General features: G+C 39.1%; 1 protein-coding gene across 1 annotated transcript; it reads right to left on the minus strand.

Moving 5' to 3' along the window:
• Nucleotides 1–28782: 28782 nt before the first annotated feature.
• LOC150075680 (solute carrier family 22 member 13-like) lies at nt 28783–116909 on the minus strand. The gene is made up of 10 exons (XM_090389282.1): nt 116488–116909; nt 102535–102638; nt 81662–81816; nt 75172–75340; nt 68884–69010; nt 48853–48989; nt 43125–43339; nt 40274–40455; nt 34292–34476; nt 28783–30474 (listed from the first exon to the last, which is right to left on the minus strand). The coding sequence occupies exons 1-10, from the start codon at nt 116791–116793 to the stop codon at nt 30387–30389; spliced, it is 1668 nt and encodes a 555-aa protein (XP_090245408.1). The 5' UTR covers nt 116794–116909; the 3' UTR covers nt 28783–30386.
• Nucleotides 116910–144179: the final 27270 nt, after the last annotated feature.

A 144179-nucleotide genomic window follows, 5' to 3' on the forward strand; every position in this document is an offset into this window, starting at 1 on the left:
AATAGAAATGGTGCAAGAATACTATTATATTAGTCACCCAGTGAGTTATTATATATATTATCGGTATTGTCCGTAAATTGAGTGCGTTTTCTGGTCGATTTGTGACGCCTCAGAGTGACTAAATCAGTCATGGAACCACTAGGTGGCAGTGATCAGAGTGTACTGATGTGCGATATACTCAGACCTAATAACCTACAGTTTCCTCAGACAGTTTTGAAATTCGATATAGTGGGACCAACTGATCACGTTATCAACATTCAATTCCAAATGCATTCAAAGAATTAATTTTGGAAGCTACTAGGCTTCTCATACCAATTAAGAAATAATGTTCAAAGTTTAGGCCTAAATGGATGTCAGATGAACTAATGAGGCTCGCGGCAATGAATATAAATTCATGGGATACATATAAAATATTAAGTGAGAGAAGCTTGTGATAGAAATCAAATTATGCCCGTAATCAAGTCACAAAGGAGATTAGGCAAGGGAAGGCAGATTATGGGAAATCTTTCGCAAAGAAAAATAGCAAAGACTTCTTCACTTAAACTCTAGAAAGAAGGGGATGAATGAGACTGGTCCACTTGATATCTATGGTTTGATTGTTGACGCCCCAATTCACAAAGGAGGATCGAAGGATGAAGTGTAATTACAGACCTGTTAGTTTAACTTCTATTCCAGGGAAATTAATGAGACATTGATTAAAGAAGCACCGCAGGATCATTTAGACAAGACTGCATTTATAGTTCAGACTGAGCATGGGTTTCTTCTTGTTTGCCCAATTTGAATGGATAATGTCATGTGGTCACAAAGGATCTGGATGAAAAAAATATTTTTGATATCATATACCTGAATTTTTGGGAAGGCGTTTGATGCTGATGCACAGGGTAGACTGTTGTAAGTATCGGAAAGCAAGTTGCATTTGCCTTCGATACTTACAACAGTATCGGAAGGCAAATTGGGCAAGTTGTGCTATGGTAAATGGGCGGTTGTCTCTGTCTTCTTCCACTCATCTCAAGCCTAGTGGTCTTCTCCCACCTACTCAAGTGTTTCCTTAGACCACCAGGCTTTCGCAAACCTGGTGGACTCTTAATACTTCGGCTCATAGCTGCTTCTTTTCTGTTTTGATTTTCTGTTCTCAAATGGTAGCGGGCCCTGTAAATTCCACTGGTTGATGATGACGTAAGCTGTGTGTCACTCGGAGGAAGGCTGTATGTAGGTTGAGGGTGGGAATACCGACCAGACATGACCAGATCGTCGGTCGATCTGGTTCTGTCGACCAGAAACCAAGGTGGTATGTTTTGAAACAAATGACTAGCCATTTATCTTGCACCATATTACAGACACCCGGGCCTGAGAGCTCTTCATGTTAGAGGCTGTCTCCAGGTAACCAAGATGTGTCGGTTATCTGGTGGCACTTTCTGTTGTTGAAGTATTCGATAAGGCATTTATAAATTTTTTGTGGGGAATGGGCCAACTTGACTCGGCTGATAATGCAAACCTCCAGACTGAGTCAAACGCGCTCTTGTTTCAATACCTGAAGGAAACAGCCAAGTTTCCTTCAGGTATTGAATAATAACAAAACTAATTTTACTCTGAAGTCGTATTCATAAAATAAACTGCTCTTTATTATGTTTTGTTAATCCAAATTTTGTATATATTTTAATACAGTGTACTAGTTTTGTACTGATTCTCGCAATATTGTATAGCCAATTCTATTGTTGGGATTTGGCGAGCAGACGTGCGTATTGGACTTCTTCATAGCAACAGCAAAGATGTATAGATAAGAGCGGATTAGTGAAGTAGAGCAGGATTTCAAAGGTTATTTAGCATATTATAAAGTTTATATTGATAAGTTTTTTCCGGTAATAGTTCGATTTTTGTATTATTATAAATATAATTTTGAATGTTTCTTTTATTAATAATTAGTAAATTTTAAAATGGTTATTACAAGATCCGCCTTGAACACTTCCTCAGAGTGTACCATGACTCATACGGAAATAGCCGATAGCGATTTCCGGGTGAGTCAGGATTTTATCTTTTGCACAACCTGTGGAATGTATCCCAAGGTCAACCTAGTGAATAATCTTAGCTCACTTGGGGATTCTTTTCTTTGTCACCGTTGTAAGGAATGCACCAATATTAAGTTACAACTTGGTGCATTGCTAGAACAATTTGAGTCACTGAAAAAACGAATAATGTATTTGGGAGCTCTCAGGGCCTGAAGACTCTAGTAACCCAACACGTGATACACTCCCGATTCGAGCCCCAGAACAGAATAACCAAGTGCAAACTACTCTGATTCAAAAGGACTTAGTTTTGTTAGGAGACTCCATTGTCAAAAATGGGAATTATTTTTTGTAATAAGGATAGGTGGACTAGAACCAGGGTATGTCTACTGGGAGCAACTATTAATGATGTCACCAACAGACTGTCAGATTTTGCGGGGGAGTGGGGAGAATATTCATGTGGGGACTAATGACATTAAGCATATACGATCTGAAGATTATAATGAGTGGGAGTAATCTACAGGCCAGGGAGATCATCTACATCCAATAAGACGTGAATGTCTTATGGGTGATTTTAATTTGCCTCTAATTGAGTAGAGCAAATGGGAAGGAAACTCCACATGGAGGATTAAATTTTTAATACAACTAGATGATTGTCAGCCATATATCATGAACCAGATGATATATGGCTGACAGTAGAGGAACCAGTAGCAGGAAGTGATCACAGAGTTCTACAGTGAATGATGAAGAGAGAGGAAGCAGTAGTTAAAGGCAAAGGAATAGGTTATGATTTCAGGAAAGGAAAGTACGACGGCTTAGGATGCTACATGGCCTCTATTACCTGGATATATTTTTCACAGAGAGCGGATTCAATTGAATTTTGATATACCTTTAAAACATTAATCACAGAATCCTTGAATGCTTATATACCATTAAAAAATACTCCACGAGGAGGATTCCAAGTTGGATGAATAGTGAAGTTGCCACATTACTTGAGCAGAAAAAGACGGCACTGAAACTTTACAGAGCAATGAAAAGTACTGAAGCCTATAACAGTTACAAATTAATCGATAATAATGCCATTGAAAGGGTGAGGCTAGCAAAGGTAGATTATGAGAAATCCCTGGCAAAGAGGAATTCTTTACATATATTAATGCAAAGAAGAGAAGTACAAACCAGATTGGACCTTATGTGATGGACGTGGGATAGTATTAGATGCCCCAGCTGAAGTTTCAGATGAACTCAACAGTTACTTTTCATCGATATTTACAGAAGAAAAGCTCTTTACGTCAATGAGAAATTATGGCAGTGAAGTTGAAAAAAATGTAATTAATGTTGAAATTTCACACGTTCGTTTAATGAAAATACTTTCGATCCTACAGGTCACCATGGCTCCTTGGGTTGATGGCGTTTACCCTATAACCTTAAGGGAGGCGACAAGTGAGTGCACTGAACCACTGAGGCTAATTAGGAGAGCATCTCTGGACTTGGGTGTGATTCCGTTGGATTGGAAAAGTGCCAATGTATCTTCAATACATAAAGGCTGTTTTAAGAGGGAAGTGGGAAATTACCGGTCGGTTAATCTAACTTCAAGTGTAAGGAAAATCATGGACACAATGATCAAGGTTGGAATTCAGCATCATTTAGATAGAAATGGAATTGTGATGGACACATGGTTTTGTAAAGGGAAAATCATGTTTAACTAATCTTGTTAGCTATTTTGACAGAGTCACTCAATAGCTGGACTTAGGAAATAATATTCGACATTATTTGGATTTCAGCAAAGCATTTGACTTAGTCTCACATGAGCAGTTCCTTTATAAGCTGGAACAGGTTGGAATCGGAGACAAATTTCTTAAATGGATGTATCTTCAGGGCTACTAGCAATTGCGAAATTTGTGATAGATGGCAGAGAGTTGTGATAAATGATTATTCTCCAGATTGGGTTGATGTGAGAAGTGGGGTTCCCAAAGATCACTATTAGGACCACTGTTGTTTTTAATTTTCATAAACGACATTGATGAAGGGATAGAGGGCGTGATGTCTAAATTTGCAGATGATGTAACCATTTGTAAAGTAGTTAATCATCACCGCCAAGCAGAGCTTCTTCAGAGGGACCTGGATAGACTTGAGGAATGGTCAGAAAAATGGCAGCTATTCTTTAATCCAGCAAAGTGTAAGATATTGCACTTGAGAAACAGTAACCCAAAATAACTTATTCACTTTAGTGGAGTTGAACTAAAGCCATGATGTCCTGTCGATGATTTATCGAAAAATTGCTAGTAGAGATAAGCACGTGATAATCCCATTATATAAGGCCATTTTTAGACCACACTTGGAATAGTGTTCAAGTATGGAGACCGCACCTAAGACATTGTGCTTGTTGAAAGTGTCCAAAACGGGTAACTGGCCTGGTGAGATCGGCAAAACGCCATCCATATGAGGAAAGATCGAATATGTGGCACCTTAGAGGGGACTTTATTTAAGGCTCTGAGACGCATAAGCAAAATGAATGAAGACGAAATTTTCACGATTATAAATGATTGTAGAACATAATTTAAAGTTATGGTTGGGGAGCGATGTTTAGAGTGGATTTCAGGAAGTTTTATTTTAGCCAGTGAGTTTTTTGTATATTATTGGAATAAGTTACCTACATGGGTGGTAGAGTGTAGGGAAATTCAGAGGTTAGCTGGGTAGTTACCTAAAGGAGGAGGGAAACGCATAGGTTGCTGTTTCCTTTTCTCGTATTATTATTATTTTTAAAATTTTCTTCTTATTATTTTATTGTATTATTATTATTATTTGTCTGGGGCAGCATAAGCCATAGGCTTCCTTCCACCTTGTGGCCATTGCTAGTAATAATATTAATACTAATTCTCAGTGTTCTTACCTAGGGTTTAGTTTCTGCATGCCTGTGAGAGAGAAGTTTGTAAATAAATATTAGCTGTACGCGAAAATTTCGCAATTGCCAGTAGAGTTTTTCTCTAGGTCTTCTATTATTTTTTCTTAACAAGTTTGTGCGAACGTCAAAATTGTTAATCAGTTAAATAGTTAAAGTGCAAATTCTTAATCAGAAAAAAAAAGACTTTTCAATTAGACAACGGTTAGTTTAACATCTTCCTGTGGCTCCATCTATGAACTCAATGTTGAACTATTCTCGTTTGTACTTCAAACGTGGCTTGTTCCGTAAAATTAAACTATTCGCAATTATTAAATTTTAACAACTTTCTACACAACAAGGAAGAAATATCTTCAATTGGAGACCAGTTCCAGCCCGATCGTGTAAGCCTATCGCTCACACTGACTGTCGAAAGAAAACGGCTTCTGATGTGGGAGGGTTGGAGCATCGAGTAAGAAGTGGATTTCCCTGAAAAATCATTCTAAATTGGATTGCAGCAAGTTTTCTTTTACAAAGAGAGTTCTTCATACTGGCTTAGAGACTTGTGTTTTTAACACAGGATTACAGTGCGGAGTTGAACTCTCTTCCCAGTGCCACCCAACCTTAGATCGATATACACTGGTGTTCAAAACAAGTTCATCAACTACGAATTTCACATTTCTAAAGCTTTTTCGCGATGTTATGTTACATTAATGACACAAATAGAAAAGTAAACAAAAGATATTTATTAATAGTTAAGGCAAAGCTAAGTAATATTTGACAGTGCTCTAAAAATAATCCAAAATGAGCATTTACAACCAACATACAACAGTTTTGCTAAACACGACGAGAATTATGGCTGAAATGTTATTAGAATTTGCTTCAGTTTATCATTTTAAATGGAAAACAAAATGAAAAGTTCACCAGGTGCAAACTAATATTTAGTTGAACCGCCTCAGGCCCTGATGACAGCAGCACGCCATCGAGGCATTGACAAGATCAATTTCTGAAGATAATCAACTGATAGTTCATGGTTCCAAACACGAATTATGGCTTCCTGAAGTTCACGAAGGGTCTTTGGTTTCTTTCTGGCAACTGCCGATTCCACACGATGCCAACAGTTCTCTATAGGATTCAGGTCTGGCCGGGCTGTTTTCTGGCCAGCTGTAATGGACCGTTCTTCCAACCATTTTTTCGCCTGTAACAAATGTAATCACATTGCTGTCAAACATCTGATGCAGAATTGAAGCTAAAGTAACTACAGAAGTGCCTACTTACACTTTTCGCCCGATGACAAGGAGCAGAGTCGCCCTGAAAGATGCAGTTACTTTTTTTCAGCTTGAAATAGTCTGTAATGGTTGGCAGCAATTTGCCTTCCAATACAGCCAGGTATCCATTGGCATTTATGGAACCTTTTATAAACTGCAGGTGATACGAAATGCATCCCCCATATCATCTGTCTGGTAGGGAACTTCATTGTAGACATCATACAGTCTGGATAGTGTTCTTCACCATCTCTAAGGTGAATCGTTTGTCTCCCCTCAAAGCCATGCAGGTAGAATTTCTTCTTATTCGAGAAAATAACTGACTTCCACTGCTCGGGGGTCTTTGACATGCTCCTTACACAAAATTATTCGGGCCTTTTTCATCTTTTGTGTGAGGAGGGGTATGACGGGCTACAAGACCATGTTTGAAGAACCGTTTTCCGATTGTTACTGCACTTGCTACCACTCCTGTATGTTCTTCCCATTCCTTTTCAGCTCAAACGCAGAAACTCTACTGTTTTTAAGGCATAAGCACTTCGAAATGCGGTCGTGTTTTGGCATAGAGACTCGGTTGCGTCCGGTTCCTATTTTTCCTATCAGCAGAACCAGTATTCTTGAGTTGGGAAAGAAATCTACTCACTCTCGACTAATTACAAAACACTCTATAAGCAATAAGATGGGTAGAACATCCTTCCTCACGTAAAGCAACAATAGCACTGTTTCAAAATTCAAGTTTTAAGATTTGAATCGCTGGAAAGTTCCACAAATTCATCCCGAGCGATGTTGTAAATACAGAGTGGAAGGTTGTAGTGGATAATAATTTTAATGCTTCTATTGATATTGCCAAGTTCACTGGAAATTAAGCACGATTCCTTGTCGTGCTACGTTCAAAGCATGCAGGCATATGAAAGCAGTTTGAATAAAACGGGATGCTTTGACATTTTGTTAAACTTCAGTAAAATTTTATACGGTGTTGATGTCTTTGCTCATAATGATATTTTTATAGACTTCACCAAGAGGATATCTTTGGACTCTTTCAAACAGCTCTAATTCATATTCAGTCAGGTTTGTATACTTGCAGACTTCATTCAAAAATGGATGTCCCGAAAACCTATTAACAATGCTCACAGAACTCTGTGTCCACCTATGTCTTAACTTCCAGATTAGTATTACTACCGGCATATGATGCAAGCAAGCAAGGAAACATAATCAGCACCAATAAAAAGAGGGGGAAAAAACCACTTCCTTAGTTCTCTTCCATCTCTTATAATAAGTAGTGTACTTCTTTAACTTCTTCGAACTACCGATATTCACGACACCAGGTGGTAGTTTGTTTCAACTGCAATTGGTGTCTGGTTAAAAGAGAGAGGACCTGTCAAGTTCTTAGTTGCCGAACTCAACGCCAGAACTCCTCGTTGGCACAGGCAATCTTCAGGGCAGAATTCGCTGGTCCCACAGGAGCTATAGGAAAGAGAAAACCAAGTTTTTTAGATGCAGAGGAAGCAATATTTGTAATGTGCTTGTGCCAAGAGAGATTTGAAGACAGGGTAATCCCCAAAAGAGATATATCAACTTGCATAGAAATCGGAGTGTCACTAAAGATAAGCATAGGAGCAGAAGAATCCGTTTCGTAAGATATAAGACAAGACCGAATTTTAGAAGGATTGAAATCAACTAAGTTGTCTTTGCCCCACTGGCGAATTCCCTGAAGATCGGCATTTAAGGAATTGGTAGCAGATTTTCGAGAAGTTGAAGCTGATTGAGCAGGACAAGGTTTCTCAAAATGGAAAGTGGAATGCAATGTGCTATCATGAGCAAAACTATGGAGAGGATTTCCAGTCAATGGAACAAGGTCATTAATATACAAAAGTAAAAGAGTGGGGGAGAGAATTGAACCTTTGTGGGACACCGGCATTAGTGGAGAATATAGAAGACAGAGAGCCATAGGCGCCTCCGTAGCCAGATGGGCAGGAGCAGCAGTGCGTAGCACACGCTTCTGGATTAGACCGGGGTTCGAGCCCGTCACCACCAAATACGGAAGATGCGGAAAGGTCAGGGAATGACCACCGCATATCCCGGAGCAATATGGCCTTAGTTGCTAATGCTCCTAAAAACCAAAAACAACAACAACCACAGAGAGCCATCGACCATCACCCTCAGAGAGAAAACTGGATATCAAGTTAGAAAAAACTGTTGGCAAACCATAAGAAGGAAACTTGGTTAGAATACCTTTATGGCAACCATGATCGAAAGTCTTTGAGATGTCAAGAGCAACTGCTTCTGTTTCACCAGCCGACCGGGCTAGCCGAGTGGGTAAAGTACCTGCCCGGCAACCCAAAGGTCGCGGGTCCGATTCCCGCCTCGGCCTTGGATCAAAGTACTGCAAAAACCTTGGGAGGTGCAATATGACCACAGAAGCCGATGCGCCAACAACTACCAAATCAATCAATCAATCTGTTTCAAGGAACATTTCCATTGAATTAGTCCATAAATGGGTAACATAAGCCAGAATATCAAAACTGGATCGACACTGACGGAATTTGTACTGGCGATCGTGGATCAGACAGAAGGTTTCTACGTAGTTTAAGAGTTGGCAGTTAATTGATTTCTCCATTACTTTAGAAAGAATAGAAGTAATTGCAATGGGACGATAATTGGATGGGAGGGATTTGTCACCCTTTTTAGGAACTGGCTGGACATGAGCAAATTTCCAAGTTGAAGAAAAAACACGTTTGGAATAATAAAGTGAAAAAAGGCGGCAAAGAACAGGAGCAAGTTCAAGACACGGGTTTTGAAAACAAGTGGAGAAATACCATGAGGACCTGGAGCTCTCTTAGAATCAAGAATGTCAAAATCCTGTTGACACTTTTTGGCGGAAGACCACAGTAGCTATTTAATGGATCGCGTTGGGAATGGTGGGATGTGTTTTACCAAGATCATTAATACATGAGTTGGAAGAAAAATGGGATGCTAGCAGGTCAGCTTTATCCTTGTTTGAAGTGATAATAGAACCACCGGGTTTTGAGAGAGGTGGGAGCAGAGATGCGCAAAATTTGCGGCCAATAGCTTTGATAAGAACCAGAATGCTCCACTACCATTAGGACAAGAAGTAATTTCAGGTTTTCTACTCTGAGCCTGTTCAAAATCTAGTTTGGACTGATTAATAACTGCTCCACAATTGTTGCGAGCTTTGGTGTAGGTAGAAAATGAAACTGAAGAATTGGAAACAAGCCATTTACGATGTGTAACATTTTTCTCTTGGACAGCCTTAGCACATTTATTGGAAAACCAAGGTTTAAATAAAGGACGAGATTTTAAAGTGGAGTGTGGATTAAAGGTTTTCATTCCTACAAGAATAATTTCATTGACACAGTTTTGAAACAGTAATCCGACCAAGTAAAAGAAGAAAACAAATCTCTCAGGTCATCCCATTTTGCATTCTTGTAAGGCCAAACAACACGAGGTTGGGAATAGCCATGAGATTAAGGCTCCATTGGAGAAAAGACAATGACCTAGTTGTTATCTGAGGTGCTTAATGACCACTCACTTCGATCGTGTACATAGAATGCTTGTGTTTGAGAAAAAGATCAAGCGTGTTGGCTGTGTGGTTAGGATTATCCGGTATTCTTGTAGGTAAATGAACAATCTGTGCAAGGTCATTAGAAATTGCAAAAGCCTCAGCATCTCGACCTGCTGGGTCGGTGTGACTAGAAATTCGGAAGCCAGCTGGAGTTGTGAAGATTAAGATCACCAAGGAAATTTACCTCACTGTTAGGAAAGGTTGACTGGAGAAAGTCAAGTTGAAAAGAGAGGAAGTCAAAGAGCTCCAAGTGAATAGTGCAGTTGAGTAGAGTTTGGTAGAGACAACAGATGAATTTGACACAGTGAAGTAGAGAGATTTTAAGCCAGAGAAGATCGAAAATAGGAGATTCCAAATTACCACGTCTCTGACAGATAGGGAAGGGTTGACCGGACTCATCTGAAATATCGGAACGGACATATGCACAAGTGCCACCTTTGAGGTGAAAGAAATCATACAGCGAATAATTTTGCCAACGGAGATGAGCAGGAGTTGAATCAACCGTTAACTGAGATTCTCTCAGAAAAAGTACATGGGGTTCGGCAGACGTCAAATGGAAATCGTTGAGATTAGAATTGAGACCACGTATATATTTGTGAAATGAACTAGGAAGTGTTAGGGAGGTTTGCATCTCTTCGCAGATAAGCTAAAAAACTCGATTTTTCTCTATCGCTCTCGGGGTTACTTTTCTTCCAAAGAGCGGTACAGTCTGTACAACTCGCAAATCCGTCCTACAATGGAATATTATTCAAACAACTGGGACGGTGCCACCAAATTTCTCTCAATCTTCTAGATTCTATTCAAAAGAGGGAATAGTAGTTAATTAATTAATAACGCATCTCTAACAGGGTTTCTGGACTCTTTCTCATAGACGTCTTGTTTGTGTTGCATGCCTTTTCTATTGATACTTCGATTGACACTGTTCTTCTGAATTGGCTTCTGTAGTTCTCGTTCTCTCCTCCAAAGCAAGTACGGATACGTGCCGCTATTAGCAAATATCCATTTATTGACAAACTTTAAATTCACAGAACCAACTTTTCATTTTCTTCATTTATTCTTTTAATTTTCCTTTTCTGGAACGCCCTTATTTCATACGCATTTCCTGAAAATTACAATCAACAGAAGTTTCTAATATCTCTGGTGTTTTCTTAAAAAAAAGATAAGTAGACGTCCTTATTTTGATTTGATTTATCATTTATCTGCCTCGTTACGAGGCGCGCTTAGAAAGGAATAGGATGTCATGAAAGTCAGAAGAACTTGTTCACGAATTAAATGATCAGAGGAAAGCGCAAAATAAACATTCTAATAAAAAGATGGCATTTTGGCACCTACAGGAATAATTATTCTTATCTTTATCAATCTAACTCTGCCGAGCTGAATGAAATCTGGATACTTAAATCGCCTATTACGTCCTTATGTTCCCAACCCACTGAGCTGAAACAAATATCAAAAACACGGTCACTTCGAAAAACCATGCCTGCCCGCGAGTACCAGTCTGCCAAAATGTGAATCGAGAGGTGATATTCAAACAGAATTCACATCAAAGATAATGAAATGCCTAAACTGCAAAAGAAATAATACAACATACTCTAAACCTTGCAAATGCTGGAAGATCTGGAAAAAAAATACAAAAGATAAAGTTGAGAACAATATAACTTATCAGGTTATAACTAATCAGATCGAAACTGAACCAGACACACAACGTACAGTGGTATCTTGTTGGAACCCTGCTCATTGTGAATTAATCGAAAATGAAAAATAGATCAGGCTTCAAACGAACCAATAATTTATAATGGCAACAATAAACTTATAGAAATTAAGACCCAGCTGTCCTTCTAGTATCAGGACAATAAGAAAAGAAGTGCCTCTTGCAACAGCACTCATTAGACATTCTCATATTTAACTTCTCAGAATTGAAGGTCTTCGACGATGTATTCACAGCGATAATGATCTCTCAGTAAACATATTTCACTTGAGTGCTCCTGTTATCAGCAGGAAAGGCTAGAATCATTGCTATCTTACAGAAGTTTGTAAAAATTGAGTTACGTACAGGATTCTGGAAACTGATGGTTATGCTTGGTGGAATCTACGAAGAGAAAGAAGCAGACATTAGTTCTATTTCTTTGTATATCAAAAGGCAATAATTTTGATAAAATTACCTGAAGGGATGGAAAATTCTGGTGATCCATTATCATGTTTTGCCTTCGAGGAAGAATCGGAAAGGTTTCGTTCACTGAACACGGAAACTTTAAAGATCTGAAAGTGTTCACCGAAGGTTGATGAAGCACCCTAACATAAAAAAAAAAGAGAAACTGATATAAGTGTGAATATTTTATGAAATTCGAAAATGAAAATTAGGAATGTGAAATACAAATGTATTAGTATTTTCTCTAATTTACACACCAAATTATGAAAATAATGCTCGAGAATTGGCAAATCGATTATAAGTGGTTTAATTAATGGAGAACAAAAACCATTGATGAAACTTATCTTGCTCTATGCGCCGTTAGAAATATTCTTTACATGCATGACAAATGAACAGTTTTAGGTACACTTGATATTCAAAAGTTTGTTATAATATAATCGTTCATTATAATATAATTGATTTCATAATCATGTAAGTTGTATTTCATCTTTCGATCTTTAATACTTATTGAAGTGCATTTATTAATATGACAACCATTAACTATTATTTTCTTTCGTATTATTAATTACGTGTCGATTGAATAAATCAGATTTTATAGGGAATTGGCCAAATCATATACAATTCACATTTTCTCCAAATAATTCGTATTGGACAACCGTCAAAGCCCTAGACCGCAGATATGAGTCAAAAACATGTATTTCGGATCCCTTCCCACGGTTATGAATTGCTAGATGGAATTGTCGATGTTTATCCCATATCCATCCCGGCCTGAATAAGCTGAAACCTTGCGGTTCAGGAAAGGTTCGAAATACAAGCATAATAATATTAAAAATGAAAAGAAATATATCGCCCTGCAATAAATTAGACATTCATTCAACCCACAACAGTAATTTCTTAAGGACGAGAGTGATGTTGAATTAAAGGATCATTAATATAGTTGGAATTCTCTTTTAATCTTATAATTATTTCGATATTACCTAAGGGAATTAATGTTTATATTAGAAAATTAAATATTACTTATATGTACATAATCCGTGTGAACTTTTCTTCCGATCTACTGCTTGTTTTGATGTTTCCATTTATTGCTAGACGGAATGTTAGTGATAGGTCTAACTACTGTTTGATGAGGGCACCAATAAATACTGAATAGGATCAATCACAGCCGCGATTCTAGTTTTTAATGGATAATGCAGTTAATTTGTAGGTAATTTTAAAAGAGATAATAATTACTTTAGATAGACATTATTACATAGATATTTGTAGTATTTATAAAACAGAGCATAAAAGCAAATAGTGGTAGCATCACAAGAGAAAGCCCAGACTGTTCAGTTCAAATTAAACCAAAACAAATTATATTTAAGCTGTTTTTGAAATATTGCAGTAATCTGTGCTTGAAAGGGTTCCACCATTTATTAATTTTTATTTGATCATTCTTTCCTTTAATCATTGGATATTTTTACTAACGGAAAATATATAATTTTGCTTTCGTGTCTTATCCTTCAGCAATGTTCCATAAAAATTTTTAAATTACTGTGACTTGCCCGCAAAACAATATTTGTTCAACCCACGTCTTGAGAATTAATTAACTTTACATCCAGAATAATTCAAATCGTTCTTTGTCATATTTGGATAGGAGAGTATTTCACTAAAATCATTAATAAAATCTTCCTTTAGTTTCGTGAATTCCATTCAAAATTATTTTATTAATTCCTTTTATTACATTAACTGTTTTGTTCCAATAATAGTTTATTTATATTAACTATAATTTGGATTTATATTTATGGATTTACTTTGGAAGGAATGCAAAAGTAAACCAATAAACAACTCCCAACGAATTCCATGAAGCCCATGCATCAATCGAATTTAAAAAAAAAAAAAAAAATTGCAAACTGGAATATAGTAATCTGCACAACTTTTGTAAAAATTAATTGGCATACAGAGAAATATTAATAAACATTATTTATATTATAAACGTCATTTCTATTCTTAATTGCGTTTTTGCAGAGAAAACAAAAATTTAATACTACCTGACTTCAATTAACTGCGGCCTAGAGTGACAGGAATTCTTTAATTGGAAGATAAAGAGCAATAGCCCTCGTCTGTAGATGGAATTATTTCTTCCTGATACGGTTCATCGAACGAAACCGAGGAATTCGTTGATATAGAAGATGCTGCTTCTTCTTCTTCTGTCGAAGCAAGAGACAAAGACCAAGATATGTTCCAGCCACTGGACACGGAAGATTCGTCCGCGTCGTAGTCGTAACTGGAAGGACATGAACTGCAACTGACGGCAGTTGAACTTCGTGTTCTTAGAAACGATTGCTCTTCTTCATCGTCATTTCTGAATTTTTCAGCGGAATCTAATGAAGAGACAGGAAAGAGAAACATTATTTCAGTTTCGATGTAATTTTCGCTTTGATTGTAAATTGGAAGGGAAGAATTGAGATCATTACCTGAACTGATGGAAAATTCATCGCAGTCTTCTATGGGATCATATAAAAAGGAATCCATGGCGGTTATGCAGCCTAAAGTGAAAAGGAAAATGATATCGCTGTGAGAATCTTATGAAATTCAATCAAACAGTGCTTAAATAGAAACAATAATTCTGATATTATTATAAATATTGGAATAAAAAAAGTCTTACCTTTGTTTTTGACAAAGATTTAAAATACTTCTAAAATAGACGTCTACTACAGCAGGTCCTGTTCACTACACAAGTAATGGAGTGAAATGTGTTGTTGAACTAATCTTTATCAAGGTCTGGTGTTGTGTCTATCATGCGATTGGCTAACGACAAAACCGGTCTGGATTTCTAGCCAACCATGAGTTAGCTTAGTCCTGGTCATGTGATATTCTGGAAAGTTCTAAATGTTGAAATCTTAATCTCCCTGATTGAGCCTTTAATCCCTCATGGGAATTAAATTCTCTTTATGTTATATAAGCAGAATGGCTTTTTATATTTCTATTGAACAATTTTGATATATACTGCAACTCACAGACTATGGCCCATGCAAATTTGCAACGTAATACAAATAAATAAATACACAGTAAATAATACAAATTAAATAAATAACATTAAATTTTTATAATTCCAGAAATTAAAACAATATTAAAATACAACTGGAATCACAATTTTAGGGCTGTAAGCCTTGAGCTATGATTATATTAAGACTATGAAACAAATTGTATGACTAGTAGCATAGATGCAATTTAAAAACAAGCCAAAAGCCATTGTATACCACTCTACAATCGACGGTGGTATTCATTAAATAACCATACACTCCTCAAATAGCTACATGCCTCTTATTCGAAAAGTATCAGATAGGCAATGACTTGATAATTTCAATGCTTCTATTGATATTGTCAAATTCACTTGGATATTAAGCACGATTCCTTCCTTGTCATGCTATATTCAAAGCATCCATGCATAAGAAAACAGTTTTAATAAAACGAGATCCTTTGGCATTTTGATACTCTTCGGTAAATTTTTATACGGCGTCGATGTCTTTCTTGATAATGATGATACTTTTATAGACTTCACCAGTAGGATATCTTTGGACCCTTTCAAACAGCTCTAAGTCATATTTAGTCAGGTTTCTATACTTGCAGACGTCATCTGAAAAATGCGTTCTTACGATAACATCTTCCCGTGATCCTATTGGATATTGTTAAATAAATCATGGATAGTATACCGTGGGCTTTCCGAAATTAACACTGCTCTACACTACCTACACTGCTCACAGAACTATATGTCTACCAATGCCGTAACTTTCAGATTAATAGTACTAGTTCTGGCATATGATGCAAGCAAGGTTACACAATCAGCAACAATAAAAAGAAGAAGAAAAAACACTTCCTTACTTCTCCTCCATTCCTTACAATAAGTAATGTACTTCTTCCTTACCTTCTTCAAACTACCGACATCCACGACACGAGGTGGTAGTTTGTTCCAACTGCATTTATTCTCTAGCTAAAGGCCAGAGTGCCTGTCAAGCTCTCAGCTGCCCAACTGAACGCCAGAGCATCTCTTTGGCATCGGGAAAACTTCAGACCAGAATTCGCTGGTCCTTCAGAGCTAGTTATTGTGGGTGATTTAATTATCGGGGAAACGAGAAATATATTGTGCATACGTGGATAAGAACCAGAGTATCTCTGCAAGGGTCAAAAGTTGATGACGTTGTACAGAAGATATCATCTTTTAAGGGCACCATAGGTGATATTGTTGTACACGTTGACAGTAATGACATACAGGGATGGGATGCACTTAAATAGAAGAAAGGGTGCAAGAATACTATTATATTAGAATCGCCCAGTGAGTTATTATATATATTATCGGTATTGTCTGCAAATTGAGTGCGTTTTCTGGTCGATTTGTCTGTTTGTTGCACGAAACTCCCCCCCCCCCCTAGATATCTATGCCTGTAATCAAGTCACAAAGGAGATTAGGCAAGGGAAGGCAGATTATGGGAAATCTTTGGCAAAGAATGCAAAGAAAAATAGCAAAGACTTGTTCACTTAAACTCTAGAAAGAAGGGGATGAATGAGACTGGTCAACTTGATATCTATGGTTTGACTGCTGAGACCCGAATTCACAAAGTAGGATCGAAGGATGACAAGTGTAATTACAGACCTGTTAGTTTAACTTCTATTCCAGGGAAATTAATGAGACATTGGTTAAAGAAGCACCGCAGGATCATTTAGTCAAGACTGCATTTATAGTTCAGACTGAGCATTGGTTTCTTCTTGTTTGCCCAATTTGAATGGATAATGTCATGTGGTCACAAAGGATCTGGATGCAAAAAATATTTTTGATATCATATACTTGGATTTTAGGAAAGCTTTTGATGCTGATGCACAGGGTAGACTGTTGTAAGTATCGGAAGGCAAGTTGTGCTATGGTAAATGGACGGTTGTCTCTGTCTTCTTCCACTCATCTCAAGCCTAGTGGTCTTGTCCCACCTACTCAAGTGTTTCCTTAGACCACCAGGCTTTCGCAAACCTGGTGGACTCTTAATACTTCGGCTCATAGCTGCTTCATTTCTGTTCGCAAATGGTAGTGAGCCCTGTAAATTCCACTGGTTGATGATGACGTAAGCTGTGTGTCACTCGGAGGAAGGCTGTATGTAGGTTCAGGGTGGGAATACCGACCAGATCGTCGGTCAATATGGTCCTGTAGACCAGAAACCATGGGGGTATGTTTGAAACAAATGATTAGCCATTTATCTTGCACCATATGACAGACACCCGCGCCTGGGAGCTCTTCATGTTAGAGGCTGTCTCCAGGTAACCAAGATGTGTGTGTTATTTGGTGGCACTTTCTGTTATTGAAGTATTTTGTGGGGAATGGACCAGCCTGACTCAGCTGATAGTGCAAGCCGCCAGACCGAGTCAAACGCGCTCTTGATTCAATACCAGAAGGAAACAGCCAAGTTTCCTTCAGGTATTGAATAATAACAATACTAATTTTACTCTGAAGTCGTATTCATAAAATAAACTGCTCTTTATTATGTTTTGTTAATCCAAATTTTGTATATATTTTAATACAGTGTACTAGTTTTGTACTGATTCTCTGCAATATTGTATATCCCATTCTATTGTTGGTATTTGGCGAGCAGAGGTGCGTATTGGACTTCTTCATAGCAACAGCAAAGATGTATAGATAAGAGCGGATTAGTGAAGTAGAGCAGGATTTCAAAGGTTATTTAGCATATTATAAAGTTTATATTGATAATTTTTTTCCTGTAATAGTTCGATTTTTGTATTATTATAATTTATTTGAAAGTTTCTTTTATTAATAATTAGTAAATTTTAAAATGGTTATTACAAGATCCGCCCTGACTCATACGGAAATAGCCGATAGCGATTTCCAGGTGAGTCATGATTTTATCTTTTGCACAACCTGTGGCATGTATTCCAAGGTCAACCTAGTGGATAATCTCAGCTCATTTGGGGATTCTTTTCTTTGTCACCGTTGCAAGGAATGCACCAATGTTAAGTTACAACTTGGTGCTTTGCAAGAACAATTTGAGTCACTGAAAAAACGAATAACGTACTTGGGAGCTCTCAGGGCCTCAAGACTCTAGTAACCCAACACGCGATGCACTCCCGATTTGGGCCCCAGAACAGAATAACCAAATGTAAATTACTCTGATTCAAAAGGACTTAGTTTTGTTAGGAGACTCCATTGTCATGAAAACGGGAATAATATTTTGTAATAACGATAGGTGGACTAGAACCAGGGTATGTCTACCAGGAGCAACTATTAATGATGTCACCAACTGACTGTCAGATTTTACGGGGGGAAAAGGGAATATTTTTATTCATGTTTGTTTGAGAGTGGAAGTAATCTATAGACGATGAGATCATCTACATCCAATAAGACGTGAATGTCTTATGGGTGATTTTAATTTGCCTCTAATTGATTAGAGCAAATAGGAAGGAAACTCCAAGTTGGATGAATAATGAAGTTGCTACATTACTTGAGCAGAAAAAGATGGCACTGAGAATTTACAGAGCAATGAAAAGTACTGAAGCCTATAACAGTTACAAATTAATCGATAATAATGCCATTGAAAGGGTGAGGCTAGCAAAGGTAGATTATGATAAATCGCTGGCAACGAGGAATACTTTACATATATTAATGCAAAGAAGAGAAGTACAAACCAGATCTGCGTTTATGTAATGGACGTGCGATAGTATTAGATACCCCAGCTGAAGTTGCAGATGAACTCAACAGTTACTTTTCATCGATATTTACAGAAGAAAAACTTTTTACGTCAATGAGAAATTATGGCAGTGAAGTTGAAAAAAAATGTAATTAATGTTGAAATTTCACAGGTTCATTTAATGAAAACACTTTCGAGCCTACGGGTCACTAAAGCTCCTCGGGTTGATGGCATTTACCCTATAAACTTAAGGGAGGCGACAAGTGAGTGCATTGAACCACTGAGGCTAATTAGGCGAGCATCACTGGACTTGAGAGTGATACCGTTGGATTGGAAAAGTGCCAATGTATCTTCAATACATAAGGGCGGTTCTAATAGGGAAGTGGAGACAATGATCAAGGGTGGAATTCAGCATCATTTAGATAGAAATGGAATTGTGAAGGAGACACCTTTTGTAAAGGGAAAATCATGTTTAACTAATCTGGTTAGCTATTTTGATAGGGTCACTCAATAGCTGGACTTTGGAAATAATTTTCGACATTGTTTATTTGGATTTCAGCAAAACATTTGACTCAGTCCCACATGAGCAGTTCCTTTATAAGCTGGAACAGGTTGGAATCGGAGATAAATTTCTTAAATGGATCTATCTTCAGGGCTACTAGCAATTGCGAAATTTGTGATAGATGGCAGGGGGTTGTGATAAATGGCTATTCCTCAGATTCGGTTGATGTAAGAAGTGGGGTTCCCCAAGGATCAGTATTAGGACCACTCTTGTTTTTAATTTTCATAAACGACATCGATGAAGGGATAGAGGGCGTGATGTCTAAATTTGTAGATGATGTAACAATTTGTAAAGTATTTAATGATCACCGCCAAGCAGAGCTTCTTCAGAGAGATCTAGATAGACTTCAGGGATGGTCAGAAAAATGGCAGCTATGCTTTAATCCAGCAAAGTGTAAGGTATTGCACTTGAGAAACAGTAACCCAAAAATAACTTATACACTTAGTGGAGTTGAACTAAAGCCATGATGTCCTGTCGATGATTTATCGAACAATTGCTAGTAGAGATAAGGACGTCATAATCCCATTATATAAGGCTATTTTTAGACTAGACTTGGAATAGTGTTGAAGTATGGAGACCGCACCTAAGGAAAGACATTGTGCTTGTTGAAAGAGTCCAAAGACGGGTAACTCCCCTGGCGAGATCGGAAAAAGGGCATCCATATGAGGAAAGACCGAATATGTGAGTTGCACAACTTGGAAACTAGCCACCTTAGAGGAGACTTTTTATTTAAGGCTCTGAGGGGCATAAGCAAAATGAATGAGGACGAAATTTTCACGGTTATAAATGATTCTAGAAGAAGGGGCCATAATTTAAAGTTACGGTTGGGGAGAGATGTTTACAGTGGATTTCAGGAAGTTTTATTTTAGCCAACGAGTTATAAATTATTGGAATAAGTTACCTACATGGGTGGTAGAGTTTAGGGAAATTCAAAGGTTAGCTGGATAGTTACTTAAGGGAGGAGGGAAACGCATTGGTTGCTGTTTAATTTTCTCGTATTATTATTTTTAAAATTTTCTTCTTATTATTTTATTTTATTATTTGGCTGGGGCAGCATAAGCCAGACGCTTCCTTCCACCCTGTGGCCATTGCTAGTAATAATATTAATACTAATTCTCAGTGTTCCTATCTAGGGTCTAGATTCTGCATGCCCTGTTGGGGAGAAGTTTGTAAATAAATAAATATTAGCTGTACCCGTTGCGAAAATTTCGCAATTGCCAGTAGAGTTTTTCTATTATTTTTTCTTAACAAAGAACAAGTTTGTGCGAACGTCAAAATTGTTAATTAGTTAAATCGTTAAAGTGGAAATTCTTAATCAGAAAAAAAATGACTTTTCAATTAGACAACGGTTAGTTTAACATCTTCCTGTGGCTCCATCTATGAACTGAATGTTGAACTATTCTGGTCTGTACTACAAAAGTGGCTCGTTCCATAAAATTATATTCGGAATTTTTAAATTTTAACAACTTTCTACACACCAAGGAAGAAATATCTTCAATTTGAGACCACTTCCAGGCCGGTCGTGTAAGCCGCGATCGGGCTCACACTGACTGTCGAAAGAAAACGGCTTCTGATGTGGGAGGGTTGGAGCATCGAGTAAGAAGTGGATTTCCCTGGAAAATTCTACAATCCATTCTAAACTGGATTGCAGGAAATTTTCTTTTACCGAGAGAGTTCTTCATACTGGCTTAGAGATTTGTGTTTTTAACACAGGATTACAATGTGGAGTTGAACTCTCTTCCCAGTGCCACCCAACCTTAGATTGATATACACTGGTGTTCAAAAGAAGTTCATCAACTAGGAATTTCACATTTCTAACGCTTTTTCGATGGGATGTTACATTAATGACACAAATAGAAAGGTAAACAAAAGATATTTATTAATAGTTACGGCAAAGATAAGTAACATTTGACCGGTGCTCTCAAAATATTCAAAATGAGCATTTTCAACCAACATACAACAGTTTTGCTAAACACGACGAGAATTATGGCTGAAATGTTATCAGAATTTGCTTGTTTATCATTTTAAATGGAAAACAAAATGAAAAATTCACCGGGTGCAAACTAATATTTAGTTTAACCACTTCGGGCCCTGATGGCAGCAGCACACAATCGTGGCATTGAAGAGATCAGTTTCTGAATATAATCACTGATAGTTTGTGGTTCCTAACACCAATTATGGCTTCTTGAAGTTCACGACGGGTCTTTGGTTTCTTTCTGGCAACTGCCGATTCCACACGATGCCAACAGTTCTCTATAGGATTCAGGTCCGGCCGGGCTGTTTCCTGGCCAGCTGTAATAACCGTTTTTCCAACCATTTTTTCGCCTGTAACAAATGTAATCACATTACTGTCGAACTTCTGATGCAGAAATGAAGCTAAAGTGACTACATAAGTGCCTACTTACACTTTTCGCCGGATGACAAGGAGCAGAGTCGTGCTGAAAGATGCGGTTACTTAGCAGAGAAATTGAAATGATCTCTAATGGTTGGCAGCAATTTGCCTTTGTCCATTGGCATTTACAGAACCTTTTATAAACTGCAGATGATCTACTCCGCGATACGAAATGCACCCCCATATCATTTGGCTGTAGGGAATTCAGAGTAGACACCATAGTCTAGATGGTATTCTACACCACGTCTAAGGCGAATCGTTTGTCTCCCATCAGACCCATGCAGGTTGAATTTCTTCTCATCCGAGAAAATAACTGACTTCCACTGCTCGGGGGGTCCATTTGACATGCGCCCTACACCAAATTAATCGGGCCTTTTTCATTTTTTGTGTGAGGAGGGACTTCTTCTTAGGACGACGGGCTACAAGTCCATTTTTTGAGGCGTCTTCTGACTGTTACTGCACTTGCTACCACTCCTGTATGTTCTTCCCATTCTTTTTTCAGCTCAGACGAAGAAGCTTTACGGTTTTTAAGACATAGGCGCTTCCAAACGCGGTCGGTCCTGTTTTGGTGTAGAGACTCGTTTGCATCCGGTTATTTTTTTCCTATCAGCAGAACCAGTATTCTTGAGTTTTGGAAAGAAATCTACTTACTGTCGACTGATCACAAGACATTCTATAAGAAATATGACGGGAAGAACATCCTTTCTCACGTAAAGCAACTCTTTCTTCGTGGCGTCAACTGCACGTAACTCGCCATCCTGACACAAGCAAGGAATGACTGCAACTCTTGCAGAGCGTGCTTATATAGCCGAAAGTAACAGCTGATGCAATATTGCGTCATCACCTATGCGTGTCAATCTTACCTGATGCAATCTGTAAGAACTATTGCCATATACTTACGTTATTCAGACGAAAATTACAATTTTTATGGGGTGATGCACTTTCTTTGAACACCACTGTATGTCCTTCCTGTACATTTCACTCTTCTATATCTGGTTTGCATAATGTTTATGATGTTCCTGTAATGTCCGCATATGATGGCGACCAATACTACAAATTCAGGCAGGCAGGCATATTTCTATAAACCCAATCCCTTCCCTGTACTTTATGCTATTCTGGAAGTGGCCTGAGAGCATTAGCATTAGTAGAGGCACATGATGCAAGAAAGCAGCATCAGCTAAAAAAAGCAAAAACTTTCCAATTTCCCCAATCCATTCGCTTGAAAAGTTTGTTCAGTTCTGCCTTGTATCTATTTAAGCTGTCAACTTCCACGACCGACGGAAGTTTGTTCCAATAATCCGTTTAAGTCTATCCCATCTATATAAAATGTCTCTCCTGTTAATAAATGCAGACCATGTTGAGAAAAATTCTACTCCATGAACCTTGCATGCATCATCTATAATTTCTCCTATCGTGTCTTGATAAAAGTTAAACTCAGATTCCCTATTCTTAATATTAGCACCTCCGTGTGCAACATTATCACCTTTTGTGCGCCTAAAAGATGTACGCTTAAAAGATGGCAACTGTTCTTAACATCATTAACTTTTTTTTCCCCTAGCAGACATTCCACCCAGATTCCACCGATTTTCCCTTTTCCCCGACATCAGAATAACTGACATGCCTATGTGAACGGCCCCTTCCGTCTTTGGAATTCCCGCTGTGAGGCGTTGAGGGTAGAATCTAGCGTTCGACTGGGCACTTGAGCGCTTGATGTGTCCTTTGTTTAAATCCTTTCATGGGAAGCAACACGGTTCTTCAATCTCTAATATTCGCCTATCACAAGCTGAATAATTAAATTAAGTATAAAATCACACTTAATATTAATAAAATATAGAATTAATAAAATAATATAAAAGTGTTTATATCGATGCAGTGAATACGGAACAATGGTGGCAGGATTATCTTCTTAGAATCTCGCTTTTGATGAATTTCCAAGGTGTTCCAGTAAGAAACAATTTAACCTACTTTATCAGGTAAACACAATAACTGCATATTAATTCGAAACAAAACAATAATATTTAAGTAACAAAAAGGGTCATACTTAGTAGGATGTGAGAATATCTCTCCTATCCTAGTGACTGCGCCCTAGGTGTGCTGCGAATATAATACTATTCACTTCAAGGTGTCTCGAGTGTCCAACGGTTGGAATCACTGCTGTAGTTTTATTTTATTGTATTTTGGAAGATGTGTTTTTTGAATAGGCTGTTTTGAGTAAGTTTTACTTCTTATCTCAGCAAGAGCTGGGATAAGAAGTAGGCAAAACGTTTGTTAGGTTACTTACCCGGATGTCTCTAGCGCAACTCCTGGTTTCTAACCCATACATTTTCCTGATTTTTGTATTGGAACTTGTGGCCTGTAACTTATTCTGTAATTAAAGAACTTTATCTCTAATTCTGAGCGCAGGTAATCCAACAAAAAATCTGAAATGGACGCTGAAAATTTACGTAGTTGTAGGTCAGGTTGCTTACCCTGTTGAATGGACCTAAATCCCACCTACAAGAGAACAAGATGACACTGACAAATTAAGAACTTATATGTGAAGCAGCACTTCCAAATTATGCGGTTTATAAAACCAGGACTTTAAGGGCTTTGAAGGCCCCTTCTTGTTTTTCTCTCCTCCTAAAATTATGTTTATTATGATTAGAGAACATTATGGTTGCTATGGTTTTTCCTTTTAAATTAGAATTGAGAATATATTGTTTTAAAACAGATATCTGAATGGCTCCTTTATCTAGTGGAACATTGCGGTCAGGATTCATGTTCGAAGAACAAGGGGGGGGGGAATAAACTTAATAACTTAAAGGGAAAAACTTAATAACTTTCCTATTATCACCTACAGTAAAGCATTCAAAACACCAATCCCATAACACTTTTCAGCCGTGAAAAATGATTGGCGCTTTCTCTAGGAAATAGCTCCTTTATCGGATTATTAGTCTCCAGGAAGAAGGTTGGTACATGGAATATGGCATGAACTGAACGTATTCGTTCTCCATAGAAAAGGAGCCATTCAGAGGTCAACGTTTTTCTACAACACAGCACCAATAATCGTTCCAGATTGCACTTTTCACCTTGTGTTTGATTGTGGAAGTATGAAATTCACCCTTTTCATTCGAAAGATTTGTTAAAAGTGGCTGTTACTATCGTATGGAATGTATCCTTGATCCATTACTATTATAAAATGACTCATTCACAGCAATTTGAACAACGCTCATCAAAACAAAGCAAATACTAACCAGAATCATAATGGAAAAAAATGTAAATACTTTATAAAATTTCACTCCCAAAAAATTACATTGGTACACAATATTCGTTTTTGTTTTACAATAATTCTGTATCCTCACAGTCCAATAAAGTAATTAGATATCACATTTGCATTAAAATTGGCTGAATCCACAAGGCTTTCCAAAACGGCTTCACTTTAAATGTTTTGCACAACTGGAAAGTAGCGACGAAAGTGAAACCTCTTTTGTCCATTGTGCGCACATTTACAGTGGATACTAATCAAGAACAAAATCTAGAATAATAGTGTGAATGTGAAATGGCATGAAATTACTTCCTCACGTTTCCAACAGGGAAGGAAACATCAAAAATATGGAGTATTTTCTTTGCTACGAAACCCAATAAGGTGTATATTCAACAAATGCAATTAAGAATACACCCGCTTTCATCTAAGTGAGTATTAGAATTGGTCACTTTTAGAGAAATTAACCATAACACCACAGAGGAAATGAGCAGTAGTGGCGCCACCATCATAGACATTTTGATGCGACGATTAATTATAATTTAATTAAATTCAAATAGTTTCTCAAGGTGAAGGGAACAAAAGCAATTAATTAGTAAGATCAATTTTAACTTAATTGAAAAATCATTCCTGAAATTTCTAACCACACTTCATATAAATACCATGCTGTAAATGTAAATACCATATAATGGTGTGCCTGAAAAGTTTTAGGACTGATTCTTTTAAACGATACTAGCCCCATACGTTGGACACTGTTGAAGCTATTTATTTTAAGGTCTAAATTGGCTCTGGGTCAAGTTTCGTCAGTGTGCACAAAGGCGCTCTACTGGAAAGTCCTGTTTAAGTTGGTGCAGTAAAATCATGTCGTCAAGGATTAAAGGACAGAACAAAGAGTGGCGATAAAATTTTGTTTTAAAGCAGGAAAAAAAAGTGCATCTAAAACAGTTGTAATGGTGAATGCAGCTTATGGACATGAAGCACTATCATGATCGATTTCTTACTGTTATGGGCAGTTAGGGGCTTAGAGGGGGAACAGGTATCCTGTGTGTTATCAGACACTCAGCCTAAAACACTGATGGATCCAATATCTCTCTATTACAGAAGATTTAGGAGAAGTCCGGTTGGCCTGCCTCCCTAAAATCCACTCATGCACACCTTCTCGATGGTAAGCCCTGTTACGTCACTTAGGTGGCAACGAACGTGTAGAGTGGTTCTCTTCAAGACGCCTGGTCAGCGTGAAGAGGAAAAGACCAAACCCTCCAGCAATGAGAGCACAACAGTACAAATGGCCCTCAGTCCCCAGCAGCTTTCACTCTCCCTCTTACGGCAGCGAGAGGATCAGAGTGGAAGCAGAGGGTGCTAAGAATCTCTGGGTACGACCAGGCTGCCATACACGGAAATTGAACTTGGCCTGTTATAACGTACGATCACTCATCGGTGAAGACAGGATATTAGAGCTGGAAAAGGAATTAGAAAATGTGAATTGGAATATCATCGGTTTGGCTGAAACAAGAAGAAGAAATGAATCACTTATAAGTTTATCAAGTGGAAATCTGCTGTACACCAATGGAAACAGTGAAAGGAGTGAAGGTGGAGTTGGGTTTCTGGTCCATAAAGATTTTAAAAACAACATTTTGGAATTCAAAAGTACATCACCAAGGGTGTCAAGACTAATATTCAAGATTTCTAAGAGGTACAAGCTAAAGATTATAATGATTTATGCACCAACATCGAGCCATGATGATGAAGAGGTTGAAGAAATGTATACTGAAATTGAGAGTCTTCTAGATGAGCAGAAAACCCACTACACTATTATTATGGGGGACTTCAATGCTAAGGTTGGAAAAAGGCAAAACAGCGCAGAAAGAGGAACTATAGGAAATTTTGGAATTGGTGAAAGAAATAAAAGAGGTGAAAGACTTGTGGAATTTGCAGAATCTCAAGGACTGTCAGTAATGAACACTTTTTTCAAGAAAAGGGTGAACAGAAAGTGGACATGGAAGAGTCCAAATGGATTAACAACTAATGAAATCGACTTCATCCTCACTAACAGAAGATATATTGTGAATGATGTTACCGTCCTGAATAAGGTAAATGTTGGAAGTGATCACAGAGTGGTAAGATGTACACTTGATATAGATGTAGGAAAGGAAAGGAAAAAACTGACTCGAGTAAATAATACAAAGGTCTTTGAAATAACAGAGGAGGAGAAAAAGCAGTATGTACTGGAACTTAAGAACAAGTTTGAGCTTCTGCAGACTGCTCAGGACCAAGATAACGACGAGGAATATTACAACTTTCTGAAAGTGATAAAGCCCAAGAAACCTATAGGGAAACAGAAATCCAAAGAAGAAAAAATTAGTCAAGAAACATTTGTCATGATGAACCAAAGACGACAAATGAAGAGCAAGAAAAACACTGATAGAGAGAAAATTGAGTATACTGAGTTATGCAAAGCCATTAGAAAGAGACTCAGAGAGGACATAAGAAGATTTAACACAAGAAAAGTAGAACAAGCATTAAGGGAAAACAAAGGATTTAAATCAGCAGCCATGAGCAGTAATACAGAAAGACAAATGATACTGAAACTGAAGAATAGTGATGGTGTACTTATAAACAGCAGAGAAGGCATAATTCAAATAGCAGAAGACTACTATAGAGAATTATACAAGGAGCGACGGAATGATACCAGCAGTGGGGAAGATGCATTGCAAAGTAGCAACACATACGACATACCCGATATTCTTCCTGATGAGGTAGAACACGCATTGAAGAAAATGAAGAATCGGAAAGCCCCAGGGGAAGATGAAGTTACTGTAGAGTTGTTAAAATTGGGAGGAAGAGACATAACACAAAAACTGGCAAGGCTCTTCACAAAGTGCATTAGAAAAGGTGTGATGCCTAAGCAGTGGAATAATGCAATCATAGTTTTGCTACATAAGAAAGGAGATAAATCAGAAATTGGAAATTATAGACCAATTAGCTTGTTATCCCATATCTACAAGTTGTTCACAAGGGTCATTACTAACAGATTAGGAAGAATACTTGATGAGAATCAACCGAAAGAGCAAGCTGGCTTTAGGACAGGATTCTCAACTATGGATCACCTTCACGTAATATCACAGCTAATGGGGAAAGCAAATGAATATAAAACACCATTATGCCTGGCATTTGTGGATTATGAAAAGGCATTTGACTCCATACAGCATAAGGCAATGTTTCGGGCACTGGAAAGACAAGGCATAGATACTCCATATATTATGATTTTGAAGAAAATATATGAGAGTGCTACATCCTTTATTAGACTAGACAAAGACAGTAGCAAATTTAAAATCGAGAAAGGAGTTCGACAAGGAGACACAATATCTCCGAAGCTGTTTACTGCTGCCCTTGAGGAAGCTTTCAGAAGATTAGAATGGTCGCAGAAAGGAGTCAATGTGAACGGAGAGTACCTAAACCATTTACGATTTGCAGATGACATTGTGGTCATAAGCCACGATCCCAAAGAATTAGAGGAAAATCTTAATCAGTTATGCACAGTTAGTAAGGATTTTGGACTAAAGATGAATATGGCTAAAACAAAAGTAATGATGAACAAGTATGCCACGGAAAGGGAAATAATGATTGAAGGAGCAGTAATTGAAAAGGTGGAGTCATATACTTATCTGGGACAAGTTATTAGCTGTAATGATAAATGGCTGGAAGTCAAGAAAAGAATAAATTTTGGATGGATAGCATTCAGGAAATATAGTCACATACTGAAGAGCAATATCCCAGTTTGTCTGAAACGTAAAATAATGAACCAATGTATACTCCCCACCATGACTTATGGAAGTGAAACTTGGGCACTCACCAAAAGAATGGAAGAGAAGCTAAGAACTATACAGCGAAGAATGGAACGAATTATATTGGGAATCAGACTGTTAGATAAGAAGAGAAACACATGGATTAGGCAGCAAACTCAAGTAAAGGACATTCTTATCAAAACTAAAGAACTAAAATGGTCTTGGGCAGGACACATAGCTCGAAGACATGATGACAGATGGACTAAGAAAATAACAGAATGGTACCCAAGAGGAGCTAGAAGAAAACCTGGAAGACAAAGGCGGAGATGGATAGATGAAATTCATGAGTTTTTGAGTAGTAAATGGATGGCCAGTGCTCAAAACAGAAGGAAATGGAAAGTTGCTGGAGAGGCCTTCATCCTGCAGTGGATTGAAAATGGCTGATGATGATGATGGGCAGTTCTCTGAAGGGTGGGAAGATGTTCAGGACGATGCACGGAGTGGTCGCCCATCCCAGTCTTGTACGGACTCGACCATGGAAGAAATTCGTCAGCAGTTAATAGAGTATCATAGCCTGTCCCTTCGAATATGGCAGACTGTTATGCGTTCGACTGTTAACGAAGATTTGAAAAAAAAAAAAAAAAAGGAAAGTGTGCTCGCATTTCGTACTGCATACAACAAAACAAAAGGAACAATTTGCTGAGTGTGGGGATTTGACTAAGATATGGCAGACAGTGATCCAGACTTTTTTTTTTTTTTTAAATATCAAACCGTTGATGAATCCTGGTGCTTTGTGTACGAGCCCGAAACAAACGACAATCAACTGAATGGCTCGGAAAAAATTCGGCAATGTCGAAGAAACTCCGGTTCCAAAAGTCAGGAACCAAAACGATGTTGGTGTTTTTTTTTGATTGACAAGGCGCTGCGCACAAAGAATTTGTACCGGAAGGACAGGCAGTCAACTCTGAATTTTACAAAAGAGTGATGGACGGTTGAGAAGAATTCGGCGTGTTAGGCAATACGTTGCGAAATCAGATGAGTAGTTCTTGCTTTACGACAATGCACCTTCACATAACGTCAAGCAATTTCTCATACGAAAGGGCGTTACAGTGTTTCACCATCTCCTATATACATCAGATTTGGAGGAGCCTCCGTAACCAGGTGGGCAGGAGCAGCAGTGTCAGGGAATGACCACCGCATATCCCCGGAGCAATATGGCCTTAGTTGCTAATGTTCCTAAAAACCAAATAACAAACAAACAAACATCAGATTTAGTACCTGCTGATTATTTTTTGTTCCCCAAAATGAAATTCCACCTGAAGGAACACCATTTTGATAGGGTTTCAAAAATCCAATCCAGCGTGAAGAGGAGTTAAACAGGGTTCCACAAGATCAGTTGGGCAGAGCCATCCAGAAATTGTACGACCCTGCAAAGAGGTGTATCGAGTTACGAGGGACCTACTTTGAAGATTAACTGGTAATAATTTTTTTTTTTGTGATTTCGATCTTTTATGAATGTAGTAGTCCTAAACCTTTTTAGATACACATTGTAGGTAAATTCACTGGAACACGAGTTACGTAGCAAAGAACACACTTTATAAACTAAAGACATTTCCTTTTGGGAAGGATTCTGAGAATATAGCTGTGACGTTGAGTGACATATACAAAATTCGGCACGCAACTTTACTGGAAGAACACTCCTGATGGTTCCACTTAGAAATGCTACACATCATGGGACCCTGTCTGAATTCTTAAATCAGAAAAGAATTGCTTTCCTTGATGTTCTTCATAGTTTTGCGGTGACTTCGAAAGAAGCGCAAAGGTTCATTCTTCTTGAAGTAGCATTTCATTTGAAGTCAGTATTGGCGTTTAGTACCGTTGGTTTGGTCCTGTGGAAGAGAGCTGCACCTCTCGAGCAGTCACTTTTTCCATTTGAAAATTTGCTTTTCGGTGCCACCTGCAAAACAAAAATCAGAATTTTATATTCTACAAGACAACACGTGTAAGATCTCATTTTCTTTTTTAGTTTAGATACAAACATTCACTGACAAAAAATTCGAACCCTTTTGCAATTGTTTTTGTTGGGTTTTAGGAGGATCGGCGACTAAGGCCATGTTGCTCCACGTACATCGTATGTAAATTGGGTGTGTTCTGAGGGCGATTTTCTGTTTGCTGGACGAAAAATCCGATTTTACGGGAGAAAAAACATGCTACTCTCGCCTGAGACTGACTAACTCGGCATTAAAAAGCATGATAAATGACTGTGTGATTTGGAAAATGACTGTCACTACCTTAAAACCCCTCATACTGCGGATCTTCAACTTATATCTCAGACTGGGGAAGTGTCCTAAGCACTTTAAGCAGGTCAAAATAGTTCCTATTTTCAAAAAAGGTGATAAAAATGATGTAACTGATTACAGACCCATAACCTTGCAAAACAGCCTGGCTAAACTCTTCGACACAACAGTACACAAACATCTCTTCGAATTCTTCAGGCCTTTCACTGATCAGAATCAACGTGGTTTCTGCAGTGGCAAGTCAGTAGTCAGAAATTTACTTCCTTTCTGGCAATACACCTCTGAAGCTCTTGATAACCACCTTCAAGTTGATGCAGTCTACACAGACATATCTAAGGCATTTGATAAAGTCTCGCACGAACAACTTCTGGAAAAACTTAAGCTATATGGTATCCGTGACCCTTTGCTCTCATGGCTACGCAGCTATATTACGCATCATTCCTTGAGCGTTATCATCAATCAAGTGAACTCAGACCGTTTTATACCACTAAGTGGAGTACCACAAGGCTCTCCCTTAGGTTCCCTTCTGTTCATTATTTTCGTAAATGATCTTCGTTCATCTACATCTCCAATGTTCAAGTTGCTCTCTATGCAGATGATCTTAAGATCTACTCAGCAATGAAGGAGATTACCGATTCTCAACAGCTTCGATGCGCCCTCAATAAATCCTCTCTGTGGCTATCTCTGAATGGCTTGTCTGCTAATCCCCCTTCCCCCGAAGTGCAAAGTAATCTCTTTTTCATCCTGCAGATCTCCAGAACTAATAAATACGGAGTACACTATTAACTCTGTGATCATCGAAAGGTGTGACCAAGTTAACGACTTGGGGATTCTCTTCTCCAGCAGTGCTAAATTCGATGTTCATGTCCTTAAAATCACCAGCAAAGCATTCAAAACACTGGGATTCATCAAACGGAACACATACAAGTTCAAAAACTACAGATATGCGGTTATCCTTTATAAAACTATTGTTCTCCCAATCCTGGAATTCAGCTCACCCATCTGGAATCCTCACACAAAGACTTTAACTAACAAAATTGAATCAGTCCAAAAAACCTTTGTCCGACTTATGAAACATCTGATGCCTCTGTGCACTAGAAGAGTTACTGTTGACATCACCCTTCTAGCCAAAGTAATCACTGGAACTTATGAAGCATCTGATATCCTCACTAAAATCAGCTTCAATGCTCCTTGTAGACAAGTTAGGAACCTTACACCGTTTCGCCTTGACTCTGCCACCACGGACTGTATGAAGTTCACTCCACTGAACAGAATCAGCAAATGACTCTCTCATTGACTTCTTTGACAACTTTCAATCACTGATGAACTCCATCCACAAGTTTGCCTCTTCTCTTCAAATGCAAAATGACTAGCTCTCATGTAATTATTGTAATTTATTATTATTATTTGGTTTATTATTTTTCTATTCTCCGAATAGTTAATTTGTTATTTGTTTTACCGGTAACTTAACTTAATGCAATCCTCTTTTGTACGTATGATTTTAACGTTTGAATCTATATCAATGTTTATCTTCCTGTTGGATCTCTTATTGTTATTATGTTTATTGTTCTGATCTCGGATACACTCTTCATGGGTTACCTGTTGTGTATCTTGTTATTAATAAAAATAAAAAAATAAAAATAAAACTCAGCCACGTTGTGAAAAAGACCCATAAAAATTCCTCCCGTCATCGATGGGACTCGGACTGAAGTCTTTTCCACCCCTGCGTGGGAAGAACGGCGATCTTACCAGCTGTGCTACCCATGAGGCCTTTTCAGTTGATATCAACAGATAATTAAACGTACGGTATGCAAATGTCAGTTGTCATATGATATGATCACATGGTTCTTGGTATTAGATAAGTACTGTTCGCTTTCCTGCAGGTTCTTAGTCGATCCGACGATGGCCAATACAGGCGACCTTTCCGATTTGCTGAGAGATTTATTGTTAAAACACGTTTAGCAGGAGCCACAATAGAGAAAACGTAGGAAATCACTTGTGTGTCGAAAGCAGCCAACTCAAAGCATACAATGAGTGTAAGACAAAAAGATAATGCTTTCCTCCAAAAGGAAGAAATGCTGCAGAAGGTCGATATTTCTAGAACAAGACCAGGAAATCAGAGCGATTTGAGAGTCAGAACAGAAGGTGCAGTGTGCAGCAAATGACTGAAAAATTCAATAAGTGGAGTGGGAATCTAGGATTTATAGTCGTGTAGCTGGCCGAAAGCTGTTTTTTTTTTCGATTTCTCCAAGAAATCGAAGGATTCATTTGGAGTGGTGCTGCAAATATAATTTCTCCAACTCTAGATTTCCGGTTAAAGCGGCTGGAAAGTATGGGCTCGGTATGTCCACTTTGTCCACTTCGTAGCGTTAGAGGGTCGTATTACCTCCAATGATCATCTTTCTTCATTTTTTTAAATTATTTTATTCGTCACCCAGAATTTCTTCTATATTCCCATATGTGAAATGTGTCTGTAAATTGCGTGTGTTCTCTGGTCGATTTGCCGGTTTTGTTGGACGAAAAAACCCCAGTTTCTGGTGGAAAAAAAACCTCGCTATCTACGCCTGAGCCTAAGCCCATTAAAGTTTATCGACTGGATTTGAACCCGGGCCTTTTCCACCCGGTGTGGAAAGTCGGTGACGATACCACTGTGCTACCGCGCAGACTGATTATCTTTCTGTCGTTCAGACTAACTTCATCCTGAAACGTTTAATTTTTGCTTGGATTGCGAAGGATTCTTTCAAGACGACAATGCAACTGTCCGCCAGGCAAAAATTGTATCCAAATAGTTCGAGGAACGTTCCCAAGATTTTCAACATTTGCCCTGGCCGCTTGATTCTCCAGATCTGAATCCAACTGAGAATGTCTGGGATATGTTGGAAAGATCAGCTCGGCTTCGCAATTCTCTACTAACCACAATACAGCAGTTGACAAACATTCTGATGGAAGAATGGTGAAACTGGAGACAGACTCCCTCAGATAATCATTACCTCAAGTAATCGTAGTGAAATCCATGCAACGAAATGAACCGGCTATACTTCTGGCAAAAGGTGTCCCTACTAGATACTGATTGAAGGTTTCCAATTATTTGTCCCGTGAGTATAGTTATCTCAAAACTCTGTACTTATAAGAAGAGATTTGGCATAATAAGACATGCCATATATAATCTTAATTACCATAATTTGTATTCTCTATTAAAAGTTTGGTAATTAAGTTTGTTGTTTTAAGCGCCAAAGCGACTAAGGCTCTCAGGCGTAAGTATATAGTATCTGTAACAGTGTATTCTTCAGAGTATACTGAACAGATGATCTGAGTTTTGGAAGAGAAAACCAATCAACCCTCGCCTCAGACCGGCTACTCTGGCCGCTTTGTGACTAAAAGCCTCTTTTAGTGAAGTCCTTCCATTATATTTATTAGCGAGGTCTCCATTAAAAGAGGAGTAATACAACTTCGAGAAAAATAACCGTGTTTACTTACCTGCTACACTTTAACACGCCAGGACAATAGCAAAAGGGTTGTCCAAGACCAAACCTCTCGCCATCTTCTAGAGTTTGTGGAAGTTGCTTTTTAGCCGTTTCCGGGAGAAAAGTTATCAGAATGCCAGTGAGAACCGAAAGAACTCCAAATACAATCAGCGAAAGGACGTGACTTTGCTGCTGCATCTGAAAATCCAACGAGAAACATTACTGTTTAATTTTAAACTGTAAAGTGCTTTACACATGAGCAGAATTAAAAAAAAAAAAAAAACTAAATTATTATATTAGGGTCACCTAGAAAGTCATTTCAACCACTCGTGTGTATTGTATCTGTAAATCGGATGTGTTCTCTGATCGATCTCCTTGCTCTACTTGAAGAAAAACCCCAGTTTTTCTGGGGGGAAACCTTGCTATCTACGCTTGAGACCGGCTAACTCAGTCGCGGAACGAAAAAAGCTCTTAGCAATTCCTCGTATCATCGACGGGATTCGAACTTGGGCCTTTTCCACCCGGTGTGGGGAGGACGGTGACGATACCATTGTGCTACCCTCGTAGACACACGAGCAGAATAAGATGTATTCTGTTCACGTATTAAGGTGTACATGTATACGTATTGGGTAGGGCAGCTCCTAGTATGTCAGTTCAAATCCGCCTCGTGTGAATGAAAATTTATCAGACTTTGTAAAATAGGTCAGACGTGTAGCAATGTCACGTTCATTTAGTTAGTGCATGTTGTGATTTGCTGAGAGCTTTCTAGATAAGCAAAAAACCCACTACACTACATTATGGGGGGCTTCGATGTTAAGGTTGGAAAGAGACAAAACAGCGCAGAAAGAGGAACTATAGGAAATTTTGGAATCGGTGAAAGAAATGAAAGAGGTGAAAGACTTGTGGAATTTGCAGAATCTCGAGGAATGTCAGTAATGAACACTTTTTTCAAGAAAAGGGTGAACAGAAAGTGGCCATGGAAGAGCCCAAGTGGATTAACAACTAATGAAATCGACTTCATCTTCACTAACACAAGGTATATCGTGAATGATGTTACCGTCCTGAATAAGGTAAATGTTGGAATAATCACAGAATGGTAAGATGCACACTTGATATAGATGTAAGAAAAGAAAAAAAAAACTGACTCGAGTAAATAATACGAAGGTCGTTGAGATAACAGAAGAGGAGAAAAAGCAGTATGTACTGGAACTTAAGAACAAGTTTGAGTTTCTGCACACTGCTTAGGACCAAGATATCGACGAGGAATATTACAACTTTCTGAACGTGATAAAGCCCAAGAAACCTATAGGGAAAAAGAAATCCAAAGAAAACATTAGTCAAGAAACACTTGTCATGAGGAACCGAAGACGACAAATGAAGAGCAAGATAAACGTTGACAAGGATAAAATTGAGTATACTGAATTATGCAAAGAAATTGGAAACAGATTCATCAGAGAGAACATAAGAAAAGTATAACAAACATTAAGGGAAAACAAAGGACTTAAAGCAGCAGCCATGAGCAGTAATACAGAAAGACAAATGATACTGAAACCGGAGAATAGAGATAGTGTACTTATAAATAGCAGAGAAGGCATCATTCAATTAGCAGAAGACTACTATAGAGAATTATACAAGGAGCAGGGGAAATGATGCCAGCAGTGGGGAAGATGCATTGCAAAGTAGCAACACATACGACATACCCGATATTCTTCCTGATGAGGTAGAACATGCACTGAAGAAAATAAAGAATCAGAAAGCCCCGGGGGAAGATGAAGTTACTGTAGAGTTGTTAAAATTGGGAGGAAGAGACATAACACAAAAACTGGCAAGGCTCTTTACCAAATTCATTATAAAAGGTGTGACGCCTAAGGAGTGGAATAATGCAATCATAGTTTTGCTGCATAAGACAGGACACAAATCAGAAATTGGAAATTATAGACCAATTAGCTTGTTATCCCACATCTACAAGTTGTTCAAAAGGGTCATTACTAACAGATTAGAAAGAATACTTGATGAGAATCAACCGAAAGAGCAAGCTGGCTTTAGGACAGGATTCTCAACTATGGATCATCTTCACGTAATATCACAGCTAATGTAGAAAGCAAATGAATATAAAACACCATTATGCCTGGCATTTGTGGATTATGAAAAGGCATTTCACTCCATAGAGCATGAGACAATGTTTCGAGTACTGGAAAGACAAGGCATAGATACCCCATATATTATGATTTTGAAGAAAATATATGAGAACGTTACCTCCTTTATTAGACTAGACAAAGATAGCAACAAATCAAATTTAAAATTGAAAAAGGAGTTCGACAAGGAGACATAATATCTACGAAGTTGTTTACTGTTGTCTTTGAGGAAGCTTTCAGAAGATTGGACTGGTCGCAGAAAGGAGTCAACGTGAATGAAGACTACCTAAACCACTTACAATTTGTAGTTGACATTGTGTCATAAGCCACGATCCTAAAGAATTAGGAGAAAATCTTAATCAGTTATGCAGAGTTGGTAAGGATTTAGGACAAAAGATGAATATGGCTAAAACAAAAGTAATGATGAACAAGTATGCCACAGAAAGGAAAATAATGATTGAAGGAGCAGTAATTGAAAAGGTGGAGTCATATACTTATCTGGGACAAGTTATTAGCTGTAATAATGATAAATGGCTGGAAGTCAAGAGAAGAATAAATTTTCGATGGATAGATTTCAGGAAATATAGTCACATACTACGGAGCAATATCCCAGTTTGTCTGAAACGTAAAATAATGAACCAATGTATACTCCCCACCATGACGTATGGAAGTGAAACTTGGGCACTCACCAAAAGAATGGAAGAGAAGCTGAGAACTACACAGCGAAGAATGGAACGAATTATATTGGGAATCAGACTGTTAGATAAGAAGAGAAACACATGGATTAGGCAGCAAACTCAAGTAAAGGACATTCTTATCAAAACTAAAGAAATGAAATGGTGTTGAGCAAGACACATAGCTCGAAGACATGATGACAGATGGACTAAGAAAATAATAGAATGGTACCCAAGAGGAGCTCGAAGAAAACCTGAAAGACAACGGCGGAGATGGATAGATGAAATTCATGAGTTCGTGGGTAGCAAGTGGATGGCCATTGCACAAAACAGAAGGAACTGGAAAGTTGCTGGAGAGGCCTTCATCCTGCAGTGGATTGAAAATGGCTGATGATGATGATGTTTTTTGCTGGCCTCTTCGCTACCCAGAAGCAACGATCTCCTGAAAGGCTGCTTCTGAATACTCTTCCCCTACTACGTGAAGGTGAGCCAGTTCCCGTAGATGAGACGACAATGGTCTAAGGCTACGAAGCAGTAGCGGTAGCAGTAGTAATGACAAATGATGCAAGAAAGCAAGCTTATTTAGCATCGGTCAGAAAAATAAAAGTTCATCCATCCGTACCTTCCAAGAATTTGTCCCTTGTATTTATTCAGCCCATCCACTTCCACAACAACAGATGGAAGCCTGTTCCAACAATAAACCGCCCGCTGGCTGAAGGCAAACATCCGCACCTCTATCCTGCGACCATCCTTCCTCAACTTTAATTTATGCCCCCTCGTGTGTGTAGGGGCGGGATGCCATTAACATTCAGCTTTACTCAATCAATTCAAGGCTTTAAACACCTCAATCAGATCTCCCTGCAGGTGCCTAGTCTCGAGATGCTGCACTTTGCAGAACTGCAGCCTTTCTATGTAAGAGTATCCATTTTAACTTAAGACATTAACCCTTCACCAATCTGGTTGCCATTCTCTGCACCGTTCCAGCATTTCTACATCCCTCCTAAAGTGAGGCCTCTAGATCTGTATACACTACTCAAGAGGAGGCCCAACTCGAACCTTACACGAAGGAATAATCACCTCGTTATCCATGCTAGCAAAATTTCTGTATATAATTGACAAGATACCATAAGCTGTGTCCTGGCAGCATGTCTGTACTGCTTAGAGAATTTCCAGAAATGTAACAAGAGAGTGTGGCGTACTCCCTGTTAAAAATAAAATGGCCAATCAGTATAATGCATTTCTGTTATTCAAAATTTTGTTTTTACACATCCTCTTGATATGCCATTACATCTATGTGAAGACAGCTCCTGATTTATTATTGGTTTTCTACTCGAAATTTTAAATATGCCAGTTACATAAATAAATAAGCCAAATACCTAAATAAATATTCATTTATTTATTTATGTATTTGATATTTATCACTTTTGTTGTTTTAAATTTGTTTTACTTTGATCTAAGTGTTTTATCATAACGAAATTTATTGTAATGGTTGGATAGAAAATACTCGAACCGAGAGCCTTTTGAACACGACTTTTGGACCAGAAACGATATCCACGCTTCATATTTACAATGATCAGAGAGAATGAACAACTTTCTAGGGATGGTCATTTCGAACAACCCCAAGACTCTAGGGGATGGTTATTCTGAATAACACCAAGATTAGGGATGGCCCATTTCGAATAACGTTTGTTTACTTGTATATCAATAAATAAATTCTATAAACACTTTTTTTTTTTTTAATTTCTGTTTCTGCTCTGTTTTAACACAAATCCTTATGACTGTATTTTGGCAGTTCTGTGCAAATTCATAATTGTAAAACATTTCCGAATAGGCCAGAAAAATATGAACAGACAAGAACTCTGCGGTTTCAGTTGTGCTCTTAACTGCGTCTCTCTCTCTCTCTCTCTCTCTCTCTCTCTCTCTCTCTCTATTATTCAACTAATAAAAGTAAACATGACTAACGTTGCTAGCATCTCTTTCTGGGAATGCAGATAATCTAATTGACTACTGCATGACTTGCTTAAAATGGCGAGCACAATAAATTATTTTATTGAATGAATGAAGTCAATTTTTTTAATAGCAATAAACTGCGTTCATTATCATCCACTTCTTCGAAAGACGTAGTTATGGAGGGTTTAATGAGAGAGAGAGAGAGAGAGAGAGAGAGAGAGAGAAATTACGTAATCTACGTAGAACTAGAAAAGTAATTGTTAGTAGTAGAGGTCGATGAGACTGAACTTATGACACTGACTTTCACTTTTTATCTTACACAAGACTGAAAATAATTGTTTTTTATAGCTTAAAAAATAATGTGTGAAGCATTTTCACTTTCTCCAGCCTTCTGTGATCTCTAAATTTAATTTCTGTAGGATATTACGTCATTTGGTGAACATGCAAGAGCTATAATTTCTTGGATGAGTAGCAACGTTGTCGATGGTTTGATGCTTTCCACATCCACAACGCCAGACATAATATTAATCGAAATAAAGGGAGATGAGGGTGTTAGAGTTCATGCCGTCTTTATGACGGATGTAAGGAATTATGTGCAACAAAAAGGGTAGGATCCGCCTACGTCGACTTCAACAGGACAATTCACATGCTCAGAAATCTTGTGAAACAGTTTCTCTGCAATGTTGGAATACTTACGAAGTTCCGCTCATTTATCTCCTAATTAAGCACGGTAGGCCCCAATCATTGCGGTTTTAAGGGAAGGGTATATTTAGTACATGTCTAAGGCTCTTTAAGAATCTATCACGCTTCATGAAGTCAAGCTGTATGGCGTTCGCTTTTCATATCGTGTGAGTTAATGGACTGTATTTGTATTATCCATAATTAGTTCTATGGATAGCTCGATGGAAAATTAAACAATCAGAGCTGCCAGCATTAAAGTCGAGCAGGGACGGACAATTCATCTTAGCTTTGATCACGCATACGCCTTGAGTATGACACGTGATTTTGTGAATCTTCTTTGAGGCTCTTCAGTATTTTCATGGCGAGAAGTTCCTCCAGAGAACATCACGCACCTTTCTCAGTCGTTGCAAAGATTTGCTTGCATCGGTGCCAGAAAGAGCCATTCTTCGTAATGCTGATGCCTCCCGCATTAAAAATGGCTTCAGATAAACCAACTTTAGAGGCACAGTTTTTCTTATAGTCAACGCACACATATTATAATATATTCCCACTTACCACATATAGAAGTGATGGCACCACGCTGGTTGTCAAACTGCCAGATGTGCGGGTTATAGCCAGACCAGTACCTCTGACCACTGTAGGAAATAGTTCTGCCGCATACTGAACCGTGACATCGAACGATGCTGCAAAGCATGACCTTGCTATAACTGCGATGACGAAAGTCGCTATAAATTCATCTAATGGGAGAAACGATTGAATCTGTTAGACTCCTGAAGAAAACAAATATAATGAAATTTTTTGGTGGTAGAGAATTTTTCAACCGGTCATTTATTCATTGAAGCAAATTTGAACAAAAACAACAATAATCAATACCACTTTGCTTTATCTGACGAAACCACGTTTACCAGTATTTAATGGTAAACATACTGGAGTGCAATGAATGTTCCTGATGCTGGATAATCCACGAAGGACGAATTTAGAAGTCATCAGGGAAATTAACGCAATATTTATACAAGAAGAAATGTGAATAATTCTGTGAATAGGATGGATTTTGCTAACATTTTCCCATCAAAATTAGATGAAAAGCTAGACTGATTAAGTAACGTGTGGACAGAAGGGACTCATTTTCGTCTTCATGGCATTGATGTTCTTGCCCACTCTGTACACGTTGTTTGTTATACACGTAGATCCGAAGGATCTACGTGTATAACAAACAAACAGAGTGTATTTCATCCAACGGTGAAAATCAGTAATAATAAACAAATCGGTGATAAAACCAACATAGATTTTGAGTGCTTCATTACATTCAATCAACAGTTTACCTTCATTCCGCTCAAGGAAAACCTTAAAACAGACCTATAAATTACTATAAAATTGGCCCACCTTTTCCTCCTTTCTCAACAAAAATTTAACATTTCGAGTTTGACATACCATGAGGTTAAAATGCAGTGACTGCTCCATGTTGCTGAAAAGACCCTTAATAGCTTCTTTTTCAGCAGCAAACATGGACTTTATAAACCTATCCAAACAAACTTTGGATAGGTATAAAAAATGCTCCACGAAAAAGGATGGATCGATGAGCTGTCGCATATGATTCAACGTCAAAACCAATTACGAAATGTCAAAACCAATTAGACTAACCTATTAGAATGTGAATTATCCGTTCTCAAAACCTCTCATTTGAACTTCACGACTTTTGCGACATTTTTAACTGATATAAGTGAGTCATCTACACATTTTTCTCTGAGAAAACAAGCATCGGATGATAGTTTCAAATGAGAACCTATGAAAATGTAAAGGAGCGCTAGAGATATTACATTTACAAATAACATTCTTTATTCTGTGATTTTACTTCATTTTTCATTAAAAATGTTAAAAACTCTGTACATATCTCGGTGGCAGCAACACGCCAGATTTCAGACCTTGTAGCCTATCTCAGAGGTATTGGTTTAGAATTAAATCCCATTAAGTCCACTCAGATCACTTTTTCAAACAAAAAGAATAAAAATAACATCAGTCCTTCTAAACGGCCTTCCTGTCAGTAAAGTCACGCATCGTACAGATTTAGGAGTCCCCTGGGACGAGCAACTCACCTTCTTGAGGCACTTTGCAAACACCAAGAAAAAGACCCTTGCAGCCCTCAGGAGAGGAAAGCAAGAACTTATTGGTGTTTATCATCTTTGCCTCATTCTCAGTATATCCTGGGCTATCTCTACGCATTTGTTTGGGCCTCTGCATCGTCTACTCGACTCAAGAGCTTCCTCAGTAGAGAATACTGGACCCTAAGGTGGCTAAACAGGACACTCGGAAAACCTTTCAGAATTTCAAGAAGCATCCTATATACCACATTTAACTGGACCCCTGGAATTAATTATAATCGGGATCAACATCATCACCCTTACAAAACTGCTTGCATTCCATGCTTTAAGAATATCCTCAGTGTGTCCTACGAATCCAAGTATGTCAATATCCCGCTGAAGTTTTTCTGTGAAAAAGATGCGCCCAACATTTCTGAAGTCGTCATTATATACTACACTACAATCCTCACACGATATAGGGGAATTTCAAGTGCTGTATGGGTATTTTCCTTACACCACAGACGAGTGTTCTGAGGGTTTATATACTAGTGAGATGAAACCAGGTCACATTGGAGAAGAAAATTCAGTCTCACATGTGAAGGTCTGTCTCATCCACTTTCTTTGGTAATCACTTACAGTAATCGGTTCCCTTTCCAAAGTTTGATAGCAAACGTTGATGTGTGACATACATCGGAAGTTTATAGGAAGCAATTTTAATTTCTTCTTTTGTTTATCAAGCTTGCTGCCAGATCCTTCTTAACCTATGCTCAAAGTCCATCAGTCAAAAGGGGCTCGATAAGCAAACATAACTCACAACGTTCGCATTCACAGTCTCCCTGAAGATTTTCACAACCTACTATATTGCGTATTTTGATGGAACCTGACATCGAAAATGTCTAAAAAATCATGTTGACTAGTTAAATTAGTTTTGAGATAATGTTCTACTTTGAACGTATGTCGAACACCAAGTCATTTACTGCGCACAAGCATTACTCTTAGAAGTTAGCGACGCCATGGTCAGAATAAAGAATGCTTATTGTAAATTTCACGTCCTTAGCATTCTTTTACTCGAAGTTTTCCTTTTCCAGTAGAACGATGGATTTTTTCATAACGAGTATATTCCATTCTTAGATGACATCGGTACGTTGAATTTTTTCAACTTTCTTGGAAAAAAAAGTATACTGTTGACTAAAATAACTTCAGTACCTCTTTAATAATATGGCTTTAAGGCTTCTGACTCTTTTATTACTGCTAATTAGTTTGAAAAATTCACTGAAAAGTTTAGTTAATAATAACCTTGTAGTATTTTGAATTCTTTGATTTCTTACCTTTTGGCAGGAAGCTCCTGGATACGCCAATTACGCCACCTCCAACGAGGAACAGGAAGTCTGTTAGCCGCCTCCCTAGTCGATCCAAGATCAGCATGCAGATCAAGTTGGCAGGGAGCTCTGCTAACGCTGAGAGGCAGTAAGACATGTACACATTTAATCCCAAATTCCCGATGTTTATAATACTTCCGTGGTAACACATGTTTATGACGCCCCTGGAAAGAGATGTATTATAAGATTGATTACTGAAGTTACTTTCGGTGTATTTTTTCTGCAGTTCCAGTCCTCAGTACTCTGTAGGTGTGCATACTGTAAGAAGCCTGGATTCGATTTTCCTCGCCAGAAGAAAGGAGTAGTACGTCCCACAGAAAGGAGGGGACTTTCATGGGCATTTTTAGTGTTAGTATTAGTATTGACAACATGTTACAACAACAACAAAAAAAAAACAATAAATAATTAATTTTCTTATCCCTTCCAATAATTTGTCCAAACCTTCCTTAAATTTATTCAATCTCCACAACATCATGTGCAAGTTAATTCGTCTACTCTTTGTCTGAAATTAAAATTTCTGCACATCTAATCTGCAACCATTCTTTTCCAATTTAAATTTATGCCCCTCGCGTGTTTCAACTGAGAAATAGTAAAGATGCCATCAGTATTCAGTATTTTAAAGCCATTTACACATCAATTAGGTCACCTTTCAGACCTAGTTTCTAGAGCTTGAGTTTACAGAGCCCATGTTTTTCTTGATAAGAATGTCCTATCGTATCCCCAACTAATCTTTTGTTGCTGCTTTATTTCTCTATTATATCTCTTTCTTAAATTAACTTATTTTTGCCTTAATTCCTCTACATCCATTCCACGTCTTTTGCCTCTCTGGAAACGCCTACGCTTCTTATTCATAGACTTTCTTAATCTAGTTAAGCTAACATGCTACCACGGCACCTCCCTAATTCGTCGTCCATCTTATCAGCTGACAGGCCACCTTTCTATTTAACTCATTTTCATCATTCATATAAAGTCTGATAATATTATATAATTTATCCCGGTTTACAGTGCTCACCACAAACCTATCTACCTCTATTATCATATTTGTCCTATCAAACTCTTCTCCAGGTATATGAAACATAATAACCCGGTAATCGCTAGTGGTCCATCCATCTATCACATACCAACGCCTTATTCTATTTATCATTGATCCTGAACATAAAGTCACATCAATATTCGATTCACCTAGGGTAGATAAAAGTGTTCTTAGTTGTCACAATTTCTAACCTAATACAGTCTTCATATAAAAGTCCTCTTACATCGGTCTCCAAACTACCCCAGAGAACCGAATTTGCGTTGGTATCTATTCTCATCATCATATTTTTCTTGCCTTAACCAATCACATACTTTATCAATATACTGTAGATAGGTCTGTGGCTCCTCCCGAAACTGAGAATATATGCTGACCAAATACACTCTGCCAAATTGTCCAATTACTTCTGCACAATATTCATGGGAGAATGTAAATCCTACTATCTGGGTAACTATTAAAATTTTATGACAAATCACAATTGTAGCCTGGTAGCGTCTATCATTCGGCAAAATCCTCTAATCCAAAGGATATCCTTTAAAGTCCAGTGTATAAGGCTCCTGCACCAGGAGACAGTCACATTTCTCCGGTCTTGTCCTTTCAGATAATCGCAGTGCTAGTTCATATGAATGCTAACCATTAATCTGTATTATTTTAACCCTTTTATTTCAATCTCATTTTTCTATCCGAACTTAAACTAAATCTTACTTTTAACTTGCTCCATATATCTCTTATAACTTGGGCAATCTTGACGTCGTACAGAATGGTCAGCGCTCCTATCCTGTTTCTTACAATTCACACACATCGGTGGCTCTCTTTAAAGACAATCTTTATATAAATGACCCTCTCCTGGGCAGTGCCCACACAGTTTTAAATTTACAATTTCTAGCCATATGTCCAAAAGCAAGACATCTAAAACAAATAAGAGCCATTAAAATATCTCTTACTTTATATAAGAACCAGTGTGGGTACAGTCTACTCCTCTCTATTAAAAATTTTCTTACATGTATGGGCACTCCTAAAATCCAATTCTTTGTACCTCTAATATTCTCCTTAGTTACAACCTTAATCTGAAGATCTTTTCTCAAATTGTGACTTGGAGAAAGATTTTTAGATTATGATGTTCCCCAACAATCCCTCACTCTTGCTTTTACCACGTAGTTTTCTACATATATCTAAATCGCTTTTGGTTCTAAAAGGTCGCACATCTCTAAGGTTTCCTGCATAGCCTTCCTCACCATCTACAACTTTCTGGCCATCTTTAGCTCTTTATTGTGCAACTATGACTAATATTTACAACTACAATTTCAATTCAAAATTAATTAATTAAAAAATTCGAAAGAATGAATACAACTCCAATAAACCAACCAACTCACAATTAATTACAATGAATAAACAACTAATCAAACACTGCTCGCTGCACAAGTCCAGGAACACAACCAACACATTTCCAGAGAGCGTAAATGCTGTTTATTCTTCCTTCTCACTTGTTAGGATCACCCGGTAAGTTAATACATATAACTGTCCATTTGAGCTGTTCAGCCCAAGCTAAGGGCTTTCTTAGCCGGCCAGAACACGCCTGGCTGCCCACCCCGAACTATGTGGAACCGGAGACCAATCCAAGTATTCACTGATCACAAGTACAGTCTATGTGAACACAGTTGAACAATAGCCTAATACACTCTTTTATCTGCTCAAGACAAAGGAATCGCAATACATCCGGCCATTCTATTTGATCTCGGGGCTCAGACGTATAGTGTTCCATTGTGGAACCCCCATATGCCAGTGACCCAATAGACATCCTCTCCTCACTGCTGATCATGGTCTACAGCGAATGATATGGTGTCAGTATGGGACATATTTTGATGTTGTTGTAGGGTTTTAGGCGCATCAGCTACTGAGACTATATTGCGGCGTATATATTGTCTGGAAATTGTGTGTTCTGTGGTCAATTTTTCTGTTAGCTGGACGAAAACCCGAGTTTCCGTGAGTAAAAACCATGCTACCTCACTTGAGACCAACTAACTCAGCCACTTTTTGAAAAAGGCCCATAAAAATTCCTCACGTCATCGACAGGATTTGAACTCCTGTCTTTTCCATCCGGTGTGGAGAGGGTGCGATTCCATCAACTGTGCTATACACGAGGGCACGCATGTTTTTCTGGAAAGAACTAGGACTCCTGGAACTTCCTAGCACTTATCCACCCCTTTAAACCTAAGTATATGTTAAAATTATTCTTTGCGTAATTCCTTTTCGAACCGCATAGTTAATGGTTATAAGATTGGTCAGTTTTGATCTGCTTTTATCAAATCCATGAAAAATACAGCAAAAAATATAGCTTCATTCTTATCAAGGTGATCTTATATTACTTCTTTAATTGTTGATTCCCTATTTTTCGTGGCACAGCAGTTAAATTTACAGGTATGTAGTTACCAATTCCATCCTTGGAATAGGGGACGTAAAAGACTGGAGATGTCTTATGGCAGTTCTACTAAATCTAAAGCTGCCGTCATTATCATTGCTAAAGGTTTAACTTTGACTTACGAGGGGATGTTTGAAAAGTTCATGGCCTGATGTGAATGGGTATGGATACGTCGTTCAAAGTTTCTATAGTAAATGTATAACACCTCAAATAGTGATCCAAGTTTCATGCAGTTTCAATTAGTGTTTTTTTAATTATAGGTAATAAAGTCAACAAAGTTGTGTGAATGAGGAAAGACGGATAAAATCAGTCATCGTGAAGTCATCCAAAATTTGGGGAAAAGAGTGACTAACGCCAAAAGCAATTCATGAGGATATGGTTACAACGTTGGAGGGGTGGATGCTCCTTCCTATTCCATGGTGAAGAAGTGGGATGCAGCAGAATTTAAACGAGGAGAGCTTGGAAGGTGACCCACATTGTTGAAGACCTGCAGCGTCCATTACTCCAGAAGTTGTTGACAGTGCATGATCTGTTGATGAGTGATAGTTTGGTGCATTGTCAGAAACTTGGGTATTTTATATGAACGTGTGTAACAAATAATAGGTTCTCGTTATGAAAAAGGTTCCATAGTGGGTCCCAAAGTTGTTGACAGCAGATCAAAAACAACAAGAGTTGTCAAGTCAAGGGAATATTTGCATTGTTTCCAAGCAGATCCAGCAAATTTCCTTGCAAAGTTGTGACCATGGATGAAATGTATGTCCATCACAGAGACAAAGGAGCAGTTCAAACAGTGGAAACAGCGATTTTTCCCCTAAAAAAAAAACAAATCAATTTCTTCTGTTGGAAAGGTGATGACTCGGATTTTCGGAATGCTGATGGAGTGTTGCTAGTTGAATATTGATGGAGTGTTGATAGTTGAATGTCGATGGAATGTTGCTGTGATTGGCCTTTCAGAAGACCAGTTCTGTCAGTGCTGTGGCTGCTTTGCATGAGTGTGGTTCTGAAATCTTGGACCACCCCGCATATTCTTCAGATCTAGTGCCATCGGACTTTCACATATTACCTGACTGGCATCCGTTTTCCTACCCACAGCGACATTATTACTGTAATGGATACATTCCTAGCGGCCCAAGAGAAAACTTTCTTCCCAGCTTGATTCAACGTATTGCAGCATCGACTGTGTTGTGTTAGAAAGTAACATGTTAACAGCCTCCTTAGCCAAACCCTTCATACTTGGAGTAAAAATTTTTCAAATGCCCCAAGTGGTTAATTATTATTTTTTTTCTGTTATTTGTTGGCGCATCAGCTTCTGTGGCAAAAAATGCACCTCCCAAAGTTTTTGCATTTTAATGTGATCCAAGCCCGAGGCCGGATTCGAACCCGCGACCTTTGGGGTTGCCAGGCAGGCACTTTACCCACCTGGCTAGCCCGGTCTGCCCAAGTGGTTAAATTGGATAGATTCCATCAGTCCCGGGTGCTTTGTCCAATTTTAAATGCAGTTTTGCTTGGGAATTAAAATAATTTAACTCCCAAGCATTATTTAGATAGACTTCATTCACTTATCAGCCGGTTTATTCATTTATCAGCGATCTGTAAATATCGTGATTCCACATCAAACTGAAGGTTCCTTGACATGTAAAGACCCTGATCTGCTGCACGTCATGCGATGTCACAGATACACTTACCTCCACGCCTAGACGAACTCCCTCTCTTCGATTTTGGTATGTGGCTCTAAATACAGTTAGGACCGCGAATACTGATACCGCTCTTCGTTTTCAGAAAGCGAAAAGGTTTGTTTTCAGTTGTAACAATTTCTTTGTTATTTGGAAACCTGTTCTCAGGCACGTTTCCAGATGTTAACTAAGTCCTTTGTGGGCCAGTTTCAGTGGCGAGTTGGATATAAAACAGATAAAAGAAATAAAACATTCGAAAACTGTCATTTCTGTCACGTGTTGTGTAGTTCGTACCATGCACGATAATCATCTCGTAAGAATGAGCATAAACATGAAATATGATTTTCTGTTTCACAACACTGAACACATAACAGGTTATTAACTACCATCGCTCTGCAGTATCGCATTACCAGTTACTACTTTAATAAGTCCTGAAAACAAAGAGAAGAATTGTTTCATTCAAATGCAAAATAGCAGTAAAAGCGGCACGTATATTGCCCACGTTCATTTTTCAAGGAGAGTGCCAATTCCGCCCCCACCCCTTTTGCTACTTACCAGCAGGTAACAACAATCACAGTTTTTTTCCGAATATTTGGAGTCCGCACCAAGGATAGCAACGAAGGTGACGATTCTGTCTTTTCACGTTCGGCGTTGTCCTTTCCTTCAGAGGAGGGCGTTTGTTCGTCTTGAAGCTGCAAAATACATTTAAAGACACAATATTGCGCATGCAATTAGGGCACGTGCAATTTCTGAATGGTAGAACATTTTTTACTTAAGATAAAAACTCATACTATTCTAAGAAGAGAGGGGGTTTAAATTCCCCAGACACCAGCAACACTTCTGAAAAACCGTTAACTGCTGCTTTCAAACGCACTACTGTAAAACAGAAGACTTAAGAAGCATCCTGCCGGTTCAAGAAACAATGCAACCTCGATTATCCGAATTGAATGAATAGTGACCATTTCGGATAACCGAATTTGACACTTGTTTTACGTCGTAATCATTATTGATTTATATACTACACATTCCATTTTCAAACTGGTACCATTTATACCTTTCTTCCCTTTTCGATAATAATTAAGTTATTGCATTTGTTTCGTGGGCATTTTTGTAACACAGTGAATGACGCGAGATAATACATTCCAATCGACCACAAATAAAAATAACGCCTTACATTACAAGGATGGCTGTCTTAAGATTGTCTCAGTTAAAATAGGAGGTGTGGCAATAAAGTTTCCGAACTGGTGCAATAAAAAAAAATAAAAGACAAAGTGAAAGAGCTCAAAAATGGTTTTATTTTTCTTCAAAGCAATCACTACCTTCCTTTTCCTAAATCCTACAGACCTTCCTTTTCCTACAGACTTTCCTTTTCCTAAATATTCGTGCAGAATTTGACTAATCGTACATTATTCATATCAGCCATAATTCTGAGAGTCAAACGACGATCTCTAGCCAAAATTTCTCGAACTTTTGCAACTGTGTCTTCATTACGAGAGGTAGTAGTAGTAGTAGTCGCATGTGATGCAAGAAAGCTTATGCAGCATCAGCCAAAAAAAAAAAAAAAAAAATCACACCATTCCCTCTAAATGCCTGTCCAGTTCCTCCTTAAATTTATTTAACCTATCAACTTCCACAACGACAGATGGAAGTTTGTTCCAGCAATTAACCACCCGCTGGCTAAAGGCAAATTTCCGCACATCTGTTCTACATCTGTCTTTTCTTAATTTGAATTTATGCCCCCTTAGGTTCGTAATCTGAACAAGTGGAAGGATAAATATTCAGCGTGCTCAATCCATTCAAGACCTTATACACTTCAATCAGATCACCGCGCAGGTGATCGCCACTGCAGCCACTGCAATTTGCAGAACTTAAACCTCTCTTGGTAAGAGGATCCCTTCATTCCCCTCACCAATCTTGTTGCCCTTCTCTGTACACGCTCACGCAAATCTACATCCTTCCTAAAATGAGACCTCCAGACCTGTACGCAGTACTGAAGGCGTGGCCTGATCATTGCCTTATACAGAGGGACAATCACCTCCTTTTCCCTGCTAGCAAAATTCCAATATATCATTGACAAAACCCCATGACCTGCCCTGGCAGCCTGTCTGCATTGCTCAGAAAACTTCACATCTGACTGCACAATTACTCCCAGGTCTTTTTCATTTTCTACCACCTTAAGTGTAGTACCACACAGTTGGTACGTTTCTCTGGGGTTACTTCTACCCATATGCAGTACTTTGCATTTGTCAAGGTTAAACTTCAGTTGCCACTTCTTAGCCCATCTGCCCAAATTTTCTAGATCCTATTGCAGTAGCACACTGCCATTACTGTCATTAACAACCCTGCCAACCTTTGTATCATCTGCAAACTTCGACATTAAGCCTGATATACCTTCATCAATATCATTGATAAATATACAAAACAACAGTGGACTTAACACCGAACCCTGTGGGACTCCACTAATAACATTAATCCACGAAGAGCAACACCCATTGATTACCACCCTCTGTCTTCTCCACTTAACCATCCTTTTATCCATTGTAGCAACTTACCCTTAATACCATTCTGCTCCAATTTGTACAATAGTCTTCCATGCGCAACAGTGTCAAAAGCTTTCCTGAAATCCAAATATATGATATCAAAATTATTTTTTGCATCCAGTTCCTTTGTAACCACATCATAATATCCTATCAAATTTGTCAGACAAGACTTTCCCTTAACAAACCCATGCTGTGTCTGAATTATTGCTGCAGTCTTGTCTAGATGATCCTGCAATGCATCTTTAAGTGGAGGTAGATGCACCTCCGCTTCTTGGGGAATCGCGAACATCCCCACGTTCGTTTCGAACCACTCATACCATTCAAACATGTTTCACCAGCATAATATTTCATACGTTTTTGTAGCAGATTTTCCCAGTTTAGAGAAAAATTTGATATTGGTTCTTTGCCCCGTTGAAAAATCGTGTAAAGGAACGTTAATGCTACTACTGAAACTGGTTGTTACTTGCAACTGGTCAATCTATCTCTGTACTACCATCTATTGGAGGAAGTGTGAACGACAATTATTTTCAAACTCATCGAACATGATTTCAACAGCATCAGTCTGGAACTTTATTGCCACACCTATAAATTTAAAATCTCCAAAATACAAACCAGGGCAGTCCAGTCCTGCTGCAACAAGACTTAAATAAATAATTGAATTACAAAAATTAAAAATTTACTTTATTTATTACTTTTGGTTATGTTGTTTATGTCATGGTGTGACGAATAAAATGATTGAATAAAGAGAGGATATTTCATTGCATTAAATATAACAAGAAAAGAATTTGAATTATTAATAAGTATTGATATAATCCGATTACATGAACTACAAGAATATTTATTTTAAAATAGCATGTAATATTAAGCAATTGTATCAATATATAATTTGATGTGCAGAAAATTGAAATTAATTGAATATTCCTAATATTAGTAAAACTGGGAAATTTTTCTAAATATATAGAGTAACATAAAGAGATATATAAAGAGAGTAACATAAAGAGATACAAAATTTAATTATATGGTCCTTGAGGTTGTCACAGACATTCTCTCAGATATGCCAGACAAGCTGTTCTTGCTACCTGGGAGTCTAAAACGCTGATGGAACTGATATTCGGGTGACACTTAAGTCAAGTGGACCCAATTTCGGTGAAGTCCGGACGGTCTATGACAGCCAAATCCTCTGCTTGCACCTTCACGATGGTGGGACTGTTAGTAATCCTGGGTATAACCTCCATGCACAAGTACATGGTGGGTGACCACCCAGGTGTGAACCAACGTAAGCAGGGGTCGAGGTGTGGCGCCCACACCACATGGAGGAACGCCGCCCCTCTATGTTACCAGGCAGTACTAGGTGGTAGATGACTCTCATCAACCGGTGAAATACCACCACTTTGCTTATTGGAGGCTTGAAGTGGTGGAACCCATGTTTAGTCTCTAGAGCTAAGTTCCGGCCAACCCTTCCCTATCTCTTGCATCATGCAGTATGATTGATGTTTTTTGAGTTTATGATGAATGTCGTGGCGAGATCCAATATTCCTTACATTTCAAGGGTACAGCTCTAAAACGGTGTTCGCAGGCCGGCCGCTAGATAGTACACCGGACCAAACCTATTGGTAACTCTCTAGGAGGCTTCCGGATCAGCTAGTGTATAATCTTGCTACCTCTACTCTGCCAGATAGTGACTGGAGGGAGTCCGAGTAGTGTGTATGCGGGGAGCATTGTCGAGGCCACGTTATGTCAAGGATCTGGGTATATTCTTATCACATGTACGCCATATCCAAAAATTTCATTACTTCATACAGCATGTCCCACCCACTTTTTCTTACCATTGAATACACCATGAATTGTCAAAATAATAGAGCAAGCTTATCTGCGAAAAGATCTAAACCTCCCAAGGACTTCTTAATTCATTTCACAAATATACGTGGTCTCAATTCCAATCTCAACGATGTCCATTTCCACTTGCAGTCTTCTAAACCCCATGTACTTTTTCTGACTGAATCTCAGTTATCAGTTGATTCAACTACTTCTCATCTCAGATGTCCAAATTATTTGCTGTATGATTCCTTTCGCCTCAAAGGTGGTACTTGTGCATATGTCCGTTCTGATATTCCCTGTCAGAGACTTGGCAATTTGGAATCTCCTCTCTTTGATCTTCTCTGGCTTAAAATCTCTCTACCTCATTGTGTCAAATTCATCTGTTGTCTCTACCGTTCTCCCAACTCCACTAATCACTTGGAGCTCTTTGACTTCCTCTCTTTGCAACTTGACTTTCTCCAGTCCAACTTTCCTAACAGTGAGGTAATTTTCCTTGGTGATTTTAACGTTCACAACTCCAGCTGGCTTCCATTTTCTAGTCACACCGACCCAGCAGGTCGAGATGCTGAGGCTTTTGCAATTACTAATGACCTAGCACAGATTGTTCATTTACCTACAAGAATACCGGACAATCCTAATCATACAGCCAATACGCTTGATCTTTTTCTCACAAACAACCCTTCTAAGTACAAGGTCGAAGTGAGAGGTCCTTTAGGCACTTCAGATCACAACTTGGTGATTGTCTCTTCTCCAATGGAACCTTTATCTCATGGCTATTCCCAACCTCGTATTGTTTGGCATTACAAGAATGCAAAATGGGATGACCTGCGAGACTTCTTTTCTTCTTTTCCTTGGTCTGATTACTGTTTCAAAACTTCTGATGTCAACGTTTGCTCAGATCGTGTCAGTGAAATTATTCTTGCAGGAATGGAATCCTTTATCCCACACTCCACTTTAAAATCTCGTCCTTTATCTAAACCTTGGTTTTCCAATAAATGTGCTAAGGCTGTCCAAGAGAAGAATGTTGCATATCGTAATTGGCTTGTTTCTAATTCTTCAGTTTCATTTTCTGCCTACACCAAAGCTCGCAACAATTGTAAAGCAGTTATTAATCAATCCAAACTAGAGTTTGAACAGGCTAAGAGTAGAAAACTTGCTTCTTGCCCTAATGGTAGCCGAGCATTCTGGTCTCTTGCCAAAGCTATTGGCCGCAACTTTTGCCCATCTCTGCTCCCACCTCTGTCCAAACCAGATGGTTCTGTTGTCACTTCAGCCAAGGATAAAGCTGACCTGCTAGCATCCCATTTTTCTTCCAGCTCATGTATTAATGATCTTGGTAAAACACCTCCCGCCATTCCCAACACGCTCCATTCAATGCCTCCTGTGGTCTTCCGTCAAAAGGATATCAGAAGGATTTTGATGAATCTTGATGCTAAGAAAGCTCCAGGTCCTGATGGTATTTCTCCACTTGTTCTGAAAACCTGTGCTCCTGAACTTACTCCTATTCTTTGCCGCCTTTTTTCACTTTCTTATTCCAAAGGTGTTTTTCCTTCTGCTTGGAAATTTGCTCATATCCAGCCAGTTCCTAAAAAGGGTGACAAATCCCTCCCATCCAATTATCGTCCCATTGCAATTACTTCTACTCTTTCTAAAGTAATGGAGAAATCAATTAACCGCCAACTCTTAAACTACCTAGAAACCTTCCGTCTGATCAACGATCGCCAGTATGGATTCCGTCAGTGTCGATCCACTGGTGATATTCTGGCTTATGTTACCCATTTATGGACTAATTCAATGGAAAGGTTCGGTGAAACACAAGTAGTTGCTCTTGACATCTCAAAGGCTTTTGATCGTGTTTGGCATAAAGGTCTTCTAAACAAGCTTCCATCTTATGGTTTGCCAACTGTTTTTAGTAATTGGTTATCCAGTTTTCTCTCTGATCGCTCACTGAGGGTGATGGTAGATGGCTCTCTGTCTTCTAACTTCTCCACTAATGCCGGTGTCCCCCAAGGTTCAGTTCTTTCCCCCACTCTTTTCCTCTTGTATATCAATGACCTTCTTCCATTGACTGGAAATCCTATCCATAGTTTTGCCGATGATAGCACATTGCATTCAACTTTCCATTTTGAGAAACCTTGTCCTGCTCAATCAGCTTCAAGTTCTCGAAAATCTGCTGCCAATTCCTTAAATTCCGATCTTCAGGTAATTCTCCAGTGGGGCAAAGACAACTTAGTTGATTTCAACCCTTCTAAAACTCAGTCTTGTCTTATATCTCGCAAAAAGGATTCTTCTGCTCCTATGCTTATCTTTAGTGACACTCCGATTTCTAGGCAAAATGATATATCTCTTTTGGGGATTACCCTGACTTCTAATCTCTCTTGGCACAAGCACATTACAAATATTGCTTCCTCTGCATCTAAAAAACTTGGTTTTCTCTTTCGCTCTCGGCGTTACTTTTCTTCCAAACAGCTGCCCACTCTGTATAAATCGCAAATCCGCCCTGCCATGGAATATTGTTCCCACATCTGGGGTGGTGCCCCCAAAACCTCTCTCAGGCTTCTTGATTCCATTCAGAAGAGGGCAGTTAGGTTAATTAATGATTCATCTCTAACAGAGTCTCTCCACTCGCTTTCTCATAGACGTACTGTGTCTGCTGCATGCCTCTTCTACAGATACTTCCATGGGCACTGTTCTTCTGAATTGGCTTCTATAATTCCCGCTCTCTCTTTCAAAACAGTCCGAACACGTGCCGCCACCAGCCAACATCCATTTACTGTCCAACTTCAAACCCACAGAACCAACTTTTCATCTTCCTCATTTATTCATTCAACTGCCGTTTTCTGTAACAACCTTCCTTCATACGTATTTTCTGAAAATTACAATCTACAGAAGTTCAAGTCCAATGTCAACAAATATCTCCTTTCGTCTTCTCAACCTCCAACCCAAGCACGGTACTAAGCACTATAGGTTCTAATACCTCTCGTGTTTGGGGTTCCCATAAAAAAAAAAAAAAAAAAAAAAAATACACATTTACCAACTTTTTCAAAATTCAAATGATTAATGAACGGATCTACTTTGTTAGTACTGGTATAAAATATACGTATTTTATAAAGTATAAACGTAACAGATTATACAGTGGGCTATGTTTACCGGTACAGATCAGTTCTAAACTATAAATCGAACGTTACACTATTAGGAATACTTCGACTATAATCTCGAAATAGATCTTTGATAAAAGGGTAAAATTTTTACAATGACTCTTTACAATTTTACTGTTAAATTTTAATCCTTGCATATGTCTACGTTTTAAAAGAGGCTTCATGGTCCTCGGACAGAAAGATGTTAGAAGAATTCTGAACAATCTTCATATCAAGAAAGTTGAAGGTCCTGATGGCACTGTTCCCAAACCCTGGGCTTCCTTCTGTTTCAAGTAATCGAATATCCACAACCAATTCCTTAAATTTTGAATCTTCGGATAATTCTCTAATGAAGCAAAGATAACTTAGTTAAATTTCAAAAACTTTCTAAATCTCAATCCTGTTTTATATCTCTCAAAAAGAATTCTTCGCTCCTCTGCTTACCTTCGATGACACTGTGATTTCTTAACAAGACCACATATCTCTATTGGGGATTACCCTGACTTCTAATCTCTCTTGGCATAAAAACATCACAAATATTGCTTCCTTTGCATCTAAAAAATTGGGTGTTCTTTTTCGTTCTCGGCGTTACCCTTATTCTAAACAACTATTCATGGTATACAAATCACAAACGTCCTACCATGAAATATTGTTCCCATGAGTGTGGTGGTCCCAAAAATCTCTCTCAAGTTTCTAGACTCCATTTAAAAGCTCCTTGGGAGGAACTTGCAAGAAGGCAATCATGCCTCTTGCAAGTTCGTCCCAAGCACAGTACTAAGTACTATAGGTTCTAATACCTCTCGTGTTTGGGGTTTACATTAAAAAAAAAAAAAAAAAAAAAGTATCTCCATTCTCTGTCACATAGACTTCTGTTTTCGCTAGATGCCTTTTTATAGATATTTGCAGCAATGTTTTTCTGAACTGGCATCTATAATTCCCCCAGTATTTTAAACTCAGTCCGAACACGTGTCAAAGTGAGTGGTCCATTAGGCACCTCTAGTTGGTACATAAGTCCCGTCAACCGGTGCAATACCACCACTTTGCGTTTGGAGGCTTGAAGCGGTGGAAGCGTTTAATCTCCAGAGATAAGTTCCGGTCAGTATGATTGATGTCTTTTGAGGTTATGATGAAAACCATGGCGAGATCCAAACTTCCTTACATTTCGGGGTACAGCTCTAAAACGTTGTTCGCAGGCCGGCAGCTAGATAGTACACTAGCGGCCGGCCTATTGGTAAGCACCCGCCAGTATTGCACTACCTCTGGCAGGTGCGAGATTTTCGGTGGTAATTACACCGGTACAGGATGACTGTTGACCGAGGCCCGGTGCTAGGGATGGCCACCAGGCAGCAGCTGCCCATACGTTGGCTGCACTCTGCTAGCATAACAGCCTGACACAAACAAAACAACACACATTAATATTTACACACATACACTAACACTTTTCACGCCCATTATGCAGAGTTTCTGTACCCTAACAGAGTACAAAGGTGGAGATGGGCTAACGCCTAGGAGCCACCCCGATATAAGAATACACAGGCAAACACACACACACACACACACACACAGTACCTTGATTACCATTATATAGAATGGATATATATACATATATGATAATGTCTATACAACTGTATATAATCTTGTATATAAATCTATATATAATATATATCTATACTCTGCCAGATAGTGACTGGATGGAGTAGTGTGTAAGTGGGAGGCATTGTCGAGGCCACGTTAAGTCAAGGATCTAGGTATATTCTTACCATGTGTACGCCATATCCCAAAATTTCATTACTTAATACAGCATGTCCCCCCCTCCCACTTTTTCTTACTATTGAATATACCATGAATTTTCAAACTAATAGAGCAAACTTATCTGCGAAAATATCTAAACCTCCCAAACACTTCCTAGTTCATTTCACAAATATACGTGTTCTCAATTCTAGTCTCAACGATGTCCACTTCCACTTGCAGTCTGCCAAACCCCAAACTTTTTCTGACAGAATCTCAGTTATCGGTTGATTCCACTACCGCTCATCTCAGTTGCCCAAATTATTCGCTGTATGATTCCTTTCGTCTCAAAGGTGGTACTTGTGCACATGTCCGTTCCGATATCCCCTGTCAGAGGCTTCAGCTGGCTTCCGTTTTCTAATCACACCGACCCAGCTGGTCGTGATGCTGTGGATTTTGCAATTACTAATGACCTTGCACAGATTGTTCATTTACCCACCAGAATACCGGACAATCCTAAACATACAGCCCTTGATCTTTTTCTCACAAACAACCCTTCTAAGTACACGGTCGAAGTGAGTGGTCCATTAGACACCTCAGATCACAACTTGGTGATTGTCTTTTTCCCAATGGAGCGTTTATCTCATGGCTATTCCCAACCTCATGTTGTTTGACATTACAAGAATGCAAAATGGGATGACCAGCGAGATTGCTTTTCTTCTTTTACTTGGTCGGATTACTGTTTCAAAACTCCAGATGTCAACGTTTGCTCAGATCGTGTCACTGAAATTATTCTTGTAGGAATGAAAACCTTTATTCCACACTCCACATTAAAATATCGTCCTTTATCTAAACCTTGGTTTTCCAATAAATGTGCTAAGGCTGTTCAAGAAAAAATGTTGCATATCGTAATTGGGTTGTTTCCAATTCTTCAATATCAATTTCTGCCTACAGCAGACCTCGCAACAATTGTAAAGCAGTTATTAATCAGTCCAAACTAGATTTTGAACAGGCTAAGTGTAGAAAACTTGAACTTGCTTCTTGCCCTAATGGTAGCCGAGCATTCTGTTCTCTTCCCAAAGCTATTGGCTGCTACTTTTGCCGTTTTCTGCTTCCACTTCTGTTAAAACCAGATCGTTCTATTGTCACTTCAGCCAAGGATAAAGCTGACGTGCTTGCATCCCATTTTTATTCCATCTCATGTATTAATGATCTTGGTAAAACTCCACCCACCATTCCGAAAAGGATTCTCCTGCTCCTATGCTTATCTTTGGTGACACTCCCATTTCTAGGCAAAATGATATATCTCTTTTGGGGATTACCCTGACTTCTAATCTCTCTTGACACAAGCACATTACAAATATTGCTTCCTCTGCATCTGAAAAACTTGGTTTTCTCTTTCGCTCTCGGCGTTATTTTCTTCCAAACAGCTGTTTACTCTGTACAAATCGAAAATCCGCCCTACCATGGAATATCGTTCCCACACCTGGGGTGGTGCCCCTAAAACCTCTTTCAGGCTTCTAGATTATATTCAAAAGAGGGCAGTTAGGTTAATTAATGACTCATCTCTAACAGAGTCTCTCCACTGTCTGTCTCATAGACGTTCTGTTTCTGCTGCATGTCTTTTCTACAGATACTTCCACGGGCACTGATCTTCTGAATTGGCTTCTATAATTCCCGCTCTCTCTTTCAAAACAGTCCTAACACGTGCCGCCACCAGCCAACATCCATTTACTGTCCAACTTCAAACTCACAGAACAAACTTTTCATCTTCCTCGTTTATTCATTCAACTGCCGTTTTCTGGAACAACCTTGCTTCATACATATTTCCTGAAAATTACAGTCTGTAGAAGTTCAAGTCTAATGTTAACAAATATCTTCTTTCGTCTTCTCAATCTCCAACCCAAGCACCGTACTAAGTACTATAGGTTCTAATACCTCTCGTGTTTGGGGTTTTTAAAGTAAAAAAAAAAAAAAAAAAAACTCAATTAGCATCCATTCATTGTCGAACTCCAAACTCACAGAATGAACTTCTGCATTTCCTCATTTATCCCCTCTACTTTTTCATTGTAGTCTAATACCTTTCGTGTTTGGAGTTTTCATTAAAAATGTCATTTGGCTAAGTAAGAATAATGAAGATTACTATTAAATTAAACGTACAGTCTAAGTAATATGTATTTTAATACCTTAAAATACATATTAGTGTTTTAAGGTAGTTTGTATTGCTGAAATTTTTCTATGATGTTAGGGGAATGTGAGTTTCATATGGGGATGAAAATTCAAATATGGGGAGAACAAGAGAAGTGCTTAAATTTGATGTAAACTTACGGTTATTTAAGAGGAAAGAAAAACGCTTAATAAAGCAATTTTCTTTTACATCATAACCATCATTGTTCAAGTTGGTTGTATACAATTTTCTTTTATATAACTTTTAGATTTATACACTATACCTTTACACCGCCCTTCCATTAATATCCGGACACCCCCTCCATGGATGCGGAAACAGGTCCTATGAAGAACCTGTTATAAATATGCACACTGGGCTTTGAACAGACAATTGGAAAAGTGGGCATGCAAGATGACACGTTCAACAGAATTAAGAGACTTCCAATGTGGAATGATAGTGGGACGTTAGATAAACAAGTGTTCCGTACGAGACATTGCCGTTATTCTGGGGATCCCTAGGTCAACGGTTAGTGACGTCATATGCAAATTGATGAGGAATGGGACTGAATGTGCCAAAAACCGGTCCGGTAAACCCAGAAAACTAACAGAACGGGACAAGAGAATTCTGCCAAGAACTATTCGCACAAATCGTAATTTTCCATTGTCTCGAGTCACACAAATCCTCTGTGAGAGTATTGGAACTAATGTCAGCACTAGTACAATACGAAGGACGACACTCCATGATATGGGTTAAAATGGTCGTACTGTTCACAAGCTACTGATCACCTCAACAAATGCTAGACGCCAATTAACATGGTGTAGGGAGCGCGAATTCTGTAGAGCAGTGGAAAACAGACAGTCCAATGGACAGACGAGTCGAGTTTCGCACTCTACCAGTCTGATAGCCGTCTCTGGGTGTTGCGAATGCCAGGGGAACAGTTCCTTCCTGATTGTATCCTCCCAACAACGAAGTTTGGTGGAGGCAGTGTCATGGTATGGAGCTCCATTCATGGTTTGGCTTGATCCCATTAGTCGTTATTAACAAAACCATGAATGCTGTGCAATACCAGGACAGTCTGGACAATTATGCACTTCGAACATTATGGCAATACTTCGGGAAAGGCCCATACCTGTATCAACAAGACAACGCGACATGCCATAATGCTCGGGTCGTAGCAGAGTAATTTGAGGACATGGATGTGGAAAAGTTGCATTGGCCAGCCCAGAATTTTGATCTGAACCCTATCGAGATCGCCAAAAGAACAAGGCTGCGTTAAAGGCCGAGTGGAGGAACATATCACGTGATATTTATAAAAAGCTGGGTGAGAGTATGCCGCGAAGATTGAAGGCCGTCATAAAAGCAAAATATTTCAGCATAAAATATTAAATGACACAATAAAAGCTTCTTTTTTTTTTTTTTTTTTTTTTTTTTTTTGTCTAGAGGCAGCTGTCCGGAAATTAATGGTAGGGCAGTGTATATCCAGCCGGTGTTTCCTTGATTTGAATATGTTTTCTTTTTTCACCAATGTATGTACGACAGAATCTGTAATATTTTGGCCAGTAATATATATGCGTTTTTAACATCGGGTGGGGACAAAGATAAAATAAAATGACATGCGCAGTATGTTTCAACGAACCACTAAAATCCAATTTCCATCGCTTCATTTCCTCTGATAAAGTAGCTAAATTTTTTACGACTAAAAGCAGTTCCAGTTTTTCAAACGATGTAGTCAGGCGGTTAGTAACAAGCAATTGTCTTAAGAACTCCAAAAGAGCGTGGACCTAACATAAACCTAACCGGCTTTTAGCCATTTTTTAGTATTCAATATATAATTATATATAATTGCATAGATAACAATTATGTATGTCATTATTCCTGTATTAGTTATTTCATGGTAAACCCCTAGCATTTTCGCTGTTGTGGGTATTATTGCATCAGGCAATCGTACATCCAATCACTGCCTGCAATAAAGATATTAATAATGTAGTTATATTATCGCAATTATTCGCAAGGAAATACGTGACCTGGGTCTCATTTGTTTTTCAGAACCATTTTTATTTTTCCGAAATTGTGCGGCTACAATAGTATTAATTAAACCATTTTGGCCGTTCTAATGAGTAACATAGTTGGTATAATCACCATCCTGTCCACACCTGATGGAAAAGACCCGCGTTCGAATCGTGTCAACGGCGCGATGAATTTTTATGGGTCTTTTTGACAACGTGGCTAAGTTAGCGGGTCTCAGGAGAGATAGAGTGGTTTTTCCTCCCGGTAAATCGGGTTTTTCGACCAGCATACAGCAAATTGACGACAGAACGCACGCAACTTACAGACTATATACGGCGCAATATGACCTATGTTGCTGATGCGCCCGAAATCCTACGACAACCGACCAGTTGTGGCCAGACACAAATTCCCGCTTTCATAGAAATATGTATGACTAGTATCTCACTAATATATAGAATATTACACTTGTTACATATCTTTCGCCCCAAATTCGAACCTGGGCTTTTCACTTGGTGTGTGTGTGTGGGGGGGGGGGATGCTTATGTGTACCGTGCTACCCGCGAGAGAGGCCTTCTTTTTGTTGATCTTTTTTAAATTTATGCTGAAGGTTACTTCTGGAGTGTTTTTCAACCTTTTTTTTTAACCCATGCGACCCCTTTTGAAAATCATAAAAGTCGCACGCCGCTTCAAATCTGTCTTCGATAATTTTATTTGAAATTAATTCTTCTTCTGAAGTTGCCTGTCTTGTGACTGGTAGTCTACAGCAATTCCTTCCATTCTTCGTTGTTAGCCTTCAACCTCTGTCTCTTAGTAAGAATGTATTCCTGTACTTTTCTTAGTTGTTTAATATAGCTTTCCCGTACGCGTCCTCTTGTTCTTTTCTCTTCCATCATTCCCTCTAAAATTCTTTTTGTTAAGCTTTCGTGTCTTAATAAATGTGCGATCCCCTTTTTTCTCTGATTCTTAGTCTTGATGAGGGTTCTTGGCCAGCCGATATCTTCCCGAACTTCATTATTTATTTTTCTGTCCTTCCGTTTTATTTTTAGCACGCGTCTCCAGCACCTTATTTCAGAAGCCTCCAGACTTTTTATTTCTTTTCCAAGTGTTCGGGTCTCTCCCTATATAGGGCAGTACTCCAAATATACGTTCTTAATCCCTTTCTGAGCTTTAGATTCATTTTACTGACTAGTATTCTTCTCATTTTATTCAATTGAGTCTTGGCTATTCCAATTCCAGTTTTGAAATCTTCTCTACACATTCATCTTCTGTTACAGTACTGCCAAGGTATTTGTATTTTTTAATTTGTTCCATCCTAATTTTATGTTTGTTGTATTGTTTGATTCTTTGTGTGCAACCATTATTTTTGTCTTCCCGTGTTTATTTTCATTTTATATTTTTCAAAATTATTATTCATAGTTTCCAGAATTTTTCTAAGTTTATTTCCATCTTGGGCAATAATTGAAATGTCATCAACAAATAGAAAACACAACGTTCTTTCTTCATTAACTTTTATTCCATTCTTTCCTTCCTTTGTTTCCTGAATCGCATTTTCTATATATAAACCTTTATAACTGCTATTTCTTCTTTTTTCCCTTTCATAATAATTCTCTTTTGGTTCTTATATACAGTAGTTTGTGTAACGTCTTTATATCTTTCAGATCAACGTAATTTTTTCTAAACCATTGAACATTATATTCAAATGAACTTTATCAAATGCCTATTCTAGGCCTATAGAGCAAATATAAGTTTCTTAGCCAATTTCAAATCCTTTATTAATTATAACTAAGGGGCTTCGCCCTCTGCTTTCTTTGCTCGCCAACCCCCGCGCACGCTTTCTACGTAAAATGTAGAGGTATGACGGAGAAAGTCAAATCTTTTCGGCATAAAAGACACACCTATCGAAACGCACTGATGTTCTTTCTCCCCCTTTTTACTCCCATCCTTCAGCTATCTCCCTCATTCATGCTTTTTTTTCTTTTGTTCTCCGTCAGGAAGCTCAGGCGACCCCTGATGGAGAACAGCCAGAGTACTGTCGACAGCCTGGCTCACCTCCCAGTGGTGGTGGCGGGTAACGTGGAGTTCCACTAGAGGCTCTGCGGCCAAGAATCAAATAACAAAACCCAACACTAAACTACGCATGCAACACAACAATTTTCTGGCCTTTACAGAGGTTCTATATTCATCACAAGAGTACTGATGGTGCAGATGTGAAAAACCACAGGTGGCGCCTTACCGCTTTATCAGGAAATGACCTATGTAATTATTTACCAGTGCATTTCTAGTGACATAATTTCCCTGCTCACTTGTACCGAGTGACCCGCATCCCTCTTCTCCCATTGGCTACCCCACCTCCACCACGTGGCATTCTCAAGGTGGAATAAATATCACTATGTAATTATTTACCTGCGTTTACATAGGTCACTTAGGAAAAGGCCTTTTGCTTCGCGTTCCATGATATAATGTATGCGGAATACTGTTGCAACTGAAAGAGCAGGACTAAAATATTTACAAACTATACAAATATTTAAAATATATACAAAAACATAAATTATATCAGGTCCCTTCATCAGCTGACATTACAATGAAACATCAAATGTGCGTGGTCATTTATTACAGAGTGAGACACATGCACGAGGTTGGTGAACGTTATGGAGGCAGTTGTCTTTCAATGGAAGACAACAATGTAATTATTTATCTGTGCATTTGTAGTGACGTAATTTCCCCGGCCTCTTCTCCCATTAGCTCGAATAAATATCACTAGTAGGAAAACTTTTTTAACGTATAGAGAGATATACTTTAAGCATAATATTGCCTCTCCTATACCCTTTTTTCCCTAAAACCGAATTGGTCTTCATTGAGATTAGTCTATTTTAGGGTCTATTCTACTTTGTATTATTTTCAGCAGCATTTTGTTGCCATATAAGACAAGGCTTTTTGTTCTGAACTGTTCGCATTTATTGGCATTATGTTTTTTAGATATTCGAGTAACTGATTTTGTAAAATCTTCCGATATTATTCCTGTTTCATATATTTGCGTAATTAATTCATATAGCACAGTTTTTGTTTCATCTCCCATGTACTTTAGTAACGCCATTTGCTTTATCAAATTCATCTCTGTTCATAGTGAGTCCTGTGATATGTTAGTATTAGTATTAGTAACGGCAGCATGGTGCAAGAAAGCCTATGGCTTATGGCTTGCACCAGCCAAAAAAAAAAAAAAAATAAATAAATAAATAACTAAATAATAATAATTAATAAAAAAAAAAGGAAATTAAACCTATCATCCTATGCGCTTTCCTTACCCGAAAGTACTATCCAGATGACCTTTGAATTTCCCCAAACTGTCGGCCTCTACCACCCATGAAGGCAACTTATTCCAGTAATTTATAACTCGCTGGCTAAAATAAAACTTGCTGCAGTCCAATCTAAACATTTCCCCCCCGTAACTTAAATTTATGTCCACTAGTTCTAGCATCATTTATAATCTTGAAAATTTCGTCCTCATTCATTTTACTGATGCCTCTCAGAGCCTTAAATACCTCAATCAAATCTCCTCTAAGGTGTCTAGTTTCCAAACTCTGCAACCCACATATTCGAAGTCTTTCTTCATAAGGACGCCCTTTTGCCGATCTCACCAGGCGAGTTACCCTTCTCTGCACCCTTTCAAGAAGCTCGATGTCTTTCTTTAGGTGCGGTCTCCATACTTGAACACAGTATTCCAAGTATGGCCTAACATAAGCCTTATATAATGGGATTATCACGTCCCTATCTCTACTTGCAAAAGTTCGATAGATCATCGATAGGACACCATGGGCCTTCCTTGCAACCTGTTTACAATGCTCAGAGAATTTCACGTCTGACCGTATCGTAACACCCAAATCTCTTTCCTCCAGTACTGGGTTTAGTTGAACTCCACCAAGTGAATAAGTTTTTTTGGGATTACTGTTTCCCAGGTGTAATACCTTACACTTTGTTGGATTAAAGCATAGCTGCCATTTTTCTGACCATTCCTGAAGTCTATCTAGATCTCTCTGAAGGAGCTCAGCTTGACAGTGATCATTAACTACTCTACCAATTTTAACATCATGATGACATGTTCTATGTCATCAAACTGATTTCGAATTTCAGAATGAGTGAAAATAAATGAAAGCAATGGTAAAAAATTCAAAATAAATATTTAGAAAAGCAAAATAAAAAAATCAAAATAGATATTTAGAAAATATTTATTTTTATCTCCAAATCTTTGACATTAAACATACGCGCCAATTATTACTAATCTGAGTATTGAGGCTGCTTGTCTATCATAAGTTTTGGATTCAACCTTGTGGAGACAAAGCACAACTTAGTTCACTTTCAGCACGAACCTGTTGTTCTGCTTTCTTTTTATATCCACAAGTGTATGAAAACCAGATTTACAAAGGTATGTTGTGTTGATGGTGATATGAAAATAGGTGGATGACACTCAGAGTCTGCGCACTGTTTTAGAGTAAACGTGAAGATATTTTTAACTAAAAAATCTCCAAATTGATTGCTGGAAATAGATTGCTGGATTTGAGGTCAAAAACTCCTCTTAGAGATCATCCAGCAAACATTGAACATCATTGGAAGATTCTTCACAAGGTACCAAATTGGACTTTCGGCTACATTTGGGAAACATTGCCTAAATTTATCTTACGTAATAGATGAGATTCGATTTTTGGCTAGATGTCATTTCCAATAATCTTATCCTTGAAATGTTAGAGCGAGAACAGTGAATGGATATTGATTAGTTAAGGCACGTGTTCGGACTGGTTCGGAAGCCGCATGTGAATTCGCATGTGGAATTACAGATGCGACTTCACAAGACCTTTTGCCACGAAAATATCTATAGAAAACGCACGTAGCAAAAATGAAAGAAGTCTTTGGGGCAGACAGTGGAGAGGTTTCGAAAGATACGGGACAATTAATAATGTTTGCTTCATTTGGTTGAAAGGTGATTCAAGTTGAGAGGTTCGCATGGCGTAATTCATCGTTTTTAATCACAACACTTGACGAACTTGAATCCCACCAGTTACAATAAACCTAGTTAAATTTTCGTTTTTTATGCTGTCATCTTAGGGTATTCTAAAGGAAAAAATATTTTCGTTATTTTTTGGAGGAGACTGAAAATTTTCTGGTTTTTTTTTTTTTTTGTTTTCTGTTTTTATGATATTAAATTTTTATTTTTATTATTATTATTTTTTTTTTTCGGTTTATAAACTAAGGAGTAATTTATCTCTAGACTGCTAAGTTTGTGGAGATTATATAGGTCTGAAGTGTGTGAAATATAACATCGTTGGTGGTACCAAGTTTTGCAATGCATACGAAACATAATTTGGAATGCCTGTGGGTGAGGCGCCTCCGTAGCCAGGTGGGAAGGAGCAGCAGTGCGTAGCACACGCTTCTTGATTACACCGGGGTTCGAGCCCGTCACCACCAAATACGGAGGATGCGGAAAGGTCAAGGAATGACCACCGCATATCCCAGAGCAATATGGCCTTAGTTGCTAATGCTCCTAAAAAAAAACCAAAATAACCAAAAAAGCCTGTGGGTGATCAAGACAAGTTGTGGACACTTTATTTTTTGATGCAGCAGTTTCAAGTCAACGTTAGAAGCATGGTTTCATGGTAGACGTAAATGTATGGCTTTGTATACCTCGAATATGAAGGGAGCCCATAAAATTTTGTACGGTAGGCATAGCTAAGTTCAAAAGTCAGCGGAACAAAAATCTATCGTGTATCCCAATACAACAACCTCCGTTTCTCCCATGCTATGTACAACGAAGACCTGCCAATTCCCAATCCACCTTCAGAAACTTCTCCAGAATTGGATGATGAACCAAGCGAATAAGCGGGACTGCACCTCAGAAGCTTGGTCTAGTAAAGCTCCACATTTCCCTAATCAGCAAAAATTGGATGATTTTGTGAGGGACTTGGGTCTAATTAGATCTAACGCAGAGCAGCTGGCATATTATTTAAAAAGAGTAGAATCCACTGGATTCCAGCTGCAAGACTTCAGCACACAGAAAAAAAGACGTCACTTATGCACGTTTTTACACTGTCGAAGAATTCTTTTTGATTTTATTGCTCTCTATGAAAGGTATTATTCGCAATCCAGTAGCATCTTTCCACAGACAGATCAAGAATAGTGTTGAAAGAAGGTGGGAATACACACCCATCGATTTTCGTATTAAAGGAGACTACGAAAATGTAAATCACTTGTTCACAGAATATCAAGCGTGACAAGAATAAATGGGATGCCTGTGAGGACTGCTAGATGCTCGGATTCCTTGTGGGTATTTACTTTTCTTTCATTTCTGGCAAACCATAATTGCAATACAAAAAGTAAAGCAATATTCGGAACCGGCATTCTCAAATTCACAAAAATAACACAATCAGAAAACTTTTAGGATGTTTGATATGCAGTTTATTGATGTCAAAATCGAAATAAAATATTAACTCACTATAAAACAGTACAAACGTATCATGATACGCAATAGCAGTATCAGTAGATCTCAAAATTAATGACAATATATTTCGAAAATAACCACGTGGTTGTTCCACTTAAGCATGACGTATTTCACATCGTAACTGAAATAATTATGTTATACCAGCATATCACGACGTAATAAGTTGTGCGCTTTTCCTATACAGTATCAAGTAGGCAACACCTATTACTGTTCGCTTTGGTTTGTTTTCTAAATAAAATATTACAGTATCGAATATGGCTTTCAAACTAGAGTTGTTCTCTCTAATATACGATTTTAACAAAAATAAATAAAAACGATCAAAAACTTATCTAAACTGCTCTCTTTCTTGATACAACAAATAAACAGAATATTTGGAGCAGTTTCGAAATTCTAAAGAAACCTGTCAAGCCAAAGTTCTTTTAATAGAATTAAAATTAATAATAATTTAAATGCAATACTACAACTGAATTTTCTTTACGCACACACATATATATATATATATATATATTTGTATTTCTTAAATTACATCGAATAAATGGCCTGATTTTCTTCTTTCCTCTACAGGTTTCTGGTTTTCTACAGGCTTAACGCATGAGGTGCGATTTAACATTCAACAGAGATTTTAATTTTAAAAAGAAATAAAAAGAAAAATAACGAAGAAATTTCATAAATAAATACAGATAAAAAATGGAAAACACTTACTAGTAACTGTAAAATTCTATCCTTGGTTACTTCCTTCCTGTTAACGCGACCAATCTTGTGAATTAACGAGACTGTGTCTTCAGTGCGCCCTCTGGCAAAAAGCCAGCGAGGTGATTCGGGGATGAAACTATAAATATATTTATTATTTGAAAACAAAAAATACTCTATGAGCTTTCAACTTTTAATTGCGCGGCTTATTTATTGTGATGGAAGGGGAAGTTTAAAAAAGAAAGGAAGAAAAACAGCTAGTTATTAAAATAATTTTCTAACTGATATTCACTCAAATTTTAAATATTCACAAGTGAGAGATTTTGTTTGTAGAGTGACCTTAAATAAAACTTAAAATTAAATTAATTTATTTTCGTGAAATTATTCAGATTTTTAAATCCACACACATTAAAAAAAGCACATACAAGGTCTGTCACAAAATTAATGATTCTAAAAATATTTCTTGGCTAAATGCTAAGAGTATTAGTCTTCTCTATTGGTGAAGCGTTACTTATTCAAAGCAGTGCAATAACTCGGCCACTCGTTGTGAATGTGTTCACAATATGGGATAATTAAACGACGCATTCATACTACCTGGCTAGTAGAAATGATGTATGTGCAGTACCCATGCATAAACCAACTCCTTCATTAATGAGACTGATTTTATAAAAAAAATTATTGTAAAATTTTCTATAACTAAACTTTTTCATCTTCAAAGTGGATTCTTTGGGAAGCTACATTATCAATTCAGCGCTCCGTCCATTTCTAGAAGCAGTTGTGGTTATTTTAGTACGGTTTAGAAGCATCAACGACTAAGGTCATATTGCTATGTATATACTATTTGTAAATTGTGTGTGTCCTATGGTTGATTTTCTGTTTGCTGGATGAAAAATCAGACTTTCAGGGAGAAAACCGTGCTACACTTGCTTGAGACCGACTAACTCAGCCACGTCGTGAAAAAGGCCTATAAAAATTCCTCGCGTTAGCGACGGGACTCGAACTCAGGTCTTTTCCACCCTGTGTGGGGAGGATGGAGATTCTACTGTGCTACCCTTTGGGTAGTACAGTTGGCAGAAGGGCTAGAAGCAGTGCTCGAAGTCTTCTTCTGTGACGGCTTTCAGTGCATCCGTTACGCCACTCCGGATGTTGTCGATTTTCCCAATATGATACCTTATCAGGCGATTCTTGATTTTTGGAAAAAGAAAAAAAGTCGCGTGACGGGAATACGGGAAATGCGGTGTCTGCAGGAGAATGTTTTTGGAGGTCAAAAACTCCGTAACAGATATCGCACAGTGGCAAGGCGCATTGTCGTGATATAAAATCCAGTTTTTGGTCTTTTCAGGTCTAACGCGCTGAACTTTTTTCTATAGCTGTTCAAGGACTTTTCAGTAGAAAGTTTGGTTGGGAGTTTTACCTTGAGGCATGAACTCTTTCTGCACCACTCTACGCTGATCAAAAAAAAACTGAACGTCGATTTTATTCTGGATTTTCGTGCTTTCTTCTGGCGTGGTGAATTTTTTGATCGTATTCAAAAATCCATGTTTCGTCACCTGTTTCTCATTATGTTTCGTTTAACTCTGGCTCAGTTTCAACACGATGAATAAGATCGATACCCATGGTCTTCTGATTTTTACTGTATCCTTCAGTAAGATATTTTGGCACCATTTCCGCACAAATTTTATGTATGCCCAAATGCTCTGTTAAAATGTCGTGGTCGGCTCGGCGACTCATGTTCAGGTCACCTACCATCAATCTCAGAGTCAACCGTTGGTCACACAAATTTAAAACTCTTATCCTCTTCACACTCTCCTCGTTTGTTACTGAGACAGGTCTCCATGCGCATGGTTCATCTTCAATGGTTTTACGAATCCAAAAAAGATCCCGTATCATTGGAGAACTTGGTCTCGCAACAAAACTTGATCTCCATAAGCTGTTTTTAATTTTTCTTATGTTTCCGTCGTGCTTTCGTTGAGTTTGACACAGAATTTGATGGTGTATCGTTGCTCTATATTCTTCAGCTCCATTTTTCGTAACGCAGTTAAAAAAAAGGTGGTTGCCCACTTCACAATGACACAAAACACATTGAATGCAAAGAGACGCGACTACTGTCCTTGACCGACAGGGTTCACGCTAATATATGATATGCGAGCTGACACGTAGCGTTTTATAAAATTAATTTTAATTTTGCAACACGTAGTATCTCATATAAGTCTTCGCTGCGCTGAAGTTGGTAAAAGACAAATAACATGAGGAGTATATTGCCAAATGTAATTACGAGTTTAATCATATAGATTTGCAACAGTGGAGTAGTAAACCACTGGCATGCAGTCGTGAAGGGTATTGTATACGGGCGTGTGCCTTTTGTACGCAATAAAGAGTTCTTTTTCTTCTAGTAGTGAAAAAATGCATTAAAAATTATAGTGCACACACTCCGAAAAACTACTTCTGGAAATTCACAAAAAATAATAAATAAATAAATAATATGTAGAAAATGAAAGAAAAGAAACGAAACGAAAACAGCATCAACGAGGGATAAGTTTACATTTACTATCATGTTTTTTCATGACATAAAAGACTGTTTATTCTCACTACAGTATAACAATAAGCAGTTTCATAGTGATACTTAAGACTTGCCGTAAAATATTAAAACTGAAACTTCTCTAGAAGTCATGGTGGACTGAAACGAGGTAAACTTCACTTTCTACTTTGTGATTAATGCCAATGAGACAGGAGTTCAACATGTTGCGGTTCACTTGGTGCATAACAATATTTAAATTCTGCGGTTCACAACAATATTTAAATTCTAGCGTTCAGGCATTAACCAACAGTTTTAGGTATCCAACTGTACTAAAACTTATCCAAAACCATCATACTTCTTAGCCAACCTGAAATAGCGTGCTCAGGAATCACAGATCCAGGATTTCATATTATTTTTGCAGTACCATAACCCAGTCGTTAACATGATGTGGATGGAAATGGAATTAGCATTACCATTGGCAAAAATGATACAAGAAATCAAGCTTATACAGCAACAGCAAAAAAAAAAAAAAAACCCTTCCCGTTTCACCCATTTCACCTCCAATAATTTGTCTAGTTCTTGAATGTCTTGAATTTATTTAAGCTATCAATTTCCACAACGACAGATCGAAGTTTATTCCAGCAATCAAAACCCGCTGGCTAAAGGCACATTTCCGCACATCTATTATAAAACTGTCTTTCTTCAATTTGGATTTATGTCCCCCTCAGGTACGTAATGTGAGCAATAGGAAGAATTCCATCAGCATTGAGCTTGCTGAAACCATTCAAGGCTTTGTACACTTCAATCATCTTAAGGGTTTAAGAAGTATGGCCTGACCACCGCCTTATACAAAGGGATAATCACCTCCTTATACCTGCTAGCAAAATTCCTGCATATCATTGACAAAACCCAGCAGCATACCGTCATTATTGTCATTAACCACCCTGCCAACATTTGTACCATCTGCAAACTTGGACATTTAGCTTGATATGCCTTCATCAATATCGCTGATAAATATAAAAAACAACAATAGGCCCAACACCGAATGCTGGGGGACTCCGCTAATAACATTAGCCCACGAAGAGCAGTGTCCATTGATTACCACTCTTTGTCTTCTCCCCCTCAGCCACCCCTTTATCCATAGCAGCAACTTTCCCTTAATGCCACTGCTCCAGTTTGTATATGTGCAACGGTATCAAAAGCTCTCCTGAAATCCAAATATATGATATCAAAATTAATTTTTGCATCCAGTTCGACATCGCACTATCCAATCAATTGGTCAGACAAGATTTCTCCTTAACAAACCCATGCTGTGTCTGAAGTATAATTGCAGTTTATCTAGATGATCCTGCATTTCTTCTTCTTTTTTTTTTTTTTTTTTTTTATGAAAACATCAAACACGAGAGGTATTAGAACCTATAATATCGAAAATATAGAAGGCAAACCTTTTAAGGTTTTATAATGCTATTTCTGACTCGGATAGTTTGTCAAATATTTCGAACAATGATCACAAGGAAATTTCCTTTTCTGTTTCAATAATCATTTAACTGCAGTTACATCCTATCCACAAGATTTACGTAGATTTGCCATGAAATCAGTCAAGTGGAATAATTTCAAAGAAGCTTTAGGCCTTTAATCTTTAATCCTTAATTAAAGATTTATTAATCTTTATTTAAAGAACCCTTAATCTTTATCAACAGAGAATCAATCTAACTTAAATTGTTTAAATGGTGACCAATATGTTAATTTTGTTCAAACCTCTTTGTTTGGAGCTCTGGTGATCTCCTCACTTGGCTGATCTTGGAAGACAAGCAAATGAGCCAAGAAAAAATTTCAACGTTACCGCCACTGGCCTCCTGACGAAATGCAAAACCTTAAGAATATTTATGTAAGTAAAGAAGAATATACTTTCAAGCCATTGCAGAAGCAAATGCTCACGGTCTGGCACGATCTCGTCGTCCGGGTTGGTAATTAACCCGTGGTTAGTAACCCGTGGGGACTTGTAGACTAATTAGTAATAGACTTGTAGACTAAAATAGACTAATTGCACCTGACATTTATTATACGGTAAGAAAATATTCAAGTGAAAGCTATGAATGGACCTCAACGGTAACAAATATTACAGATAGTCTTTTTTCAGAGGATTTTCCTGATTTAGATTCACATGAACGAAGGAAAATTCGAACAGAAAACGCACACTATATTAGTCCTCCTGATGAAACCCTTTTCACTCTTCCAGAACTGGCTTTATGTATAACTAAGCTGAATACAAGGAAATGCCCCAGATTGGATATCGTTGAAAAACAAATCAATAATTAAGCTGTTTGAACTTTACCTACTAATGTTTCTTAATATGTTTAACTGTTATGTTAGAGTTTTATTCCAGAATGTGTGGTAAACAGCTTTCATCAAGATTTTATACAAACACTGGGAAATTACGTCAGTTCCACGTGCTTACCGTCCAACATTGCTGTTGGCGAACTTGGGAAAATTATTTGAACGGCTTCTTGCTCCAAGACTTCAAGACTTATTAACATCTTAAGGGTTTAAGTTCAGAATATCAATGTCTTCAAAAAGGCTCGTTCAGCTGAGGAAACCATAAATACCCTGGTATATCACAGTTTAAACTCAAATGCTTCTTACGGCTATCCATTTTCATCAACTCTCAGGGCGCTTTCGATTCCCTTGGTGGAATCGAAAGCGCCCTCAGGTGTTTAAGGTCTGCGAACTGCAAATATAAGATCTTACTTCAATAGAAGAATGATAAAGGTTATTTCCCAAGAGCAAGCTTTCACTAAAAGTCACCTTTTATGCCTCGCTTAAACAACTTATCAGACCATTTTTTACTAAGAATCTGCATAACAGAGTGGGGTCTAAACATCAAAACTTTATCAAGAAAACAATCTTTTTGCCGATAGTTTCATATGCTGCCAGCGTTTGGTTCAGGAAGGTAATTAATATTGCATACAAAGGAATCACATAAAACTTCTATATTGCATAAAAAGGAAGCACATAAAACTTGAAAAGAGGTAGATCAACGTCAACTTTCGCAACCAATAAAAGAGAGAGTTTTACCCACACATGACAACTTCCTATTTCATCTCGTGACAAAGTTCTCTTAAATCAAAATTATTTCAGTTTGGTCTAGTCGACAGCCCACTACGTTTCTGTGGGGAGAAAGAGAAGTGGCCCCATGTATTGTTAAATTGCATCCACTATCAAGGTCTCTACTAAACGCTATGACTTAAAACCAGTGGTTTGACCAGGTAACCTCGTGTTCCACAAACCCCTCACACAAACGTGTGAGTGGTTTGTGGAACACGAGGAACAGCAAGCATCTATTGTGGTCAGCTGAAGACCATTGATCTTAATCCTATTGAGCATCTGTGGAATGGATTGGAAAGCCATGTTCTCTGGCCCAGTCAAAAGCTCATGTCAATCCCGGAATTGAGAACAGTTTTGTTTCATGAAGGGTCCAATATTCCTTGTATCACTCTTCAACGCCTTGTTGACCCCATGCCGTACGACGATAATGTTCTATCTAACACAGTGAGCATTAAATATAGCAGAAACCTTCTTTCAGGAAAAGAGGCCTTCTGTATATCACTAGATTTAAAAGTAGGCTTGAAGCTTATCCAGTTGTCACTAAAAGTCGTGTTTTTGCCAAACATTATGGTATGGGAATACTTTGAGCAGAGTATCTCTAATACGTATTACTATTAATTTTGGCAATTTTGTACTTACTTTTTGAAAGCTAGGAAACAAAGTAAAGAATTACTTACCACATAATTATTAACAAAAAGATTCCGGGAAGAAATTGAGAAGTAAATACCCACTTCCAGTCTCGTATGACGTAGGCAATCCAAGGATATATTGCCGACGTAAAAGTCCATGTCAGAGACCAGGTGAACAACACGGTACTTCGTTTCTTGGGATGCGAGCACTCTACAACTGTTTGACCAAAGAAATGAAACTGAATTTCAAATCGTCAGGAATAAATCGATGTGAACATTTTCATATTTATAATATTCTATATCAGGGGCTAGAGAATTTTATAACCTAAAGTTCCAAACAATATATATATATTCTTTTGTAAAACTAAATTTTGTAATAGAGTAATATATCTTATTCTTGCACCATTTTGCAACCGTATACACACCTGAGCTTTCCCTGCCTACAGAACACCCATCAACCCCCTCGATTTTGTAATCGTAATAGTAAAAAATAAATTTTACGGATTTCATATGGCACCTCGCACACTGTAGGTGACCACCAAGGTGTGAACCAACGTAAGCAGGGGTCGAGGTGTGCCCTCCACACCACACACGGAGGAATGCCACCCCCTCTGTGTTACCAGGCAATACTAGGTGGTAGATGACTCTCATCAAATGGTGCATTACACAACTTGGCTTATTTATTGGAGGCTTGAAGTGGTGGGACCCATGTTTAGACTCCAGAGCAAAGCTCTGGCAATCCCCAATCTCTTCCATCATGCAGTATGATTGATGTCTTTTGGGATTATGATGGACATATAGGCAAGATCCAATCTTCCTTACATTTCGAGGGTACAGCTCAAAAGCGGTGTTCGCAGACTGGCTGCTAGACAGTCCTCCGGACCGAACCTATTGGTAACGCTCTAGGAAGCTTCCGGGTTACTAGCGTATAATCTCGCTGCCTCTACTCTGCCAAATAGTGACTGGAGGGAGTCCAAGTAGTGTGTATGCAGGGGGCTTTGTCAAAGCCACGTTAAGTCAAGGAGCTGGGTATATTATTACTACGTGTACGCCATATCCAAACATTTCATTACTTCATACAGCATGTCCCCCCCTCCACCTTTTCTTATTACTGAATACACCATGAATTGTCAAACTAATAGAGAAAGTTATCTGCAAAAAGTTTGAAACCTCCAAAACACTTCCCTGTCCATTTCACAAATATACGTGGTCTCAGTATTTCTCAATGATCTCCATTTGCAATTACAGTCTGCCAATCCCCAAGTACATTTTCTGACAGAATCCCAGTTATTGGTTGATTCAATCACTGCCCATCTCAGTTGACCGGATTATTCCCTGTATGATTCCTTTCGCTTCAAACTTGTGCAAATCCCCGCTATGATATTCCCTGTCAGAGACTTAGTAATTTTGAATCTCCTCTTTTTGATCTTCTCTGGCTTAAAATCTCTCTACCTCATTGTGCCAAATTCAACTGTTGCCTCTATCGTTCTCTCAACTCCACTAATCAGTTGCAACTCTTTGCTTTCTCTCTTTGAAACTTGACTTTCTTCAGTCCAATGTTCTTAACAGTGAGGTAATTTTACTTGGTGATTTTTAATGTTCACAACCTCAGCTGGCTTCCGTTTACTATTTTGGAACTTACAATTTGGTTCTGGATATATGAAATACTGTATTTGGTTTCTCCTGGATGAATTGGACGAAACCTGAAATGCCAGCTGGTTTCGGAATTTCGGCTGCTCAGATTTGTTCCAAAGTACACTGGTGTGCAAAGCTTAAGAACCAACACTATTTCTAAAGGTTACAAACAAAAATCAAACGAAACAGCCTGTGGCAATTTGCACAACTGTGGCCTTTCAGTAGAAAGCTGATGCACATGCAAAAATTTGAATCGTGATGAGAGGGCTCACATAAACAGAAAAAAACACAAGTTCAGCAGTAATGTGCAAATTACCGAATGGTGAGCACGATTCTTACAGACGTTCGATTGGTTTCATACAGTGCTACAGACAACGAAATGGCTAGTAGACATCTGGATTACTTTACCCGGGGTCGAATAATTGGGAAGCTCGAGGAAGGTCGAAGTGCGAGGAGTGTGGCTACAGAGTTCGGTATCGCCAATAGCACCGTCTCACGTGCGTGGTCGGCCTTCAGAACGACAGGTACAGCTGTTCGAAGGACCAGTGGTGGTCGTCCACGAAAAAGAGCGCCCAATGATGACCGCTATATACTCCTACAGGCCAAGGAGAACCGACACCAGACAGCGACACCGGAACCATTGCAAACCAACTGCACAGGAGCACAGGACGCAGGATATCGCGGTTTACTGTGTCTAGGCAACTCCACAAAAGTGAACTTTTTGCCCGACGGCCAGTGCGGTGTATCCCTTTAACAACTGCCCATCGGGGACACCGTTTACAGTGGTGCATCGAACACAAGGCCTGGACAGCAGCGCATTGGGGTAAGGTACTCTTTAATGACGAGAGTAGATTCAATCTCAGCAGCGATTCTCGAAGTCAGCTAATCTGGCGAGCGGTTGGCACACGGTATCACCCCGCAAACATCACCAAAAGGGATCGATATGGCGGTCGAGGTGTTCTCGTCTGGGGAGGCGTTACATTGGATGGACGTACACAACTCCAGATACTGGAAGGCGGTACTGTAACCGGTGCACGCTACTGTACTGAGGTAATGCTTCCCAATGTGCGTGTTCCGAGGTGCCATTGGCTCCGAGTTCGTGTTTATGGATGATAACGCCACACCTCATTACACTGCAGCTGTTGATATGCTTTTGGAAGGTGAGGGCATTGTTCGTATGGATTGGCCTGCCCGTTTTCACTGATCTAAATCCCATCGAACACATATGGGACGCTCTGGGTAGACACCTAGCGGCACGTCCACACTCAGCAGAAAATGTTCACCAGCTGAAGATGGCGCTGACAGAGGAACGAACGATGTTACCGCAAGAACTTATCAACAACATTGTTTTAAGTATGGACACGCGGTGCGAAGCCTGTATCGACATTAGGGGTGGCCATATCTCCTACTGAGAACCACCTCTTCCCTTTGTTTCATCTTTGGCAGTGATGCATCTGTATCATGGCAGCCAGTGCTATGTTGCCATTTTTGAATAAAGTCCCTCTGTACCGTTTTGTTTCCGTTGTTCTGTGGGTGTTGTTTTCTTCATCATTTCTGTACCTCACGAGGTTCCTTTGGTATGCTTTTCCCATATCCAGGCCACTCCTATGAGAAGTTACAGGTGAAAACCTGACTGTGCCTTAAGTTTTTCATACCAGTGTAGTAGCGGCCATTGGAGATTTTAAAACGTTGCTTTTCTGCAATATTTAAATCGGGTAGTGGTCTACCTAATTGAATTTAATTCATTCTCGTATGACAGCGAAGAATAGGTTTGTACTATTATTTTAATAAATTATGGTATTCATTGCGAATAAATTCTAACAAAAGCACGCGAGACTGGCGCCTTTTGATTGAGTTATTAGTCTTATTTACGTCATGAGAACCACTGTTAGAGTGCCATGTCCTTTTAGCTGTGGACTTTGCAAACATCCTGTTAACGATTACGTTATGTAACATTTAATTATTTATAAAGTTACCGTTATAAATAATTACAAAATAAACACAAATAAATAAAAAAAACAAAATGAATATAAATCGATAATAAATACAAAATATTTTTATTTTTTCAGTGTTACTATGACAATACTGAGTAGCATTTTATAGGCAGCCACCATTCGTCCAAAGTCATCTTATAAAGGAGCAATTGTACAGACATGGAGGGCTTGAAATTGAAGGCAAGTGCAGTGCTGAAGTGAAATTTGGTTTTGTAAAATATCAGGTTAAGGAAGGGTGAGATGAATTTCCCTGCAAAAACTCAAAACAGTTGGTAGCCTTGTTTCTGTAGGGGAAGAAAATACGGAAGCAGTCTAAACATTAAGCTCTTGTACTCTGAACTATTCATTTTAAGTGAAACCGGTTATAAGCAAGGCTGACAGGTTCTCTACAAGGTTTACAGTTTTCTAAGAAAGTGATCCCCATGTGAGAGACTGGTATTGGTGTCATACTGGAGAAGTATTGGCTCAACTCACGTGAGCCGATAACATATGTAACGCAGTTACATGATCAGAGTCGAAATTTTAATTCTGCAGTTGTGAATTCGGGAAAACTTTCCATTTCATAATAATACAAGTAGTGACGTAACTAGGGTTAATAGCGCCCCATGAAAAATGCAAAAATTGGAATTTTTGCATTTTTTAGTCATAAATATAGCGCCCTCCAAATTTGGGGCCCAGGGCACGTGCCCCACCCTAGTTACGCCACATTTTGCTATACCCTACATTTTGCTAAATAAATAATCTAAAAATATTGTCTGAAATCGCAGTTCTTTTTTGTCAGATAATAGAATGGTTATCATCGTTAATTTCCACACAGCGACAGCCACCAGCATCAAGATGGACCCTGCCGAATTCATGATATAGCACTGAATGTTTCTAAAAATGAATGATTTTATACGTAGTCTAGGAAATAAGTAAAACAGAAATTAGTATTCGGAAATTATTAAGAGAACATTTATTTACGAGGTGTGGCAATGAAGTTTCCAGACTTGTGCAATAAAAAAGGACACAAAGTGAAGAAAAAAAAAACAAATTATGATATTAGGGTCCCCGTAAATGATTACATCTACACAAAATGAAGCAGTAAGTTAAAAATGGTTTTTTTTTTTTATTCAAAGTACCTATAGAAATGCATCTATTACATCCTTATGAAATTTCTGAAAAGATTCCGCGAAGGCGCCCAAAAGAGATTATGTTCAGTTCGGCGGTTACGTTTTATTTTAAGTCCTCAATATCCTGGAGTCTCTTTCCTTTGAGGGCAGTTTTCACTTTGGGGAAGAGGAAAAAGTTCGCCGGTGCTAGATAGGGAGGACAGGATAGTTGACCCGTAAAATGTCGTGTTTCTTCAGAAATGTCTTCGCAACAAGTGTGGAATGGACGAGAGCATTGTTGTAACGAGGACCAGCTACATTTCTCTCAAAATTTCAGCCTCACCCAGGAAATATACTTCAATAGTCTTTGAAGCATCTGTAAGTAGAACTCAGCATTGACTCTCTCCTTCAGTTACAAATTCCTTGCGAATCACACCCTATTTTTTCAAAAAAAACACGATCAGCATCGTCTTGATCGTGGACTTCTGTAAACGAAACTTTTTTGAGCCTTCGTGATGATTTTGAAGTCCACTGCATCCTCTGAAACTTCGTGTTACTGAAACACCCAATGCTCATTCTCCAGTGACAATACAGTCGAGGAAATCAGTATTGTCTTGACAAGTATGGATGAAATTTTCGCACGATAAAGCAACTCTTCGTTGCTTTTTATCATTCATGACGGCACAAATTTTGGACAATCCTTTCTTTTCCCTAAATATTTAAGCAGAATTTGACGAATCGTCTCCTTATTCGTATCCAATTCATCAACCATCTTTTAGAGGGTCAAACGACGATCTCTTGCCATAATTTCCCGAATTTTCCTTCAAGATCGAATCTCCGGTCACTTCTACTTTGCCTGTGCTCAGAAGAATTAATCAGTTTCAAATTGTTATTTGTATGTATTTATTATTTGTTTATGTATTATTAACTAACGCAAAGGAAGTGATATATGTATTTGTATGTCGCTACCTTTTGTTTGTATCACTGTATAAGAGCGTTACAAATATTTGTGTGTGAAGTGTATGCTCGTATTGTTTGTTATTGGAAGTATTTTTTAAGTAGAACCTAATGTTCCTGTGTGCATATTTTTATGTCCGATTTGAATGGTTATTATCTTCTTTATAATGTACAAATGTATATAGGCACCCCCTTAGTTTAAGACTGTTCGCGGGTGACGCATACTGCAATAAATTGATTTAATATTAATTATAATAATAATAACTTTTGTAACTCTGTCCTAATTCCGAGAGATTGGGTCATCACGAACATCCTCACGTCTGTCTTTAAACCGCTTATACTATTCAAACACATTGGTATTATTTAACGTTTCATCAGCACCATAAACACTTTGAAACATTTCATACGTTGCAGATTTTCCCAATTTAAAGCAAACTTTAATATTCGTTTACTCCATTGCAAAATCGTGACACGAAACGTTAACGCTACTAACAAAACTGGTTGTTACTCGCAACCTGTCAGCCTATTGGACAATCTCTGTATCACCATCTGTTGGAGAAAGTTCCTGGACTGGTGCTATTGCGTTTATTTTCAAACTCATCGACCATAACTGCAATAGTACCAGTCCTGGAACTTATTCCATTGAACGTATTGCCACATAATTATTTATTTTCATTTGTCAACATCTCCAATATTTTAATCTGTCAATAACCCCAATATTCCTAGTTAAAATATATTGTATGCATTGCTGACTAATGCAGCGATGCTATATCTATTCGTTATCATACAATAACAAATTGTAACTACATTTTGATACATTTGTTGTTTGTATTATCAGATCTTACCACATTTAAGACTTACCGATTATATACGCTGTCATGGGAATATTGCATACGGCCATGGCGTTGAGCAATCGTGTGCTGGCAAATAAAATGTAATTGTTCACCCACAAGGTGAGAAAGCTGCTCACTATCGACAAGATAACGATCAATATGAAAGTCAGCTTCCTCCCGAGTCTAAAGACGGGATGAAAAATAAATTCAGTAATTCAACAACATGACTATTTATTTATGATAATCCATAAATAAATTAAAAAATCAAAATTATAGAAACGTCATATTGCATTTGTAAATTTTATATTTATTGATTTATATATTTTATATTATAAAAATATAAATTAAGAAAATTTGTACAACAGGAAACGGGTAAATTATTCGTACGTGTGTCCTTAAATCAATGCAGGTCAAGGAAAATGCTCTCAATATTAGCGTTCGCTTATTTCTTCCAACTTTCCTGGTTACTTGTGACCAGCAGTACCAGTTCATTAATATACAGAAGGTAGAATATCTCAGGAAACGTTTGAAAGCAAACAAAATTGATTTATCTTTGAGTTCTTTTTTCATTAATTTCGCTCATTATGTGATTGACAGGTAAATATACAATTCTTTTCATTTATTGAACGAAGGAATTGCCAATTGTTTTTATTTTATGATTGCACTTCACACGATAATGAAGTGGGTCAATGCGAATTATTTCAATTTCATTTTAGTAAAGAAAAAGAAGAAGAAGATAAGCTGAAATTATAAGTCCGAAATTGAAAAATTAGGTGTACTTTATTCGGTGCTGATCTATTTGAATGACCAAGTTTGGGTTGTTGTTTCGGTTTTAATGGCGCATCAGTAACTAGGACTATAATGCGCCAAACCAAGTTTGGGTACCTGACACTTTTGAATAATTGCATCTGTAAAACGTTTTTCTACACCGGCCTGCACTTTTGATACCATGCATGATGGATCAAGAGCCTCATGTTGTCGACGCCAAAAGGAGGACCTTCGTAGGTCCTCCTTTTGCCCTCAGTACAGCAGCTATCCGACGTGGCATTGATTCAACAAGATGTCCGAAGCGTTCCGGAGGTATGGCCAACCAAGCTATGTTTAATGCAGTCACCAATGCAGGTATGGAGATGATTGGTGTATCCAGACGTCTGATATGCCTTTACATAGTGTCCCCCGAGTGTTCTATGGAATTGATATCGGTGGGGTTCGGAGGCCAATCGATATGCTAGAAGTCAGAACTGTGTTCCTCAAACCATTCCTACACAACAATTGCCCGATGGCTCGGCGCATTGTCATCTTGGAAGACACCATCACCATTTGGGAAAAAGTGTAATATAGCGGGGGTGTACACAGTCAGCAAGCAGTTGACGATAGCGGAGACCACTGATACGTTGTTCCACATGCACCAAGGGTCCAAGTTCCTGCCAGTGCAACATGCCACACACCATACAACAACCTCCACCGGCCTGCAATTTTGATACCATGCATGACGTATCAAGAGCCTCATGTTGTTGACGCCAAATCCGTAGACGACCATCCACGGTGTGGAGTTGTAAGAACCAAATCTTACAACTCCAGAAAGAAATAATAAATTTGTAAAATTTTGAAATTTATTATATATATTAAGTAGACAGGATTAAGCAAATTTCTGCTGCGTTTCCACAGTTGTTTGTTTCAGTTAGAGAGCGGATTAGCGTTGTCAATGGGGGAAGTTTGGTCTATGAACTGGACAATTGTAGTGTCAGTTGGAGGCCGTTTTGTTTACGGTAAATAGAACGGGAGCTGCCCTTGAAGAAAGTGAACAAAGGAACACTTCCCCTCACCCAAGAAAGGGTTAGAACTCCAAAGAAGAAAGGCCCTATCTAGAGCAAGCCAAGATCTGATATTATAGCTCAGATAAACAGGCCGACCCAGAAGTGCGCCCTTATAAATTTCAAGGGCGGTTACTTCAAAAAGGCGTAACGAAAGGGGTAAGTGAACAAGGACGGTAATATGCACATAATCGTACTCACCATTCGGGAATTTGCACATAACTGGTGAACTGCTGTTTTTATCTGTTTATGTGAGCCCTCTCATCACGATTCAAATTTTTGCATGTGCACCAGCTTTCTACTGAACGGCCACAATTATGCAGTCTTGATGAAAATTTCGTTTGATTTTGTGGTTGTAATCTTTAGAAATAGTGTTTGTCCTTTGCACGCCAGTATATATATGCTGCAGTTAGTGCTGCAAATACAAGGAACCTTCTTGTCCTGTTCACTTAATTTGTAACCAAAATTAAGTTCGTATACTTTGTTTAATAGGACGTTATGGACTCTGTGAGGTTTAATTGCATAATAGCGGCACACATAACCAAAGCTGACGTTATGGTTAACGTCAAAGGTGAAATTATGTTTTAAAAGCACGTTCAACTGAAAGCGACACCAAAAACTAAAAAGGGTGCAAGGGTTTGCCAATACGTAACAACTTTAAGTAACTCCGACTGATTGATTTGTCTGGGATGGGCGAGGGTTTGTTTTACATATCCTTCTAACATGCAGTTTTCAGGTGGGGAACGAATAGTGTACAAACTCCGGGAAACTGACCACTGCAGCAAGATCTAGAAAGGCCTGACTCTAGGACTTCTCAATCAACAGTCCAGTCAATCATCATCATGCGAAAACTAAAATGTCAAATGTCTTGCAAATGAAGGGGGTACAGAAAAAAAGAAAACAAAACCTGAACATTCGAAATTAGCCTTAAAAATACACGTCTACCATATTTATATTGAAAAACAATTTTTACTGTTGTTAGTATTTGGTCTATTAAAAATCATCTATTAAAAATCATCTTTTAATTATTCTGAATGTATCAAACTAACAATTTCAGTTTACTAATAAACATTTGTATGAGGTTATTCTGTACCTGAATGAAATACATCGTTAAATCAAGAATGATGTTAATATACACGTAAATTAATAGACATGTACCTCTTTATTTTCAAACATGAGTGTAACAAAATTTTGAAACAATATATTTGTACTTGCACTGCAAGCCAAGCAGACTGTCCAAGGACAAATGGAATTAAAATGAATAACTACTGTTACTACTAGCAATAATAATACAATGCAATACTACAACTATAATAATAATAATTACACAGTTATTATTACGCAGTTACTTCTATAAACATGTATACACAGTTCGAGTAATAAGGTACTACAAGGAGTATCACAGCGCGAAATAACACCAAGCTTTGGGAGATTGTGAGAAGGACCAGAAGGATGATGACGAAGAGCAGCCAACACCATCAAAAGATGGTTGTCAAGAGAACGACCACAGTCCGAAATGGACATGTGGATATGTGTTTTTGTAGAGGGCAGCTCCTAGTACGTCAGTTCAACTTCCATTCCATCTAGGGATACTGCTGCATTCGGATAGTTGTGAGTTGTGCTCCGCAAATTTTTCTTTTTATGAGGTATCGGTTACAGTTTTCAGCTTCTCGCATACACCACTTTGTGGAGATTGACTTCTGGAAGTGCTTGGTGATTCCAGTCACTAACAACAGTCGACTAAAGATAAGTATTCGCTGTTCTTCCTCATGCTCTTTGCCGCTTTTTCTCACAAGCGCTTTCAGCCATTGTCCATCGCTAGTAGGTCTGAGAACGATGCGAGTGACTTTACCCGCTCTGGAGCCTGAAAATGCGTTTCGTTTCTTCTCCCAACAATCCGCTCCTTTTTAACACGTGACACGTTTGTTTAGTATTTGCTCTCATGCATGACATTTGAGAGAGAGAGAGAGAGCGCTATTACTCTGCAGTGCTGAGATTATATAACATGTTGTTGTCTATATCTCATATATTTTCAAAGTGATTGTGACACTTGTTCACCGTCTTGCTCGTCTCAACGGGGGATCAAGAATAAAGTGTTTCGTGTCCCTTAATTCCATCTCGAAATTTGTGATAATACTTTGCCTGCACTTCGGCTTTTCATCTTGTCAGACATCCACTATGTCTGACAAGGAAGTAAACTCAGAGGAGGAGGTTTTGGAGCCGGTAGTTCGTGAGAGTCTCAACAGGAAACCAGGCTATTTTGTAGTTGCCCAACATAATGAAAATACCGAAAATGTCGCCTCCCCCAAGGGCCTCTTAGGTAAGAACCGCTTAAATCGCGCTTCACAGACAGAGCTTTTGTGAGTTTAGATGACGAAGATGATGGACAGGTGTAGGATGCTCGTCCTCAACATAGATGCAATAATAGTTCAAACACGAATACGTTACAGTGCTTGACAGAGTTGCAATTCTCAGAAGGTGGTTAGAAAGCTGCCTCACAATTAATGAAATCTCCAAGGACGCTACCGTAAAAATGACTAGATCGTGGGGCAAAATGAAAAATATGATACTAGAGATACTAGAGTCTGAAGTGCTCAAAACCATTAAACCTCAAATTGGTAGCGTGAAGGTAAAATCGGTGAGGAAGATAAAAAACGCCCACCAGCTAAAACCAGTTATACTCCTCAGGATGTAACACCCAGGGAGCGGCCGAAACTTTCCTATCAGTGTTACTTGAAAGTCCAAGGCTCCTCTCATGTTACCCAAGCATGTCTTGATCCTAAAAGCGCAAGAGGACAATAAGTTAACCCGTTAACCAAGTTAACCAGTGAAGAGGTGAAGTCTGAAGTGCTCAAAACCATTAAACCTCAAATTGGTAGCGTGAAGGTAGAATCGGTGAGGAAGATAAAAATAAAGGGATTGACATGGAGGCGGCCTCCCAGTCAGATATTCATAAAATCAAGTTCTGCCCAATCATTGAGTCCATGGAACTGAAGGCGGAGTCCCCCAGGACGAGGGACCAGCATTATCATAATCTTCGACGTTTACGCAATTACAACTAAACATGAACTGACGAGGAGATTTTTTCCAGGAATCTTGAAGACGTTCCCAAGAAAAAAGAGGCCCTTCAAGAAATCAATGTCTAGTACTCAACCAAGACTATGACGAAGTCTTATTTAAAGTGGACAGTGGAAATTTCTCCAAGAATTAGGAATGTTTTTAAAGCCCAAAATAGAGTCTACGTAAGTTGGTCGTCGCAGCACTTTAAAGAATTTGTGCCTGTTCTAAAATATTTTCATTGTCTGGGATATCTGTCCGCATCCTGAGACTGACGCTTCTGAGGTCAGCCTTAAGGATGTATTATTACTTAATGGAAATATGTTGCCTTCAACATATAGCCGTCCACAAAAACGAATCATACAAACGTGGAGAACATCCTATTAGATGTACACTATCAAAAGCACGAGTGGCAGATATATGGTGATTTAAAAGTAATCGCCATTTTATTAGGACTACAAAAGGATTACACTAATTATTGTTGCTTTCTCTGCGAGTGAGATAGTCATGCCAAGGATATGTACTATGAGAAAAGGAGTTAGCCTTAATGAAAATCATTAACACCTGGAATGAAGAACATAGTATTTGAAACTCTGGATGATCCAAATAGTTTTACTTCCACCGCTCCACATCAAACTGGGGCTCATGAAAAATTTCGTGAAGGCTTTGGCAGAACGGTCCTGCATTAACATACTTCCAAGAGAAATTCCCAAGATTTCGTAGAGAGAAGATTAAGGCAGGCGTTTTCATTGTTCCCAAATAAGGCAACTTTTCAAAGACAAACCGTTCGAACGTGTCCTTAGTGACAGCAAGAAATCAGCGTGGAAAGCTTTTCGAAATGTTTCGACTGGTTTCCTAGGAAATGTTAAAGACAGCAACTACAGGCAGCTTGTGGGAGATCTTATTACTGCTTACGCTCACTGGCACTCTCCCGCTGGACTTAGAAATCGGACGTCGCGGCCTACTGCACTACCTAGACAAAGGTACCCACAGACTTTTCTAGGGTTCACTATAGACCTAACTAGCAACAGAAATGTGGAAAAGAAGAGGATACAAACTCACCTGCAGCACGCATGGCAGGAAAGGTGGGGCATCTCTCAAAAGGGAGACATCACAAAGAAGTTTCTACCCAATATTGAACAAAACTATCCAACCTCACCAAACTGGTTCTCTCCAGGTCTACAGGTAACTTACCTCTTATCTGGACAAGGAGTGATTAATGCCAAACTGTCTCTACTTGGGATCCAGGATGATCCAACTTGCACTTGGAGGGGGCTGGAGAGCTTGCAGCACCTCATGTATGACTGCCGGCTCTATGAATACCTACGTGGTGTTTTATTCACTAGGATCCACTACTTACCACAGGGACAAGAACATCACCTTCTAGACACGAAGGAGGAGTATCAAGCCTTCTCGGATTACGCGCAGGCACTGTTCGCGAGGAGGAGAAACCAAATCGTCGCAGCCCACAACCCACTACCACTATAACCAAATAACATGTGTTCTTCAGCTCGCTTGGACTGGGACACCAGAAATGACCCACCCCAAGAATTAGAAAACTCAGGAAACAAACTATACCAAAGTAGGCTAACATGGATGGGACTCATGTCCCATGAATGACAATTTGTGACTAATAAGTGCAATTGGATCACATATGCTGACGATGTCAAGCTCCTTACTAGAATATCGCCATCCAACTCGGCAGCCGAAATCACTCAGCAGATCACTAGCAAACTGCAGGACATTGCTGACTACCTCAATACCTTCAACCTCCAAATCAACCCCCTAAAATCAGCACAAATAACTTACTCTCTAAAGGGCAGCCCAACAACGTTGGAGCCTGTGCTTAACGGCTCCTCAGTTCCAAGTGTTCAAACACACAAAGATCTGGGGGTCGTTTTCGACTCCAAACTATCTTTCAACGATCACATAAACCTCATACAGTCGAGGCTGAATTCACTACGCTGGGTCGCCAAACAACAGCTGCTACACACCACCGACCCACAACTGGTAAAAAGATACATCGTATCAATCCTTTACCCAACAATACTGTATGCTTCAGAGATATGGGCCTCGGCCGCCGAATCCAACATTAAAAGAATATTCTCTGCCGAATTCTGGCTTCTAAAATGGGCCAACAGCAAACTCCACCTTCCCCCAGCTCTCAGATGGATACGATCTATCATTGCTGCTAGCAGTTAGCAGAGCTCTTCAACTACGCAGGCTCCGGTCCTACATCGCAGAAAGAAGGCTGCTGTTCACCATCAAGATGGCCACAGGTAAAATTACAGAGCCGAACTTCTGGGATCACTGCTCTTGGCGCATTCCTCCCCCTTATCTCCGGTCTTCAGCACAGCTGCTAGCAAACCGTAACCGGCTAGTACTAACCGACAGATTCCTGCCAAAGCAAATGCTGCCCTCACTGCAAGCCATCGACGGGGACCTCCAAGAAGTGGTCAATAATAAAAAATACAGGAAGGGTATCCTCGTCGAACTGAAAATGTAAAACTGTGCTTTGTAATAATCTGATTTATCTTTTTTCTCATGTGTATCTCTTTTGTAAATATGTTTTGTAAACCCCTGGCACCACCATGCCGTGACGGGACTAATTGTATGTCTATCATTGCTGCAATTAAAGATTCTATTCTATTCTATTAAATGGAGATGACTACCAAACTTAGACATTCCACCAGCTAGGTCTATGTGAACATGACACACTCCTGAGAATTGGAAGGTTTAGGAAATAAAGCAAAAAAAAACACACTAAGGTAAAGGACTAACACGGACGGGACACTGGTCCCACGGATGACAACTCCGACATGACACCAGATTGGACACCACCAGCAGGGTCTATGTATAGTTTTCTTGCAGACGTCTGTTGGCGATCGCACTGGGCTCCCTTGCTCGGCGCCTTTCCATCCCCTTCCCCTCCGCCGGTGGGAGGACGGTCCCCCTCCAGCGCCCCCTACTTTCTCCTGGTGAGGCATGGGCCTGCCTCACTGACTCAACTGCCTCAACTGACGTTGGGCCTCAGTAGGGGTCCAGCGGCTAAACGGCCAGATGAACAACAGAACACAACACTACACATGTACAATATCCATACACTTTTAAATCTCTGGCCTTCCCAGTGAACTGGTACACCCACAATGAAAGCAACGCGGAGATGGGGGGAACCCCTGGTGCCGTTATACACTAAATACACTTTACACTTTGCCTCACTGACTTCTGGGGTTGCCTACACTATCATTCCCATATTTCTACCTTAACCCCCCCTAGGTTTCAGTCTCGCACCCACTCTATCTTTATGCTAGCGAATGCCCCACACACAAAAACTTAATTATGTCCAAATTACCGTTCGCCCATATTTTACAGTTACCAAATGATCGTTCTATCCATTTAAAAATAAGATAAATAAGCATACGCAAATTCATAATGTAAGCTCTTTGTTCCACCAAGAACAATTCCCTGGAGTCAAGATTTTCTTTTCAGCTGAATCGAAAATCAAACATTACAGAAGATTCAAAGATAGATACGTCTATATGCGTGATATGTTCATGTTCATATGTTCATATGTTGAAATTAGCGGACCCACTGTTTCCCCCCCCCCATTAGCGGCTCGTAAACGTCTTGTAGTGAGGCCAACGCAAATGCAGGCCATGCAAGGCTGCCAGGATCAACTTACGTCTTGCCACACTTACAGAGGTCAAGTCTCTGTAAGTGCAAATGAGAAGAAATAGAATGGGTATATATACAAGTTAAGTAAAGTATGGTTAATGGATGGGATTGGGTAAATAGAGTAGAAAAGAGAAGAATCACAGGGGACCCATCATGAAATAGAAGTTAGTAGAATTAAAAAGGAAAAGTAGTAGTATAGAGACTGCAAGTTGCCTTCCTGTCACTTCAAATTCTGAAGAAAGAAAATTGTTTACAGCGTATATTTACATCATATAAAACAGTAAAAGTCAAAGAGAGTGGAGGTAGTCGACTGTCACCTCCACAACTCTGAAGTAATGAAGTAATGCACAGCATATAATTACATCACATAAAAGCAGATGTCATCTTCCAGATATATCTCCAAATCTCGAAGAGATGCAATTATTTACAACAGGAAAAGTTGCAACTATTTACATCATATGGAAACAGTATATATAATATCGGCAGTTGGTTTCCAGACACGTCTTCAAGCTTTGAAGAAAAGCAATAATTTACAACACAATTTACAGCAAATATAGTATTTACCATTACTAAGTAATTCCTAGTAACAAACAAGATATCAAACTGACACCATAAGGCTGTAGAAAAATGACAAGTTAAATAGACAATTCAGTTACATCAATAAAAACATCAGATGTTTATTACATCAATAATAAACATCTGAAATAACATATAGCAGCTAATTCACGTATAAAGGTAATAAAGAGGTTTAGCTAACAAACATCATATCAATTCAATTAATACCTCACTTGAGGTTTTCGCAGACAATCTCTCAGATATGCCAGACAAGCTGTACTTGCTACCTGGAATCTTAAACGCTGATGGAACTGATATTCGGGTGACACTCAAGAAAGTGGACCCAATTTCGGCGAAGTCCGGACGGTCTGTGACAGTCAAATTTTATGCTTGCACCTTCACGATGGTGGGACTGTTAGTAATCGTGGGTATAACCCCCATGCGCAAGCACACTGTGCGTGACCACCCAGGTGTGAACCAACGTAAACAGGGGTCGAGGTATCGCGCCCTTTTGTGTTTCAGGCAATCTCCAGAGCTAAGTTCCGGTAAACCTTTCCCCATATCTTCCATCATGCAGTATGACTGATGTCTTTTGAGGTTATTATGGACATCATGGCGAGATCCAAACTTCCTTACATTTCGAGGGTACAGCTCTAAAATGGTGTTCGCAAGCCGGCCGCTAGTTAGTACACCGGACCGAACTTATTGATAACTCTCTAGGAGGCTTCCGGATCAGCTAGTGTATAATCTTGCTACCTCTACTCTGCCAGATATTGACTAGAGGGAGTCCGAGTAGTGTGTATGCGGGGGAAAAGGCATTTTCAAGGCCACTTTATGTCAAGGATCTGGGTATATTCTTACCATGTATGCTATATCCAAAAATTCCATTACTTCCTACAGCATGTCCCCCCTCATTTTTTCTTACTATTGAATACAACATGAATTGTCAGACTAATAGAGCAAACGTATCTGCGAAAAGATCTAAACCTCCCAAACACTTCTTAGTTCATTTCACAAATATACGTGGTCTCAGTTCTAATCTCAACGATGTCCATTTCCACTTGCAGTCTGCCAAACCCCATGCATTTTTTCTGACAGAATCTCAGCTATCGGTTGATTCAACCACTGCTCATCTCAGTTGCCCAAATTATTCGCTGTATGATTCCTTTCGCCTCAAAGGTGGTACTTGTGCATATGTTCGTTCCGATATTCCCTGTCAGAGACTTGGTAATTTGGGATCTCCTCTTTTCGATCTTCTCTGGCTTAAAATCTCTCTGCCTCATTCTCTCAATTCATCTGTTGTCTCTAACGTTCTCCCAACTCCATTAATCACTTGGAGCTCTTTGACTTCCTCTGTTTGCAACTTGACTTTCTCGAGTCCAACTTTTCTAACAGTGAGGTAATTTTCCTTGGTGAGTTTAATGTTCACAACTCCAGCTGGCTTCCATTCTCTAGTCATACAGACCCAGGTGGTCCAGATGCTGAGGCTTTTGCAATTACCAGGGACATCGCACAGATCGTTCATTTACCAACCAGAATACCAGTCAATCCTAACCATACAGCCAACACGCTTGATAGTTTTCTCACAAACAACCCTTCTATGTACACGGTCAAAGTGAGTGGTCCTTTAGGCACCTCAGATCACAACTTGGTGATTGTCTCTTCTCCAATGGAGCCTTTATATCAACAGGAGGTTATTCCCAACCTCCTGTTGTTTGGCATTACAAGAATGCAAAATGGGATGACCAGCAAGATTTATTTTCTTCTTTTCCTTGGTCGGATTACTGTTTAAAAACTCCTGATGTCAACGTTTGTTCAGATCGTGTCACTGAAATTATTCTTGTAGGGGAATGTCCGGGACCGGGACCGTCGACTGTAGATGCCCTGAAGAACGTCCTTGCACGTGCAGCTGCCACAGAAAACAAATACTTCCTGGCTATCTCTATCGACTTTGCTGGGGCGTTCGACACCCCTTGGTGGCCGAGCGTCCTGGCCCAGCTCCGGGAGATTGGGATGCCAGGCAACCTCTATCGAGTAATCCAAAGCTACCTCTCAAGTAGACTCATTATGGTGAATGCTCCATATAAAATACTGACCCGAAAAATCAACAGATGCTGTCTACAAGGCTCCGTTTTAGGACATACGTTATGGAACATCGTCTTGGATGAATTTCTAAATACCTATATTGGAGAGGCGTCTTCAGAAGCCTTTGCAGACAACCTCATCCTGATGATAGAGGCAAACAGCAGAATCGCTGGAGAGAAAGGCAAATCATGCCCTTAAAATCCCACAATAGTGGACCAATATCCACTTCCTTAGCATCTCTGCAACCAAAATGGACTCCATTCTCCTCAAGGGTGCCCTAGATTACAGGAGACCCCCACAGATTAATATTGATGGTATCACACTACTACTGTCCAAGGAACTTAGATACCTGGGAGTAATACTGGACCCCACTCTCTCCTTCCAGGCACACTTGAAATACATCCGTAAGAAGATACGGGGATATACAGCCCTTGTTACCAGAGCCGCAAAAAGGGACTGGGGATTGAAAAAGAAGACCCTCAAGCTGTTTTACAAAGCCGCCTTCCTGCCGATTGCTACCTATGCTTCCGGAGCATGGTACCCCAAAGTCACCATGGCTGTAAATCGCAGAATCCTCGACTCTATCCATAGAGCCAGGCTGCTCGCTATAACCCGGGCCTGCAGCACAGTTAGCACCCACGTGCTGCAGGTGCTGGCGGGAACCCTACCTTTAGATCTCGAAGTAGCTAAATGTGGAGTATTATATGAACTCTCCAAGGGAAGAGCCTGCACCTTCGCCGGCTTCGACGCAGATCCTACCACAAACCGTTTGACTGAGAAAAAGAGACTTACAAATCACCTCATGCAAACCTGGCAAACCAGATGAGAGAATTCCCCAAAGGAAGAAGTCACCAAACGATTCTTCCCCAATGTTGGAAAACTCTATCCAATGGCTCCAGCATGGTTCACGACTGGACTCCACGCGACCTTCCTGCTAACAGGACATGGTGCCTTTAAGGCTAAACTTACAGCCCTGGGCATTACAGATGACCCTACCTGTTGCAGTGGAGCTGGCATTCATGCACCACCTCATGCATGAATGCCAGCTTTATGATGACATCCGCTGCCAGCTCATCACCCGGATCACCTTTTTGCCCAGAGATAGAGAACAACACCTCCTGGAAGGGAAGCAGGAATATATTGCCTTCGCAAAGTTCGCTGAAGCCTTGTACAGAAGAAGACGGGACCTGAACGCACACTAGCCACATAATGGCTAGAAGCCAAAATGTGCATAACACCAAAGATGACCTACCAAGCAACCATGAAGATAGACCAAAGATCTGAATGAAGGACGAATAACAGCTGTTCTGGCGGCCTGAGTCAAGCACTAGCCTAGCTCTCCTTTAATACCCCTTCCTGGCAGGAGGACGAGACGACCAGTCGCCTCGCCCCCCTGCTACCCCACCTTTCCTTCTCGTGAGGCATGGGCATGTCTCACTGACAACCTGGGGGAATCTCTTCTGTTTCCCCCATACTTCTGCCTTTCCCCCCAACCTTCTTCCTCCCCTCCCCCACTCTATCTATACACGACGCGAGCACCCTACACACTAAATTTAATCTAGCCCAAAAATAATCTTCGCCCAGTCTCGGCCTAATTATCCTACGCACTGACTTACTCCTGACATATGAATGCATGCACACGTGCTGTATGCAAACATCCAAAGTAATTACGATTGCATGGATGCGTATATATTATGTATCACTGTTGTGTATAAGTGCATATATGTGTATGTGTACATAAGTTTTTTTTTTTTTTGTTTTTTTTTATAGGTCCTAGCCGCGGAAATCTCAGGAAATTAAGCGGCAGGACCTGCCAAAGTAAATCTTAGTCTACTGGTGCTTCCTGGTCTGCCTCCACGGAGCGAAGGTGGGGCAACGCTGGGCTCCAGCAGGGGTCCAACGGCTAAATGACCAGATGAACAACGGTACACGACATTACACAGGTACAATACCCACACACTTTTAAACCTCTGGTGTTCCCAGGAAACTGGTACACCCACAAAGAAAGCAACGCGGAGATGCGGGAAACCCCTGGTGCTGCATGACAACAATATACCTTACACCTTACACCTTACACTATTCTTGTAGGAATAAAAACCTTTATTCCACACTCCACTTTAAAATCTCGTCCTTAAACCTTGGTTTTCCAATAAATGTGCTAAAGTTGTTCAAGAGAGGAATGTTGCATATCGTAAATGGCTTGTTTCCAATTCTTCAGTTTCATTTTCTACCTACACCAAAGCTCGCAACAATTGTGGAGCAGTTATTAATCAGTCCAAACTAGATTTTGAACAGGCTAAGAGTAGAAAACTTGCTTCTTGCCCTAATGGTAGCCGGGCATTCTGGTATCTTGCCAAAGCTATTGGCCGCAAATTTTGCCCATCTCTGCTCCCACCTCTCTCAAAACCCGATGGTTTTATTGTAACTTCAGCCAAGGATAAAGCTGACCTGCTGGTATCCCATTTTTCTTCCAACTCATGTATTAATGACATTGGTAAAACACCACCCACCATTCCCAGCACGCTCCATTCAATGCCTCCTGTGGTCTTCTGTCGAAAGGATGTCAGAAGGATTATGATGAATCTTGATGCTAAGAAAGATCCAGGTCTTGATGGTAATTCTCCACTTGTTCTCACAACCTGTGCTCCTGAACCTACTCCTGTTCTTTGCCACCTTTTTTCACTTTCTTATTCCAAAGGCGTTTTTCCTTCTGTTTTATGTTTTGCTCATATCCAGCCAGTTCTGAAAAAGGGTGACAAATCCCTTCCATCCAATTATCGTCCCATTGCAATTACTTGTACTCTTTCTCAAGTAACGGAGAAATCAATTAACCGCCAACTCTTAAACTACCTAGAAACCTTCTGTCTGATCAACGATCGCCGGTATGGATTCCTTAAGTGTCGATCCACTGGTGATATTCTGGCTCATGTTATCCATTTATGGAAAAATTCATTGAAACACAAGCAGTTGCTCTTGACATCACAAAGGCTTTCGATCGTGTTTGGCACAAAGATCTTCTAAACAAGCTTCCATCTTATGATTTGCCAACTGCTTTTTGTAATTGGTTACCAAAGGACATCTGAAATGATTTCGATCATGTTTGGCATAAAGATCTTCTAAAGAAGCTTCCATCTTATGGTTTGCCAACTGTTGTTTGTAATTGGTTATTCAGTTTTCTCTCTGGCCACTCACTGAGGGTGATGGTGGAGGGCTCTCTGTCTTCTAACTTCTCCACTAATGCTAGTGTCCCCCAAGGTTCAGTTCTTTCCCCCACTCTTTTCGTCTTGTATATTAATGACCTTCTTCCATTGACGGAAAATCCTATCCATAGTTTTGCAGATGATAGCATATTGCATTTCACTTTCCAGTTTGAGTAACCTAGCCCTGCTCAATCAGCTTTAACTTCTCGAAAATCTGCTACCAATTCCTTAAATGCCGATCTTCAGGTAATTCTCCAGTTGGGCAAAGACAACTTAGTTGACTTCAATCCTTCCAAAACACAGTCCCGTCTTATATCTCGCAAAAAGGATTCTTCTGCTCCTATGCTTATCTTTTGTGACGCTCCTATTTCTAGGCAAGTTTATATATCTCTTTTGGGGATTACCCTGACCTCTAATTTTTCTTGGCATAAGTCCATTACAAATACTGCTTCCTCTGCATCTAAAAAACTTGGTTTTCTCTTTCGCTCTCGGCGTTACTTTTCTTCCAAACAGCTGCTCACTCTGTATAAATCGCAAATCCGCCCTGCCATGGAATATTGTTCCCACATCTGGGGTGGTGCCCCCAAAACCTCTCTCAGGCTTCTTGATTCCATTCAGAAGTTAGGTTAATTAACGACTCATCTCTAACAGAGTATCTCCACTCTGTCTCATAGACGTACTGTTTCTGTTGCATGCCTCTTCTACAGATACTTCCATGGGCACTGTTCTTCTGAATTGGCTTATATAATTTCCGCTCTCTCTTTCAAAACAGTCCGAACACGTGCCGCCACCAGCCAACATCCATGTACTGTTCAACTTAAAACTCACAGAACCAACTTTTCATCTTCCTCGTTTATTCATTCAACTGCCGTTTTCTGGAACAACCTTCCTTCATACGTATTTTCTGAAAATTACAATCTACAGAAGTTCAAGTCCAATGTCAACAAATATCTTCTTTCGTCTTCTCAACCTCCAACCCAAGCACGGTACTAATTAATATAGGTTCTAAATACCTGTCGTGTTTGGGGGTTTCATAAAAAAAAAAAAAAAAAACACACACACAAGACCAATTGTGGTCCAACGGTTAGCCCAGCCATCATGATCAATTTAATAATATTAAGTTAACAACATTTGCCAAAACAACTAAAGAAAAATTGATTGTAATACATAGCAAATATATCATCTGTATAACACATAGCAAAATACCCTGGGCTATCAAAGTGAAAGTTCGAAATGTCGCCAATTTCCCATAACTTCCAGTAGATGAAAGTTCATAGGAACCCGAGTTAGAATTGTTATAAAGACCGTTAATTAACAATATTAATACATAATATACATACAGTAACAAAGTATCACAAGATCTAGAAGGATCAATTCAATAACTTATAAAACTCATCAAAAGTCCTATAATCGACTTCCATATTTGAAAGTTCGAGAGGAAGGTGAGTACCAGTGCATTCAGAGCTAAAATAGTAGACACCAGCAATGACTTCCAGTAATCGCGAAAGTTCATGCCCACAGTGAGATTCACTAGATCGGTATTGTAGCCACATATGTAAGTGATGCCTTCCAATATAATCCAAGAAACATTAATAAAATTTTCCTACATGTAATTCCAAGGTTGAAATTCTTCATAAACAATTTTACAATTTTGAATTTTATAAAGGCAGTTTGAGAAGCAACCAACACCATTTTATTGCCGTGAGAAAAGTCATCAACATGATCTATATGCGTGATATAAAATCTGATGAAATCAGGTGTTCTGTATACACCAATCAAGTAGGGTAGCATTATAAACACAAAATGTTATGGCTTGGTGAACGCTGATTGTCCAACCGAGGTTTACTTTCCAAAGCTTGACATGATTACCTAACCCTCGACTAGTGACATTTATGTCAATATTTGATTGCCCAATCGTGCTAAGATAAGAGGTATATCTCTTAGTCTATTAAAGATTAATTATGGGCTTTTTTTCACTTATGGTTTTTCCTCCTGGAAACTCGGGTTTTTCGTCCAGCAGAAAATCGACCACGGAACACACGACATTTACAGACAGTATAAGCGGAGCAATATAGTCATAGTTGCAGATGATCCTAAAACTCTATTACAACAAAAACGTATAACAATACATACTTTTAGGTCTTCAAAGTCTGGTTGCACAATTCTAGAACGAATAGAAAAACCTCCACTTTTCAATACATTTACAGGCAGATTTTTTATGCAATATTGCTCTTGATTGGATATTATATCAATGTCATTCTGTTTTGCACGCTCCCGAAGTAGTACTTTGGGAATCAGACCTAGACCACTCCAGATCAGTGTCAGTCGGCAATATATCGAGTGGACTAGGCCGAGGGTCTCTTTCTAACGATACATTCACCCTTTGAAATTATTTTAAAACTGAATTTCTGTTAGCATAACATTAGAATCACAGTTCTACTTGCGAAGAAAGAAAGAAGAGAATTTGTTTGGGTCGATGTCTTCTTAACGCCTGCAGTAGAACACAAGAAATATATACGCCTTTAAACACTTGAAAGTGTTTTCACTTTTATTACCGGTTAACGATTGATTATTTCGCAGAATGAAACGACAAGGGAAGATGAGACACATTGCTGGAAAAGTTAAGGTCGCAGTGAGCAGTAAGACTTCTGTTGACGTCTGCTGCAGAACAACGCCCGTGCTTTCCCCATAAAAAAAACACCTGTCGGATTTAACACGAAAAATCCTGCCACACCCGGCATATAGCCCTGACCTGCCTCCGCCAGCTGTTAACGACTGGTTTACACCGCAGGCCACACACCTCTATTTCCAACTAGAAACAGTACTACGCTGCTCGCTGAACTGGTTTCTAATTTCAGTGGTATGTTGAAAACTATGTCTCTTTGCACTACTACGCTGGATTTATTAAAAACAAGCAATAGGTTACTTAATAGTCCATTCGTGCGAAGAATATTCAAAAATCCAGGGTCGGGCAAAAAAGACCTATCCAATTTAAAATACTTAAATAATATGAACCAAAGATTTATATTACGCTCATCAGTGTTTGAAAATGTTGTCCCTTAAATGGCCACCACCAGCATAGCTATCACAATCATCTACTCGTATAATGTTTCTGGCGGTATTCTTTCAGTTTAACCTCAAATGTTTTGTTTCAAGTACTCACGTGTCCGTGAATGATTTACACCTTGGATTTTAAGAAACCCCATAAAAAGGAATCGCAAACAGATAGGTCTGTTGATCGTGGAGGCCTATTTATGCTACCAAAAACGGGACATAAATGTGATTTGGAAACAATTTCTTTAAATTTACCAAGTTCCTGTTGAAACTAGACTTTGCTCAAGATGGTGGTTCCCTAACCAGAATGACATAACAGAACAACAGAATAAAACAACAGAAGCGGAATCATGTCATGGACAATACCGACTTGGGAACTGAAGAATCCTTCCCACAGATTTCTGACAACCTCACTGTAACGGAGCTGAACAAGAAGCTAAATAACTCATTAGCTGAAATTTTAGGTTGTGACTTATACCCAGACGATTATGAATATAAGAAAACATGTGATGAAACCAAGATGTAAGTGACACACTTGACTACATAAAAGAAATAGGCTGTAGAAATGTTTATAAAAACAAACAATCACGTTCACTTGAAGCATGACACATAAATAAAAAAAAAGAGTTACTTGAAGAACTCCTTCCAATTTACAAACCCTTCAGGGAATCCAAGCGGAAACAGCGAAATGATGGAAACAGAAGATAATTGATGATAAATTAGACATAGTCCTAACACATCTGCAAGCAGTTAACAGAAATCGGAAGAAATAACCATGCATCTGAAAAGCTTGCTCCGCTGACATTCCAGTTGATGTAAGAAAAAAAAAAAAAAAAAAGGGAAGGAGCACGCACATATAGAAACACAACTGAAGCCTACCCTCAAAGGCAAAATTAGAATATGGTTATAAGACGTTGATCGCTGCAGTGAGCGTATGTCCTCTCAAATTTAGATATTATTAAGAACCAATTCCCCAACAAAAGTTAGGCAAACTGAAGAAAGACATGCAATGCACACATAACTTTCCCTAGCTACTTCCCTTCCTAGCCAAGATTCACGTCGAAAAGAAACCAAATCTCACTCACATCCTCGTGCAACACAGCAACTTACCTTCGCTCAGATTGTTTCTCTGCCGACAAAATCAGCTTATCAAACGTCCACAAAAACATAAACCCTCAGCTAAGGATTCGTCTTCAACAAAGTGCCATAAGGACAAGTGGCGATTCTACGGATCAATTTCCAGTATCCTCGCCGAGTTTACCATCTGAATATCGTCCTTGTCTAGGCTGTCTATACAAATATCACCTTTGTGCAAACAAGCGGGAAAATATTTGTCTCGCGGATTAACCCCAGTATTACGCTCAATGTTATCGGAGAAATATGCATAGAATGGATGGGCATCAACGTTGTAGTACGCCAAGTACGAATAACACATCGTGCATATTCCTCCTTGCCCAATTAATTGCGAAACACGACTACCGGACAGAAGCATATGGCGCAGTGGCACCCTGGTTACACGTTATAGGGAATAATACCATGGAGATACTCTCGTTGAAACAAGTTAAAACCTCTCTCAAGAGGCACTCAGCGCTTTAACCTAGTATATTACAATACTTCGGACATCAGACTAACTGACATATTACTTACTTCGTTTCAGATCACCCCCTCCTGATCTCAATCCAAACCAACCTAAGAAAACAAACGTTTAAACGAAGAGATAAGTTGAGGTGGGAGAGAAAACTTCCGCTCTAAGTATATAAAAATAGATGCAATTTTGAAACTCCTCATGGACCTCAACTGGCAAAATCTCTATTTACTCTCCATAGACGATGCCTTAGACGCACCTTCGCTTCACTATATTGTTTTTGAGGGAGCATCAAAACGCAAAAAAAAAAAAAAAAAAAAAATTTCGATCATGCAAATCCCTGGCTTAGTCCACAAGAACAAGCAAAAACTCTTCGGAAAATTAAAAAAAAAACAACTGAACATCCACCTGATTACATTCAATATAATCAAGCTAGAGCACAGTTCATCCGAATGAAGTGGGAACCCACTTATGACATGATAAGATCGCATTAAGGAAAAGAAAGAAGGATATCAAATAAGAAAAGACGCACGGAAACAATTCCTAAGCATGTCTTGCGGTCAGAATGGACCCCAAGTAGCCTTTGGAACTCATCTGGCAGAAACTCAAGTCGATAATGAGACCAACACAAAGAGAATGCGAGAAGCCATTACAAAACGGAAAAAAAGACCCCACATCGTAACTATATGACGGAGGTCAATGGGGAATTGTCCGCAATTAATATCATCATCTTTAAAGCCACAATTAATAATCTTCAAAATAAAGCCACGATTGGTCCTGATAAATTCCTATTCTTCATGATTAAGATCAATATACCTGTAGGCAATTTCTTCACATCTTTCAAAAATCTTAAAAGAAACCCACTTTCCAAAATATGGAAAACATGCTACATAAAACCAAATCCAAAAAACAGCAATCCTAAATTCCCCAAGGACTTCTGTTTTCAAACAGCAAGCCAAGACTATTCTGTGGTTACCACAGTTATACTTCCACACATTGTGGAAGAGGGGGCTGAAGTCGAATCCTGTTAAGGCGAAAGAAACATTTTCAGGCCTCTTCTGTCATTTTCTTTGAGTAGGACAGTACAAAATCAAACTGGCACTTTACTGAAAATATGCAAATAAAAAAATAGAGCCTGAAGGTGAGCCATGAGGTTCGTTGTATTAATATTGTTGTTGCAATAGGATTTTTAAGAGCATCGGCGACTAAAGGCCATATTGCTCCATCTATACTGGCTGTAAATTGCGCGTGTTTTGTGGTCGTTTTTTGTTTGCTGGTCGAAAAACCGAGTTTCCGGTTGAAAAAACCATGGAAATAGACTAACATCCTGAAACCGACTAACTTAGCCAAATTGTGAAAAAGCCCCATAACTATTCTCCACGTCACGGTACTCGACCACACCCGGTATGGAGAGGACACCAATTCTATCAACTGTGCTACCCACGAGGGAATGGGATTCGTCTATCCACATACTAAATGCGGTGGATGTATCAACATCATTAACAATTATATAAATTTAATATTAATACAAATATTATTGTTATTGATGCTGAGATATTTCATTAATATTAATAACACCAAAAATGAAGCAGAATTCTACACATTCATGGCTTAAGATTCAATAGTATATGATTCATTCAGACTTTTGAGAAATATTTAAAATGACAATAACCGAAAGGATTAACATTTTCACTTTATTTTAAAAAGACAATTGGTTAGATACCATTGAATCACATTGAATATCTGGCACACATCAATCAGTAATTAAATAATTTGGAAAGAACACTGATTAACACCTTCTTTGGGATCGATTTATCTGTATTCTTTTAAACCTTTAATAATATAATCAGATTAAAAGAGTGAAGAAGATTCTCACCTGTCGGATAAAATGCCAGTGATTACGTTTCCAACGACATTTCCAGCAAAGTAAAAGGTGTGGATGAAATACACCTTCCAAGCATCTTCACAGACCCAGTTATTCTGGAAAGGGAAAATATCTCGATTTAATATTCACACTCATATACAAATATTTATAATTTTCAATAACTATTCCTTTTCTAACAACACTTGAGATACTAGGTCAAAACATTTTCTGACTCCCCTAACCATGGTCAAACAGATGACAGTATGGGATTCTGGCATCAAATGCTGATTGCATCAGATGCAATCAGCATTTGATGTCAGAATCCCATACTGTCATCTGTATGACCATGGTTAGGGGAACCTGAAAATTTTTTGACCTAGTATCTCAAGTGATGTCCTGGACATCCATCTGAAGTCAAATAAAATTAAAATGTTGCACCAGTTGGCAAGCTGATTCAACGAAACAGTGCTGTCTCACTACCTATGAGCTAGTGGAACAACTAAGACTCTCCTAAAAAACCTGAAAAACATGTTGACAGAAAACCATGCATCCGATCGCATGAAATTTGTATCCCATGTGCTGATTTATGATAAAAGCAACAGCGCGTTAATGTGTGTCGCGACCTTCTAGAAAATTCTCAGGATGATCCGACCTTCCTTTCAAAGGTTATCACAGGAGATGAAACATGCATTTAAGGGTGTGTGATCCAAAACGATCCAGTCTTCGTATGTGATCCAGTGTTCGTATTTGGAAAGCTCTCCATCACTACTCCCGAAGCAATCCAAACAGGTTCACTCAAAGAGCAAGATTATGTTGGTCGTATTTTTTGATATTGACAGAATTAGGAAAGCACCATGAATTGTTCAACAGGGGACGGAATCAGTATCAATACTTTTAAAGGAGATGCTGAGGATCAAATGACCAAGAAAATTGAGCACAATTTGGATAATTGCTGTATCCTGGCAACGCCCGGTTCTCTATGTACAACAGTTTCTGGCCAAAAACAACATGCCAATGCTTTTCCACTCTTCGGATCTAGCTCCTTCGATTTCTTTCTATTTCCGAACTTTAAACTGAACATTCAAACTCAAAGACTTCAAACTCAAATATTGGAACTCTCTGAAATCCAACAAATTTCGAAAGAGACAATGAATATGAATAAAATAACAGAGAGTTCCAGAAGTGCTACCTCCAATGGGACTGACTAGAAGGAAATGCCACATAATATTATACAATTAGCGAATTCTTTTTTTTTTATTTTATTACAGCGCCCCATGCACAGTACAATAAGTAGTTTTAATAATAAAGTTTTTTTGTTTAGATGAGAAAATTTAGATACCAAATGAAACGAAATTACCAAGTGGAGCAAAAATAAATTTTTCATTTTCGAGTAAATATATAGATCTACTACAAGGTGCTGCCACTTTATTAGGTACACCTACCTAGTAGCGTGTTGAGCCTCCTTTACTAAAGATGAACAAGTTGTTTTCCAATCCCCTATCGGGGATTGGAAAACAGTTGCTTGGTCTGACGAGTTGAAGTTCCTGGTGCATCATGTTAATGGAAGGCTCAGAATTTGGCGAACACAACATGAATCCATGGACCCGTCATGTCTGAAGACTACTGTGCAAGGTGGTTGGGGACAGTTTTATGGTGTGGGGAATGTTTTCTTGGCACACGTTGGGTCCATTGATACCCATAGATTCACGTCTGAATGTCACATCGTACCTAAACATCGTTTCTAAGTGCATCCGTTCATGTTGACAGTTTGTCCTCAGTCAGATGGTTACTTCCAGCAGGAAAATGCGCCGGTGCACAAAGCCCGAATCACTATGGAATGGTTCCAGGAACATGACAATGACTTTTCTTTGCTGCAGTGGCCCGCTCAGTCCACGGATCTCAATCCTATTGAACATCTTTGGGATGAGGTGGAAAGGGCTGTTCGCTGCAGGCCTACACCTCTGTCGTATCTCAAGGAACTGCGTGACACACTCATGTATGCATGGTACTCCATTCCTGCACAACGTTTTCAGCATCTTGTTCAATCCATGCTTAGACAAATTCAGGCTGTTTTGAAGGATACAGGAGGCTCAACACGCTACTAGGTAGGTATACCTAACAAAGTGGCAGCAAAGTGTTGCTTTCTAGTTGAAGTTTAGAAATGCTTTCGTAGGGATGCGAGGAACCTTAATGGGGCTTGTTTCACACCCTGGCAAAATTAGTCACTCTTGGGAGAGAACTAAGCGATTTTCACTCTGGCGAACTTTGGCTTTTCATCCCGTTAAACAAACAAATCAGTGATAAAATATTTGCAGTTTCAGGCACGGTATACTGAAAATTGTCTGTCTTAGTCACCAGCGTACGAATTCTAAAGGACTCGGCATGAAATTTGAGGCTACTGTGTGAAAAAAAAATCCATGCATGTTCATCCCTACAATTGGTCCTCAATGGGCAATCAGTACGGATTGAATCCAGGCCTTTTCTATGTGTTGTGAGGCAGCATTGGCTTTACTCACTGCACTGTACGCCAAGGCATGAACACTGGAGAATAATGTTTTTTTTTTTTTTAGTTTGGCCATTAAGTAACAGCATTGTTCGGTATCGAGACGTGCCCACAAGAACGACACAACAGCAGATCTCACGGACTTTGAAATGCCAAAAATAGCAACTGAACAGCTTTACGAAGGTAGTTGGCAGCAATTTATTTATTGTTCTAGTGATCACCGAATCCTTGTAATACTCTTTATCTTTTTTTTTATCGTAATCTTTTGAAAGTGTTTTAGGATCAAAGTTCATTTCAAGGAACTTCGATTGCAGATTTTTTTTTTTTTTTTTTTTTTATGAGAACCCCAAACACGAGAGGTATTAGAACCTATAGTACTTAGTACCGTGCTTGGGTTGGAGGTTGAGAAGACGAAAGAAGATATTTGTTGACATTGGACTTGAACTTCTGTAGATTGTAATTTTCAGGAAATACGTATGAAGGAAGGTTGTTCCAGAAAACGGCAGTTGAATGAATAAATGAGGAAGACGAAAAGTTGGTTCTGTGGGTTTGAAGTTGGACAGTAAATGGATGTTGGCTGGTGGCGGCACGTGTTCGGACTGTTTTCAAAGAGAGAGCGGGAATTATAGAAGCCAATTGAGAAGAACAGTGCCCATGGAAGTATCTGTAGAAGAGGCATGCAGCAGAAACAGTACGTCTATGAGAAAGCGATTGTAGAGACTCTGTTAGAGATGAATCATTAATTAACCTAACTGCCCTCTTCTGAATGGAATCAAGAAGCCTGAGAGAGGTTTTGGGGGCACCACCCCAGATGTGGGAACAATATTCCATGGCAGGGCGGATTTGCGATTTATACAGAGTGAGCAGCTGTTTGGAAGAAAAGTAACGCCGAGAGCGAAAGAGAAAACCAAGTTTTTTAGATGCAGAGGAAGCAATATTTGTAACGTGCTTGTGCCAAGAGAGATTAGAAGTCAGGGTAATCCCCAATTAAGATTGCAGATTAAACTCCACATTTACAGTGCCTATCTTCGAAGTCCGGTGGAAAAATAAGCTAATCAGGAAATTGATTATTCTCAAGGTGAGGCGAATATTAAAAACTTTCTTCAAATTTTGAAGGTGGCGCTGCTTTTTCCTGATACATCTGAGAGTAGTGTATGACAAACTTATCCAGATACTTTTGGAGTGTAGTGTATAGGAAATCTTTCCTAAACCTCTTTTCATTCAGCGAACCAAACTTTTACATCCGTGGGTGAAGTTGTTTCAGTGAATAGTCTGTTTCACAATATTAATAAATTTTTGGCGGTTTCTCCTCACACCTTCCCGAGATCGAATTAATCCCCAGAATTCGTCCTCTATATGATTGCGGTTATGGCTGTAGACTCGCAAGTCCAACATTTCAACGCTCATGTCCTCAAACTTTCACAACGCGAGCAGTATGACACCGAGTGTAGTCATCCTGATACAGATATAAGCCTTCTCCAACGATTCCATGATTTTCCCCTACTACTGAAGTTAGACTGACTGGTGGTAATTTCCCAATGAGAGCATCCCTGAGTCCAGTGATGCCTTAATGGTTCAAACCACTCACTTGCCGCCTCCCTTAAAATTATAGGGTGTATATACCATCAACCCGAGGAGCCAGACTCGTCTGTAGGCTCGAAAGTTTTTTCATTAAATGATACTGTCATTAGATATTTTTCAACTTCACTCCCATTGTTTCTCATTGACACAAAGGGATTTTCTTCTGTAAATATCGATGCAAAGTAACCGCTGAGTTCATCTGCAACATCAGCTGGGATATCTAATACTTTCCAACGTCCATTAATAACTGTCCGATCTGATTTGTCTCTCCCTTCTTTGCATTTATATATGTGAAGAATTCCTTATCCTCACTCTTTTTTCTCTTTGCCAGCGATTTCTCATAATCCGAAGAATCCTTTGCCAGCCTAACCTTTTCTGTGACATTATTACAGATCAATTTGTAGCTGTTGTAGGCTTCATTACTTTTTATTGCTTTGCAACTTTCCAATGCGTCTTTTTCTGTTCAAGTAATCTGGCAACTTCATTATTCATCCAATTTGGAATCCTCCTCATGGAGTATTTTTTAATAGTATATACACATTCAAGGTTTTGATGAATGTTTTAAAGGTATACCATTATTCAATTGTATTCGCTCTCTGTGAGATATCTACTTATAACAGTAGCCTTAATGGTAACCGTAAAACAAATCCAGAGGGTATATGGCGTATACCCTCCACTACAGCCCTGCTGTCAGCCCTATTATGTTATCTGGTTCATGGATGATGATCAGGTGTAGAATATTCTTTTACTTAATACTTTGCCCTGACATGTTGACACAAATAACAATCATCTAGATGATTTAAAAATTTTGTCCCCCATGTGGAGTTTCCTTCCCATTTGCTCCAATCAATTAGAGGCAGAATGCTTTTGATAAGAAGCATGACCCAATCACCCCTTCTATCTGCCCTATCCTTCCTCAATACATTGTACATACCGTACTGAAACTTATTATCCCCTATCTCCGGTTTGCACCACGTTTCTGTAAGCCTATTATGTCAGCGTTACTTGTCCTAACCAGCAGTTCGAATTCATTCACTTTATTGACGACACTTCTGATCTTACTGTATAAACAATTAAGTTTTCTCGTATAGTTAACTACCCTGACACACCCTTTAAAGCTCACTTCCCTGGCATTAGCTACTCCTCTCATTTGAGATGTTTCTGCCCTCAAAACGTCTTGCTAATATGATTTGTTGTGGTAACAAACAAGAACTCTTGGGGTACATGCAAGCGTTACTTCGATCAATATCATCAGATAAACGCGTATCTATATTACCCTTGTCCCTCCCCGAAACTAACAGTTTCAATGAACCATTAAGGTATCCTCAATGATACCGTCATAAACCTTTTAACCACCTTTGTTTAAATGTATCCCGTCTCTACACAACAGATTCCTTCTACCTACAAGTGCGGACCAAGCTGATAAAAATTTCCCCCAAAAGCCTTCGAAAGTCCAAGTCATGAGTTAATCAATAAGGCTTTCAGCATATAATCCCAACTATCGTGTCTGGGCAGAATTGCAGACACAGATATTGTGACCTAACTCGCGGCATTTCTTCATCATGGTCTTGTATTTGTCTAACAAATCGTCAGATTGTGCACGCTTAATATCATTAGTTCCCACATGAATAATAATATTCTCTTCAGCCCCCTTAAATCTGACAATCTGTTGGTGACATCATTAATCGTTGCTCCCGGCAGACATACCCTGGTTCTACTCCACCTGTCCTTATTACAAAAAATATTCCCCGTTTCCCTGACAATGGAGTATATTTATCTGTAAGCATTCCACGCAATACAAATAACTGAACCCAAACTAAAAATGTCGGCAAATATTGGTTAATCTTTAAACACTTTTAGTTTTATCTAAATAGTTTCGTTTGCAGAATTCATTCAAATCCAGATAAGTGAATCTGAGTGAATTCTGGTTTCAAAATTTTAAACAGAGCCCTCAACAAAGAAAGCGGATTAGGAAGCTAAGCTCACCAACGGCACTGTACAATACCAATACAGATTTCAATTCTGCATTCAAGGTGCAGAGAACAGAAAGTTTGAAAAACAGTGACAAAGCAAACGTTCATTATTAAAAGGAGAGAGGCGAAATTTTTATTTATTATTATTCGTTCAAATAAACGAGGACATAATACGTTACAATGCATCTTTCTCTGCCTGCAGATTATATTTTTAAATATATATTCAGGTAAATAGTACACTGGTGTGCAAAACTTAAGGACCAACATTATTTCTAAAGGTTACAACCACAAAATCTTTACTTAAGGTACTCTTTACGGATGAGAGTAGATTCAGTCTCAGCAGCGATTCTGGACGTCAGCTAATCTGGCTAGAGGTTGGCACACGGTCTCACCCCGCAAACATTAGCATTTTAGCATTAGCATTAGTAGAGGCATTTGATGCAAGAAAGCAAGCTTGTGCAGCATCAGCCAAAAAAAAAAAAAAAAACCACTTCCACTTCACCCCTCTGTTCGTTCAAAATACCTGTCCAGCTGAGCCTTAAACTTATTTAGGCTATCAACCTCCACTACAAGGGATGGAAGTCTGTTCCACCAACCAACCACCCGCTGGCTAAAGGCAAATTTCCGCACGTCTATCCTACATCTGTCTTTCCTCAATTTGAATTTATGCCCTCTCAGGTGATTATTCTGAGCTAGAGGAAGAATCCCATCAGCATTGAGCATGCTCAAACCATTCAAGGCTTTATACACCTCTATCAGATCACCTCGCTGGTGCCTAGTCTCCAGACACTGTAATTCGCAAGTCTTTCTTCTTAAGAGCACCCCTTTGTTCCATTCACTAATCTTGTTGCCCTTCTCTGTACTCGTTCCAGCAGCTCTACATCCTTCTTGAAATGAGGCCTCCAGACCTGTATACAGTACTCTAGGTGTGACCTGACCATTGCCTTATACAAGTGAATAATCACCTCCTTATCCCTGCTGGAAAAATTCCTGTATATCATTGACAATACTCCATGAGCTACTCTTGCAGCCCGTCTGCACTGCTCAGAGAACTTCATATCTGCCTGCACAACCACCCCCAAGTCCCTTTCATTCTCTACCACTGTCAGTGTAGTACCACAGAGTTGATACGTTGCTCTGGGGTTGCTGTTTCCCATGTGTAGTACTTTACATTTGTCAATGTTAAACTTCATTTGCCACCTCTCAGCCCATCTGCTCAACCTTTTCAGATCCTGTTGCAGCAGCATAGTGTCAGTAGTGTCCTTGACAACCCTGCCAAACTTTGTATCGTCTGCAAACTTGGACATTAAGCTTGATATACCATCATCAATATCATTTATAAATACAGAAAACAATAATGGACCCAACACTGAGCCCTGAGGGACTCCACTAATAACATTAGTCCACGATGAGCAGTGTCCATTGATCACCACTCTCTGTCTTCTCCCCCTCAACCACCCCTTTATCCATAGCAGCAATTTGCCTCCAATGCCACACTGCTCCAATTTGTGCAGCAGTCTTACATGTGCAACAGTATCAAAAGCCTTTCTAAGATCCAAGTATATAATATCAAAGCTATTCCCTGCATCCAGTTCTTTTGTGACTGCATAATAGTATCCAATCAAATTGGTCAGGCAAGACTTCCCCTTAACAAAACCATGCTGTGTCCGAGCTAAAACTGAAGTCTTGTCTAGATGATCCTGCAGTGCTTCTTTAACCAGTGCCTCCATTAATTTCCCTGGAACAGAAGTTAAGCTCACAGGTGTGCAAAACGTAAGGACCAACACTATTTCTAAACGTTACAACCACAAAATCTTTACTTAAGGTACTCTTTACTGATGAGAGTAGATTCAGTCTCAGCAGCGATTCTGGACGTCAGCTAATCTGGCTAGTTGGCACACGGCATCACCCCGCAAACATCACTGAAAGGGATTGATATGGCGGTCGAGGTGTTCTCGTCTGGGGCGGCGTTATTTCTTGGATGGACGTGCACAACTCCAGATACTGGAAGGCGGTACTGTAATCGATGCACGCTATTATACTGAGATAATCCTTCCCCATGTACATCTGTTCCGAAGTGCCATTGGCCCCGAGTTCGTGTTTATGGATGATAACGGCACACCCCATCGCACTGCAGCTGTTGATATGCTTTTGGAAAGTGAGGACATTGTTCGTATGGATTGGCCTGTCCGTTTTCATCGATCTAAATCCCATCAAACACATATGGGACGCACTGAGGAGACGCCTAGCGACGCGACACGTGTACACCCACCAGAAAATGTTCACCAGCTGAAGACGGAGCTGACAGAGGAATGGACGATGTTGCCGCAAGAACCTATCAACAACTATGTTCTAAGTACAGTATGGACAGGCGGTGCAAAGCCTCCATCGACATTAGGGGTGGCCATATCTCCTACTGAGGACCACCTCTTCCCTTTTTTTCCATCTTTGGCAGTGATGCATTTGTATCATGGCAGCCAGTGCTATGTTGCCATTTTTGAACAAAGTCCCTCTGTACCGTTTTGTTTCCGTTGTTGTGTCGGTGTTGTTTCCTTCATCATTTCTGTACCTCACGAGGTTCTTTTGGTATATTTTTCCCAGATCCAGGCCACTCCTATGAGAAGCTACAGGTGAAAACCTGACTGGTCTTTAATAAATTTTGCACACCAGTGTAGTTGCAGGATTGCATGAAATCATCTAATGGTCTTACACATTAATCTATAAGGTTGCGATCTGTATTTTTCATCTGGGTTAGGCCGAGTTTGGAGTATAGACATGTAGACATGTATAGTATCTTATGTGGGGCGGCACTCGAACGTCAGTTCAACTCTGCTTTGGTACAATGTGATGAATATAGAACTCTGTAAGTTGGAATGGAGGACCGACCTTGAGATAATGAACGGTCCAATTAACAGGTTGACCCATCTCAGGGTCCAATATTCTAGCCCTGTACTTCAGGAGCTGAGGAGCCTTACCTCCACTAGCTCTTGCCTAATCACCCACAGAGCTGCGTACGTCTTGGTCTTCATTCTGTGATAGTGCCTCGAAAAGAGAGGCCTTCAGCGCACACAGGCCCAGGTCCATGCAGGAGGAAACCTTCTTGACTAGATGCTATTTGGAATATCAGTATTGTTTTTCTTTCTTTTTTTGGTCACTGCTAGTTGGACTAATTTGATCGGGTCGAGCTCAAGACCAATTAAGGTTAAGTAATGAAGCATTCGTATTTGGTAATTTGCCCTTTCTGTAAGTATGGAATTTTCTTAGCATATTTTCAGGTTATGAAGAATTTCATGTCATCTGCTTAAGAAGCGAAGTTCGGAGATAATGCTAAGAAAGATTCCAGCACCACCACAAAAAGGGTCACCGACAACACCCCTCCGTAGTATATACCTCTAGTAACTGTATATAATGCGCGAAAATTTTTATAGTTAACTAAGAGGTGCCTAGTCCTAATGACCACCTCAATGACGTCCATTTGTTTCCCAGCTATGTCAAAATACTTCTGAGAATAAATAAAATAAATAATTTTTCTGTTTATACTCCGGGACGACCAAACGGTCAGAGGAGTTTACAAGATACACAGAATACAAGAAACAGCACCGTATTCAGCAGTCACGGGCTTGAACCCCGGTCACTCAAGGCACGTGTACTTATGCACCCGCGCGCCTGACCACTGCCAAATTATCAAAAGCAGGTTTAATATACAGGAGAGGATAAACAGCTGCGCTTTACTGTTGACCGCGTGTTGAATTCTGAACAAGGTATCCTGCAAGTGGTTGGTGGTGGATCCGCTTCTGACAGCTGTATGCAAGTATGGGAGCCTGTGATAGAAACAGTGCTGAACTAGATTAGATTAGGTGACGATACAACTGTGCTAACCGCACAGACTGTGAGGTGGAAAAGACTCGAACAGTGATTATAATCACTGTGCTACTCGAGGATTGCATTTCTATAGCAGCAATCCGAGAACAACATGGTAGGAATCCGCCATGAAGTTTGCTGAGCAGTGTAGATAGGCTGTTAGAATAGCTCAAGGAGTTCCATCAATGATATATGAAATTTGCAAGATGGTCCATGCCATATTTTGAGTTCCGTAAATTGAAGCATTCGAAACGAGGAACTTGTTAACAAATTATTAGAAGGGATGGGCATATGAAGGTAAAAGTTTTTTTTTTTTTTTTTGGCTGATGTTTTATAATTTATTTATTTATTTATTAAATCAGTTTATTTCCCAAGAAACCTTGAGTCACCCTGGGACGGCTCTGTGCCAGAAGGGTGTGGATACTTACAGACTAAGATGCGAGGAACACAATGTACAATAAACAAGAGTACATGCGTGCTCGACCCGAGACATTTACAGGATTAAATATACAATAATATACAAGATATACAGTAATATACAAAAAAAAAAAAAAAAAACAGTCTGTCATATCCAGGAGCAGGTGAGTATTATAATTTCATAATCTGGTAGCAGTTCTTCAGGATTTCCTTCCTGTAGGGCTTGTCTTCACAGAACCTATCAGGGTGGATCCTAAATTTATTGAAGATCCGAAGACAATTGGCTGGAAACATGTTCCTCAGAGAATCAATATTTGACAGCATAAGACGTAGAGGGAGACAGGAGTCGGGGTGCTCCCCCCCCCCCTTGCCCTCCTCGGGCCAGAGATTAATGTGGATACCGATGGAGCATCAATTCGCCTCGTCAGAAGCCGTGCGAGCGTGAAGACATTTTTTGTCATGATGATATGTCTCCAGGGAGTGGTGCCCAGATAAGTTTCCTTTCTTCCTTCACTGCCAATCGAAACACTAAATCAGGTGATCAACTACTCTAATTGTCTTCTGTATAAGTCAACATTGCTATACATCATGCCATGGTTTTCTTTAAACCATTGTAATTTTTTTTCCCGAAATTTCAAAACTTTTAGAAAAAAAAATCAAGAAATTTTAATTCGAAATTTCTTAAATGGCCTTTAAACCCTCGTATTTGTCTCAAATTGCGTTGATTCTAAGCCACAAGACCTGAGAGGGCAATTCCGAAGCAGTGTGATTAAACTGTAGTGGATTTTGTTCTAGCGCGACTTATTTATTTAAGTTGAGTAAGCAGTTATATCCACAAAACAGCGTTTGTAAATTATAGTTACCCAATGTGGATGGACGTCTCGTACCACGGGTACCAGACGTCCATCCACAGATAAATTTATCTCCTTATTTTAATTCGATTACTTGTCATTACGTCTAACAAGCTTGCAATTGTTTGATTGCTTCGTTAAAAGGCGAGGTCGAAACTCGGGGAAAAAGTTCTCACCCCAAGGCTAAAGGGGAACAAATTTGAAGACATTTGAACAAATGTATCCATATGATAATAATGACCTTTCAATTACCAGTTCAAAGAGACAGAGGCAGCAAGCAAACTTGCCCAACTTTTTTAAATAAATCACTCCGCCACCAACGAGCCATTAAGTAAAATCTCTCCATTTTCACTGTCCAATGATATCTGGAGAAGGCTGCAGTCCCACCAAAGATGGTAAGAAAATTTAAATCCGGAGATTTCTTGGTGGAAACACTCAATAAGAAACATGCTGCCGCATTTCTGGATTCGAATTCGGGTTATTGTCACAAGCACATTGTGAAAACTTGTTGAGTGCTTAGCTGAGCAGGGCGCACTGTAAGCCGGAAGAAACAGCCATAAAGAGCTTAATGTCATCTGCGTAAGACAATAGTTTAATAAATGTCTCAAAAAGTGTGGCTGCAATGATCAGGTACATTGAAACTATTGTCTAACCCCACCCCCAGTATTGTATTCAGCAGAAATATGGTTATCGGAAACAAGTTACCGTCCCAGCTCTGGACCACAGCCATCGCTAACACTGTCAATATTCCGAAGCTCCCATGACTTATTTAAGAGAGGCGACTCCTAATAAGTTAGATTTCCAGCAGGCCTCGTCTTTTTTCCGTCCTTGAATACTTGTGCCTGGAGGATCCCAGTGTCTCATCTTCGTGAAGAGGAAACAGCTTCGCAGCTGTTTCCTCTTCACGCCCAACTTCACCTGTCCGATTTCCTCCACATCAGATGCTTTCGTGCGCCCAGGATCGATCTGAAGAAATTTGCTCAGGAATCCGTAAGTGGAACCCGTAATGCGATTCCGCTAAGCATGATAACCCTCAGGTGATATCTTCCTATGATCCGAACCTGACTGGAAAATTCCTTTAGGTCTGATTAATTCAGGCATATCTGGACGGGTATGCGTTGATAGTTGAACTCCACCTGTTATGTTTTTTTTTATAGGATCTGTCCATATTTATCGTTAATCCCTGGTCAAAGTGCCCTGATGGAATGTTATGGTAAGGCGGGATATTGTATTAAGCTACTGATAAGCTTTCAAGGGAAAGTGATTTGCGATTTTTTTGTTGTTAACCTCATGCATGAACGGGGAAAAAAACAAGAAAAGGAAAAAAAAAAAAAAAAAGGGATCAACAGGAAATGAATAGGCAACTTTCTGGTTAGTTAAGCATGTTTTTTCATTCTTTTTTTTTTTTAATTCCTATAATTACGCAGTTGCTTCCCCTTTCCCCCACAATCCCACACCCACATCTCTTTATATACATGCACCAAAAGTGGGCAACGCTATCAAAATCTCCACTTTTTACCGTCAGCAATTTTTATCGTCACCGGGCCCCTTTCTGTGTCCTTATCTCCCTCAAAGATCAGAAGTAGCAGATGTTCTGGAAATTTTCAGTTGACGTCATGTGTGCTTAAATTTAGGTCAGCCAATATTCCCAACGGCAATCAAGGATTTTACGATTTTGTATTTAGTATTAATATTAGCCACACAGTACAAGAAAGCCACAAGATTTTGTTGCACTTCTCATAAAAGAATAAAGTAAAATAAATAGCTAAATAACTAAATAAAAATAAATAAGTATATAAATCTTATAAATCATTTACATTTTACACTTTCTTTCCACAATTTCTTCGAATTTACCCAATTAACTCAGCTGCAAATTAACCTCCATCACTGCCAAAAGATATGCGCGTACTCAGAGCAGCGACATCTGGATAATTTTCATAATTCCATCTTTCTCAATTAACGTTTTTTTCTTAAATTATATTATCTTTCTAATATAAGAAATAATTTAGTTTCCATTTTAGAATAAGAATTTACTGTGAAATGAAATCAGATGATATTTTGACATTTGTTGTGCTTATTTATTCATTTGAACTGATTTTATATTTAAAAATAGAATGGAATGAACTGAATTTAAAATTCAGTTACAAAAGTTCAGGTTGAGAAGTTAATAGCGCAGGTTTTTTTCTTATTTGTCTTTTAATAATCACATGTTAAATTTCGCTTTTCTCTCTTTTCTTTTAAATAAATCTCTTCATTCGCACAAAAAATCGTCTTATATCACTTCATATTTCTTATTTTTTACTTATTGTTTTCTATTTCATTTTATTATATTTTTAATTTTAAATTTTAAATTGTCATTTTATCAATAGGAGTAATGGGGAAGGGAAATTAATGTGACAGTTACCCAATAATCGAATTTTAGACCTATTTTGCAGTATCCGGTTCTGAACACCGATACAAAATACACATCACGTCCAATGAATAAATATTTAATTACGCACTGCTCTAGTTACAAAAGGAATAACCGGTTTGAAGCCAAAAGCAAAATGACAACTTTCTTTTCATCTACTTCCATTTTCAATAAATTTAAATGTAAGCGCAATAGGTGAATTGGAAACACTAACGCAAACACACTTTTAATTGAAAAATTATTGTCGTATTGTCAAAACGCCTCCGATCAAAGGAAGAATAAACAAATAAAAGATACTTTGAGAAAATGAAACTCGCTTCATCTCTTTTGATACCTCAAATGTGCAGTACAAAAAGAAACAACGCTTACCTCTGAAACTGCCGTTGGGAAAAGCGTGTCTACATCAAATTCCCATCCGTGTTGACACGACTTCTTGAAAGATGTAAAATTACCGTCAGAGCTGTTGAACTGAACTTCCAGGTGACACTGACCGCTAACTGACACCGTACTGTTCGCATTCTGCAGACTGCACCAGTGGGACGGAACCAGGAGTGAGAATATGTGAGCCCAGTAGGTGAACGTGAAGAACCAGATGGACATGAACATGAAGAACAGGCACAGCTTCTGATACAAGCCGAAGTCTCCAACCTCACGTAGTGCTTCCCCGATCCCCATCTTTAGACAGCTTGTATAATGGGACCGTATCACAGTCACAGCACGTACACTCTGCTGCCGCGTTCCTTTATTATGACAGGGAGTGCGGTGCGTATTATTACCCGACCCTCGGAGCACTTCCTAACATCCAGCATCGCGCAAGCAATCATGCGTCATAACTTGGTGTGGTCCGCTATTCGGGCTGTTCTGGATCTGCATATCGAAGATAAAAAAAAAGAAGAAAAAGAAAAATGCTAATCGGGCGGATACTTACTACTTGTCGACTTGTTTTTATTCATAAATATAACTCGGGATATGTCTCAAGGCCGATGTAACTGATCGGCCTTGAGATATCAGTGACACTTCTCCTCCTTTAATGAACACATGCGTTAGCCGCAACAAATTAATTCACCTCAAGAAAGCAATTTGTTGCGGCAGGGTTAGAAATCAATGGAAATCATTTTCAGAAGAATACTGAAATAATTTAGGTGGCTTTTGAGCGATCTTAATATCAAAATATTGAGATCGCTCAAAAGTACTTAAATGAAAACGAATAAAGAATCTTTACAGTTTACTTGGTGTACTACAGATAGTGGTATGGACCCGCCATAGCCAACAAGGCTAGAGCTTCTGAGAAAAAACAATTACCTTGGGTTTTGATCTATTGTGATTTAAAAGTTGCATTGATACGTGGTTGTACCACAACTTCAAGCGCTCAAGGTGGTACAATCACCTGCCTCACAATGGAAAGAAAAACCCAGCCCAAGGAGATTTTTGCTTTGTTGTGTTGTGATAAGTGTATCAATGATACTCAGATTGCAACTAAGATGTCCTTTAATATGGTAAATCACTATCATTAAATCATTAAGCTTTAGCGATAGCGTGCGTTTTTTAACGGTACTCACCTCTGAATCCGCATGGTTCGAAGATATGAATTTTAAAAAGTGAAAGCTAAGTTAAAAATGCCCCAAGGAAAAAAAAGAGTGCATCTCTCTTTACTTAGGTTGACACACATGAAATTTCCAACACGTGCTTTAGCTATGCATCCTGGGAGTTAAGTTCTATCTATAAACACACGCACAACTTTCTTTTCTTAAAATAACCAACTGACGACGTTTTACTAAAGTCGCCGTCAAGATTCTTGGTTGCTCAGTTCACACTACGGTTTTAATTATGTATGACATCTTAAGGTAACAGCGCTAATGAAAGAGTGTTCAATGCTGATGGGATTCTTCCTCTTGCTCAGATTACGCAGTTGAGGAGGCATAAAATTCAAATTGAGGAAAGAGAAAGCTGCTGCTAAAACTTAATGACAAAGATAATAGATACTATAAGCCCTTTCTATAAATAATTCACAGTAAATCACTATTTTCAATGTGCAATAAACAAAACTGTGAAAGTATATTGCATAGTGCAAGTAGCGATTTAACACATTAAAGGATCTTTTACGAGGTATGATAACAAAATTCTCGAATTGGTGCAATAAAAAAAAACACAAAGTGAAGAGATCAAGAATGATTTTGTTTTTTATTCAAAGTACACTGAGTGGACAGAAATCATGTGACGGCAGTCACTCCGCGAGGCATTGAGTCCAGTAGTTCACGAAAGCTTTCCACGGGTATTTCCATCCATGCTTCCTGCACCGCTGTCCATAATTCCGTCGCATTCCTGAGTGGAGGATCCAAAGCTCGAACGAACTTTCCACAGCATCCTAAAGATACTCTACAGAGTTCATGTCCGCCACGGCTTTGTGAGGAGGCACAGTGTCCTGCTGGAAGAGTCCATTGCCCTGTGGGTGCACGATGACCAGGAAGGGATGCAGATGGTCTGCAAGGATGGACACGTAACGTGGACCATTTAAAGATGCATATAGACGTACCAGAGGTTCAACGTGTGCCAGTTGAACATGCCCCAGATCATTACCGACCTTCCACCTGCCCGAACAGTTCCTTGTTGACGATGGATACGTGACTCATCGGACAAGGAGACCTGTCTCCAATCATCCAACGTCCAGTGTCGATGTCCTTTCGCCCAATTTCTCTCTACCACCTCAGCGATAGAGTGACCCATGCGTCGGGCACCCACTATTATCCCTCTTTCAAAGTCGGTTAACTCACGACGTTTTTTCATACTGACGTCGAATTATTATATATGTGAATGCAGTGATGCAGTGTACCTATATACCTGCCAAGCGGTGGGTTCGTCCACTAGCGAGAGGGGTGACAGCGTCACGTTGCCTAGAAACCAGGTATCTCTTGAATTCTGTCCTTTCAGTGCAATTACACCCTGATTGAATGCACGTTTACACCTTTCTAAAAGTTTCTGAAAAGAGTCAGCGAAGGCGTCCAAAGAGACTATGTTCAGGTCAGCGGTTACGTTTTTCTTTATGTCCTCAACATCCTGAAATCCCCTTTGAGGGCAGCTCCACTAGTTTTCCTTTCCAGTCGGGAAAGTAAAACTTGTCTGCTGGCGCTAAATCGGAGAGTAGGATGGATGGATGGATGGATGGATGGATGGATGGTTGATCTGCACAATGCCATGTTTCGTCAGACATATCTTCTCAACAAGTGCGGAATGGACGTGGGGGGGGGGGCATAACAGCAAGAACCAGCTGCCTTTCCCTCGAAATTGTGGCCTCAGCCAGGAAATGCGCTTCAATAGTCTTTGAAGCACCTGTAGGTAGAAAGCAGCATTGACTCTTTTCCCTTCAGGCACAAATTCCTTGTGAATCACACCCTGTTTGTCGAAAATAACGATCGGCATTTACACTTCTGAAAACGAACCTTTTTTGGACCTGGGCGATGCCTTTAAAGTCCATTGCACTCTGACGTTTCATCTCTGAGTCGTACTGAAACACTCAACATCCATATCTAGTAACGATACAGTCCAGAAAATCAGGATTGTCTTGAGAAGTTTGGATGACATCTTCGCATGATTACACTCCTCGTTGCTTCTACCCATCAGTGAGGCTGAGCAGAAGCAACATTCAACATTCGGCTGAAATTTCGCGCACACTTCCTTTTCACAAAAATTTCATGCACAAGTTAATGAATCATCCCTTATTCACATCTAACTCATCAGCCATAATTTTGAGGGTAAAACGACTATATCTAGCCGAAATTTCTTGAACCTTTGCAAGTCTATCCTCATTTCGAGAGAGTTGACGGACGTTTACTTCTTGGGTCACCGCGAAATCCTCACGTTTGTCTTTGAACCGCTATTCGATTTGAACATACTCATATGACTTATTATCAGAATAAACAGTTTTTTACATTTCATGCGTTTCTGGTAGGGTAAAAAACCGATAACCTACTGGACCTGTCAGCCTCATGGAAGTTTCTGTAGGAAGTTTCAACCACAATGTAACACTACCGTTTATTTTCAAACTAATCGCCACACCTCGTGATTACAGTCTGGTTGGTGAAACAAGTAACGCATCTTAGAAGAGAATTGCACATTCAAAAGAATTTTGTCGACATTTAGAAATCTATATTTTTTCGAAAGACGCGTGAGCACTACCTGAAACAGAAATATTAAAACCTTAAAGGAAGCAAGGAGGTAGTGAACATATAACTGGAGGAAAGGGGTGTAGACTCAGCGATTCATGGAATTTCATCGGTGTATAATGGAAAGTTACGGTTTACTTAAAATAATCAAATAGGCCTTGCATGGGGTTCCGAACAAGGCCTATTGTATTCGAAATAATGCTAGGTCTTCCATTTATTTCCATCACTTTCAGAGTCTTCTGGGAATTCAGAACAGCTTTGCTGCAGTCCTTACTGCCACTTTTCGTGAGTAGCGCAGTGACCCTGGCATCGTCACCATCTTTCCCACACCGCGTGGAAAAGCCCCGGGTACCAATCCCTTCAATGACGCGAGAAACTTTTATGGACGTTTTTCACTCCGTAGTTCAGTTGATGGGGCTCAGGTGTAAATAGCAAGGTCCCCCCCCCCCCCCGGAAACTCGAGTTTTTCGTCCAGAAAACAGGTAAATCGACAAGAGAACGCACGCATTTCAGGAACACAATACACTTCACCAGATGAATGAATATTCCGGGTGGCCTTAGTGTGACATTTATTTTTTGGTCTTTACATCCATCATTTATGGCTGCCATAGGGTTTGGGTTTCTGAGTCGTTCTAAGTATACCATTGACCTCTCCTTGGCTGATCTACGTTCTACGTAAAGAATATGAAGTACTCCTCATTCATATTTGTACAATCACATCTGAGCAAACTCCCCAACAAATAAATTTTCTTTTCAGAAATGGGCGTTAAGGTTCTGCGTGGGTCCATTCAATTACAACAGCACTTACAGTAACTGGAGCTGCACTCGACACAAACTGCCCAAAAAAGAAAAAAAAAAAAAAAAACAGACGTATTAAGAAAAATTGTCGGAAATTTTCTACACATCGGTGACAATGCAATATAGTTGATTTTAAATTGAAATAAATGAAACAATAGCATTAATCTTTACTGTAAATAATAATAATTTTTTTATAATGAAAATATAATAAATTTTACAATTTTTCTGTAAGTTTCTGCGCAGAAACGGTACATCAGCATTTTTAGGATTCAGCCGGATTCATCTTTCTCAGATCAAAAATCCAACTCAAGTAAACTCTTTCGCTGTTGGCAAGAATATCAAGAATTAAATTCCTCCCGTTTTTTGACAGGGGGGGGGGAGATATTCATGTGTTGTTGTGGCGGACCCCAGGGTTTTCCCCATTAGCCACTATTATACTTCTTGTGTTGAAGCTTACTCCAAAATCGGCCATTTGTATGTAGTGTGTTGGGTGTGTAAATGTTATGATGTGTTCTGTTGTTATGTTGTCGGCTGGTACCTGGCAGACAACATCATCTTAGCAGGTGGGAAGCAGCATCATCTGATCATCGCGTGCCCCCATTCCCGCCCCGTGAAGGTGGTCAGGATTTACTATCATCTTGTTGATCCATACTAGGGTGAAACTCCAGCATAAATCAAATTTAGTGAATGAAAGGAAAATTGGATACAGTGGGAATAGTATGGAATGGTAGGGGAAGGAAAACATAGAAAAGCGGAGGATTAAACAGAGGGATCCGCCAAAGAAACAAAAGTTATAGAAGAACAAAGATTAAAGACATAGGAGGAAGTGGAAAAATCCACATCTATCAGGAGAAATTTTCCTTGAGAAATCCCATCCCGACACAGGAACAGCAGCACTCAAAGATCTTCTTCAGCAAGTTGCAATCATGGGAAACATCATCCCACAATTAGTTCCAGTCAGGATCAGCAAGATAAAGTTATCTCCATGGTCCCATCCTCTTGGGGGAATGAAGAAGAAGGCTAATGAACCACATCAGACCAGAAATTAGCAAGGTAATATCCACTTCCTGGTCAATCCTTCCTAGTCCTGTTTTTTGACAAAGGGTATGATTGTTATTGGAGAAATGGCCAGACAAAGATGTATTAACAATTACTAAAGTCGCTTAATTGGACGAAACTGCAATCGCCGTTTACAACAGCTTTGGAAGTACGAGGATGGTGTCAAGCGCATTCAATCCCCCAATTTTTAGCCTTCGTATAAAAATTACTCTTTTTAAAATAACGTTGTTAGATTACGTTAGATTAATTTGTTGTTAGATTAATTACGTAAAGAAACTCTAACACAATCAAGTAATTCAAAATTTCCTACACTTAAACTATATTTGAGTTATTCACAAAACATCAATCACACTCAAATAGTTATCAATCTAATTATATTAAGGAAAGCAGCAAAGGAAATAAGCAAACTCTTAGTCATAATTACAAGAGTATCCTTGGATTCACAGCGACGTCATCGCGGCCTGGAGCTGTGCGAATGTATCCCCAATTCATAAAAGGGGATCAAAGGGTGACAGCCTGTCTGCAGGCTGCCAGGGCAGGTCATGGGGTTTTGTCAATGATATATAGGAATTTCGCTAGCAGGGAAAAGGAGGTGATTATCCCTCTGTATAAGGCAATGGTCAGGGCCACGCTTTGAGTACTGCGCACAGGTCTGGAGGCCTCATTTTAAGAAGGATGTAGATTTACTTGAGCGTGTACAGAGAAGGGCAACAAGATTGGTGAGGGGAATGAAGGGATCGTCTTACCAAGAGAGGCTTAAGTTCTGCAAATTGCAGTGGCTGGAGACTAGGCACTTGCGCGGTGATCTGATTGAGGTGTATAAGGCCTTGAATGGGTTGAGCACGCTGAATTCTGATGGGATCCTTCCACTTGTTCAGATTACGAACCTAAGGGGGCATAAATTCAAATTGGGGGAAGACAGCTGTAGAATAGATGTGCGGAAATTTGCCTTTAGCCAGCGGGTGGTTAATTGCTGGAACAAACTTCCATCTGTCGTTGTGGAAGTTGATAGGTTGAATAAATTTAAGGAGGAACTGGACGGGCATTTGGAGGGAATGGTGTGATTTTTTTTTTTTTTTTTTGGCTGATGCTGCATAAGCTTGCATACACTTGCTTTCTTGCATCACATGCCACTACTACTACTACTACTACTACAAGCAATTGCAGACCTGTTAATTTAACTTTTGTTTCGGGGAAAATAATGGAGTCACTGGTTAAAGAAGTAATGCAGGATCATCTTTATCAGACTGAACTTAAACTTTAGACAACGAAGCATGGGTTTGTTTAGGGTAAATCTTGTCTGGCCAGTTTAATCCGATACTACGATGTAGTCACAAAGGTTAAGGGCAAGTCGCTACAATGGATAAAAGGATGGTTGAGATGGGAGAAGACAGAGAGCTGTAATCAATGGATACTGCCTAAGTAGACTAATGTTATTAGTGGCGTCCCTCAGGGTTCGATGTTGGGCCCATTGTTGTTTTGTATATTTATCAATGATATTGATGAAGGTATATCAGGCTTAATGTCCAAGTTTGCAGATGATACAAAGTTTGGTAGGGTGGTTAATGACAGTAATGACGGCATGCTACTGCAACGGGATCTAGAAGAGTTCGGCAGTTGGGCTGAGCGGTGGCAAATGAAGTTGAACATTGACAAATGCAAAGTACTACATATGGGTAGCAGCAGCTCCTCAATAACGGAGCAACCATGTGTGGTGTTGCACTCACGGTAGTGGGAAATGAAAAGAACTGAGGGTAATTGAGTAGTAAGATATGAAGTTCTCTGAGCAGTACAGACAGGTTGCCAGGACAGCTCATGGGGGTTTTGTCAATGATATACTGTACAGGAATTTTACTAGCAGGGATAAGGAGGTGATTATTGTATTGTATATGGCAATGGTCAGGCTACATCTTGAGTACTGCATACAGGTCTGGAGTCTCATCTTAGACAGGATCATGTTAACCATCTTAGACATCTTAGCGGCTGAAACGAGTACAGAGAATAGCAACGAGATTTGTGAGAGGAACAAAGGGTGTCTTTACAAAAAGGCTTCAGTTCTGCAAATTGCAGCGTCCGGAGACTAGGAACTTGAAAGGTGATTGATTTGGGTGTTTAAGACTTTGAATGGATTGAGCAAGCTCAATGCTAATGGGATTCTGACTCTTGATCAGATTACACACATAGAAGTGAGGGACATAAATTCAAATTGATGACAGACGGTCGAAGAATACTATGTTGCCTTTAGCCAGCGGGTTGTTGATTGCTGAAAGAAACTTCCATTTGTTGTTATGGATGTTGTTATGATTTGTTGTAATGGAAGTTGATAGCTTAAATAAATTCAAGGAAGAACTAGACAAACTATTGGTGGGAATGGATAGGTGAAACGGGAAGTGTTTTTTTTTTTTTTTTTTTTTGGCTGATGCAAGAAAGCAAGATAAGCTTGCTTTCTTGCATCATATGCCACCACCAATGCTAAAAGCAATGACAAAGTTGCGTAATCGCAATTGAGTTTTCATTTAGAGAATGTCTTTATGTGAATGAAAACTATTTCTGTTAGATGAAGAAACAACAAAAGTAGAAAACCAAAGTAGAACAAAAAACAAAACAAAATATTTGGATGGGGAAGAAGTATAAGAGTAGCCTGCGAATATTGAAGAGATTGGCAAAGACGAACATGATTAACTCTAGACTTGAGGGACTTCAACCCTTCAACCCTTCTGGATGGGATATATTTGTCAACTTGGCCTGACCTAGTGAACAGAATAAATTTGTTTTTTAAAGATGGAATTAATTTAAGACGGATTCATTCATTATGCTTTAAGGGTTCAGTTAATCTACTAATTAAGCAGGTTAGGGGGAGCCATTGGAATCGTTCGTTATTAGGCGAAAAGTTCGTTATAATCGACATCAATTTCAACTCTTTTTAACAACCTTGTTAAAAGATGCACCTTGGTTGTACAAAGCCAAAAAATGCAAAATATAGTTTGTCTATGTATAATCTCAGAAGTATTGTAAATAAATTAAACGAATTTGAGGTTTTGATTATGTAATGAAATGCTGATATAATAGTATTAACGGAGATGCGGTACCATCCATGGATAGGAGGATGAACAATTTCTTCATCATTGTGCTTTGACGTGTCAGAACATGTCACATTTCCATGTCAGAACATGTCATTGTGATCCATATTGATACGTACACGGTCTGATTTAACGAAGTGACCAAAAACAGCCTTTTATAAGATAAAAATCCATAAATAAGTCTGCGTATAAATATATAGTATATGTGTCTGAAGTTGACTGTAATGTAATGATTGTGGAGACGTGTGAAATGTCTCCACAATTCATTTAGCGCAAAATACAACATGATAGTGCATTACTCAGGTGCCCTGGATGACAGTGGCAACTAAAGCTTAAATAACTTTTTTTTATTTCAGAAATATGCATAATCGATTATATCTTGGCTTCCAGTAATGTTTCAAACCGTACCATTTTTTCGTGGACTCAGTCGTATCCCTGAGGTCTGGGACCAAAGTTTGCGTGCCACGGTTTATATCGTTGTTTATAAAGTGTAACTAATAAAAACTTGGCAGAACCTCAAAAATATTTCAAAATAAAAGCATACTCACACTGAGAAAAATTTTAACGATTGTTTGGGAGTAACGTCATATAAAAGGGATGGTACATCTGTACGAAGACACTGCATGAGTGCATCGTCACTCATACTTGTAATTATGACTTCTCCAATTGTCATTAAGGCCTAGAGGCGAACTTCCTCCAAGGAAATTACTGTCCGTGAAGTGCAGTGTAAAAATAACTGCGATTTTCAAATACATATAAAAAAAGTAAACATATCTCGTACTTTTGTCATCCTGATCATTGAATGTCCAATTACTGTATTTTCAAGAAAAATCACTTCTGTTCGTGGTTGCATCATACATATCGATGGACAGCTGTCGTTGGTCGATATTTTCTTTGTGGTTTCATGTTATTATTGTTAAGATCGATTTATTGACCAATAAATATGGTATGCACACACGCAGGAGGTGATTCGTCTTACAATAAGTTATTTACATTATATACAAGCCCTTTCGTGTAGCACAGTTGGTATAATCACCACCACCCTCCCCACACCGGCTGGAAAAGACCTGGGTTCGAGTCCCGTCGATGATATGAGGAATTTTTGTGTCTGTTTACATATTTACAATTCGGAAATAAACATAATAATACCAGCTTAGGTTTTATGCTTTATTAATTTCAAAGCAAAGCAATTTAACTACGCACCATGCCTCTCAGGAAATACCTTAGATATTTAACTTATTAAATGCACTACAATACCAAAGTAACCCAACGCCTCCACATTTCAAAGAACTTTTAATTGCTACAATATTTTATAAAGTGCTGGCCTGGCCCTAAGCCGACGCTCATCCCGAAGGTGTTCAATCAAGATTAAGGTTGTGACCCTGGGCAGGTCAGTGAAGCTACTGCACTCCCACGTCTTCAAACTAAGTCGCTGTATGCTGTGCAGTTTAACATGGTGCATTATAAAGCTAAAAATTAAAGGGCCCTCCCTACACTGCTGTCAGAGTGCCTGGAACAATAAATGCCATGTGTTTATTATTCCAGGAACGACGACCGATGGCCCAGTCCCAAATCATGAGAAACCATGCCAGATGGTGACAGTACCTGCACCAAACTTCGCAGCTGGAACGAGACACTCTGGTAAATAGTATTCTCAGGAATATCAGACTGGAAAAAAGTGTACCGTTATTCGTCACTCTATGACAATGCTTTCAAACTTTCCGAGCTAATGAGTTCCAATATGACATCCGATAATGGCTTACCGTTGGAAGTCACTAAGCTGAATGCCTCGCCTCATCTATTGTTCATCTGCTTACTCCAAGAGTGAACGTGATTACTTTAAGTCAGTTCCTGAAATGGGGATTGTGATATAGTTAATTTTTTTAAAATTCTAGTGGTGTCCGAATATTGTTAATAGTATTGTAGGGTTTACTGGGAAACTTATGTTGAGGAAATTCATGTTTACTAAAGACTTCCAAGGAGTAGGGATACAGCAGCCGTGGGTCGATCTCTTTCCTCCTTTGATGCTGGTAGGAGCGGACCTGTATTCCGTCGTCATCTGCAATATCGCATCAGCGACAAGTTGCGATGAGTTGTTCGTTCTGAAATTCCTCTTTGGTTAACACAGCTGTATTGCGTAGTTTTTCGACTGACTATAATCTTTCTTGCACAGGTCTTGTCACCGTTAGCGTTTCGCATCAAAGGACTGTTTCCGACCAGTGATTCGCCCTTGTCTTGTTGTTATTTGGTTACCAGACCAATGTCAATACACCCAAAATACTGTCCTAGGTGATAATCTCGGTATGCGTTGTTGTTTCCGGACCCGGGATTTTTTTCTGGGAATTGGTATTAGTAATGGCAAATAATGCAAAAAAAAAGCAAGTTTATAGAGCACAGGCAAACAAACAAAGAAAACCCTTCTCATATCACCCACTTACCTACCCGTCCAATAATTTGTCTCGTTCTTCCTTGAATTTGTTAAAACTACCCACTTCTACAAGAATACAAGACCAGACGGAAGTTAGTTCCAACAGTTAATCACCGGCTGGCTGAAGGCAAAATTCCGGACATTGATCGTCTTAAATTTATGCCCCTTCATGTGTGTTCGAGAATTTAGACCCCTTCAAGGCCTTAAACTCCTGAATCAGTTGTCTTCGCACTTGCGCAGTTTCCAGACGCTGAAATGAAGCCTTTCTTGGTAAGACCACCCTTTCGTTTCCTTCCCCAATCTCGTTGCCCTACTCTGTTCCCCGTTCCAGCAGATTTATATCCTTCCTAAATTGTCCTCGTGGGTAGCACAGCTGATATAATCACTATTCTCCCCATACTGGGTGGGAAAGACCTGAGTTAGAATCCTCAATGACGCCGGAATTTTAATGGGTCGGTTTCAGAACGTGGCAATGTTAGTCGGTGTCAGAAGAGGACAGTACGGTTTTTCTCTGGAAACATTATTATCGAGTTTCTCTCTGGTCGTTCAATGAGGGTGATGGTAGATGGCTCGCTGTCTTCTAACTTCTCCACTAATGCTGGTTTCCCCCCAAGATTTAGTTCTTTCCCCCACACTTTTCCTCTTGTATATTAATGACCTTCTTCCATCAACTGGAAATCCTATCAATAGTTTTGCCGATGGTAGCACATTGCATTCCACTTTCCAGTTTGAGAAACCTTTCCCTGCTCAATCAGCTTCAACTTCTCGAATATCCGCTACCAATTCCTTAAATGCCGATCTTCAGGTAATTCTCCAGTGGGGCAAAGACAACTTAGTTGATTTCAATCCTTCTAAAACTCAGTCTTGTCTTATATCTAGCAAAAAGGATTCTTTTGCTCCTATGCTTATCTTCAGTGACACTCCCATTTCTAGGCAAAATGATATCTGTCTTTTGGGAATTACCCTGACTTCTAATCTCTCTTTGCACAAGCCCATTACAAATATTGCTTCTTCTGTCTAAAAAACTTGTTTTTCTCTTTCCCTCTCGGCGTTACTTTTCTTCCAAACAGCTGCTCACTCTGTATAAATCGCAAATCCATCCTACCATGGAATATTGTTCCCACATCTGGGGCGGTGCCCCTAAAACCTCTTTCAGGCTTCTACATTCCATTCAAAAGAGGGCAGTTATGTTAATTAATGATTCATCTCTAACAGAGTCTCTCCACTCGCTGTCTCACAGACGTACTGTTTCTGCTGCATGGCTCTTCTACAGATACTTCCATGGGCACTGTTCTTCTCAATTGGCTTCTGTAATCCCCGCTCGTTCTTTCAAAACAGTCCGAAGCCAACATCCATTTACTGTCCAACTTCAAACCCACAGAACCAACTTTTCATCTTCCTCGTTTATTCTTTCACCTGCCGTATGTCTTTCCTGAAAATTACAGTCTACAGAAGTTCAAGTCCAATGTCAACAAATATCTTCTTTCGTCTTCTCAACCTCCAGCCTATACACGGTACTAAGTACTATAGGTTCTGATACCTCTCGTGTTTGGGGTTTTCATAAAGAAAAAAAAAAAAAAGATAACGAGGCTTAATGAATTTTTCGAAAAATTAACTCCATATATAACTGAACAGAAAGGGGATTTAAACTCCTTCATGTACATCATATTGCATTGTATTGTATTGTATTGTATGTACAAAATAATAATTGTTGGTGCACTGGCTGAAAGGTAAAGATTAAAACATTTGACTGGTATATGTATTACCACAAATTGTAGAATCAAAGCATTGCACAGAATGCCTGGCAAAGTATGAAATAAACTTCATTTTTCATGTTAAAAACTTCTTTGCTGTTATATTTAGTACTTATAACAGATATATACGAGAATGGCAATAAAGTTCCTGGACTTTAACCTGAAGTGCAGCCTCCAGATCTGAACACAATATTCTATACGTTGGTTTACCATCGTTTTATACAGAGTGACAACGATCCTTTATTCTATTTGTGAAGGCCATGTCACAGACAGCGTGGGAATTTCTAACCGCTTGTTTGTGCAGTTCAAAATTTCACGTATGACTGAATCGTAAGTAAATTTTAAGTCTTTCTGCATCCTGTATCACTTTTAACCCTCGTTCCCTAGCTTTTAAATAGAAGCGCCAAACCTTACATTTAGAAGCAATAAACTTTAGTTGCCACATCTCGGACCATTTTTGCAACCGGTCCAAGTCATTTTGAAGCAAAGTGGCCTAGTTCTGGTCGTTAACCACCCTCTCTCTCTCTCTCTCTCTCTCTCTCTCTCCTGACCTTCAAACCAGCAGAAAAACTTTTGACAATTTTCCCTGCATTCCCTCATCAAGGTCATAAAGAAACAGAAATAATTCCTGAAGGGTTCCACTTGCTTCAACGTGTTCCACCCCGAGGTGTGTCCACTTATGATTACTTCCTGTCTCCAATCTTTCAGCCAATCTCTGATCCCACGATGGATCTTGTCATTAATCGAAATATGCTCCAATTTATATAACACCACTCATGCCGGTCTTATGTGACACACAAATAATTTTGTGTGCCACATAAGAAGATGTGAGCCCCTGGGGTTATTTTGTGGAAACCCAGAGAAGAAAACTGATGAAAGATGAACATTTTGAAGTAAAGTTAAATGAAATTGAGCGAACTGCAAGCTACTTACTTAAAAAGTTATTTTGGGATTTTTCAAGGCTGAAAATTACCAAGAAATAGTCAATGAGCTTCTCAGTGCCTGCGAAGTTATAGGATATAATATGCCCCTAAAGATCCATTTCTTGGATTCAGATTTGGACTTCTTTCCAGTGATGAGGGTGGGAGCATTTTCATCAAACCATTTCCATAATGGATAAAAGGTACCAGGGCAAGTGGAGCCCAAGCATGCTAGCTGATTACTTGGAGACTCAGAAGGATGCTCTACAGGCGAACTACAACAGGAAATCACCAGGGGCTGCCATTGTCTTACCCAATTGGTGGTTTTGTTACGTATTACTTCTGATAATCTCATAAATCAGCATCTCGCGATAGTCTGTAAGTGTCCCATGAATTTTTTCTTTGCTCAATTAAACCCTTAACGTCTCTTGTCATCCACACGGGCATATTTCTTTTGCAAAACTTCTGCACTGGAACAAATTAAATTCATAATTTCAGAATAAATCCGTTGAATACGTCCCATGTTGCTCCATGTATACTGCCTGTAAATTGCGTGTGTTCTGAGGTCGATTATCTGTTTTCTGGACAAAAAGCCCGAGTTTCCGGGAGAAAAATCATGCTACCATCGCCTAAGACCGACTAACTCAGCAACGTTGTGAAAAAGACCCGTTAAAATTCCTCCCACCATCGACGGGACTCAGATCTTTTCCACCTGGTGTGGGGAGGACGGCGGTTCTACCAACTGTGCTACCCACGAGGGCTTGGACAACGTGAGAATACGGATAGAAGATCGGGATCGCAATGGTGGTGGCCATTTAAAGGACATCATCTTAAACGCGTTTTCTGGGTGGTATGTGACTGAGACGATACTTCGACAGAGAACGGATTAAAAACTATAATTTGAACAGATTAATTATTTCAAACGTCAAACCTCTGACCTTAATTCAGAAAAATTCTTTCTGAAAAATCTAATTCGCATTCTCGTGTGGGTTACCAAACTTAGTGGTCGTGACGAGATACTGTATTAGCAAGTAGGAAGTAAAAGCCATTGGCCTTGGGTAAAGAGCAAGGCCCACAGGCGATTATTAGGGTAATTAAATAGACTTATGAGGAAAATATAGCCTTTAAAGTATCACATGATCAACTAATGCAGGTGTTTCCGTGAGGATTTGGACATAATCCAAGGTCTGACGTGACGTTGTTAAAATAGTTTACATTTTTAAATTATAGGCTTGTAAAATGGGTAAAGTCACCCAGCTGGCTCGCACTATTTGTAGAACCGGTTGTTAAAAATAAAGAAAGCTTCTGTTGTTTTTATACTTCAGGGAACACTTAAGTAAAGAAGCGAATAAAAAACTCGTAGCGGTTTCTTAATTCATCGTATTGTGGAGGACTTATCTAGTCTTCTCAGCTCCTAACTGCCCCCCCCCCCTCCCAAGAATACTCCAATCAGAGGTGAAACACGTTTCTTGACAGTGCCATAAACTTTAAATAAAAAGCGGTATGTTTCTCCATTGGAGAAGTGCTTTATATACACTTAGTGATCACTGAATTATGACCACCTACCTAATACTTCGTAGATCCTTCTTTTGCCCTCAGTACATCAACTATCAGACGTGGCATTGCTTCTACAAGATGTCGGAAGCGTTCGGGAGGTATGGCCAACCAAGCTGTGAGTAATGTGGTCAGCAATGCAGGTATGGAGGTGATTGGTGTATCTAGACGCCTGATATGCCTTTCCATAGAGTCCCACAAGTGCTCTTTGGGATTGATATCGTCGGAATTCGGAGGCCAATCGATATGCTGGAAGTTAGAACTGTGTTCCTCAAACCATTCCTGCACAACAAGTGCCGGATGGTTCGGCGCATTGTGATCTTGGAAGACACCATCGCCATTCGGGAAAAAGTGTAACATAGTGGTGTGTATACAGTCAGCAAGCAGTTGTCGATAGCGGAGACCACTGATACGCTGTTCCAAATGCACCAGGGGTCCAAGTTCCTGCCAGTGAAACATTCCCCACACCATACAACCGCCTCCACTGGCCTGCAATTTTGATTCATGCATGATGGATCGAGATCATGTTGTTGACGCCAAATCCAAACACGACCTTCCATGGTGTGGAGCAAATAACGTGACTCATCCGACCAGCACACCTTCTTCCAGTCTTCTAACGTCCAACGTGCATGCTCTTTGCACCAGGCGAGTCTTTTACGCCGATGAACCTTGGTTAGGTCAGGATGCCGTAGGGGTCGTCTGCTGGTATAGCCCATACGTGCGGGCGTGCGACGCATGGTCATGCCAGATATTGTTCCGGTTGTCCCATGTTGTTTTGGGTAGTCAACTCTCCAACAGTGCTGCGCCTGTTTGCCTGTACGAGCGCTCATCTCTAACATTAACCTTTCGCTGACCTTTTCCAATTTTGCCGTTGTGTCATTGTTTGACCATTTTGACGCCAGTCCTGGTACACTTTAACTACTCTCGAACACCCCACCAGTTCAGCCGTTTGGGAAATCGAGGCATCAGCTCGTCGAGCTCCCCCAATCTGTCCTTTATTAAAGTCCGATAACCCCTTCCTTTTACCCATCACGCTCGGAATTTTACTACTTACAGAACCCCTGACACCTTATCTATGCTGCGTAGGTCGACTAACTCCGCACTTTCGTACCTCACGTGGTCAACGGATCGCATTCAGTTTTCATAGGGGTGGTCATAATTCAGTGATCACTCAGTGTATAGCATGTTTTTCGTACTTTTTATAAGTTAAATTTGTGATATTGGGCCACCAGAGCGTAACCTCATCTACTCATGTGTATTATGTTCGTAAATTGTGTGTATTCTTTAGTCGGTTTGACCTCTTGGAGAGCAAAGTGAAGCCTCCGAAGGAAAAAAGTCCAAAAAAGCGTCTGGCGTCGCAGATGGAAGCCGAACCCGGGCCTACCCCACTCGGTGACTATAACAATTTGGCTACCCATAAGACACGAAAAATAAGACGTGAAAAGTAGTAGCACTTCAAGTGTTGCACTGTCCAGCCCAATACCCAGACCTTGATTCCATTGAGCATCTGTAGGATAAACTGGAGATGATCCTGACATTAGCGCGTTGGGTTGACTTTTTTTTTTTTTTTTTTTTTTTGGAGTATCGGCAGCTAAGGCCATATTGCTCGGTCTATTCTGTCTGTAAATTGCGTTTGTTTTTGGTTGATTTTTTGTTTGCTGATAGAATAGGGGGCCCCAAAGTCCCCAAATCAATATTCTATAAACTAATTTTTGTAGTAAACAAATCGGAAATTAAATTTCGGTCCCATATCTGGGGAGCCTAGATTGCAGGTGTGACGCAGGCGTATGGCAACATATGAAATATAAACATATCACATTACACACGGTTAAACAAATTTTCTTTAATTTTATTTTCTGTAATTGGGGTAGAACACTGGATTTCAATTTTACATTTATATTCAAATGTTATTTTACTTAATTATGAAAAACGATTAGACGAATAAAGTAAAAAAATAATAAATTATACGAATATAAAAAAATTATATAATTTTATAATTTTATTATTATTTTTATTAAAAATAATATTTTAGGGCGATGAAAAGAACGTACGAATCTGCGGTCAAAAAAGAAAGAAGGAGAGAATTAGAGGCAGAATTAAAAAATAAACAAACAAACCTCATTACAGGATTTTGTAGCAATAAAACATCGAGAAGATGACAGCAGCAAAACAGAAGAAAATAGGATAGAAAATGAACTGTACAGTATCAGCCTGCGTTATTATTATTGATCAAATTAAAAACAACACAACTGTTTACAATATTAATGATAACATTAATACAAATATCGATGATAATAATAATTGAAATATTAATACAAACAATACGATAATAATGATAAAAATACGAATGCAATACATACAAATAATATCAAACATAAAACATACACTAAAGATGTTGCTTTATGGCCAAACCCCATCACAAACGATTTTATTGAGTTTTGCCTTCGCGAAAAACCGCAAAATTTTGGAAACATTAAAAATTCAAATCGAAATTTTAATTGTGATGGAAAAATCATTACGAGAAAATTAAACGAATCCCATTTTTATATTAAGTAGAGCTAATGGTACCACAGAAAAAAGTGAGTGGTTAATATTTTTAGAAAACACAAAATCTGTGTACTGTTTTATTTGCAAGTTGTTTTCAGTTAAATCAAAAAAATTATTAGTTACTGGATGTAATGATTGGAAATATATTGTTGATATTTTAATTAATCTAATTTATTATTTAATGCAATAAAAGTACTTAAATACTAATTGAGTTCATTTATGACTTTTTCTTGTGGATTATACTTAATCTATATATAAAAGTTCTATATAAAAAGTCATACATGTAATTTTGTTTTTTTTTTAATAAAATTATATCTACAATTATTATTATTTAGCTTTTTGCATGGGTAAGAGTATAACGAAGGCGTGGGATTTCCCCCCGAAGAAACATTCAACACTATACATGGGGCCCCCAAATTCAAATTTGCCCGGGGCCCCATGAGGCCATAATGCGCCGCTGACTATAATTACTACCGATAGGGCCACCCAAGCCGGGCATATATATAGCGAGGAGCCAGACTAAGAGAGGTACCCTGGTCCACCAGGTTGGGGGTTGATATGTTGGGCTAGCCCCCCATTCATTTTAAAAACCTGGCAATTTTAAAAGACATAACAAAGACAAAGCTGGAGAGAAAACTTGGAGAAAAACTGGAAAAGGAAGACGGATTTTGAATATTGGATGCTGGAATGTACAGTGTTTAAATACAAGCCAAGATCAAGTTTTATCAGAATCAAATGAATTAGGAATGGATGCGATTGTTTTGTCGGAAAGAAAGAAGAAAGGAAAGGTTGAGGAAATTGTCGGAGAGCATGTCCATCTGAGGAGTCGGGTTGACAGACTTAGGAGAGCCAAGGCGGGAGTTTCCATACTTATACATAAAAGAATCAGAAATTTTATGACAAAGTGGGATCTTTTGAATGAACGAATTATAACGAATCTGAGAAGAGAAGGAGACACCCAGGCATTCCATTCCATTTTTTCCATTTATTTACACACACAATTTTATGTACATTCTCATGATATAAACAATTTATATACAGTTTTATGGACATTATCATATATATATATATATATATATATATATCTCCATTCTATATAATGGTAATCAAGGTACTGTGTGTGTTTGCATGTGTGTTCTTATATCGGGGTGGCTCCCAGGCCTTAGCCCATCTCCACCTTTGTACTCTGTTATGGTGCAGAAACTCTGCATAATGGGCCTGAAAAGTGTCAGTGTATGTGTGTTGTTTTGTTTGTGACAGGCTATTATGCCACCAGGGTGCAGCCAACGTATGGGCAGCTGCTGCCTGGTGCCCATCCCTAGCACCGGGCCTGGGTCAATAGTCCTCCTGTACCGGTGTTATTACCACCGAAAATCTCGCACCCGCCAGAGGTAGTGCAATACTGGCGAGTGCCTGCAATCCCGCTCCCAGGTTGCCCTTACCGGAGAGCCAGCTAAAAAAAAAAAAAAAACTAGTAGTTATATACATGATGTTCTAGCAAAACAATTGTAACAATTATATTAACATATATACATGATTTCCTAGTCTTAGTCTTTTTCACCACAGTTCATTTATTCTCAGTACATTTTCTTATTTTCAAATGAAGTCACAAGTTGAACTGTCCAGTTTGATTTCATTCAAGAAAAAGAAGTCAGTTCCAGTAGTCTTCCCCGGATCTCAGCTGGTTGGAAGTCGCAGATTGGATGCCTCGATAGGACTCTAATGGGAGGATATACAGGGACCCTCGGGTGTTAACAGGATTCTCATAAGAATGTTGATTGATTCTGGGGAGTGACACCTGAAATCAAAAACTAAGGAACTAGATGGAAACAGTTTACAAGCACAATCTCCTCTGAAACTTTTGGAGTTATACCTTGTGTGGTCTTAAGTGACATCTAGATCTGTGACCATATAGATATGAACTACATTCTCTTACCCATGGACTGTCACTGGAATTCCAAATAATACACAAGTTAGGACTCTCGGGAAAAAGAATAATTAGAAGTCTTCAGCAACTAGAAGAGAACCACCTAAAGAAGAGTTTTAAGACATGCTGGTACAGAACGGAGAAGACCACCGTGACTATTAATTAATCTGTACATCCTATATCTAATTTCCTCGAGGGTGAAGGGATCTTATTTCTAGTCTTCTTTTAAAAACAGTCGCTGAAAATGTCTGTAAAGCATTAAAATTCCTACAGCTTTCTACTAAGGGACTTACGTTATCTTCTGTCAGATCCGATACACTGCTAAACAACACTAAACGTGCCTGAAGATACTGTGGGCAGTCAAATAAAACATGAGGCCAAGTTTCCACACCCCCACAAGTGCAGTAAGGGTCTGGCTCAAGTCCACGTTCGTGTAACTTGGCTCTAAGGGATCCATGTCCCGTTAATAACCCAGGCAGAGGCCCTGGCGAGTATTCCCGCTAGTGAGGAAGTTTTCTTTTGTAGGGTTATCATTTGTTTTGTCCAACTTAGCTTATCATCTAGCCAAATTCCGAGAAACTTGGTTTCATTCACCCTTTCAAGTTGTTTTTCTTTATATGTTGCGTCTTAAACAATATTTAGTGGTTTGTTTTTCGTTCTAAACACCATATATTTTGATTTTTCTGGATTCAGTATAAGCTGATTCTTTTGAAGCCAAATATGCATCACAGAAAGCAAGGCAGAGATTTTGAGTTGGAGCTCATTAGGGTCTTTATCTGTGATTAGGATGGAAATATCATCGGCATACGCTACTAGGTGAGAAGATGGAAGAAGAGAGAGAGAAATTCATCGATGTAAAGAACAAATAGGATAGGTTCGAGAAGTCAGCCTTGAGGTACTCGTCTGGAGAAATAACAGATGCCGGAGTATGATTGATTTGTTCTTACGGCCGATCAGTAAGGTAGTCTTCAAGGAGAAGGTTAATTTTCTCTCTCAAGCCAAGATTATTGAGTTTGTTAAGTAGAATATTATGGTTTATGCAATCAAAAGCTTTAGATTGCATAAACCATAATAAAACAGTGCTATAGTCAAGAAACCATAATAAAACAGTCAAGAAACAGTGCTATAGCATAGTGACCCTTTTCAAGACCATCAATGATCTTTGAGCAGAAGTCAACAATTGCAAGATCAGTGGATCTTTTAGAGGGATAAGCATACTGTTGTTGATGGATGAGCTGATTTTCTTCAAGAAAACCCATGAGTCTGCTATGAAGAATTTTTTCGAGTAATTTTGCAAAAACTGAGAGTAGAGCTATTGGTCGAAAGTTGTTGATGGAGTTACAACGGTTTCCCTTTGGAACAGGAATGATTATTGCTTTTTTTAATTGAGAAGGGAATTTTACAGATTGAAAGGAGAGATTGAATATATACTTCAGTGGCATAAGAATTGAGTTAAGGACCTTTTTCAGCAGAGACGGAGATATTTCATCAAAGCCAGGGGCTCCCTTTTCTTTCAGTTGATTCCCTGCCTCTAAAATCTCTTGATCGGAGAGAGGAGAGAGAAAAAAAGAATTTCTGACTGAATACTTGCCAGATGCTTTCATTTCATTGTCTCTGAAGTCAAATTCGTCTTGAAAGAAGTTATTCACACTTGAATTAAAGTGGTTACAGAAGGCAGTAGCTTTTAGCTCGTCATCTGAAATGAGTACCTCGTTTTCAACTACATCTCCAACGTAGCTTCGTGATTTCAGTTTCCTTCCCGATAATAGTTTGTTCAAAACTGTCCATTTTTTCTTGCTTGTTATGATACCTGTAAGTTGAGAACTATAGTATTTTCTTTTCTCTGACCGAATGCAGTCAGTGACTTTGTTTCTATACGTTGTGTATTTAATTTTATCTGCCTCGATTCCTGTTGCTCTAGCAATTCTTGCAAAGTTGTCTCTTTTCTTTAACATATTACAAATCTTGTTTGAGATGAACGGGCATATTTTCCCTCTTGGTCTGGTGGCCTTTTTATTCCCTGGGCTCCTGATATGTGGCACGTATTTTTCATAGCTATTTAGGATATACTTAAAAAAGCAGTTCGTTGCAGTTTCAGGATCACTTGTAGCAAGCACTCCATCCCACGTTGACTGCTGCCGGTCGTGACAAAACTGATTGAGAGAGTCTGGAGTGATAGATTTGAAAGTATGCATGATCTCTGCTTTATTTATTTCATTTTCGATTACCATTAAGACGGGACGATGATCCGAAATAGTTGTATCAAGTATTGCATACGTGAGAGAGCATTCCCCAATTGCGAAGTCAAGAAGGAAATTGTGGGACCCTCCCATTCTTTAATTCAGCCGCACCTCACCTATGGAATCATCTCATGGGGTACCACCAGCCAAGAAAACCTCGCGAGAATCAACTCCATTCTCAATCGATGCGTTCGTTCAATTTTGGGCTTTCCCTGTAACGCATCGGTTAGTTCGAGATAGAAGGAAGTGAGACTCCTAAGCATCTACCAGCTATTGCAGAAAGCCGAGGCAATCCTTGTTTACAATGCTATGAAGACAGCAGACTTTCCTCCTTTCTTCAGATCCTTTTTCATAACCACAGACGAAGAAGAAATATGGTACAATCTAAGAAATGAAGCCAACCTGAAGATTCCGCTTTTCAGAAAAGCCATAGGTCAGAAAAGCATAAAATACAGAGGTGCTGAAATCTGGAACAAACTTCCTGCAAAAATGTCACTTCACTAAATCAATTCAAGGAACTACTAATTGAACACATCACCAGGGATGTCTGATTCAAATTACCTTCCACTCAACTCCTGGATTTTATAAACACCAACATGGAAATAATGTACAAATGTTAAAGGAGGCAGTTGGCAAATAGTTTGTAAATTTCTGTGCATTTTTCTTTTCTCTCCTCATTTAATTGTAAAAATGTCCACAATGATGTTATAAGTAGTGATGCTTTTTGAAGTCTTCTGTAAAGAAATGTACAAAACACCCCAATTTATTTATGTCTTTCCTGTTGAACATTATCTGTAAAAAACTGTACATTTTTCAATTGCGTATTTGTATATTCATAATTATTTTAAGGGAACACCCCCTAAAAAGCAATTGGCTTATGTGTTCGCCCTCCCAAAAAAAGTTTAACATAAAATAGGGATAAATAAATTATTATTATAACTGTGGAATTCAAGATATTTGGAAGAGGAATCACGACTGTTGGAGTTTATGCGTCTACCGTTGACAATCTTAGAGAATGCAAAGAAGGGTTTTGGATAGAACTATGAGAAATAATGGAAGAAATTCCAAGCTCTAGAGAAATCTTTTTGATGGGAGACCTGAACTCAAGAGTTGGACAGGCCGAAGACAGTAAAGTCGTAGGAAGATTTGGAGAAAATGAAAAGAATGACAACGGAGAAATTAATTGAATTGTGCGAACTGTTCAAAGTGAAGATTGGTAATACTTTTTTCCAACACCAAGAGATACATAAATACTGTATACATGGATACAAGAAACAAGGAAACTGAAATCGATAATGGACTTCGTAATTTTAAAGAGCAAAATACAATCCGGGTTAAAAATGTTAGAATCCAAAGAAGTGCAAACTGCTGATCTGATCACTTTCTGGTGAAGGCCGAATTAGTGTTTCCATGGATCTAACAAAAAAGGAAAGAAAAGAAATAATTACGAATCCAAAAATGAACAAATCGATGATAATAGGTTTAATATTGAATCCCTAAAGGAGGAGAGTATTGCTGATCTCTACAGAAAAAGACTAAACGACGAATTAGATGACAGCTACGGAAAGAATACAACTGACATTTATGAGCACTTAAAAACAACAGTAACGAAGATCGCAGGAGAAGTATTGGGCAGAATGGATAAAAAGACACCAAGTACTTGGATGAATCCAGAGTTTAAAGAATTAATAAAGGGGAAAAAAAGATGCAAACCTCAGATGGCTCAGCTCTAAAAGTGATGAACATAGGAGCATCTATAGGGAGAAAAATAAAGAAATAGGGACTAAAATTGACAAAGCGAAAAATGATGCATAGGAAAGAACCTGTGCGGAAGTAAACAGCTAGATAGGATGTGGGAGATCTGCTGCAGCGTGGAATGTGCTGAAGAGCTTGCGACATCCACAGTCGCATTAACAAAAGGCTAATCTGGGTGTAATAAAATTAGAAGAATGGTATATATATTATGAAGAATTACTGAGGGGGAAACAGGGAGGAATTTAGAGATAACAAAGTTGAAACTTCCTGGACAGGAGGAGAAGTAAGGATTGGCTTTGGAAAAGTAGAAATAGAAGTACAAAAAAGGGAAAAATGGAAAGGCACCTGGACCTGGTGGAATGAACATGGAACTAGTAAAATACGAATGAGGGAAAATCATCTCCACTGCTCACAAGACTATTTAACAAGCTATGTAAAGGAGAATAAATACCATCAGAGATGACACTGGGATACATCACTTCTGTTTTTAAGAAAGAGGATAGGAGCAGTGTGGATTTACAAATGGAGGGTCCTGTATTGCAATTTATTCACAGTCAAGCATATTCTAGAAAAATGCCAAGCTACTGGACAGGACATTGGATTAGGGTTTATTGACTTGGAAAAAGCTTATGATAGTGTTTTAAGAAAGATACTGTGGAGTGCCATGGAAAAAAATATCAATACAACCACTGATCGACATAATTAGAAAAATATACAAAAATAACACTTGCTGCATTAAAGTTGGATCAGAAATATCAAGGAAATTCAAAACATCAAAAGGGGCGCTGTTTATCCCCCACGTTATTCAAGTTTTATCTGGAAGTGACTCTGCAGGCTTCATCCCAAAGATACAGACTAATGAGATTATGTGTGACTGAAAACATTTATCTTTCCAACCTTTTTTTTTTTAATTAAAACCCCAAACACGAGAGGTGTTAGAACCTATAGTACTTAGAACCGTGTTTGGGTTGGAGGTTGAGAAGACGAAAGAAGATATTTGTTGACATTAGACTTGAACTTCTGTAGACTGTAATTCTCAGGAAATACAGATGAAGGAAGGTTGTTCCAGAAAATGGCAGTTGAATGAATAAATGAGGAAGAGGAAAAGTTGGTTCTGTGGGTTTGAAGTTGGACAGTAAATGGATGTTGGCTTCGGACTGTTTTGAAAGAGAGAGCGCGTATAATAGAAGCCAATTCAGAAGAACAGTGCCCCTGTAGAAATGACATGCAGCAGAAACAGAACGTCTATGAGACAGCGAGTGGAGAGACTCTGTTAGAGATGAGTCATTAATTAATCTAACTGCCCTCTTCTGAATGGAATCAAGAAGCCTGAGAGAGGTTTTGGGGACACCACCCCAGTTGTGGGAACAATGTTCCATGGTAGGGCTGATTTGCGATTTGTACAGAGTAAACAGCTGTTTGGAAGAAAAGTAACGCCGAGAGCGAAAGAGAAAACCAAGTTTTTTAGATGCAGAGGAAGCAATATTTGTAATGTGCTTATGCCAAGAGAGATTAGAAGTCAGGGTAATCCCAAAAGAGATATATCATCTTGCCTAGAAATCGGTGTGTCACCAAAGATAAGCATAGGAGCAGAAGAATCCTTTTTGCGAGATATAAGACAAGACTGAGTTTTAGAAGGGTTGAAATCAACTAAGTTGTCTTTGCCCCACTGGAAAATTACCTGAAGATCGGCATTTAAGGAATTGGTAGCGTATTTTCGAGAAGTTGAAGCTGATTGAGCAGGACAAAGTTTCTCAAAATGGAAAGTGGAATGCAATGTGCTATCATCAGCAGACCTATGGATAGGATTTCCCGTCAATGGAAGAAGGTCATTGATATACAAGAGGAAAGGAGCGGGGGAAAGAACTAAACTTTGGGGGACACCAGCATTAGTGGAGAAGTTAGAAGACAGAGAGCCATCTACCATCACCCTCAGTGAGCGATCAGAGAAAAAACTGGATAACCAATTACAAAAACCAGTTGGAAAACCATAAGACGGAAGCTTGTTTAGAAAACCTTTATGCCAAGAGGATCGAAAGCCTTTGAGATGTCAAGAGAAAATGCTTGTGTTTCATTGAACTTTTCTTGAATTTTTTTGCATTGAATTTGTCCATAAATGGGTAATATGAATCAAAATATCAGCAGTGGACGACACTGACGGAATTCATACTGCCGATTGTTGATCACACGGAAGGTTTCTAGATACTTTAAGAGTTGGTGGTTAATTGATTTCTCCATTACTTTAGAAGAAGTAATTGCAATGGAACGATAATTGGATACGAGGGATTTATCACCCTTTTTAGGAACCCGCTGGATATGAGCAAATTTCCAAGCAGAAGGAAAAACACCTTTGGAATAAGAAAGTGAAAAAAGGCGGCAAAGAATAGCAGTAAGTTCAGAAACACAGGTTTTGAGAACAAGTAGAGAAATACCATCGGGACCTGGAGCTTTCTTAGCATCAAGATTCGTCAAAATCCTTCTGACATCCTTTTGATGGAAAACCACAGGAGGCATTGAATGGAGCGTGTTGGGAATGGTGGGAGATGTTTTACCAAGATCATTAATACATGAGTTGCAAGAAAATTGGGATGCTAGCAGGTCAGCTTTATCCTTGGCTGAAGTGACAACAGAACCATCTGGTTTGGACAGAGGTGGGAGCAGAGATGGGCAAAAGTTGCGGCCAATAGCTTTGGCAAGAGACCAGAATGCTCGGCTACCATTAGGGCAAGAAGCAAGTTTTCTACTCTTAGCCTGTTTAATCTCTAGTTTGGACTGATTAATAACTGCTTTACAATTGTTGCGAGCTTTGGTGTAGGCAGAAAATGAAACTGAAGAACTGGAAACAAGCCAATTACAATATGCAAATTCTTCTCTTGAACAGCCCTAGCCCATTTATTGGAAATCCATGGTTTAAATACTGGAAGATATTCTAAGGTGGAGTGTGGAATAAAGGATTCCATTCGTACAAGAATAATTTCACTGACACGATACGAGCAAAGGTTGACGTCAGAAGACGTGAAACAGTAATCGGACAAAGGAAAAGAAGAAAAGAAATCTCGGAGGTCATCCCATTTTGCATTCTTGTAATGCCAAACAACACGAGGTTGGGAATAGCCATGAGATAAAGGTTCCATTGGAGAAGAGACAATCACCAAGTTTTGATCTGAGGTGCGTAAAGGACCACTTACTTCGACTTTGTACTTAGAAGGGTTGTTTGTGAGAAAAAGATCGTATTGGCTGTATGGTTAGGATTGTCTGGTATTCTGGAAAGTAAATGAACACTCTGTGCGAGGTCATTGGTAATTGTAAAAGCCCCAGCATCTCGAGCAGCTGTGTCTGTGTGGCTAGGAAACGGAAGCCAGCTGGAGTTGTGAACGTTAAAATCACCAAGGAAAATTACCTCGCTGTTAGGAAAGTTGGACTGGATAAAGTCAAGTTGCGAAGAGAGGAAGTCAATTAGCTCGGAGTGATTAGTGGAGGTGGGAGAACTGTAGAGACAACAGATGAATTTGACACAATGAGGTAGAGAGATTTCAAGCCAGAGAAGATCGAAAAGAGGAGATTCCAAATTACCAAGTCTCCGACAGGGAATATCAAAACGGATATATGCACAAGTACCACCTTTGAGGGGAAAGGAATCATACAGCGAGTAATTTGGGCAACTGAGATGAGCAGTAGTTGAATCAACCGATAACTGAGATTCTGTCAGAAAAAGAACATGGGGTTTGGCAGACTGTAAGTAGAAATGGACATCATTGAGATTAGAACTGAGACCACGTATACTTTTCTAATAGTAATAGTGGCATGTGATGCAAGAAAGCAAGCGTATGAGCTTATGT

This window comes from Mastigoproctus giganteus, chromosome 14 (assembly GCF_048544385.1).
Source record: "Mastigoproctus giganteus isolate SK-2022 chromosome 14, ASM4854438v1, whole genome shotgun sequence".
In the NCBI taxonomy this organism is placed as follows: domain Eukaryota; kingdom Metazoa; phylum Arthropoda; class Arachnida; order Uropygi; family Thelyphonidae; genus Mastigoproctus; species Mastigoproctus giganteus.

Bases quoted from the DNA above. Each gene is read 5' to 3' on its own strand.
- LOC150075680 (XM_090389282.1), bottom strand. From the start codon at position 116,793: ATGGGGATCGGGGAAGCACTACGTGAGGTTGGAGACTTCGGCTTGTAT. The intron at 75,341-81,661 runs GTAAGTCTTAAA...TTGGTCAAACAG, and splicing joins CATGACAGCGTATATAATCG to TTGTAGAGTGCTCGCATCCC. The intron at 34,477-40,273 runs GTAAGTGGGAAT...TTGGATTTTCAG, and splicing joins TGCCATCACTTCTATATGTG to ATGCAGCAGCAAAGTCACGT.